The sequence below is a fragment of the Pseudorca crassidens genome, chromosome 2 (assembly GCF_039906515.1).
Source record: "Pseudorca crassidens isolate mPseCra1 chromosome 2, mPseCra1.hap1, whole genome shotgun sequence".
NCBI classification, from domain to species: domain Eukaryota; kingdom Metazoa; phylum Chordata; class Mammalia; order Artiodactyla; family Delphinidae; genus Pseudorca; species Pseudorca crassidens.
Genome location: NC_090297.1, coordinates 108579333 through 108718492, shown reverse-complemented (window position 1 = coordinate 108718492; position 139160 = coordinate 108579333). Strand labels below are relative to the sequence as shown.

At 46.0% G+C, this 139160-nt stretch overlaps 6 protein-coding genes, 1 long non-coding RNA gene and 1 pseudogene across 30 annotated transcripts in view; 5 read left to right on the top strand and 3 right to left on the bottom strand.

Annotated features, from left to right (window-relative positions):
* Positions 1-18439, top strand: part of POGZ (pogo transposable element derived with ZNF domain) — a 48355-nt gene extending 29916 nt beyond the window's left edge. For 2 of the 6 annotated variants that reach the window (XM_067727769.1, XM_067727766.1), the window contains 13 exons: positions 23-214; positions 2711-2817; positions 3490-3827; positions 4222-4376; positions 8825-8925; positions 9464-9610; positions 12661-12795; positions 12911-13083; positions 13242-13382; positions 13881-13937; positions 14142-14254; positions 14508-14532; positions 14668-18439. In XM_067727769.1, the coding sequence (XP_067583870.1) occupies positions 23-214; positions 2711-2817; positions 3490-3827; positions 4222-4376; positions 8825-8925; positions 9464-9610; positions 12661-12795; positions 12911-13083; positions 13242-13382; positions 13881-13937; positions 14142-14254; positions 14508-14532; positions 14668-16339 (3356 nt within the window). In that variant the 3' untranslated portion in view covers positions 16340-18439. Of the gene's footprint in view, positions 215-2710; positions 2818-3489; positions 3828-4221; positions 4377-8824; positions 8926-9463; positions 9611-12660; positions 12796-12910; positions 13084-13241; positions 13383-13880; positions 13938-14141; positions 14255-14507; positions 14533-14667 lie in introns of all 6 variants that reach the window. The other 4 variants (XM_067727768.1, XM_067727765.1, XM_067727770.1 and 1 more) reach the window with 3 other exon arrangements.
* A 1295-nt stretch (positions 18440-19734) lies between these two features.
* Positions 19735-22133, bottom strand: PSMB4 (proteasome 20S subunit beta 4). The gene is made up of 7 exons (XM_067727771.1): positions 21970-22133; positions 21516-21722; positions 21099-21245; positions 20853-20934; positions 20335-20451; positions 20047-20135; positions 19735-19853 (listed from the first exon to the last, which is right to left on the bottom strand). Exons 1-7 carry the CDS (start codon positions 22092-22094, stop codon positions 19841-19843), a joined length of 780 nt encoding a protein of 259 aa, XP_067583872.1. The 5' UTR covers positions 22095-22133; the 3' UTR covers positions 19735-19840.
* A 19212-nt stretch (positions 22134-41345) lies between these two features.
* LOC137211274 (asparagine synthetase [glutamine-hydrolyzing] pseudogene) lies at positions 41346-43137 on the bottom strand (annotated as a pseudogene).
* Positions 43138-62401: 19264 nt separating this feature from the next.
* Positions 62402-72226, top strand: SELENBP1 (selenium binding protein 1). 2 transcript variants are annotated; one of them, XM_067727763.1, is made up of 13 exons: positions 62402-62460; positions 64205-64290; positions 66808-66864; positions 67010-67122; positions 67408-67593; positions 68261-68381; positions 69611-69793; positions 70073-70251; positions 70711-70789; positions 70885-71006; positions 71260-71352; positions 71519-71637; positions 71837-72226. In XM_067727763.1, exons 1-13 carry the CDS (start codon positions 62417-62419, stop codon positions 71997-71999), a joined length of 1545 nt encoding a protein of 514 aa, XP_067583864.1. In that variant the 5' UTR covers positions 62402-62416; the 3' UTR covers positions 72000-72226. The 2 variants fall into 2 exon arrangements, with proteins under 2 accessions (XP_067583864.1, XP_067583865.1); XM_067727764.1 differs by lacking the exon at positions 62402-62460 and adding an exon at positions 65551-66003 and having other exon boundaries at positions 64217-64290.
* A 4307-nt stretch (positions 72227-76533) lies between these two features.
* RFX5 (regulatory factor X5) lies at positions 76534-87541 on the top strand. Of its 5 annotated transcripts, XM_067727761.1 has the most exons (12): positions 76534-76687; positions 76847-77288; positions 78153-78281; positions 78530-78563; positions 78983-79065; positions 79549-79668; positions 79855-79974; positions 80116-80197; positions 80502-80703; positions 80939-81039; positions 81193-81297; positions 85724-87541. In XM_067727761.1, the coding sequence occupies exons 2-12, from the start codon at positions 77155-77157 to the stop codon at positions 85799-85801; spliced, it is 1188 nt and encodes a 395-aa protein (XP_067583862.1). In that variant the 5' UTR covers positions 76534-76687; positions 76847-77154; the 3' UTR covers positions 85802-87541. The 5 variants fall into 5 exon arrangements, with proteins under 5 accessions (XP_067583862.1, XP_067583858.1, XP_067583859.1 ...); XM_067727757.1 differs by lacking the exon at positions 85724-87541 and having other exon boundaries at positions 81193-83720; XM_067727758.1 differs by lacking the exons at positions 79855-79974; positions 85724-87541 and having other exon boundaries at positions 80128-80197; positions 81193-83720.
* Positions 87542-90739: 3198 nt separating this feature from the next.
* On the top strand, positions 90740-120363 carry PI4KB (phosphatidylinositol 4-kinase beta). 10 transcript variants are annotated; one of them, XM_067727746.1, is made up of 14 exons: positions 91493-91630; positions 93580-93831; positions 98448-98563; positions 99153-100089; positions 104675-104719; positions 107141-107368; positions 108729-108956; positions 110617-110726; positions 111315-111419; positions 111833-111956; positions 112903-113168; positions 117917-118049; positions 118294-118414; positions 119470-120363. In XM_067727746.1, the coding sequence occupies exons 3-14, from the start codon at positions 98523-98525 to the stop codon at positions 119649-119651; spliced, it is 2520 nt and encodes an 839-aa protein (XP_067583847.1). In that variant the 5' UTR covers positions 91493-91630; positions 93580-93831; positions 98448-98522; the 3' UTR covers positions 119652-120363. The 10 variants fall into 10 exon arrangements, with proteins under 10 accessions (XP_067583855.1, XP_067583851.1, XP_067583847.1 ...); XM_067727755.1 differs by having other exon boundaries at positions 118275-118414; positions 119470-119608; XM_067727751.1 differs by lacking the exon at positions 98448-98563.
* A 233-nt stretch (positions 120364-120596) lies between these two features.
* On the bottom strand, positions 120597-129883 carry ZNF687 (zinc finger protein 687). 4 transcript variants are annotated; one of them, XM_067727744.1, is made up of 9 exons: positions 129604-129883; positions 124101-126220; positions 123774-123952; positions 123179-123355; positions 122922-123084; positions 122443-122775; positions 122206-122318; positions 121870-122011; positions 120597-121724 (listed from the first exon to the last, which is right to left on the bottom strand). In XM_067727744.1, exons 2-9 carry the CDS (start codon positions 126201-126203, stop codon positions 121227-121229), a joined length of 3708 nt encoding a protein of 1235 aa, XP_067583845.1. In that variant the 5' UTR covers positions 126204-126220; positions 129604-129883; the 3' UTR covers positions 120597-121226. The 4 variants fall into 4 exon arrangements, with proteins under 4 accessions (XP_067583845.1, XP_067583842.1, XP_067583844.1 ...); XM_067727741.1 differs by having other exon boundaries at positions 129619-129880; XM_067727743.1 differs by lacking the exon at positions 129604-129883 and adding an exon at positions 129414-129546.
* Positions 129884-130815: 932 nt separating this feature from the next.
* On the top strand, positions 130816-138754 carry LOC137211269 (uncharacterized). 2 transcript variants are annotated; one of them, XR_010937003.1, is made up of 2 exons: positions 130816-130912; positions 138482-138754. It is a non-coding gene; the product is annotated as an uncharacterized lncRNA (long non-coding RNA). The 2 variants fall into 2 exon arrangements; XR_010937001.1 differs by having other exon boundaries at positions 130859-131001.
* The last annotated feature ends 406 nt before the right edge of the window (positions 138755-139160 follow it).

Genomic DNA, 139160 nt, shown 5'->3' with positions numbered 1-139160 from the left:
TCCTTCCCCTCTCCACCTGCAGTGAGCATTGCCAGCTTTGTCACTGTGAAGCGACCTGGGGTTACAGGTGAAAATAGCAATGAAGTGGCCAAACTGGTGAATACCCTTAACACCATCCCTTCCCTGGGCCAGAGTCCTGGGCCAATGGTGGTATCCAACAACAGCTCTGCGCATGGCTCTCAGAGAACCAGCGGGCCTGAGTCTTCAATGAAAGGTACGATAACCAGAAAGACTCTGGGCAGCCAGTCATTCAAAAACATTAATAAAGTATTTGTTGTATCAGAACTCTATACTATGAAATAGAGAAATAAAATAAGGTATAGTTGCTATAGTGTGTTCTCACAGAAACTTTAATGTAGTAAGGAGGATCGCCACTTGTGAAAAGTGTAACTGAATCGGCCAGAAGAAGTTTTGTGTTAATTGTTCTTTGGAGATTAGTAAAATGGATTGGTTGATCAGAGATCAGTGGGATAATCAAAAGATAGTTCATGGAGGAGGTGGATTTCTGAACAAGATTTTATTTTATTTTTTAATTTAATTTATTTATTTTTGGCCGCATTAGGTCTTCATTGCTGCACGCGGGCTTTCACTAGCTGCGGCGAGTGGGGGCTATCTTCATTGCGGTACACAGGCTTCTCATTGCAGTGGTTTCTCTTGTTGCGGAGCACGGGCTCTAGGCTCATGGGCTTCAGTAGTTGTGGCTTGCGGGCTCTAGAGCGCAGGCTCAGTAGTTGTGGCGCACAGGCTTAGTTGCTCTGCGGCATGTGGGATCTTCCCAGACCAGGGATCGAACCCATGTCCCCTGCATTGGCAGGCAGATTCTTAACCACTGCACCACCAGGGAAGTCCCTGAACAAGATTTTAAAGTTGATATTTAGTAGAGAGGTTTTCAGATGTAGAAGGATATGAGCATAAGGATTTTCAACGGTCTGGAGCAGGGCTTGACAGACTTTTTCTGTAAAGGACCAGATAGTAAATATTTTAGGTTTTATGTACAATATAGTCTCTGTCACAACTACTTAACTCTGCCATTGTGGTACAAAAGCAGCCACAGACAATATGTAAATAATTGAGCTTGACTCTACTCCACTAAAACTATTTATGGATTCTGAATTTTGAGTTTAATTTTCATGTGTCAGAAGATCATTTCTTTTGCTTTTATTTCAACCCTTTAAAAATACGAAAACCTTTAACAAATGGTGTTGAGAAAACTGGATATCCCCATGCAAAAAAAATGAAGTTGGACCCTTTACCATACACCATATTACAAAAACTAACTCAGTGAACTAAAGACCTAAACAAAAGAACTAAAACCATAAAACTCTTAGAAGAAAGCATAGGGGAAAAGCTTTATGACACTGGGTTTGGCAGTGCTTTCTTGCATATGATACCAAAAGCATAAGCAACAAAAGGAAAAATAAATAAATGGGACTACATCAAAATTTAAAACTTTACGGCATCAAAGGGTTAGCGTTAGGGAGAGTGAAAAGGCAACCCACTAAATGGGAGAAAATTTTTTAAGAGTACTTTAAATCATATATCTGATAAGGGCTTAATATCCAGAATATATAAAGAACTTCTACAGCTCAACCAACAACAAAAGAACAAACAATCCAATTAAAAAATGGGCCAAGGAGCTGAATAGAGATTTCTCGAGGTACACAGATGGCCATTAAACACCCAAAAAGATGCTAAACCTCACTCACTAATCATTACGGAAATGCACATCAAAATTACAATAAGATACCGCTTCACACCCATTAGGATAGCTCTTATCCAAAAAACAGAAAATAATAAGTGTTGGTGAGGATGCAGAGAAATTGGAACCCTCGTACGTTGCGGGTGGGAATGTAAAATGGGGTGATGGTCCCTCAAAAAATGACACATGAAATTACCATATGTTCCAGCATTCCACTTTGGAGTATATACCCAGAAGAATTGAAAGCAGGGACCCAAACAGATATTTGTACCCCCATGTTCACAGCAACATTTCACAATAGCCTAAAGGTAGAAGCATCCCAGATGTCCATCAGCTGATGAATGGATAAACAAAATATGGTATATACATACAATGGTATATTGTTCAGCCTTAAAAAGGAAAGAAATTCTGACACATGCTACAACACTGATTAACGACATTATGTTAAGTGAAATAAGCCAGATACAAGAGGACAAATACTCTATGAATCCACTTACATGAGGTACCTAGAGTAGTCAGACTCACAGAGACAAGAGAGAATGGCGATTGCTAGGGTCTAGGAGGAGGGGGCAATGGGGAATTATTTAATGGGTGTAGAGTTTCAAGTTTTGCAAGATGAAAAGAGTTTTGGAGATTGCACAAAAATGTGAATGTTCTTAACTGAACTGAACACTTAAAAATGGTTAAGAGGAAACTTTATGTTAAGTATCTGTTACCACAATTAAAGAAAATCTTATATAACCACCACCACAACAAAAAATGTAAACGCTGTTCTTAGTTCATGAGGCAAACAGAAACTGGCAGCTGGCTGGATTTGGTCTACTAGCTGTGATTTGCTGACCCCTGGCCTACAGTTAGAAGAATGGTAGAAGGAATGTGCCTCATAGCAGTTTCTCTTGCTCGCTTACCAACCTTAATATACCCTTCAGGAAGTGTTTAACCTTTTTCCAAAAGGCCAGTAGTCTTTTTCCAGTATCATCTTATTAATCTTATTGATGTTCTCACTTCCAGTGACCTCTTCCATCCCAGTGTTTGACCTCCAGGATGGTGGACGGAAGATATGTCCACGGTGTAATGCTCAATTCCGTGTTACTGAAGCTTTGAGAGGTCACATGTGTGTAAGTGATCACCTGTGATGGAGATTCAGCTTAAATGGCTACCACTCACTGTATACCTCCTGTAGTGTAGTGTTGGGAGCTTGTGAAGCAAGGACTCTGAAATGGCTTGGAAGCTTTTTAAAGGGTTACTCTCTTTTGGCCTGTTTTAGAATGAACTCAGAAATGTGATAGGATATATTTAAAGACCCTCAAATAGGTCAGAACATATGCGACCTTAATTCCTTAGTTCGTAGATTTTGAACTGCACAGGAAAACAGGCCAACTTGGCCTCAGTCCATTTTCTATTTATTGTGTCATTGGATGAATCAGGAGCTATTAACCAATTTCTAATTCTAGTCTTTTCATTTTTTGGTATTAGTCCAGATGCAAAGGTTGAGACTTCTTCCTACCAGGGAGCTCAGAGCCAGGTTATGCTAGTGAGTGGTTAAAGGATCTAAGACAGGAAGAAGTACAAAGTATGGTGTTTGGAGTGGCATATGGCTGTAAATACACACACACACACACACACGAAAAAGAGTGAAACCTGGAAGCATTTTAGAAAACTGCAGGGTGAAAGCTGGTTGAGAATACCTAGAACCAAACACTTACAGAGAAATGTTAGTGAAGTTGAGGAGTTAGCACATCTTAGCCCCCAGGAGAACCAGGATGATCAGATGTCTTCTTTCTTTATAGTACTGTTGCCCAGAAATGGTTGAATACCAGAAGAAAGGAAAATCTCTGGATTCAGAACCCAGTGTCCCATCAGCAGCAAAGCCCCCATCCCCTGAGAAAACAACTCCTGTTGCTTCCACTCCCTCTTCTACACCTATTCCTGCTCTGTCACCACCTACCAAAGTACCAGAGCCAAATGAGAATGTGGGTGATGGCGTCCAGACCAAGCTCATTATGCTAGTAGATGACTTCTACTATGGACGGGATGGTGGCAAAGTAGCCCAGCTCACAAACTTCCCTAAGGTCGCCACATCTTTCCGATGCCCACATTGTACCAAAAGGCTAAAAAACAACATTCGGTGAGTGTTGAAGAGCCTTGGAGCTCACCTTGGACAAGTGAAGTCTGAAAGCTTCTTACATGTTTAAGTCTTTCTGTTTGGAGAATGGCCCTAATTATTATCCTTTCTTGCTAAGGATTATCATTAAATCAATAACTAGTACTATAGAAGGAGATATTGTGGTAATAAATAAAAGATAACTTTGGGTAGAGTGAGACCAGTGCATCTCCTTCCCCAGAAAAGTTTCGAGATCTCTCTTAATTTCTGGGCTCAGAAGATGTCCCAAAAAGAGGAAGTTGGGTGGGAGGGTGGAGGGGGAAACATGTAATGTCTGTTCTGTGATTTCGCTGGTACATTTTTCCAAGGCTTCTGATTTTTTATGTTGTCTGTACTTTTCCTTTGTGCCGTGCTACAGATTTATGAACCATATGAAACATCACGTAGAACTTGATCAGCAGAACGGTGAGGTGGATGGTCATACTATCTGCCAGCACTGTTATCGTCAGTTTTCCACTCCCTTCCAGCTCCAGTGCCACTTGGAAAATGTTCATAGTCCCTATGAATCAACTAGTAAGTTTGGAAATTCTTAAACTCTAGGGGTATACTTCATTTTTCATTCAGTGAATGGCACTGGTGGGAGCCCATTATGTGTATTTATATGTGGATAACAGTGTCGAGGAAGTTCTTTGCATATTCGTAGTCAGTTTCTTACTTCACTTACCCTATTATCTTACAAGCCTGACTTCTATTCTGTTCAAGCATGAGTCGAGTTCAGTGCTTGATTCTAAATTAAGGGGCTTTCTTTCAGGACCACTGTAGAGAGGTATATGTAAAGAGTTTATTACCTAGATCCTTTTATAGAAGAAGCAGGCATCTGTATTTGGGTCTCCATTTTAGTTAGTACCCTCATAGGTTTTATGAAGGATAAAAGATAATGTTATAGAATACTTCACCATTAAGACAGTGCTTTCATGAGATATGAGTTGGAGTGTTAGCTACACTGTACATCTTACAGATGAGAAACACAGGCTGAATACAAGCCCAGAAACATTTAGTCATTTGCTTTAGAGCAAACACTTCTAATAAGGTGAAATTGTGAGGATTTGAGTCCAGTCTTCTAGAATATTTCTTTTGTCCTTTAAGGGATTTCTAGTTTTTTTTTTTTTTTTTTTTTTTGGATTTCTAGTTTTGTTGAAGAGACAAAAATTATTTAACTATAGGAAAATGTGAGAACAAGACAATATATTTGCTGTAAACATATGCATTGTATGATACCAGTGATAGGTGAAATAGTTCAGAGAAGGGAAAAGATCCTTGTGGATTTCACAGAAAGTAATGCGTAAACTTTTAGGGTCTTTAAATACAAGAAGGATTTAGATGGATGGAAAGTAGTAAGAAAAGATTTTAGGTGATAGGAAACACATAAAGACAGAAATTTTTGCTGCAAATTAAAAATCTTGACTAAAGATGGATTAAATGTTAAGGACATCTATTATTATATGATTTAACTGAAAAGACTCAAGGTGGAGTAAGCTTCAAGCCCAGAATGCGAGTCTTCTACTTTTCAACAGTTCTCTTGTCTCTGGCTCATAGCAGGATGGTTGCGTTAGTCTCAGGAATACAGGCGGATGTAAAATTTTGCAGATGAAGAAGAGACCGTATCTTCCTGTGTCTTTTCTAAGTCTGTTTCTTACAAGACAGAATTGTTTTCCCTTTATATCTCTTAGCCTTGGCCATATTGTCAAGGGAAATGGGATTGCCATGAGTAGCTCAGACTAGTGCTGGTCCACAGAAATATAATGAGTTACATATGTAATTTTAAATTTTTAGTAGTCATTTGAAATAAAGATGTTTTAAAGGCGAAAGTAATTTTAATATTGTATTTTATTTAACTCAAAATAGCCAAAATAAAATCATCTCGGCATGTAATCAGAACTTTAAAATTAATGAAATATTTACCATTCTTTTTTTTTTCTTTTCTTTTTAAATCTGGTGTGTATTATTACACCACAGCAAATCTCAGTTTGGGCTCACCACATTTCATGTCTTCACTAGCCACATGTTACTGGTGGTTACCATATTAGACCGTGGAACTTTGGGCTAATCATTTGTGAGTAGAGTAGATACTGGAATCAAACATCAGAACACTACAGTATAGTGGCAGAGTAGCCAACTTGGTCTAGGTTAGGACCCAAAATTCTTCACTGTCAGTCATGGGAAGCCCAAATAACTCATCTGAATCCCCAGTGAAAACATCTACTTTTATACAGAATCTGGTGGGGTGTGTTTTTGTTATTCCACTTATATATGTACTGTACATAAAAAGATAAATTTTTCCTAATGGGAAACAGTGCAGCACCTCATCAGTCTTTTTCTCTTGGCTTACCACTCTTTTATCCTTGACTATTAATTTTTGAGTATCTTATGACTTAAAATTTACACTGATGAAAAACCTGAGAAATTGTTGATCCAAACAGGTAAATACCGTTTCTGTACTTTAGTATATATCAATCTTATTTTTGGATTCTTTTGTAATTCCCCCTTTTTTTTTTTAAATAACTCCCTTTTTTTTGCATCCATGGCAGATCCTTCATTGAAAGTAGCTTATTTTTTGTGTGTTAATATTTTGAGACCAATTGTTTTCTTTTTAGTTTTGAAAATTTCTTTTCCTTTTATTTTCTGAAGTGTTTTTAAACTAAATTATAGACATAATGATATTTCACTCTTAAATACTTCATTATGTATCTCTGAAAAGTAAGGACATTTTAAAATACATAGCCATAGTATGTTTGTCAAGACATAACAGAATTCATCGTAAATGTTTAATATTATGTATCTTCATTTTCAAGTTTCCTGAATTGTCTCCAAAACATCAATGGATTATTATATTTAATTATGGTAACAGTATAATTTTTAATAGCATTATGTTTTTCTTCACACTTGTTTAAAGACAATAGACTAAGGAAGAGGTAGGGTTGAGGGAAGGATGCTTCAGGGTGATTAATTGTGTTCAGGTGTCAGGAGGGTTCTATGGAAAAAGACTGAAGAAAGGGAGAACCACTTGCTTGATAAAGTAATGGGATACGTGGAATGATGAGATCGGATGAGCCTTAGAAAAGGCATAAGGAATCTGTCCTTCCAAATTTGGAAAACAGGAAGCAAAAGCTGTAGTAGTTCATGCCTGTTTTCTCAAGGCAGGAGACTATGGTAGGTGTTAGGGAGATGAGAGTGATAGTGCTGGGAGGGACAGTGTTAGGTTGCCACTTTGGAAAATCAGTTAATTCTTCCTCTTAAATCTTTTTTGACATCAACTCCAATAGGTGTGAAAGGTTACTAGAGATCTCTTAAATCCACTGATGCCTTTGGTTCCTTTCTTACTGATTTTCTTTGTATGAGATAATATATATAAATCTTAGCATGGTGTTTATGCATTAAAAATTGCTTAATAAATGTTGTTATAGTTGATGTGTGAGACCTATAAGAATAGAGCGGATGTATAGGTTGTAGGAAAAGCCTTTGAGGGTAAAAGAGATCGCCCAGGGAAAACATAGAGAATAAGAAAAGCCTGGACAGAAGGTTGGGAAACACCAATGCTTAAAAGTGTTCTAGAAAAGAAAAAAAGATTAACAAATTGAATTGAGAAGTAAGGGGGAAGAAAACAGGAGAAAATATTGTCATGCCACTAGTTACTGTTTCCCAAACATGACATGCAATACCATGCCTTTGCTCATGTTCTTCTCTCATCTCCTCTGTCTGGCAAACCACTCTTTCAAGGTTCAGCTCGTATATCAGCTTTTCCTCATTCTAGGCAGAATTTTTAATTTCTTTATCTTGTTCTTGTTCTTTATCTTATCTTGTATCTAATGTACCTCTAGGAAGTGGTCCTAAATGGGTTGCAGACACCTTTGAGAATAAACACAAAACTTCCCAGAAAAATACACATTTTACTCTTTTGCAGATAATTTCAGGGGCTACCTGGGTTCCCTGAGACCTCTTCCCTGGACCCCAGATTCAGACCCCTGGTTTTGTTTTTTATTTCAGCTTCACTCATTTGGGGGTACGGGGCAGGGGTTGGACATTGTCCAATAAATAAGCGCTTAGAGCTTCAAATTTACAATTTTCATGTTTGCAAAAACTTGAAAATAATTTCAGTAATGGTAATAAAAATGCAAATAACTATCATTATTTTGCCTGTATAATTCAAAATATGTAACAAAACTTTTGCCAAAAATTTAGAACTGCAGCCTTATAAAAGCTTGATAAAATGGCTAATTTTAAAGTTTAATTATCTCAAATTAGTTAATACTGAAATAACACAGTAACTCATAAGTCAAGAAGTTCTGTTCATATTGTCAGTCTTTTAAGGACAAATCCTTCTTTGTCCTCATTTAGTAAACGTTCAATAAATGTTGAATTATTCATAGGAGATAATCATTGTCTATCCTTGAGCAGAGGGATGAAGTAATGTAGTATTTTAAAAGAATTCATTTGGCAATGGTATATAAAGAATAGATACTGTATTGGAGAGATAAGGAGGTATTAGAAGCCAGCTGATCAGCAGTAGGAAATCATATGGGCTTCTACCAAGTTTCTGCCTGTGAGAATGCAGAAGTGACAATTCCTTGATGCATTTTGAAATAATGGTGACAGACACGGGTTTGGAGTCAGATAATGCCTAGGTTTTGAGTTCAGGAGGAGGTGGGATGTGAGAAGGGAAATGATGGGAAGCAGGAGGATGCTGAATTAAGTTAGAGTAGATGGTAGAATATTATGTTTCGTAAAGAGTTCAAAATCTAGAATGGAACTTTGGTAAAGAAGTCTGAGCTAGAGACAGAAGGATAGTTTTAATCAGCAGCACAAATGTTGAGACAGAACCATTTTAAAGAAAGACTAGAAGAGACTTCATAATTTACTGACTATTGAACATGAAGATATAGGAGTCAGAGAAAAAGATTATGAGTCAGCAGGACTTTGGTCTTATTTTCAGGTGGATTTATTGATTATTTTTCTTCTTACAGCCAAGTGCAAGATCTGTGAGTGGGCGTTTGAGAGTGAGCCACTGTTTCTCCAGCATATGAAGGATACTCATAAGCCTGGAGAGATGCCTTATGTTTGCCAGGTATTGCCTTTTTCTCCAGGGAGATTTAGCCATTTTGCTCTCAGGCTAAATACAAAGAATCCACTAATGAACATTGCCCAGTACCTACTGCACACACTCAGTTTTAGGAACACTGAGGAAATACAGAAGAAATAGTGAACACGGGTTCTATTTTCAGGGCTTCCCATGCAGGAGAAAAACATAAAGGAATATCTGCATGTACCCAGCCGAGGAACCCAGTCTGGGAACATATATATACCTGTACTAAGGGAGTGTCTGTCTCCTGAATGTGCCCTTTGGAGATAGAAAAAAAAACTCTACTCCTCTTTGTCAGAATATGGACTGTTCTCAGACTTTCCTGTCTTTCCCATTTTTATCTTATTTCACGGCTGAATTTATCACCAACATAGCCCTGCAATAAACGTCAGAAAAATAATCTGATTTCTATACATTTAGGAAAAATTTTTTTTCGTATCTTAACATTTTTGTTGCTACCTCTTTTTTAAGGCCTCAGTTGTCCACTTCACTCTTAGCTTATTTTCCTTCTTATGTGACTCAGGTGTGTCAGTATCGCTCCTCACTCTACTCTGAGGTAGATGTCCATTTTCGGATGATCCATGAGGATACTCGGCACCTGCTCTGCCCTTATTGCTTGAAGGTCTTCAAAAATGGCAATGCATTCCAACAGCATTACATGAGGCACCAGGTACCAGGCACCAAGCAATTTCCGTGTTCTTATTTTTTAATTATGGATACAGGGGCCAGGACTGAGCTAAGCAAATAATTTTGGTAGAGAAGATACCATGTGTTTGAAAAATTTATTGAATTCCAGTGATGTGTGCCAGGCACTGGGCTAGATGCTAGAGATTTAGTGGTTAAACAGGACAATTAAACAGTACAATAAAGCAAGAAGAATGTTGTGTTAGGGGAAATACAAGATGTAAAAAAGAATGTACCTATTCTGGGAGCCTAGTAAGGCTTTTAGGAAAGGGGGTGTTCAAGACCTGAAGGATGAGTAAGGATGAGCCAGATGAAGTGGGATAGAAGGACAGAATGCTCTCAAAGACAGGGAAATTCAAGGAATTGAAGTTCAGTGTGGTTGGCGTGTGTAGGGTACAGGAGGAGGTTGGAAGTTAGGGAACAGATCATGGAGAATCTTGTAAGCCATATAAAAGGAATTTCAACTTTTATTATAATAAGTTGTTGGGAAGCCATTAAAGAGATTTTTAGTCCTGGAGTGATGTGTTCAAATTTGCTTTTAGTTAATGATTGCACTGGCTGCTCTAAGGAGAATGAATTGAAGGAGGTTGAGACTAGAGTTAGGGAGACAAGCCAGAGGCTTTTTCAGTAGTTGAGATGAGAGATGATAGTGGCTACGGGCTTTTGAAATGAGGACAAAGAGGATAGAGTTGAGAGATATTGAGAAGATAAGTGATATCTATGATTTAGAAATGGATTTAGGTGAAGGTAGTGAGAGAGTAGTTAAGGATAGTGCCCAGGATTCTGTCTTCGGTAATTGGATGAATGGTGGGACTGTTTATTGAGATAGGAACACTGGAGAAAGTAATTTTTGAGGGGAGGATTATAAGTTTGGATATTCTTTTTTATTACTATTATTTTTTAAATTTTTGGCCATGCCATGTGGCACACGGGATCTTATTCGTTCCTGACCAGGGATCAGACCCACACTCCCTGCAATGGAAGCATGGAGTCTTAACCACTGGACCACCAGGGAAGTCCCAAGTTTGGATATTCTTGACTTAGCAGTATCTATGGACATCAAGTATAACTGACTATTAAATAGGTAGTTGGATATACAGGTCTGAGGCCTGGGAGAAAAACCTGGATTGTGAAAGGTACTTAGGAATCATCATTATATAAATAAGTGGATTTTAAACTTGTAAGTGCTATGCTGCACCCCCATCCCCCACCCCCCAAATTGAGAATAAGGTGAAGGCTTAGGACCATTGAAGTCTCTATCCACAAGGCCAGGACCATAGTCCTGGAAGGAAAACAAGAAGAGTCTTGGTGTCAAGGAAGCTGAGGGGACAAAAGTATTTTGAAGAAAAGAGTGTGGTCAAGTGTTGCAGGAAGGTATCAACAAGGTAGAAACTTTAGAGGCCAGCATTTAATTTAGCCGTTTTGTTGGTTAGCAAGGTGGAAGTCAAATTTCAGTGGGACAGATGATGAGAGGTAAGGAAATGGAGACAACTTATTTAAAGAAATTTGTTTATGAAAAAAATTAATTAATTAAAAAATAAATTTGTTAGGGCTTCCCCTGTGGCACAGTGGTTGAGAATCCACCTGCCAATGCAGGGGACACGGGTTTGAGCCGTGGTCCGGGAAGATCCCACATGCCGTGGAGCAACTAAGCCCATGAGCCACAACTACTGAGCTCGAGTGCTGTAACTACTGAAGCCCCCCGCATGCCTAGAGCCCGTGCTCCACAATAAGAGAAGCCACCACAATGAGAAGCCTGCGCACCACAACAAAGAGTAGCCCCCGCTCGCCACAATTAGAGAAAGCCCGTGCACAGCAATGAAGACCCAACACAGCCAAAAAAATAAATAAATAAAATAAAAAATAAAAATAAGTAAATTTGTTTATGAAGGGGAGGACCAAGGGTGGTAGATCCAGGAAAAGAGGTAGCAAGGGAGAATTTGTTGTTGCTTTTGTGTTTTGTTTTTAAGATGGAATAGGTATGCCTTTGTTTTAAAATACTGCAGGAAAGGAGCCACTGGAGGAGAAGAGTGAAGGTACATAGGGAACAGAAGAGAGAACAAGATGGGTGGGTGTACCTGTGCATAACATCCACATGTGTGCACACGTGCCCTCACTCTTACTTGTAAGCAGGCACTTCTTAGGCTCACAGTAGTGACTGCTGATAATCCACCACTAATGCATTTCCATATAGTAGCGTGGAAATTATCACCTGTGACTCAGCTGAGGTTACAGAGAGAGCCTTGCTATCCTAGGGAAGAAAATCATAGACATGTCGTATTTCAATACTGGGCAGATTGAATCCTCAAAATGGCCTTGGAGGGAGGCATATCTGTATGCATTGATGTGTTAAGAGGAAAAAAACAGCACTGTGTAGAAAGGACTATCATTTTTGTTAAAGAAAGAGAAAGGAAAACAGGTGGTGATTGGAGATGTATGTGTTTGCTATATGGTTATATGCATAGACTATCTGTGAAAGAATACCCAAGAAACTTGGTAACAAGTTGTTTCTATGGAGAGGGACTGAGGGTTGGAGTTGAAGGCAAGCTTACCACATGAAGGAGTACAGAATAAAAATATGATTTTTTTTTTTACCACGTACATATTTATTGTATTTTTAAAAAAATAAGAATATCCAGAAGTAGTAGCACTGTCCATCCACACTGTAAAGATAAAGTAGTAGGGGCAAGTGAAGCGTAAGCCACTCAGCCAAATTGTTAAAGCAAGTCAGCGGGAGGTGGTTTGAGGACCTAGTTATTCTGACTTTGAGTCTGCCTTTCTCTGGGAGCGTGGGAGGTGATGATTCTCACCACCCAATAATAGGTTTGTAACTTTACTTCAAAATAAATAAAGTTATATAAAAAGATAAAAAAATACTAGGTTTGGTGTTAGGTTGTGTATTTCTCTTTTTTCCTCTGTTAAATTACCAACAGAAGGGTGGGAAGAATACGATTGGCAATGATGTACCTTCTCCTCAGGGAAGAAAATTCATTGGGAACCTTTAAAGGATTCTGTCTCTTTTTATTCCCCCTTCAGAAGAGGAATGTTTATCATTGCAACAAATGCCGGCTGCAGTTTCTCTTTGCCAAGGACAAAATTGAACACAAGCTTCAGCACCATAAAACCTTCCGTAAACCCAAGCAGCTGGAAGGTTTGAAACCAGGCACCAAGGTAAAGGGTTTGTTGACATTCCCTTTACAGATCCAAGAAGGGGAGGAATAGAGATTTTCCGTGTTCTGAGGTTTAACGTGGGTAGTGTCTAATTATCCCTTCCCTTGACTCACAGGTGACAATCCGGGCTTCCCGAGGGCAGCCACGCACTGTTCCTGTACCCTCCAGTGATGTCCCTCCCAGCACCTTGCAGGAGGCAGCACCACTGGCCTCCTCAGCGGACCCTCTGCCCGTCTTCCTTTATCCCCCTGTCCAGCGCAACGTCCAGAAGAGAGCTGTTAGGAAAATGTCAGTGCCTTCTTCTGGAGGCTGGGGGCCGGGTGGGCACAGTTATTCCTGATAGCTAGTGTAATCTGGTAGCCTTTTAGGTAGTATCTGTTGTCTAAATCGCCTACAATTTAGGAACCCCTGAGGCAGTAATAAGAATTTTCCTTGTTTCTTGACAGGAGTGTCATGGGCCGGCAGACATGTCTGGAGTGCAGCTTTGAGATCCCAGATTTCCCTAACCATTTCCCTACTTATGTTCACTGCTCTCTATGTCGCTATAGTACCTGCTGTTCTCGAGCTTATGCCAACCACATGATCAAGTAAGTCAGGATTAAACCAATGTTCCTATCTGGGATTTCAGGTTCTCCAGAACTCAGTGCATTCCCTCCCCTGCTTCTGGGGTTTCCTTCTTCAACTTTTAGAGCTGTTTGCCCACCTGTCCTAGCAGGTAAGAGGCCAGACCCGGCTTCATTTGGCTTTGATGGTCTGTGCTCTGATTTTGTAGGACCTTGCTACCCAAAACGTGGTCCAAGGACCAGCAGCACTCATTTGGAGCGTCTTAGAAATGTAGCATCTGACCCTGGTCACCACCACGCCACCCCCAACCAGAATGTGCCTTTTAATAGATTTCCCCCCACCCCCATGATTCGTTTGCATATTAATAGGAAATATTAATGTGATAGGAAAACAGGCTTGGGTTGAGGTTAGGATTGAGTGAAGAGGCATATCTTTTGTTGGGGCATTGTCAGTCGCTGGTGATCTCTAGTTTAGCAAGCAGAACCACGTAACTCATACTACTTTTTGTTTGTCTTCCTCAGCAATCATGTTCCACGGAAGAGCCCCAAGTATTTGGCTTTGTTTAAAAATTCTGTGAGGTAACAAAAAACTTATTGATGGTCTGTTAATTTATCAAGTTTTTACATTAAATCCCTTTTAATATTTTGGGGGGTGGATATATGAATTAATTTGACAGAGAGGAGAAAGGAGGGACACTCTTTTTCTTTATTAAGCCTCAAAGTTTAACTCTCTCTAGTGTCACTGCTACATTTGTCTTATATACTCTTGACTCTCTTTCTTAGTGGAATCAAGCTGGCCTGCACTTCATGTACCTTTGTTACTTCTGTTGGAGATGCCATGGCTAAGCATTTGGTATTCAACCCCTCTCACAGATCCAGTAGCATCCTGCCACGGGGTAAGTAGGAGAGATGGGGATTAGGGAAAAAAGCTAAGGATACAGGTCATACCATGAGTCTGGTGCATCTCTACCTGGCCTGACCCATTCACTGTTTAGATACACTTCACCAAATTGGAAGCATTCTAACCTGAAATTTATATAAGACTGGGAAGACAGTAGGTTTGCTTTTTTGATTGAAATCTAAAGAACTCTTTGGAGGGTTTGTTTCTTCACTGAGCTAACACTTTTTTATTGTCTTTATTTCCCATAGGACTCACTTGGATATCTCACTCAAGGTAACAGAAACTCGCTTGATGGTTTAATTTCTATTATATAGTATGTTTGGTCTTTATTATTACTACTACTACTATTATTATTTCATTTTTCTAGTTTAACTGAGCTTTTTCCTCCTCTCGTTGCTAACCTTTTAGGCATGGCCAGACTCGTGACCGAGTGCACGACCGGAACTTGAAGAATTTGTACCCTCCTCCTTCCTTCCCCTCTATTAAAGCTGCCACTGTGAAATCTGCGGGGGCCACCCCAGCTGAGCCTGAAGAGCTACCAGCTCCCATGGCCCAGGCACTCCCGTCACCAGCCTCAACTGCAACCCCACCACCAACCCCCACTCATCCCCAGCCTTTAGCCCTTCCACCCTTGGCTACGGAGGGGGCGGAATGTCTGAATGTCGATGACCAGGATGAAGGGAGCCCAGTCACCCAGGAGCCTGAGCCAGCATCAGGGGGTGGTAGTAGCAGTGTGATTGGCAAGAAGGAGCAGCTTTCTGTGAAGAAGCTTCGAGTGGTACTGTTTGCCCTGTGCTGCAATACGGAACAGGCAGCTGAACACTTCCGAAACCCCCAACGACGCATCCGGCGTTGGCTTCGGCGCTTCCAGGCCTCACAGGGGGAGAATCTGGAGGGCAAATATCTGAGCTTAGAGGCAGAAGAGAAACTGGCTGAGTGGGTGCTGACCCAACGTGAGCAACAGCTACCTGTAAATGAGGAGACCTTGTTCCAGAAGGCCACCAAAATAGGACGTTCTTTGGAGGGGGGGTTTAAGATCTCTTATGAGTGGGCTGTGCGTTTCATGCTACGTCACCACCTGACTCCCCACGCTCGGCGAGCTGTGGCCCACACTCTACCTAAGGATGTGGCAGAGAATGCAGGACTCTTCATTGAATTTGTACAACGGCAGATTCACAACCAGGACTTACCCTTGTCTATGATTGTGGCTATTGATGAGATCTCCTTGTTCCTGGATACGGAGGTACTGAGCAGTGACGACCGAAAGGAAAATGCCCTGCAGACAGTGGGCACAGGGGAGCCTTGGTGTGATGTGGTGCTGGCCATTCTGGCAGATGGCACTGTCCTCCCTACCCTGGTTTTCTACCGAGGACAGATGGATCAGCCTGCTAATGTGCCAGACTCTATCTTGCTAGAGGCGAAGGAGAGTGGCTACAGTGACGATGAGATCATGGAGCTGTGGTCAACCCGAGTGTGGCAGAAGCACACAGCTTGCCAGCACAGCAAAGGCATGCTTGTGATGGACTGTCATCGCACTCACCTGTCAGAAGAGGTGCTGGCCATGCTTAGTGCCTCTAGCACTTTGCCTGCAGTTGTCCCAGCAGGCTGTAGCTCCAAAATCCAGCCATTAGATGTATGCATCAAACGAACTGTCAAGAACTTCCTGCACAAAAAGTGGAAGGAGCAGGCTCGGGAAATGGCAGATAGTGCGTGTGATTCTGATGTCCTGCTTCAGCTGCTTCTGGTCTGGCTGGCTGAGGTGCTTGGTGTCATTGGGGACTGTCCAGAGCTAGTTCAGCGGTCCTTCCTTGTGGCCAGCGTTCTGCCTGGCCCTGATGGCAACATTAACTCACCTACAAGAAATGCTGACATGCAGGAGGAGCTAATTGCCTCCCTAGAGGAGCAACTGAAGCTGAGTGGGGAACAGTCTGAGGAGGCCTCAGCTTCCACTCCCCGACCCAGGTCATCTCCTGAAGAGACAGTTGAGCCTGAAAGCCTTCACCAGCTCTTTGAGGGTGAAAGTGAGACCGAGTCCTTCTATGGCTTTGAAGAAGCTGACCTAGATCTGATGGAGATTTAAGTGTTGGGGTCATGAGGGGGTGTGGAGTGGGGGTGGGAAAGTGTTAGGGAGGGTAGAGGTAAAGGGGGGTATACCAGGTGGGGGTATTTGGGTTATATTTTTTAATTTTATGCCACCACTCCCCCCCTGATGTTGACTTATACATCCTTGTGGATTTGTGGATTATTAGGAAAACCGATAGTGATCACGTCTGAGCCGATGAGCTGGTCCTGGCCCTGTTGGTCATTCACTTCTGCTAAAAACAGGTTTTTGTGACTTTTTTTTAAATTTAAATCACTGTGCTTGGTATTTTTCTGACAAAATCAAGAAAAAGGGAAAAAAAAATCTTTCGTGGGCGAATGTTAAATCTTTTGTTTCCCCTTTTACCTCAACTGTATCATAGTACATCTGGGTTTTGTTTGTTTTACTGTGTGGCCAGTGTCTTTGGGCATGATGCTATCCAACCATTGTCAATGTGAGAACATTTCTGAAGATGGGAAAGACAAAAATTGTAGCTCACAAACTGGTTTATTATATATATATATGGATAAAAAAGTTTTTTCATTGTGGTCTTAACACTTTTATATAAAAATGAAAATGGAAAAAAAATCCCACTGAACTCTCTCTTCCTTCTCCTTTCTTTCCTTCCCTCTCCAGAGATGTTGGTTTCTACAGCAACTCTAAATATAAAATTGTGGCTTTAAAAATGCATGAAACCACCTTTAATCGTCCAGAATGATGAGTAGATTTTTTCCCTCACCACCCTCCCTCCGACAAAAACACAACAAAACCAATATTCTTTGCACCTGTGATCCTTGGCCCCCTTCCCCATTCTCACACCGTCACTCTGGACAAAGGATCATACATGGGTCATTAGCAAGCAAGAGGTACTGAGGTGATCACACAGAACCTTAGGGTGGAAGCCATTCCCAGTGTATGGGTCTTCATCCTGCAATCCATGGGGGCAGTCCCTGCTTTGTTGAACTTCCTCCTGTTAAGTGGACAGCATACCTGTTCAAGGGATCACATGTCCGCCAGCCAGCAGCTAATTGTGCAAGAAGTTGTATTGAACTTTAAAAAGACCACTTGTTGAAATTCTGCTTACCCTGTGGCTTTCCCCTATTTCTCTTAATGCTTAGAGAAGAATCTGACATGAAGAAACACATAGGGGTGTGCACAAAGAAAAAGACATGAATCTTTATTTTTCACTGCCAGCTTCAAGGAAAGAAAATTTTTTCTACAATTTGCATGAGGGATTTTTTTTTTTAATTGTATGTACTCAATGGCTATAAACTGAAACGTACTGTAACACACAGAGAAAAGGAGCAAAAATCCAGGTCCACCTTTCCCACAACTATACTATACTTCTGTCCATCCTGAGGCTTTCTGCAACGTTTCCCTCCTGTGAGCCAAGGAGGCAACCTGCACAGGCTTGTAAATGGTTCATCTTTAAAATGTACATAAGTGGAACATTTAAAAAAAATGAGGGGAAATGGATTTATAAACAATGTGGTTTTTTTCTAGGTTACCCTATTTGAGCAGGCTTTCACAGACTGGGAGATGCTCAAGATGTGATGGGCCTGGTGGTACAGGTGTGACATTTGTTACCACCTGTTTCTCCTCATCCGTTTTTTTTTTTTGTGTTTTTTAACTCCCAGCACACTATAATATAGTGAACTGGAGTAGTCCCCTCCATAAACAGCTTGGCCAGCTTTGTGAACCCATGGCATCTGAAAACTGAACTGAGGATCCACCTGGGCTTCTCTTCCCCAGCTTTTTGCCTGATGCCATTTTGACAGAATATGGACTTTTGAGTCAAAACTTTGCCTTTCAGAAAGTTCAAGAACTATGGTCAACGCTATCTGCAGTGACTTAATCCTTCTCTTTGGTAGTCTCCGCAGCAGCCCCAGATTTAGCAGAGCTGGGTTCCTGGCCTCTGCACACTGTATGACTTTCTCAATGGGTAATTTTTTTAAGGCCATAATACCAACAGTGGATCAGCTGGGTTTTGGCCAGGAAGTTACCTTTGTGGATTCTGCCCGCATGGCTTCGTAGTATAGGAAGTTTTTTTTGTTTTGTTTTTTATAATTCAGTTTAATCAATAAACAAGTATTTATTGACTACTTTGTGTTGAGACTGAATGTGTGGAAGATTCAAATTGAAAGCTGACAGTTTTCTTTGGCTTGAATTTACTAGTTGTAATCATGGGTAATACAAGTGGAGGGGTTTTAATTTCTCTCTCAGCTCTCACCTCACTGAATTTCTATACAGGCATACCTTGGAGATACTGTGGGTTGGGGTCCAGACCACTGCAGTGAAGCAACTATCATAGCAAAGCGAGTCACAGTCTTTTTGGTTTTCCAGTGCATGTAAGTTTATACTATAGTATATTAAATGTGCAATAACACTATGTATGTCTAAAAAATGATATACCTTAATTTAAAAATACTTTATTGCCAAAAATGCTGACCACCCTGAGCCTTCAGCAAGTTGTCATCTTTTTTTGCAGTAGTAACGTCAAAGATCACTGATCACCATATCAAATAAAATAATGAAAAAGTTTGAAATATTGCAAGAATCACCAAATGTGACATAGACACAAAGTAAGCAAATGCTACTGGAAAAATGGCACCAAGACTTTCTCAATGCAGGGTGGACACAGACCTTCAGTTTGTAAAACAACACTGCAGTATCTGCAAAGCATAAAAAACAAGATATGCCTGTAATAGTTTTGGGGTTTACTGCCTATACTAGTTTCTCAAAAAGAGGTTTAGAGAGGATATGCATCAGAATCACCCAGGGTGTTTTTTAAAATTCGGGTTTAACGCCATCCTGGTGATGGAACTGGCTAATAACCCCAACTGATTTGACTCACGACTACACCCAGGACTTAGTGAACACAATACTTGTAAGAGGTCTTCTGACAGTGCTAGAAATTAGAAGACTTAGCTTAAATGTCGAAATTACTTAGTATTCCCCATGAAGGGTGAGGAGGTTGGACGGGTATGGGATCAAGGCTGTTAGTTCCGGTTTGGGAGTAACCTTATACAGCTCTACGAGATGTTACATTTCCATCTTTGAAATGATGTTTTAACTAAAATCACATATAGAGCCAACATTAACCAGAAAGTCTGTATTTTAGACTAGTGCATGGGTGAAAACATTGAAGAAAAATGTTAAAAGCTAATTATGTTACCACACAAAGATTAAGTCTGACTTCTGTACAAAGCAGCCTTCCGTACAGACCCAGATGAAGACAGTAATGGGTCTTTGGTATTATCATGCAGACCGTTCTATATATATGCTACCAGAACCAAGAACCAAAGGGTTCTCTGACCAGGGAGGGAGATGGCACACAGCAGTACTTAGCAGTTTCACTCTTGGTGTGACCTAGTCAAACAGTACAACCACTCAGCAAGTGTTTCAAAGGATTTATTTTACAAAAGAATAGTACCTTTGAACCAGCCAAGTTCAAAGTTAGAAGAAGGGTACAACTTCAGTTCTGGATAATGCCTCTGTATTTCATTCAAAGCCACTAAAAAGGAAGAGATCATAATAAAATGGTGAAGCCATAGAGTGAGGAATCAATTCGTAAAAGCAGCTCTATCCTCAGCCCAAACCCTTGCCACCCAGAGAATTTTTTGGTTGAGACCTCTGGAAAAACAAAGCTTACTGCAACCAAGGGATCTCCCAACTATCTCTTCTACTGTAATTTTAATTTCAATCACCTGATCATGTGGGCAATATCCCAGCTGGTCTCTGCAGACAGGGGTCCCTCTATTTCAACACCTTTTTCAGTTACAGTGGCGATTTGAAACTGAAAGAAAGCAGAGATCTCAATGAAAATGCCAACCCTTATGTGAAAGAAGTCCCTGGTCAAAGGTCAAGTGGAGGGTCTTTCCCAAAGGTGAAAACAGGAGACACAGAAATGGGGCACTCTGCTTCAAAGTTTAGAGACTCGGGGATTGCAAAGCCTGCCAATTAGCTCCGCATCACTTATTATTCACACTTCTCACCCGGTTATAAGAACGGGCATCTCGATAGTACAGCACTCGCATGCAGCGTTCCACTAGCTCTTGGGCCTCAGTCTGGCTCAGCACTGGCTTCTTCTCCAGAACTTCTCGCAGCAGAGGCTAGGGATATCGGGGGTGGGGGTGGGGGGGAACATGGGAGATATCACGAGCTGAATACCAGGCGATTTGTCGCAAATCCACAGTGTGAAAAGAATCATAAATGAGTGAAAAGGCGACATTCCACCTACTGCCTCAGCAAAATGAACTCTGCTTACTTGTGCTAAGACCCACTTGAAGGGGAAATTCTAGGGTGTCCTCTCTTAGCACATGTATACTGACTCCCTCCAGGACATACCCCACCGTGTCATTATGGCCTCTGGACCAAAAAGAAAACCATCTGCCCAGCAGTACAGATCCTAGCCTGTTCCTCATGTCAGAATTTCAAGGGTAGAACAAGCAGACAACCACTAACCCCCCCTGCCTTCTGTCTTCTATCCCTCATCCCTCAATTGGCTACTTACCTGAGCCAAGTATGCACCATAACCGGTGGCCACCGAAGGGGCTTCATAGGCTACACCAAGCATGTCCACGTAACCCAGGAAGCTAACAGGACACAATAGGTCATCTTAGGTTTCTGTATCTTAGCTGTAGGAAGGGACCATGGGGTCTGAGGTAGAAGTGGGAGTCACTCAGGGGGAAGAGACAGACATACACGGGCACTACAGATTGGGTAGTCAAGGAAATGAGTTATTTGTATTCAAGTCAACCTCTCTCCATCAGCATAGCCTCCAATGACCATGGTGTTCCACAGGGGGTTCATCTTGGAGCGCCGGCTGTACGTAGCCCTGGTCAGCCATGAATGAATAGCTTTAGGGCTATAGCTGTGTCCATCTCCCAACAGCTCCTCATCGATCCTTAAAAAGAATTGGTTGTGAAAAAAGGGAGAGAACGGAAGTCGGGGTTTCCATCCACCCCCAAAAGATGTTACCACAATCTTCCCCATTTAAACTAAAATAAACTAAAATAAACTACTTATTTGCAAACATTCTCAAATCTTCCACGCCAAGTCTCCCTGTCCTCTGCTGCAGCTTCAAGTTTCTCCACCCTAGAACTTCTTGAGGGGATAAAAAACAGTGTATTCCCCTCCCCACTTGGAAACTACTCCTATTCTCGAGATGACTTACACCATTTGGCCGAGAACTTGCTTCAAATATTGGAAATCAGCGTAGTCTCCGGAAGCACCCAGCATGGTGCTGTTGTTGACTCGCATAATGCGAGAGATGTTGCGGAAACGAGCCAAGGAGCCGTAGGAGCCCAGCATGTCTGCTGCAATCACCACTCCGCCCTCAAACTTGACGCCCAGGACCGAGGTCCCGGTCACCATGGGGTTCCTGGAGAGAGAGGGTGGTCTGGAGAGGAGCGGCGCGGGGGGAGAGCCTGAGCCCGCTTCCCGCGTTGTGGGTTCCGCCTCTGACTTTCAACGGCTCCTTTCATTCTCCGGGACCCTCCTCCCCGAGCTCCCCCGCCGTTAGCGCGCCCCGGGGTGCCCCCTTCGCCTTCCCCGGCTCCCAGAACCTGCCGGCCGCACCAGGCCCCACGGTCCCTCCCCCTGCGCAGGCTAAGGCGCCGAGAGCTTACTGGGTGCGTGTAATCGGACCCCCGTAGAGCGCGGACGCCGGATCCACAGAGGAACCGGGAGTGGGCGGGATGCGGTAAAACTGCCCAGGGGCCGGTCCGCACCGCGACTCCAAAAGCGCTTCCATCTTAGTCACGGTAGCACGGGAAACGAAAGCGTTGGTGCCGACGGAAGCGGAAGTGATCCTTCAGTGCCACACCTTTCTTCTTCCTGCAAGCTACTTCCAGCTGCCATGTTGATAGGGTCAGTGCCGACCGTACCAGTGTCCCGGGTGGCGACCAAAACCCAGAGATGTGGAGTTGCCAGACGTCGTATCACATCGCGGTAGAGTCTGGACTAGAACAGTATTCTGACGCACAAATTCAAGGAAGGGGTGGGTGGTGTGGGAGATGGGTATGGGTCGTGGGTGGATGGGAGGGCGGGGCACTTCAAGATGCTGACGCTGAGCGAGGAAGCAGAAATTCTCCTTTCCTTTTTGGATCCTTATGAAAAACAAAAAACCCACACGAAACTAACAGTGAACCCAGGATCATGTGGCATATTCGACCCATTTTATATATAAGAAACCGAGACTTGTGTAGTGATTTACCCGATTACACAGCAAGTAGTAGAAGATCTGAGTCTTCAAACTCAATTAAAATAGGAATCATACAGTTGCGCGTACCTTGGGGTGTATGATATCTCAGATGGATCACTCACTCTGTAGGACCTTGTACAAATCTCTGAAAGTTTCCTAATTGTCAAAGGCTCTTACCTGCCTCTTAAACATCAGAAAAATTCCATTGACTGTGGGAGTGTAACTAAATTACAGGCGTTCCCTTCTCAATGTGGTTCTGTAGCAAGGGCTGGAAGCAGTGTCTAGAATCAAACACTAAACCTAAAACCACTACTTTGCCACAACTCCCTTCACAACTAGATTCAAAATTTTTCACTCAGCAGGAAACCAAATCAGTTTTGTTTTTTAAAATTCCCTGAGTTAATTTGAACCAAAGCAATGCAAAAAATTTTAGCCTAATTGAAATAAAATATTTTATTAGGTCATGAAACCTTGGAAAGGGAAGGGTCAAGATCTTGTGTCAGAGGCACCCAAATGATGCTCTTTGTATCACCTTTGGGACTTGAAAACTAGATAGTAGATTTTTTCTTCAAAGTAATAGCCACGTTCTCGCAAACCCCATATTCCAGGTGACTCTTGGACCTCTCTGAGGCTTACCTGGACAAATAGCAGGTGTCGTTTGTGATGACAAAAGGCTTACTGGGATTCCTCCAAAACTGCTTGAATACTTCACTTTCATAGCTACCAGAGTCCTCTTCATATGAACTTTAAAGCAATTAGCCATCAATTAATTGGCTATATCCTTGTTTAGAAGTGGCCTGAGGTGGCTTGCTGGTTTCTGGTCTCACTCCTTTCAAGGTCCCTAGATTAAGGCTCTGGTAGGGCCAGTACCAGTTCCAGAGATCAGGCAGGTGGTCAAATTCCACAGAGTCTAAAAGAAGAAAAGTGAAAGGATCTAGAATCATTCAGCCTGGGAGTAGGATGACAGGGAAAGCAAACCACTAACATTTGATGATACAATATTCAGAGGAAGGTGACCAGCATGTCTTTTGTGCTAAGATGAAAACAAGACATAAGTTAAACTGAAGGGGAAACTTAAACTTAAAGGGAAACTTATAAGAAGTTTCTTCTCTTTTTAAAGCATTTTTAAGTTTGCCCAGTTTTCTATGGTTGGCTATTACTTCGAGTTTAATTAGTATTTAGCTCTCACCAGTGTTCGAGCTTTTAAGTCAATAATCATCAGACTGGTTTTGTATCATGTCAGGGTATCTCTGGTTATGGGGAATGTCTTTAAATTCTCAGAAAAGAATAACACTAGACTAAATTGGAATTAATAATCACCATCATCACCACCTCACAAACATTTTCACTGCTCCATATTTTAGAAGTGGTATTTGAAACTTCAACTCCAAAAGAGTTAAGGATCATTTTTGACCTGCTCAGGGCCTGGCTCCAGGGGGCTGTAACAGAAATATGAGAAAGAAAATGTGTCTAGCTTGTCCATGGCTGCACTACCCTGTGGGTATGCCCTGAGGATTTTTGTAATTTTACATCCTCTATAATTCAGTTCTGCAATATCTCTCTTGCAGGATGTGTCACACTTGTCTAAAGACTGACTTGCTAAAGCAAAAGTTCCACAAAAGCAGAAACAGATTGTCTTTCAACAGTATCCCTTGATGCACAGAAGATTCAGATTCAGATGTGGTCCTGTTTATCTCTTTTTGTTGCCCATACTTTTGATATCATATCCATACTTTTGATGTCATATCCAAGAAATCATTACCAAATGCAATGTTAAGAAGCGTTTCCACTATGTTTTCCTCTAAGAGTTTTGTACTTTTAGTCCTTATGTTTAGATCTCTTAGCCATTTTAGTTAAATTTTGTCTATGGTGTAAGGTAAGTGTCTAACTTCATTCTTATACACATAGGTATCCAGTTTTCTCAACATCGTTTGTTGAAAAGACTGTCTTTTCCTCATTGAATGGTCTTGGCACCCTTGTTGAAATCATTGATCATATGTGAGGTTTATTTCTGGGTTCTCTATTTTATTCCACATAGTCTATATGTCTGTCTTTATGACAGCACCACACTGTTTTGATTACTGTAGCTTTGTAGTAAGTTTTGAAATCAGACTGTACAAGACATTATTCTTCTTTTTCAAGATTGTTTTGGTAAAGATATCTTTAAATTTTATATTTTATGGCATTTTTTTCCTTTTGGTATAGAATTCTAGGTGGACAGTTATTTTCTTTTGGAACTTTAAATATGTTATTTCATTTTCTTCTGGCTTCCATTGTTTTTGTTGAGAAGTCATCTGTTAGTCATACTGTTGTTTCTTTGAAGATAATGGGGCTTTTTTCTTCTGACTTCTTTTAAGATACCCAACAGTGTCTCTGATGTTCAACAGTGTTACTAGGATATGCCTAGCCATGGTTTTATTTGTACCTATCCTGCTTGAGTTTGCTGAGCTTCTTGAATCTGTGGTTTGATATCTTTCATCAGTTTTGGAAAATTCTCAGCCATTATCTCTTTAAATATTGCTTTTTCCCAATATTCTCTCCTCTTTTTTAAGATACCAGTTAAACATGTGCTAGATATTTGAGCATGTCTCCTATGCTTCTTACTTTCTTTTTGTTTTCCATTCTTTTTTATCTCTGTGTTTCAGTTTGGATGTTTTCTACTGACCTATCTTCCAGTTCTCTAATTCTGTGCCCAATCTGCTGTTAAACCCTTACATTTCAGATTTTGGCTTTTTGTTTGTTTTTCAGTTCTAGAATGTCCATTTGAGTTTTTTGGGGTTTTTTTTGTGGTATGTGGGCCTCTCACTGTTGTGGCCTCTCCCGTTGCGGAGCACAGGCTCTGGACACGCAGGCTTAGCGGCCATGGCTCACAGGCCCAGCCGCTCCGCAGCATGTGGGATCTTCCTGGACCAGGGCACGAACCCATGTCTCCTGCATCAGCAGGCAGACTGTCAACCACTGTGCCACCAGGGAAGCCCCATTTGAGTTTTCTATAGATTCCAATTTTCTGTTAAAATTCATTTTCATTTATATGTCCATAATTTTTGCTATTTTCTTTAACATGTTAATCATTGTTATTTTTAAATTCTTGTATGCTAATTTTAGTATCTGGATCATCTATGAGTCTTTTTATATTTTTTTTCTTTTCATTTTGGTCATATTTTTTTTTCTCTTTACAAGTCTCATGCTTTTTTATTGTTTGCCAGAAATTATGAATAACTACAGAAGGCTCCATATCATGTTCTCTTCCACCAGAGAGGGTTCTCACTTTTTCCTATTAGGCAGATAGGGTGAGGGACTGATTCACCTCAATCCAGTCAAGGATTAGGCTGTCTCAGGGTTGGGTTGCTGTTTCAGTCTGGTTCATCCATATTCTTCAGGCATGTTCCTCACAATCTTTTGACTGAAAGCTGGGCAGGTATTCATCTCCTTAGCTCTGAAGTGCTGAAGAAGATTGAGCCAGCTCTGCAGGCTCCTGTTCCAGGGAGCCTCAAAATCTGGCAAATATCTTGAGGAGGAGACCAGTTGAGTAGTTGAAGCTCTTCTCCTTTCCCTGCCTCAGCAGGTCTTCACTTCCTAATCAATAATGCCAGACTGTGGGAGGTTCATTGTGCCTTTTAGAAGCTTTTAACCCAACTCTCCAGCCTCATGAACATTCCAGGAGTTCCGCAAATTTTCCATAGATAAAACTAGCCATCATTAGAGGCCCTTTAAAATTTTAACTCGTCACTCCAGCATTGCATGACCATCAAAGTCTTTGGTGATTTCTTTTCCCCAAGCAGAGGCATTCTGTCTAGGTTAGGCCTTATCTTCAGCCTGTGCTCAGCTCACTTCAGAAACATTCTCCTGTCTCTGGAATTTTACTTGATCTAGTCCTCATTCCTTTGACATCCCCTTGTTGCCTTTAAAAAACATGGTTTTTGTAGTTTTTCTAGCTTCTTATTGCAGGAGGAAGACTGACCTGCCATGACCTACAGCTTACCTGTATTGGTTTATTGGTGTATTGGTGTATTGGTTTCCTGTGGATGCTATAGCAAATAACCACAATCTTAGTGGCTTAAAACAACAGAAATGTATTCTCTCACAATTCTAGAGGCCAGAATCTGAAAGCAAGGCAACATCAGGGCCACACTCCCTCTGGAGGGTCTGGAGGGGGATTCATTCCTTGCCTCTTCTAGCTTCTGGCATTATTTGGTGTTCTTTGGCATGTGGGTACATAACTCCAATCTCTCTCCATCTTCTTCTCACCTTCTCCTCTTGGTCAAATCCCCCTCTGCTTTTCTCTTATAAGGACACTGTGGTTACATTTAGGGCCCACCCACGTAATGCATTATAGTCTCTTCATTTAAAGATCCTTAGTTTAATCACATCTGGAGGAGAAAAAAAAAACCCCTTTTTCCAAATAAAAACCTTTTTTCTTATTTTTCAAAAAAGGTAACATTCACAGGTTCCAGGGATTAGGCTGTGGATATATCTTGAGAAGCCATTATCAGCCTACCACATCTGGAATCAGAAGTCCATGATTTGTTTTTTTTTACCTTTATAACTGAAAAATAAAACACACATATAGAAAATCACACAAAACAAATACATGACTTGAATTACTTTAAGGCCAACACCCTTGAAACTACCATCTAAATCAAGAAATGGAACTTCTCCAGCTAGCCCAGTTCCAATCACAATTGTTTCCCTCTTCAAGAAAACAGCCACTATCCTGACTTTTATGATAATTATCCCCTTGGATTTCTTTATAGTTTCATCATCCAAGTGTGCTTCCCTGAACACTATACTTCAGATTTCCCATTTATTTGATTTTATGTGTATTTTGAGTTTTTTAATCTACAGATTTCCTCCTCTAGCCCTTTCTTTCCATAACAGTGTATCTGTTAAAGACCCCAGGATGTTTGATCTGTATACCCTGCTTTCTGCCCACAGTCTGGGTTTTGCTGATTGCATACTAATAGTTTAGTTCAACATGTTCTTCAGTCCTCTGCAGTTCCTGCACGTGGACAGCTCAATCCAGAGGTCTGTTCAGACTCAGGTTTGATGCCTTTGGCAAGATGGTAAGTGGTGGTGTGTTTTTTCACCAGGAGGCCCGTTGTGTCTGGTTGTCTCTTTTTCTTGTGATGTTAGCAATTGCTTCTGTTCAGTTAATTCATTTGGTATTGCACAATAATGATATTCTAATTCTATAACTTTGTTTTCATTCATTAACGTGAATATTTCCATAAGGGGACACTTTTCTCATCTACTTTTTTGGTTACCCAGTGTTAAGCTCATATAAGAAATGTCAGATAAATGCTTTATTCTTTCTCTTTAAAGACTTTTAAAATGATTTTGCCCCATCATTATCTAAATGTGACCAGTTAGCATTTTTTGTATTTTTATGAACTCATAGATTTAAACATTCATTCTGATGCTCAAATTATTCCAGATTTGGCCAGTGAGAGCCTTTTCAAACTGGCTTCTAACAACATTGTAAATCAACTATACTCCAATAAAAATCAATTTTAAAGAAAACTGGCTTCTGGGTCCTTTTAACATGTCCCCATCATTATTTGAGCACATCGTTACTTTTTGGCAAAACAGGATGTTCCAGGCTCATACTTTCTCTGCACCAGCCCTGGAATCAGTCATTTCTCCAAAGGGCCTTGATTCCTTTTAGTAGAAACTGGTATTTATTCCTTTTTTTGGTTTTTTATTTGTTTGTTTGTTTTTGGCCGAGCAGCTTGTGGGATTTTAGTTCCCCAACCAGGAATCGAACTCGGGCCCTTGGCAGTGAGAGCACAGAGTTCTAACTGCTGGACTGCCAGGGAATTCCTGAGACTGGTATTTAGAAACCAAGATTTAGTCCCTAGGTGAGCTCATTACTGAGATATTGCTGTCCCCAATACTTCTCAGTGGAGAGAGCTATGCACATACATTTACATCAATATTTATTTCTATATCTATCTACTTATTAGTAGATAGTAGATAACTTATTAGTTATCTATCTGTCCACTGAAAACTACAACTTTACACCAGTATCTCCAATTTCAATTCAACACTACTGGACATAACATATTCTAACTTTCTCCCTTTCCATATTTGTTATTCCCTTTTCTGAAAGTGAAAGTGAGAAACCTGGCTCCCATTATCCTCTCTATATATGTAAATCAATTCCGTTATGCATAACCAATCTCCCATCACTGCCACCAACTCCATCCCTTCACCAATGCCCTCCTCGCTCTGCTCCAGCTCCAACATCCTACTGCACCATCCCCTCATGAAGATTTTCTCTGTACCCGACTCAGGCTCCCATACCTTACTATGGACCATCTCTCCAAGTACACACCCCCTTTATCCTACTGTGGCTCCAACAACCTACATCAGGTCACTGTCGCTGCCACCTCCCTGCTTAGACGTCTTCCTCACATCTCATGCTGGGCCACTGTGGCTCTGCACCATTTTCTGCTTCACACCTTTGCCTCCCTTGCTTGGTCCCACTTAATGGCTTTGGACTAAATTGTTCACAAAAGGAAGGGTTAGAGGAAAAGGAAAACATACAGATATATTTATTCTTAGTTCTACAAGTTATACATATATCTCTATCTATCTATCTCTGGCTTACCACCAATCCTTATGTTGATGTTGCTCTAATCATTTTGTTTGTAAAGTTTTTTTCTAGATCCTTCAGGGAGGGCTCATGGAATCTACATTCTCTTAATTATTGAATACTGGTAACAGTTGTGTATGCCCTTCAAACTTCCAAGTCAATTTTTTAAAAATTTTATTTTATTATTATTTTTTAATACAGCAGGTTCTTATTAGTTATCTGTTTTATACATATTAGTGTATACATGTCAATCCCAATATCCCAATTCATCCCACCGCCACACCCCCACCACCCCTGGCTTTACCCCCTTGGTGTCCATACATTTGATCTCTACATCTGTGTCTCCATTTCTGCCTTGCAAACCGGTTCATCTGTACCATTTTTTCTAGATTCCACATATATGCGTTAATATACGATATTTGTTTTTCTCTTTCTGACTTAACTTCAGTCTGTATGACAGTCTCTAGGTCCATCCATGTCTCTACAAATGACCCAATTTCTTTCCTTTTTTGGCTGAGTAACATTCCATTGTATATATGTACCACATCTCCTTTATCCATTCGTCTGTCGATGGGCATTTAGGTTGCTTGCATGATCTGGCTATTGTAAATAGTGCTGCAATGAACATTGGAGTGCATGTGTCTTTTTGAATTATGGTTTTCTCTGGGTACATACCCAGTAGTGGGATTGCTGGGTCATATGGTAATTCTATTTTTAGTTTTTTAAGGAACCTCCATAGTGGCTGTATCAATTTACATTCCCACCAACGGTGCAAGAGGATTCCCTTTTCTCCGCACCCCAAGTCAATTTTGCTGGGTATAAAACCCTTAGCCTTGGGACTTCCCTGGCGGTCCAGTGGTTAAGACTCCATGCTTCCACTGCAGGGGGCACAGGTTCAATCCATGGTCAGGAGGTCCCTCATGCCTTGTGGTGTGGCCAAAAAACAAACAAAAAAAACCCCTTAGCTTACATTTTTTTGCCTTAAGTATATCTTAGTTATGTTACCCTAATTTCTCTGACATAAATTGTTCCTGTCAGTCTAATGACAATATAATTTTCCCCCTTTTCTAGGTCACTTGGTCTTTTTGCCTACATGATGAAATAATAATTTTTTCCTTAAAGTTCAATAATTTTACTAGAACAGGACTATGTTGGTCATTCTGAGTTGATAATCTTATATATGCAGTGTGTTATTTCAATATGTAGTGGTTTAATTTTTTTTCCTTGATTTTAGCTTTTAGTATGTATTCTCTATATCCCTTCATTTATTTTCAACTTAAAAAAATTTTACTTTCTGTTTCTCTTAAGGCATTATCTATTATATTTACTTAGTCTTATATTCCTTTTAATTTAGTCTTCATTTCTGAAGAGATTTTTTTCCTTTCTTAAAAATATTTATTTTGGGCTGCGTCGTGTCTTAGTTGTGGTGTTCAGGCTCTTCATACGGCACACGGGCTTCTTGGGCTTCTATCTAGTTGTGGTGCACAGGCTCAGTAGTTGCAGCGTGCAGGCTTAGTTGCTCCACGGCATGTGGGATCTTACTTACCCAACCAGAGATTGAACCCGCATCCCCTGCATTGGAAGGGGGATTCTAAACTACTGGACCACCAGGGAAGTCCCAGATTTTTTCTTTTATTTCCAGTTCTTTCCCGAGTTTAGTCACCTAATAGCTGCATTTTCAAATTCTGACTTCTGTTGTTCTTTTATTTCTTACATTATTTTCACAGTATCTTTCAGCTCATTTTGAAATGGTGGATTACGGTCTGTTTTGCTCGTGGACATGACTGTCTGGCGTGATTTCATTGTCAGTAGAGATGTTATTCTGCTTCTTATTCTCTTTATTTTTGTAATAACTGTGTGGGATTTGCCCTCGATCCTTTGACCCTCTTTTCTTTTGGAAACATTTGTTTTCCTGAACTTTTAGGAGGCAAGGTTCAGGATAGCTTTTCTAACTTCACAGAGCTCCCTCTGCTGTTCTTTTTGTGTAATTTTCAAAAACATGACCAGTTGCTCTCTCAAGATTTCCTAGCTTTGTTCTTCGTTTCCACTTTCATCCAGAGCTTCCTTCTCTTCGTGTGGCTCTGTTGTCCTGTTTTAATTAATTTTTATTCTACTTCCATCATTTTCTCCTCAGTGTGGAACCCTGTTCTAGCAGGAGCCTTGCTGGTCAGTTGGAGAGTTCCTGGGACTTAGACTACTCCAGCCTCTTCAGACCTTACCATGGACTCCTTGCATGTGTCAGCTATTGGACTGGGCAAAGCCCTGCTCTGTTTGAACTGCTGTTTTCAAATTACCCTGTTGTCCTTTCCTGTGAATATCTGTTGGCTTTTTTGGGGTCTGCTGTTCTCAGGTGTGTCAGAGGCCCCAGTGTTTCACTCTACTCTCTCCCACACAAATGCTGACACCACGCCGGTCTTTTAACTGTTGGTGGTTTGTCCCCACTCACTTGTTTTTGGATTCATGGGGATACCTTGTCATGTCATTTTGTAATTGTTGGAAATGCTGTTGATGGGATTTTGGCTTTGCTGTCTAGTTGTTCTGTTTTTATGAGAGAATTGGGTGAGATTCAAAAACTATGTAATCATCGTTGTTCCAGAATCCTGTACTTTGTTTTTATGATGTACAAATACAGAAAAGTGTACAGTAGAAAACAAACTCACCCATTAGTGAATTTTAGTGTACGTAAGTTATACATCAATAAATTTGATTTTAGATGTTAAAAACAAAATTTAAGGGCTTCCCTGGTGGTGCAGTGGTTGAGAGTCCGCCTGCCGATGCAGGGGACACGGGTTCGTGCCCCGGTCCGGGAAGATCCCACATGCCACGGAGTGGCTGGGTGGAAATACATGGAAATACATCTACCAAATTGCTAACATTGTTTACCTGGGGCCAGTGGAGAAGGAGATTATTAATTTTGGAAAGACATATTTGTATCATTTGATATTTACTTTATCTTTGAAGAAAAAATATTTCCCTAAAATGAACTATTATTAAACTACCCTTTAACATTTTTTGTAAAGCTGATTTCATGGTGCCAAACTCTTTTAGCTTTTGCTTATCTGTAAAACTTGAGCTTGCCTTCAAATCTGAATGAAAGCCTTTGGGTAGTGTATTCTTGGTTGTAGGTTTTTTCCTTTTCATCACTTTAATTATATCATGCCCCTCCCTTCTGGCCTGCAGAGTTTCTGCTGAAAAGTCAGCTGATAGCCTTATGGGATTTCCCTTGTATATAACTTGTTGTTTTTCCCTTACTGTTTTTTTAAATTAATTAATTTATTATTTTTATTTGTTAAAATATATTTATTTATTTGGGGGCTGCATTGGGTCTTCGTTGCTGTGCGCAGGCTTTCTCTAACTGCGGCAAGCAGGAGCTACTCTTCATTGCAGTGTGCAGGCTTCTCATTGCTCTGGCTTCTCTGTTGCAGAGCACGGGCTATAGGTGCGTGGGCTTCAGTAGTTGTGGCTCACAGGCTCTAGAGCACAAGCTCAGTAGTTGTGACGCACAGGCTTAGTTGCTCCACGGCATGTGGGATCTTCCTGGACCAGGGCTCGAACCCGTGTCCCCTGCATTGGCAGGCGGATTCGTAACCACTGCACCACCAGGGAAGTCCTCCTGTGCTGTTTTTAATATTCCTTCTTTATCTTTAATTTTGGCTATTTTAATTACAGTGTGTCTTGGTGTGGTCCTCTTTAGGTTGATCTTATTTGGGATTCTCTGTGCTTCCTGGACCTGGATGTCTGTTTCCTTTCCCAAGTTAGGGAAGTTTTCAGCTATTATGTCTTCAGATATGTTCCCTGTACGTTTCTCTCTCTCTTCTCCTTCTGGGACTTTTATAATGTGAATGTTAGTATGCTTGATGTTTTCCCAGAGGTCTCTTAAACTGTCTTCATTTTTGAAAATTCTGTTTTCTTTTTTTCTGATCAGCTTGAATGATTTCCACTACTCTATCTTCCAGTTTGCTGATCTGTTCCTCTATGTCATTTAATCTACCATTGATTCCTTCTAGTGTTATTTTTTATTTCAGTTATAGTATTCTTCAGCTCTGTTTGGTTCTTCTTTATATCTTCTAACTCTTTGTTAAAAACTTCTAACTTCTCACTCTGTTCATCCATTCTTCTCCTGAGTTCTTTGAGAATCTTTATGAGTATTGCCTTAAACTCTTTATTGGTAGATTGCTTATCTCCACTTAACTTAGTTTTTCTTCTGGCGTTTCTTCTTATTCCTTCATTTGGAACATATTCCATTGTTGCCTCATGTTGCCTAACTTGCTGTTTTTATTTCTATGTGTTTGGTAGGTTGTTTATGTTTCCCAATCTTGAAGAAGTGACCTTATGTAGGAAATCTCCTTTGGGGCCCAGCAGCACACTCCACTCTGGTCACCAGAGCTATATGCTTTAGGGTTGCTCTCTACATGTGCTGCGTGGGTCCTTCTGTTGTGTCTGGCTGACTACTTTGGGTGCATTGGTAGACATGGCTGGTCCCTGGTCTGGTTGGTTGCCAGGCCCTGCCTTGTGTGGAGGCTGCCAACTGATGGTGGTTGGGGCCGGGTCCTGGCTGTAGCTGGCTACGTGGCCAGGGGAATCCCAGTCCTGGTGCCAGCCCACAGGTGGGTGGAACCAGGTCCTGGTGTGATTGGCTACAGGCCCAGGGGTTTCAGAGCTAGTGTCAGACTGCTGATGCGCTGGACCGTAGCCTGGAGGGAGGTTCAGGGACTGTTGTCAGCCTGCTGGTGGGAAGGGCCAATTCCTGACATGGCTGGCTGCAGGGTCTGGAGTGACCTGGAGCTGGTGATGGCCTGCTGGTGGGTGAGGCCAGGTTCCAGGGCTGGGTCTGATGGCTAACTGCAAGGGGCCCAGGGCTAATGCAGGTACACTAGTGGGAAGGTCTGGGTCCTGGGCCCCCTGATATGTGGGGCCATGTCCCCAGGCAGCTGGGGACTCAGGGGGTCCTAGCGCAACTAGCCTGCTGGTGAGTGGGACTGTGTCCTCATTCAGCTAACTGCTTGGCCTGGGACATCCCAGGATGGGTGCCAACTGGCTGGTGGGCAGGGCCAGGGCCGGCACTAATAAGGTGGAGGGAAGATTCTAAAATGGTCCTTACCACCACCAGTGTCCTTGTGGTGGGATGCACTCCCAAAACCAGCTGCTGCCAGCATCTATGTCCCCAGGGTGAATTTCAGTTGCATCCTGCCTCTCTGGGAGGCTCTCTGAGATCAGCAAGTGGGTCTGACCCTCTCAAATCACTGCTTCTACCCTGGGTCTCGGAGTATGTGAGATTTTGTGTGTGCCCCTTAAGAGTGGGGTCTATTTCCTACATCCCTCTGGCTCTCCCAAAAGCAAGCCCTGCTGGTCTTCAAAGCCAAATGTTCTGGGGACTTGTCTTCCTGATGCAGGACCCCCTGGCCTGGGGAGTCTGACGTGGGGCCTGGACCCCTTGCTTCTTAGGGAAAACCTCTGCAATTATAATTACCCTCCTGTTTGTGGGTTGCCCACCCAGGGGTATGGGCCTTGACTATACCCCCATCTCCACCTCTCTACCCCTCCTGTCTCTTTGTGGTTCCTTCCTTATATTTTTAGCTGTAGAAGATCTTTTCTGCTAGTCCTGAGGTCACTTTCATGGATAGTTGCTCTGTAAATGTTGCAGTTTTGATGTGCTTGTGGGAGGAGGTGAGCTCAGGGTCTTCGTACTCTGCCATCCTGGCCACATCCCCCATTGGGGTTCTTAATGGAAACTAATCAGTTGAGAAGGATTGACATTTTTATGTTAAATTTTCCCTTCTAGAAATACAGTTTACCTTTCCGTAGGCATTTCTTGATCTTTAAAGTAAGATTTCATCTTTTTCCTTATATAGACCATGGACTTTAAGTTTAATACTTTTTACTAATTTTGTCAACATTAGTTCACTATATCAATAAAATAAGGGAGAGAACCCATAAGATTGTATCAATAGATACCCCCAAAGTAGCACTGTGTGAAAATCAGCCGCCATTCCTAATAAAACTCTATGCAAAATAGGAATAGAAATAGAAATCGTAAACATAACAGTGTCTATTTGCCAAAAACCAGCAACAAACACATTAACTGCTGAAGTATTCAAATTAAGAACTAGACCAGGGGACTTCCCTGGCAGTCCAGTGGTTAAGATTCCATACTTCTACTGCAGGGGGCGCCGGTTTAATCCCTGGTCTGGGAACTAAGATCCCAAATGCTGCAGGGCATGGCAAAAAAAAAAAAACTAAAGAGGGAAGTCTACTGTTAGCATAAATATTCAACGTTAATTTGAAGATTTTACCTGATTTATTTATTCATTCAACAAATGTTTATTGAGTGTTTGCTATGAACTGTTTTAGGCAAACAGTCTATAGAGTAGTGAATAAAATTCTTGCCTTTGTGGAGCTTATAGCTGAAGCAATGAGACAATAAAGTGGAAAGAGTGGCATAAATATTTGAAAATAAGAGATAAAATTATTTATACTTTCAAATATGATTGTACTTCTAGAAATCCTAATCAATTAAAAACTATAAAAATTTATAAGAGAATTTAATAAAGTGACTGATAAAAATAAAGGTATACAAGCTTTTGAGAGTAGCAATGACCAGTGAAATAGACATGATTAAAATATCCCACTTATTGAAGTATTTTTTATTCATACTCATAGATTCACTGTATTTAAGAGTCCTAAATTTAAAAGAGCAAGCAGATGTTCACAACACATGCTCTCCCCAAACCACCCGGCCTGACCCATCCCATTCAGAGCACCCCTCATGCTGTGAAAGCTCATCTCCTGGAGTGCCCAGAAGAAAAGCCAACTATTTGCACATCCAGTTCTATTGCCTCTGTTCTTTGTGTTGGGGGGCCCATAGCTTGTGTGTTAAATTAAGACTATGCAGACTATGACCTGCTGAATGAAGAGGCACAAGTCACCCACATAGGTTAACAGGTAGCTCCTTCAGCATCTGTGCTCACAGTTTGGGGAAGTAAAACCCTGGGGTCGTTTTGATTGAAGGCACGGTCTCAGTCCACTCACACAAAGGGAGTCGCAAGACATTACTTACAGTTCCCAGAAACGGACGGGCGGGGGGACAGGGGCATGCGCAATGAACCAGGGAAAGGTAAGTTCTCTGTCCCACATCACAAACAAGCAAGACATAGAGAGCAAGGTAGCAAGCAAGGGGCAGAGGTCACCAACTTTGTGGGCCTCAACTCTAAGGGGTTATTTTAAAAGATTCCCACCAACTAGAGTAATGAAAATAAAAACAAAAATAAACAAATAGGACCTAATTAAACTTAAAAGCTTTTGCACAGCGAAGGAAACCATAAACAAAATGAAAAGACAACCCACAGAATGGGAGAAAATATTTGCAAATGAAGCAACCAGCAAGAGATTAATCTCCAAAATATACAAACAGCTCATGCAGCTTAACATCAAAAAAACAAACAACCCAATCAAAAAATGGGCAGAAGATCTAAATAGACATTTCTCCAATGAAAACACAGATGGCCAAGAGGCACATGAAAAGATGCTCAACATCACTAATTATCAGAGAAATGCAAATCCAAACTGACTGGTATCACCTCACACCAGTCAGAATGGCCATTGCCAAAAAATCTGCAAACAATGAATGCTGGAGAGTGTGTGGAGAAAAGAGTGCCCTCCTACACTGTTGGTTGGAAGGTAAATTGGTACAGCCACTATAGAGAACAGTGTGGAGGTTCCTTAAAAAACTAAAAATAGAGCTACCATATGATCCAGCAATACCACTCCTGGGCATATATCCGGAGAAAACCATAATTCAAAAAGATATATGTGCCCCAATGTTCATTGCAGCATTATTTACAATAGCCAGAACATGGAAGCCACTTAAATGTCCATCGATGGAGGAATGGATAAAGAAGATGTGGTATATATATATATATATATATATATATATATATATATATATATATATATATATATATACAGTGGAATATTACTCAGCCACAAAAAGGAAAGAAATAATGCCATTTGCAGCGACATGGATGGACCTAGAGATTGTCATACAGAGTGAAGTAAGTCTGACAGAGAAAGACAAATATCATATGATATCACTTATATGTGGAATCTAAAAAAATGGTACAAATGAACCTATTTACAAAATATAGTAACAGATGTAGAAAATAAACTTACGGTTACCAAGGGGGTAAAGGGTGGGGGAGGGATAAATTGGGAGATTGGGATTGACATATACACACTACTATATATAAAATAGATAACTACAGCAATAAGAACATACTGTTTAGCACAGGGAACTCTACTCAATACTCTGAAATGACCTATATGGGAATAGAATCTAAAAGAGTGGATATATGTATATGTATAACTGATTCAGTTTGCTGTACAGCAGAAACTAACACAGCATTGTAAATCAACTATACCCCAATAAAAATTAATTTAAAAGAATAAAAAACTGAAAAATAAAAATAAAAGGTTTGGGACTTCCCTGGTGGCACAGTTGTTAGGAATCCGCCTGCCAATGCAGGGGACACGGGTTTAAGCCCTGGCCCAGGAAGATCCCACATGCCGTGGAGCAGCTAAGCCCGTGCGCCACAACTACCGAGCCTGCACTCTAAAGCCCATGAGCCACAATTACTGAGCCCGTGTGCCACAACTACTGAAGCCCGCCCACCTAGAGCCTGTGCTCCACAACAAGAGAAGCCACCGCAATGAGAAGCCCGCACACCGCAACGAAGAATAGCCTCATAAATAAAACAGAGGGAGAGAGGGAGGGAGGAAGGAAAAAGAAAAGAATAGGAATTGAGAAAGAAGAAAAAATTGTGGAGAGGCAAAATGATTGCCTATATAGAAAATCGAAGAGAGTAAATGGACATGCTCTTAAAATGTAATGAAATATAGAATGCCATTCAGAAGAGCATAAAAATATTGAGGAATAGAATTATTATGAGAACTAAATGAAAATTAAAGTAAAACATAAATCCAGACAAAATGATATAATGAGAGGCCTATAAGGAAATATTTATAGACAAAAGATTTTTTCAGTATATAAATCTCTGAGTTTGTTACCTTTTGTCAAAAGTTAAAGATAAAAATATCCTTTCTCGGGCTTCCCTGGTGGCACAGTGGTTGAGAGTCAGCGTGCCGATGCAGGGGACACGGGGTCGTGCCCCGGTCCGGGAAGATCCCACATGCCGCAGAGCGGCTGGGCCCGTGAGCCACGGCCGCTGAGCCTGCGCAACCGGAACCTGTGCTCCGCAACGGGAGAGGCCACAACAAACAAACAAACAAACAAACAAACAAACAAATATATATATATATCCTTTCTCCAAATCCCAGCCAGCAATAGCTGTAATAGCTCTTTTACAATTTTTGCGTCTCTGACAAGGTGGAGTGTGATATCTCATTGTTACTTTAAATTGCATTTCCTGGACTAATGGTGAATTTAAGCATCTTTTCATTATTTCTTGGCAGAAAATTTTCTCCTCTCTGCATTGTTTATTCATATTGTTTGTTCATTCTTATATTGAATTAATTTATAAGAGCTTTTGATATATTATGGATATTAATCCATTGTCTGCTTGGAGTATTCTTTCTTTCTTTCTGGCCACGCCGTGTGGCTTGCAGGATCTTAGTTCCCAACCATGGATTGAACCCGGCCCTGACAGTGAAACCGCTGAGTCCTAACCACTGGACTGCCAGGGAATTCCCTGTTTATCCTTTCTTTAGGATCATTTTATCCAATTAAAAAAGAAACAAAACACCAGGACTTCCCTGGTGGCGCAGTGGTTAAGAATCCGCCTGCCAATGCAGGGGAAACAGGTTCGAGCCCTGGTCCGGGAATATCCCACATGCTGCGGAGCAACTAAGCCCGTGTGCCACAACTACTGAAGCCCATGCGCCTAGAGCCCGTGCTCTGCAGCAAGAAGCCACAGCAATGAGAAGCCTGCACACCACAACAAAGAGTAGCCCCCACTCACCGCAACTAGAGAAGCCCACACAGCAATGAAGACCCAACGCAGCCAAAAATAAATAAATAAATGATTTAAAAAAAACTTTAAAAAAGCCCACCAAATCATATTGGGATTCTAATTGAATCTAATTGAAATTACATTAAATATATACATTAATTTTGGGAGAATATTTTATGATAGTAAATAAATTCCTAAAACATGATTCAAACCGGTAAAGGAAATGATTAATAAATTTGATATCAAAATTTAAAAAAAATTTATGACCCAAGATACTATTACAAAGTAAAATATAAGTGACAGGGAAACAAATACACTCTAATTCGGAACACTTTTACATATCAATAGGAAAAACATAACCAATCCTAAGAAAATGAGGAAATAATATAAATAACAATGTATAGGAAAGACATCCAAATGATAAATTAAAATATAAAAGATCCTCACTTAACAAAACACAAGTTAAAATATGGAGATACTATTTTTTCACCAGTAAGATTATCAGAAATGAATTATTTGGCAATATCAACTGTTGGAGAAGGTATGGGGGAAGGTACTTTTATAGACTGCTGATGGGAGTGTACGTTGAAGCAGGCACTTTGAAAACAACTTGATAGCATCTAATAAAATTGAAAACTATACATGCTAACTGACTGTATGACCTATAGACAATCACACATATGCACAAGGAAACAGATTCAAGGATGTTTATTGAAGCATTATTTGTAATAGCAAAGAATTGGAAACCATCTAAATGCCCATCAAAGGGGAAATGAATAAATTAAATACAATGTATTTATTACAAATAAACACTACAAGGTGGCTAAAGAGAAAGAACCTAACATAAAACACATTGTTGTGTGAAAAGGGCAAACCACAGAATGATATGAATGATGTGATACCATTTGTGTTAATTTAAACACACGAAATACACTAGGCATGTATATATAATGGGCTAATGGGCTCATGATGGCGGTTGAAAGTGACTGTTACATAATCTTATTTATAATGACACTCCAGGGCAAAATTCAAGGAATATCTGAAAAATGTCCAAGCAATAAAAGATTTGGAAATTCCCTGGTGGTCCAGTGGTTAGGACTCCATGCTTCCACTACAGGGGGCAAGGGTTCAATCCCTGGTGGGGAATTAAGATCACACAAGCCACGTGGCACAGTCAAACACAAAAACAAACAAACAAACAAAAAAGATCAAGAAAATCTGCCAATCAAAATGGAATTAAAGCAGAAAGTATGCTTTGCTGGAGTGAGGGGAATAACTTGGTCCCTGGAGAGGAAAATAGAGTTGGAAGAAGTTATAATGAGATTTTTGCTTTACTGTAATTTTTAAAAAAGAATATGTATAATTATTGCTTCTGTAATTAATTTTTAAGGTGTACATAAGACTTTTGGTTTTAAGATGGTAAAGCAAGAATGTCTTATCCTAAAAATCTTAGAATTTGGAGGCAACGGCTACCTTGAAAGTCTGGGCTGAGATGGACATGCTGAAAATTCTGATTTAAATATAAACAGCATCACCAGGGATCACTAGATATTTGAGGAAAGACTCCAACATGAAAGAGAAAGAAACCCCCTCCTCAATCAAACAGAAAAATATATCTCACCATTCCTACGTATATATACTCAAGAGAAATGAAAACATATGTCCATAGGAAAACTAGTTCACAGATGTTCATAGTAGCATTATTCATAATCGCTAAAAAGTGGAAACAACCCATATGTCAATCAACTGATGAAAGGATAAACAAAATGTGGTATAGCCAAACAATGGAATATTATTTGGCCATGAAATATAATGAAGTACTAATGCATGCTACAATGTGGATGGACCTTGAAATCATCATGCAAAGTGAAATAATCCAGACAAAGAAGGCCACATATTATATGGTTCCATTTATATAAAATGTCCAGAAAAAACAAATCTATAGATGAGTGGTTGCCTAGGGCTGGGGGTGGAGAATGGAAAGTGGCTGCTAATGAATATCATTTTCTCTTTGAGATTATGAAAATATTCTAAAATTAAATTGTGTTGATGATTGCATCACCTGTGAATATACTAAAAACCACTGAACTGTACACTTTATTTCTTTCTTTCTTTCAGATTTAAGGCTTTTATTTTTTCACACCCACGCAAGCCTGGGCAGTTGACCCATCCTGCCCCCAAGCCCCCTACCCCTCATAATGAGAAGAAATATTTACTTTCACTCCACAGCTCAGGGAGTACCTAAGCTTTGGCAGCGGCCTTGTAATCGGTCAGAGTGCGGGCGGAAGGGTCAGTGGTGCTAGTCTACCTGGGCATCCAGTAATGAGGCAGCCAGTCCGCGCACCTCGGATAGTGGCATTCAAAGATCTGATGGTAGTAAGAGCCTTCTTTCGTTTTGGGAGTACTGACGGGAAATTTTGGGCTGCGCTTGCCATCGCTGCATCATCGACCTGATGGTCAATGTATTCCTGTTAAATCCTAAACCAGGAATTCTTAACTGAGGTTATTCCATCACTGAAGGCTTCTTTTTGTCACCAGAGGATCTCTTTAGGTATCAGACTGGAGTCCTCAAACGTCTCTCTCAGGAGATGTTTTTCTATCCCGTTCTTGGGGATTCCCATATCTGGTGGCAGAGACAAGTAATAGGAAGAAAATCGATGATCCAAGAAGCGGACTCTCAGTTCAAGGCCATGGGCAGCAGTAGTTCGATCTGCTCAGAGAACATCAAACAAATAGAGTTCCTTCAGAAGCCGCTCACTCTCCTCCTCGGCCTTCTCAGGGGAAGGAGCCTTGTGAAAATATATGTAACCCTGTGTAAGTTCATCTGAACCTTCTCCAGAGAAGATCACCACGCTATCCGTGTTCTTCGGAATGTACTTTGAAATTAAGTACCTACTGAAGCATGGACTGTTGTAATACCATAATATCAAGGAAATAGCAAGGAAATGTAGTATTTCCTTGATGTAATATAAAGGAAAATAGGACTTCATCCAGGACCTGAATGCCTTCCTCAGAGTTAAAGAGGACTTCATGGTGTTCGCTCGCAATGATTTGCCACCTTTCTAGCAGCTAGTAAATCGGGACTGTCTTCCATGCCAATCGCAAATGTCTGGAGAGGATACTGTACTTGGGCCTCTTTTAGCTGCTTCAACAGGATGGCAGCAACCAAACTGGAAACCAAGCCACCTGATAAAAGGCAGCCAATCCTTCTGTCCATTATCAAACGTTTCTTAATGGCATTGTCAAAAAGGATTCGTAGGTTGTTCTTCACAGTTTCTATCTCAAAACCTGGGAAGAGTTTCTCCACGCTGTCACACAGGGCATGCAGAGGCTCATCTCTACAGCGATGATATTTAACCATTTCCACTAATGCTACTTTGCCATTTGGCTTTAAATCCAAAACTTCATAGTGTCCTGGGAGAAAAAGCTCCACTTTTTTAAAAGGAGTCATAGAGTGCTTCAAGGTAATGAGACCTTTAGCTTCTGAACACATGGCCAAAAGTCCATCTTCTGTCCCGGCTTTAAACAAAGGTCTGACTCCATAGGTATCTCTGCCCAAGAACACTTTCTTATTGACAGTATCCAGTAAAATAAATGCAAATACCCCATCCGACATACAAACTGTTTGCTCAATTCCTCATTTGTCATAAAGATGAAAGATTATCTCACCATCCACTTTGGTCTGGTATTCAAATTCAAAATGGTGTTGCAGCTCCTTGTGGTTGTAGATTTCACTGTTGTAACAGAGCCACAAGTAAGGATATTACTTCACTCAAATTGGCTGCATTCCAAACAGCTGGTCAACCACCACAAACCGGTGAAATCCAAAGCAGCAGTTGGTGTATCCACTGACATTCTCAAAAAGAAATGCATCTAGACCTCTGTGTGCAATCTTCATAGCACTCAGACACTGAACAGAAAGGCAGTCGTCGCTACCAAAGAGGGCCCAAATGCCACACATGGTGCAATGGAGCTACGGGCTCTCTCCAAGTGACTTATTCAAATACGATCACAGAAATTCTGGGCTCCATTGGGTGGGCGGGTGTGAGGTGAGCAGGCTGCGACTTGCGGGCTCTGTACACTTTAAATGGATTAATTTTATGGTATGTGAATTACATCTCAATAAAGCTGTTTTATAAAGTCATCTAAAAAGAAGCAAAGATTTTGGAGAGCAAAGGGGAAAACTTCAGCCCTCCTCCTTTCTTTTTTTTTTTTTTTTAACATCTTTATTGGAGTATAATTGCTTTACAATGGTGGGTTAGTTTCTGCTTTATATCAAAGTGAATCAGTTATACATATACATATGTTCCCATATCTCTTCCCTCTTGCGTCTCCCTCCCTCCCACCCTCCCTATCCCACCCCTCTAGGTGGTCACAAAGCACCAAGATGATCTCCCTGTGCTATGCGGCTGCTTCCCACTAGCTATTTTACGTTTGGTAATGTATATATGTCCATGCCACTCTCTCGCTTTGTCACAGCTTACCCTACCCCCTCCCCATATCCTCAAGTCCATTCTCTAGTAGGTCTGTGTCTTTATTCCTGTCTTACCCCTAGGTTCTTCATGACATTTTTATCCTTTAAATTCCATATATATGTGTTAGCATACAGTATTTGTCTTTCTCTTTCTGACTTACTTCACTCTGTATGACAGACTCTAGGTCCATCCACCTCATTACAAATAGCTCAATTTCGTTTCTTTTCATGGCTGAGTAATATTCCATTGTATATATGTGCCACATCTTCTTTATCCATTCATCTGATGATGGACACTTAGATTGTTTCCATCTCCTGGCTATTGTAAATAGAGCTGCAATGAACATTTTGGTACATGACTATTTTTGAATTATGGTTTTCTCAGGGTATATGTCCAGTAGTGGGATTGCTGGGTCATATGGTAGTTCTATTTGTAGTTTTTTAAAGAACCTCCATACTGTTCTCCATAGTGGCTGTACCAATTCACATTCCCACCAGCAGTGCAAGAGGGTTCCCTTTTCTCCACACCCTCTCTAGCATTTATTGTTTCTAGATATTTGATGATGGCCATTCTGACTGGTGTGAGATGATATCTCATTGTAGTTTTGATTTGCATTTCTCTAATGATTAATGATGTTGAGCAGTCTTTCATGTGTTTGTTGGCAGTCTGTATATCTTCTTTGGAGAAATGTCTATTTAGGTCTTCTGCCCATTTTTGGATTGGGTTGTTTGTTTTTTTGTTACTGATCTGCATGAGCTGCTTGTAAATTTTGGAGATTAATCCTTTGTCAGTTGCTTCATTTGCAAATATTTTCTCCCATTCTGAGGGTTGTCTTTTTGTCTTGTTTATGGTTTCCTTTGCTGTACAAAAGTTTTGAAGTTTCATTAGGTCCCATTTGTTTATTTTTGTTTTTATTTCCATTTCTCTAGGAGGTGGGTCAAAAAGGATCTTGCTGTGATTTATGTCATAGAGTGTTCTGCCTATGTTTTCCTCTAAGAGTTTGATAGTTTCTGGCCTTACATTTAGGGCTTTAATCCATTTTGAGCTTATTTTTCTGTATGGTGTTAGGGAGTGTTCTAATCTCATACTTTTACATGTACCTGTCCAGTTTTCCCAGCACCACTTATTGAAGAGGCTGTCCTTTCTCCACTGTACATTCCTGCCTCCTTTATCAAAGATAAGGTGACCATATGTGTGTGGGTTTATCTCTGGGCTTTCTATCCTGGTCCATTGATCTTTCTGTTTTTGTGCCAGTACCATACTGTCTTGATTACTGTAGCTTTGTAGTATAGTCTGAAGTCAGGGAGCCTGATTCCTCCAGCTCCGTTTTTCGTTCTCAAGATTGCTTTGGCTATTCGGGGTCTTTTGTGTTTCCATACAAATTGTGAAATTTTTTGTTCTAGTTCTGTGAAAAATGCCAGTGGTAGTTTGATAGGGATTGCATTGAATCTGTAGATTGCTTTGGGTAGTAGAGTCATTTTCACAATGTTGATTCTTCCAATCCAAGAACATGGTATATCTCTCCATCTATTTGTATCATCTTTAATTTCTTTCATCAGTGTCTTATAATTTTCTGCATACAGGTCTTTTGTCTCCCTAGGTAGGTTTATTCCTAGATATTTTATTCTTTTTGTTGCAATAGTAAATGGGAGTGTTTTCTTGATTTCACTTTCAGATTTTTCATCATTAGTGTATAGGAATGCCAGATATTTCTGTGCATTAATTTTGTATCCTGCTACTTTACCAAATTCATTGATTAGTTCTCGTAGTTTTCTGGTAGTTTTAGGATTCTCTATATATAGTATCATGTCATCTGCAAACAGTGACAGCTTTACTTCTTTTCTGACTTGGATTCCTTTTATTTCCTTTTCTTCTCTGATTGCTGTGGCTAAAACTTCCAAAACTATGTTGAATAAGAGTGGTGAGAGTGGGCAACCTTGTCTTGTTCCTGATCTTAGTGGAAATGCTTTCAGTTTTTCACCATTGAGGATGATGTTGGCTGTGGGTTTGTCATGTATGGCCTTTATTGTGTTGAGGAAATTTCCCTCTATGCCTACTTTCTGCAGGGTTTTTATCATAAATGGGTGCTGAATTTTGTCGAAAGCTTTCTCTGCATCTATTGAGATGATCATATGGTTTTTCTCCTTCAATTTGTTAATATGGTGTATCACGTTGATTGATTTGCGTATATTGAAGAATCCTTGCATTCCTGGAATAAACCCCACTTGATCATGGTGTATGATCCTTTTAATGTGCTGTTGGATTCTGTTTGCTAGTATTTTGTTGAGGATTTTTGCATCTATGTTCATCAGTGATATTGGCCTGTAGTTTTCTTTCCTTGTGACATCCTTGTCTGGTTTTGGTAACAGGGTGATGGTGGCCTCGTAGAATGAATTTGAGAGTGTTCCTCCCTCTGTTATATTTTGGAAGAGTTTGAGAAGGATAGATGTTAGCTCTTCTCTAAATGTTTGATAGACTTCACCTGTGAAGCCATCTGGTCCTGGGTTTTTGTTTGTTGGAAGATTTTTAATCACAGTTTCAATTTCATTACTTGTGATTGGTCTGTTCATATTTTCTGTTTCTTCCTGGTTCAGTCTTGGGAGGCTATACCTTTCTAAGAGTTTTCCATTTCTTCCAGGTTGTCCATTTTATTGGCATAGAGTTGATTGTAGTAGTTTCTTAGGATGCTTTGTATTTCTGCGGAGTCTGTTGTAACTTCTCCTTTTTCATTTCTAATTTTATTGATTTGAGTCCTCTCCCTCTTTTTTTGATGAGTCTGACTAATGGTTTATCAATTTTGTTTATCTTCTCAAAGAACCAGCTTTTAGTTTTATTGATCTTTGCTATTGTTTTCTTTGTTTCTATTTCATTTATTTCTGCTCTGATCTTTATGATTTCTTTCCTTCTGCTAACTTTGGGTTTTGTTTGTTCTTCTCTCTCTAGTTCCTTTAGGCATAAGTTTAGATTGTTTACCTGAGATTTTTCTTGTCTCTTGAGGTAGGCTTGTATAGCTATAAACTTCCCTCTTAGAACTGCTTTTGCTGCATCCCATAGGTTTTGGATCGTCGTGTTTTCATTGTCATTTGTCTCTAGGTATTTTTTGATTTCCTCTTTGATTTCTTCAGTGATCTCTTGGTTGTTTAGTAACGTATTATTTAGCCTCAATGTGTTTGTGTTTTTTACGTTTTTTTCCCTGTAATTCATTTATAATCTCATAGCATTGTGGTCAGAAAAGCTGCTTGATATGATTTCAATTTTCTTAAATTTACTGAGGCTTGATTTGTGACCCAAGATGGATCTATCCTGGAGAATGTTCCATGTGCACTTGAGAAGAAAGTGTAATCTGCTGTTTTTGGATGGAATATCCTATAAATATCAATTAAATCTATCTGGTCTATTGTGTCATTTAAGCTTCTGTTTCCTTATTTATTTTCATTTTGGAGGATCTCTCCATTGGTGTAAGTGAGGTGTTAAAGTCCTCCACTATTATCGTGTTACTGTCGATTTCCTCTTTTAGAGCTGTTAGCAATTGCTCTATGTATTGAGGTGCTCCTATGTTGGGTGCATATATATTTATAATTGTTATGTCTTCTTGGATTGATCCCTTGATCATTTTGTAGTGTACTTCCTTGTCTCTTGTAACAGTCTTTATTTTAAAGTGTATTTTATCTGATATGAGTATAGCTACTCCAGCTTTCTTTTGATTTCCATTTGCATGGAATATCTTTTTCCATCCCCTCACTTTCAGTCTGTATGTGTCCCTAGGTCTGAAGTGGGTCTCTTGTAGACAGCATATATATGGGTCTTGTTTTTGTATCCATTCAGAAAGCCTGTGTCTTTTGGTTGGAGTATTTTCTTCTCTTGTGTTTCCCACTTCGAGAAGTTCCTTTAACATTTGTTGTAGAGCTGGTTTGGTGGTGCTGAATTCTCTTAGCTTTTGCTTGTCTGTTTGATTTCTCCATCGAATCTAAATGAGATCCTTGCCGGGTAGAGTAATCTTGGTTGTAGGTTCTTCCCTTTCATCACTTAAGTATATCATGCCACTCCCTTCTGGCTTATAGAGTTTCTGCTGAGAAATCAGCTGTTAACCTTATGGGAGTTCCCTTGTATATTATTTTCCATTTTTCCTTTGCTGCTTTCAATAATTTTTCTTTGTCTTTAATTTCTGCCAATTTGATTACATGCCGATGCGTCTTGGTGTGTTTCTCCTTGGGTTTATCCTGTATGGGACTCACTGCGCTTCCTGGACTTGGGTGGCTATTTCCTTTCCCATGTTAAGGAAGTTTTCGACTATAATCTCTTCAAATATTTTCTCTGGTCCTTTCTCTCTCTGTTCTCCTTCTATGACCCCTATAATGCGAATGTTGTTGCATTTAATGTTGTCCCAGAGGTCTCTTAGGCTGTCTTCATTTCTTTTCATTCTTTTTTCTTTATTCTGTTCCGTAGCAGTGAATTCCACCATTCTGTCTACCAGATCGCTTATCTGTTCTTCTGCCTCAGTTATTCTGCTATTGATTCCTTCTAGTGTAGTTTTCATTTCAGTTATTGTATTGTTTATCTCTGTTTGTTTTTTCTTTAATTCTTCTAGGTCTTTGTTAAACATTTCTTGCATCTTCTCAATCTTTGCCTCCTTTCTTTTTCCGAGGTCCTGGATCATCTTCACTATCATTATTCTGAATTCTTTTTCTGGAAGGTTTCCTATCTTCACTTCATTTAGTTGTTTTTCTGGGCTTTTATCTTGTTCCTTCATCTGGTACATAAGCCCTCTACCTTTTCATCTTGTCTGTCTTTCTGTGAATGTGGTTTTTGTTCCACAGGCTGCAGGATTGTAGTTCTTCTTGCTTCTGCTGTCTGCCCTCTGGTGGATGAGGCTATCTAAGAGGCTTGTGTAAGCTTCCTGATGGGAGGGACTGGTGGTGTGTAGAGCTGACTGTTGCTCTGGTGGGCAGAGCTCACTAGAGCTCTGATCTGCCTGACTGTTGATGGGTGGGGCTGGGTTCCCTCCCTGTTGGTTGTTTTGCCTGAGGCAACCCAACTCTGGAGTCTACCTGGGCTCTTTGGTGGGGCTAATGACAGACTCTGGGAAGGCTCACGCCAAGGAGTACTTCCCAGGACTTCTGCTGCCAGTGTCATTGGCCCCACGGTGTCAGCTCTGTATTTCTTAAAAGTCTCTTGTTTGCGTCCCTTAGAGCATCCTGTCACTTTCAAGATCACGGTCCCACTTAACTTTCTCTGCCTTTCTGGATCTCCCAGAGAGTACCTGCAGGTCCCCAAGTTGTAGCTAGTAGTGTTTCGGAACCTCAGGGAATACAGCCTTTCTCTGGGGGCCGCTGAAGAGCCCCTCTGCTGAGAGTACCACAGGTCTTCCTGGGACACCTCCATCCTCTCTACACAGCCATCTGTAAGCTTGGCCCAGGAGAACGCGTAGGGAACTTGCGGGTCTCAGCCGGCAGTGCAAGGCAAGTCCACATCCTCCAAAGAGGCCACCTTCACCTCCCGGGCAGGGGGCGCCACGCTGCAGGCGCAGCTCAGGAGCAGGAGCTAGAGGCCGCGCGCCATGGCTGAGGGCTGCCCGCCCGGGACCGTGGTGCGTGCCTCCACTTGTAGTTGTGCCCCACCGGCGCTTCTTTGTGCTTTTTTTTTTTTTTTTTTTTTTGGCTGTACGCGGGCCTCTCACCGCCGCAGCCCCTCCCGCCGCAGAGCACGGGATTCCCCCCAGACCGGGGCACGAACCCGCGTCCCCCGCATCGGCAGGCGGACCCCCAACCACTGCGCCACCAGGGAAGCCCTCTTTGTGCTTTTGATTTGCATTTCCCTGGTGATGAGTGATGCTGAGCACCTTTTCATGTGCCTGTTGGCCATCTGTATGTCTTCTTTGGAAAAATGTCTGTTCAGATTCTTTGCCCATTTATTAATGAGATTGTTTGGGTTTTTGCAGTTAAGTTGTATGAGCTCTTTATAAATTTTGGACATTAACCTCTTATCAGATAGATGATTTACAAGTATCTTCTCCCATTCCGTAGGTTACCTTTTCATTTTGATGGTTTCTTTCTCTGTGCAATAGTTCATTTCTTCTTACTGCTGCATCTACCATGGTGTGGATGCACCACAGTTTATTCAATCACATACTGCCGAACATCTGGATTGTTTCTGACTAGTTTTTGGCTATTACTAATAAAACTGGTATAAACATTCCTGTACTGTTCTCATTTTCACAACTGAGCCTGAGGCTGTCACTGGTATTTATGACTTTCCTCTGTTGCTTCTCATTCCTTTGTCTTAATAATAGCTAACATTTATAGAGTGTTTACTACATGCCAGACCCTGTTCTATGTGTTTTATAAGTGTTAATTCTCAAAATAACCGTTTGAGATATGAACTATTATTATCCCCATGTTACAGGTGTGGAAACTAAAGTAGACACAGGTACACAGCCAGCATGTGTTAGCACTCAGATTTAAATCCATGTAGTCCGGTACCCGAGCTCAGGCTCTAAACCACTATGTTATACAGGCAGGACTTAAGATGGTTGGGTTCTTTTCTCATGGAGTGACTTAAACCTTCACTCCTGGAGGATAACTAGCTGTTATCTTGCTTCTGCTGGTTTAGTCTTCTGTTAACTTTAACCATTGGACATGATGGTATATGATATCCCTGGGGTGCCACTGGGTTGCACACATCCTCCTCTCTGACCCTGCTGTGTAACAGTAACCTTATTTTCTCTAAATCATCAGTATCAATCATCCCAGCTAACGTCTTATTCCCCTTCTTTGCCTGTTTACTCAATGGCTTAAAAAGCCCCAAATGGCCAGGTTTCTGTCTCACGTTCCAGTGCAATGGGCCTATTGGTGTCTCCTCTTTGTGGAAGCAAACCTCCTTGGGATACCAAACCTCTAAACCAGCAAAGCCCAGAGTCATGGGGCTACACGCAAAAATGTTGTGGGTTATTAGGTGTAGTAGTTAGAGGCCCCACTCCCACCTCTATCTCCCTCTTCCTGGGGCCACCATGTATCCTGGCTAAGAAAGAAATGGTACCATAGAATTGCTGCTGGTTCAGAGCATACACTGCACTCTACTCTGGGGTCAGCACTCCATTCTCAGAGGGTTTTGCCATAACTCAGTCTCTACAAAGCCAACTCCTTCTGAGGGATGGAGTACATAAGACTCATGACTCCCATGGGCCTTCCAGGGTAAAGAACATGGACTCTGGAGCCAAACTGTTTGGATTCATATATTGGCCTCACCACTCACTTACCTACTGTGACTTTGAGCCATTTATAAAACTTCTCTGTAACTCAGTTTCCTTATCTGTAAAATGGAGATAATAATGGTATTTAGCTTAATATGGTTTCTGTGAAGATTAGATGAGCTAATGAAATGGAGGAGGACACTATGGTCCTTCCCCACCATGTCCTCCGCCTGCCTCTTGTCTGTGGAAAATCTTTAGCCAAAGAATAAGTTTAATCAGAGAAGTGAGAAAATGCAGAAGCAAAGAAAAGCAGTCAAACAGGACAAAACAATAATAGTTTAGTCTGTAAGCAAAGTCAAGGACCTTTAGTTCCTTCTCAAAGGCTGTAGATAACATTCAGAGCCATATCCTGTGAGCTGTCTTTTAGATACTGAAACCCCCAGCAGGTGGAAGAAGTTAACTACATGATGACCAGACTGTAGCCTTGACATAAGATGCCACAGTTCCAAGAATTGGCCTCAAGGAAATGGGAACAAACCAACCCTGGAATTGAAGATTAACTGTACTTAAGACAATCTAGGGACTTCCCTGGTGGTCCATTGGGTAAAGACTCCACTCTCCCAATGCAGGGAGCCCAGGTTCGATCCCTGGTCCGGGAACTAGATCCCGCATGCATGCTGCAACGAAGATCCCACATGCTGTAACTAAGACGAGGCACAGCCACAACAATAAATAAATATATTTTTTTAAATCAAGACGACGCTGGTCAGACCACCGCATGACCAATTTCAAGATGACTGTCAGAGCTGACTGTGCTGTTTCTGCATGTAGCCCCTCCCTACATCTATAAAAGCTCTTGCCCACTGATTGTCAGTGGGGGTGGAGGGGAGGGGAGGGGAGGGGGCGGGGAGGGGGAGGGGGAATCCGCCCTACCCCCCACCCCCCGCCCCCGGTTGCCAGCTTCCAAAATAAAGCAAACTTTCCTTTCCACCAACTTGCCTCTTTATGGACTTTTGAGCACTGAGCAGCTGGACCCCACTTTTGGTTACACTAATACTTGCAGAGCACTTCGCGTGCTAGACACTGTCAACACTTTTTCACTGTACAGTGAGATCTTGGTCAGAAGCCATGCGTGTGGGGAGCCACGATAGCGTATGAGGCATCTGGAATGTCCACAGATGGTAGGGGGTGGGCAGATGTATGGGAGTAGGGAAAATAAATCCAAGGCTTAAAAATGCATAATTGCCTTCTAGAGAGAACAAATTTCTGCCCCTTCCTTGTTGGAGGAGAGCTAACATAAGCACCCTTCATCAAGTAGGTGGGCTGAATTGGTAGCTTTTGTGGGCCAAGCTGACCTTCAGCAGTAGCCCCCACTAGGTCTGACTTGGTAAGGGGCGGTCCATCCTGTGAAGGCCACATACAGCCTGTGTCCTTGCCACCACAGCTGTTTGGTTCATAGAATGTCTCAGGGAGAAACAGAATGACGCCCATAAAGCGGGTTCACCTTACCCATCTGACCACCAGGAGCAGCCTCTAGGGAGACGACCCTGTGGTGAGTGGCTCTACTAGACACAAATGTTCTTGTGTTCTGGGGCCCTCCTAAGAGGTCCATTCACAAGACTTCTTCCCAAACCTCTTTTCCCCAACCCTGTGATTTTGTTCCATCTACGTTTGTCCACCCAGCCAAATCACTGACCTTGCACATGAATCAGTATAGATCCTCTGTGTCTTCTCCCAAAAGAGCCAATGATGTATTCTACTTGAAATTTTACCCATTGGAGGATTTTCTTTCTCCATTAACTTCCAGGATCATCTCTCAGAAGGGCTTTACTATTTTTTTTCAATGAAGAGGCATTTGTTAATTATGTACAATTTAAGAAAAAGACCACTGAGTCTCTAGATTTGAAAGTAAATATCTTATAAAATTCCAGGGAATTCCTTGGCGGTCGGTGGTTGTCTCCGCACTTCCACTGCCGGGGATCCGGGTCCCATCCTTAGTCGGGGAAATAAGATCCCGCAAGCCACATGGCTCAGCCAAAATAAATAAATGAATAAATAAATAAATAAAGCTCCATCCAAAAAAAAATTCCATGCTAAAAACTTCTGCTTTCCTAAGGGTTAAAACATTTTTAAATTGTGGTAAAAAACCTATAACATTAAATTTACTGTCTTAACCATTTTTAAATGTACAGTTCAATAGTGCTAAGTATATTCACGTTGTTGTGCAATAGATCTCTAGAACTTTTTCTCAGAAGCACTTTGTTACCGCAATAATAACAGGAACACTTAGTGCATGGACTATTCAAAGAGTTTTACATACATTACGTTATTTAATTTTTAAACCAACCTACGAGGTTAGGTATTTTTATTATCTCTCTTTTAGAGATAAGGAAACAGAGGTTCAGAGGGATTAAAACACTTGCCCAGGGCTTCCCTGGTGGCGCAGTGGTTGAGAGGCCACCTGCCGATGCAGGGGACGCGGGTTCGCGCCCACGTCCGGGAGGATCCCACATGCGGCGGAGCGGCTGGGCCCGTGAGCCATGGCCGCTGAGCCTGCGCGTCCGGAGCCTGTGCTCCGCAACAGGAGAGGCCACAACAGTGAGAAGCCCGCGTACCGCAAAAAAACAAAACAAAAAAAAACACTTGCCCAAATTCATATAGCTAGGAACTAGTGGAACCAGAATTCAAATACAGGCAGTCTGGTTCTAGAATTCTTGCTATTAATCTTTTTTTTTTTTAACTGTGGTGGGTTTTTTTAACCATTTTAAAAAATTGAAGTATAGTTAATTTACAATGTTGTGTTAGTTTCAGGTATACAACAAAGTGATTCAGTTTTACATATAAATAAATAAATATATATATATATATATTCTTTTTCAGATTCTTTTCCATTATAGGTTATTACAAGATATTGAATACAGTTCCCTGTGCTCTACAGTAGTACCTTGTTTATCTATTTAGAATTCTTGCTGTTAATCTCTTAATAATAAGCCACTTCTGGCTGGTGATGGTGTATGGTGCAGAGCCAGTCTCCTGCAATCCAAGTTGGAATTTTTTTTGTAATATTTATTTATTTATTTGTCTGTGTTGGGTCATAGTTGTGGCACACAGCATCTTCGTTGTGGCATGTGGGCTTCTCTCTAGTTGTGGCGCTCGGGCTCTAGAGCCACGGGCTCAGTAGTTGCGGCGCACGGGCTTAGTTGCCCCACGGCATGTGGGATCTTAGTTCCCCGACCAGGGATTGAACCCGTGTCCCCTGCATCGGAAGGCAGATTCTTAACCACTGGACCACCAGGGAGGTCCCCTGGAATTATTTTTTTGTTTCCAGTGTCTTCATGCCTAACTTCTCCTGAAGCCACTGGAGTGGACTGAGGGAGGAGAGGTTATTTAGCAAGATATGGCAAGCTAGAAGGCACACCAGGGCATTCTGTGGCTCCTTTCTGCCTTTAGGATACTATCAGGCTCCAGCCAGCTCTATTTGAAGACGAGGAGCACCAGGGCTTGTGAGACCTCGGGCTGGCTGGGTGGATAAGATAATCCTCAGTTCATAAGGGGCTTGGCCCTATGTTTGGTTTCTACTGAGATCCAGAAACTCACAAGAAGCTATTTATCAAGAGAAGAACTGTTACTTGCTGAAGTTGGCTGGACCTCACCACCGCTTTGGGCCACCCTGGGGACTCTCCTTCTGGGACTTGCTTGCCACAGTCTCTAAGATCACCCCAGTATGTCAAGCACCACTGGATCCCCTGAGTCATAAGGCCCCAGTGACAGATGTGCCTGAACTGCAGCCAGGAGCAGCCGGAGAGCTTTCCTCGTCTGAGACCCCATTCTCAGAACGCAGCTTCTACCTCTCAAATTTCAAGTGCAGCCCTGGCTCCACCAGCATCATGGGACCCTAGGAGCTTCTGTAGCATGCTACCTACCCAAACACTTGCGTGCCCCCCCGCATCAACCAAAGCCCACTCCCCACTGTCCCTATTTCTCTGTGTCATGGTCCTCCTTCGGCACAGCTGGCTGTCCAAGACCGAGTCACATGCTTGCTACCAGCTGCAAGGGGACCTGGGACAGTGAGTATCTGGCCTTTTTGTTCCTGAAGTGGTTGGTGGGTTCTGTCTCCCACCAGACTTAAAAAGAGATGTATGTGCTGGCCAGACCCAAACAATAAAACACAAAAACAACCTATCCCAAGGAGCTGTGAAGATTATATGATTTACTACATTATTATAGCGTAGGAGTCACAGGCACAGAGTCTAACGCCAACTGCCTGGGTTCACTTCCTGGGCTCTGCCGCTCACTAGCTGTATGACTTTGTCAAGTTACTTCCCTTTGGTATATGTAACTCCCTTATCTGTCAAGTGGACATGAGAGTGCTCATTTCACAGGGCTGTTATGAGGATTAAACACACAGAGCAGGGCTTCTCTGGTGGCACAGTGGTTAAGAATCCACCTGCCAATGCAGGGGACACGGGTTCAAGCCCTGGTCCGGGAAGATCCCACATGCCGGGGAGCAACTGAGTCCCCGAGCCACAACTACTGAAGCCCGTGCACCTAGAGCCGGTGCTCGGCAACAAAGAGAAGCTACCTCAGTGAGAAGCCTGCACACAGCAACGAAGACCCAATGCAGCCCAAAATAAATAAATTTTTAAAAATAAATAAATAAAACACACACAGAGCATGTAAAGAGCTTAGAGAAGTACCTGGCACAGGTAAGCTTTTATATGAGACGTGTGGTTCACGTCTCTTTGTTTGTCTTTAAGTCCTTAAAACAGCACCAAGGGCTTATTAAGCATTTAATAAGTGATGGCTGTTGTTGTTATTATCATTATTACCTGTGTCTTGCCTACTTGTCCAGGTATGTCTCTAGACTACATCCTGAAAGTGGAATTCCTAGGTAAAATGGTACACACAGTTTAACTTTCGATAGGTAGTGACAAATTGCATTTTGTTAATCAGGCACCAACTGGTACTCTCACCAATCCTGAATGAGCATGCCCTTTTCCTCCTGTCTCACCAATACTGGATTTTAACTTTTAAAAGTTTTGCTCTTCTAATAAGAAACTGTGTTATTGTATTCTTTCATTATTTCAATTTTTAAATTATGTATGTATTTCAAGCTTACTATAAAACTTTTAAAACTCCATAACTGGCAGTCCAGTGGTTAAGACTTGGCACTTTCACTGCCAAGGGTGCAGGTTCAATCCCTGGTCGGGAAACTAAGACCCCACAAGCTGTGTGATGCAGCCAAATAAAAAAAATTTTAATTAAAAAAATAAAAATAGGGACTTCTTTGGTGGCACAGTGGTTGAGAATCTGCCTGCCAGTGCTGGGGACTGGAGTTCAAGCCCTGGTTCGGGAAGATGCCACATGCCGCGGAGCAACTAAGCCCGCGAACCACAACTACTGAGCCCACGTGCCACAACTACTGAAGCCCGCACGCCTAAAGCCCGTGCTCCGCAACAAGAGAAGCCACCGCAATGAGAAGCCCACGCACCACAATGAAGAGTGGCCCCCGCTCGCCACAACTAGAGAAAGCCTGTACACAGAAATGAAGACCCAATGCAGCCAAAAATAAATAAATAAATACATAAATTTATTTTAAAAAATTAAAAAACGTAATTGATATATAATGTAAAAATAAAAATTGCTCCCTATAATCCAATTCCTCAGAGGTAACCACTGTCAGTTACATTTGGTATGTTTGGTATAATAAAGGATGATTTATCTCTACAAATCCTTTTTTATGAACATATAAATACACATAGATATAACTTAAACATATATAATTTAAACTAGTTTAATATAAATTAAATTAATTTAAACAATTAATTAAATGGTTTAATTTAATATATAGTTTTAATTAAATAAGATTATACTATTTTTTGTTTTTTACCCCTTGACCATATTCCTTGGATATCCTTCCATATCAGTATATACAAAAATGTACATTATGACTGCTTGGTGTTCCATATTATTGATGTTACATAACGTATTTAACCATTTCCCCTACTGATTGTTTCCAACTTCTTGCTATTACAAACAATGTTGCAATGAACATTCTATTCACATATTTGTGTCCTTGTCTATATTGCATACTTGTCTTTCCACAGAGCAGATCATTAAAATGGATTTCCCTGTAAAATGTTGCTAGGTATTGCTAAATTGCCTTCTTAAAATGTTCACCATTTTATACTCTTGCCAATAAAATATAAGCATGACCTTTTCCCCACACTCCTTCCAACCTGAATATTATCAGCCTTTTTATTTTTGAAAGTCATGTCATATTGTGGTTTTAACAAGCATTTCTCTGATTACTAATGAGATTGGGTAACTCTTCTTATGTTTATAAAGCCATTTATCTTTCATTTTCATATTCTTGGCACATTTTTCTGTTGCACTGTCTTTTTCCAATTGATTTGTTGGAGATTTTGGATCTTGAGAGCAATCATTGTTTTTCAGTTTAAACTTTGCCTTTTAAACTTTGGTTGACTTTTGACAAGCTGAGACAGGAACTCTCACAGTATTCATTTCCCAAATAGCAATTATTAGTATTTCTACACATGCCTGTGACCCTGGGGAGATCCTAGTGGAAACAGCAGGTTAGGTATGGTGTATAGAAGACAGAGAATCCAGGATATGCATGGAGACTTTTTCCCGGGCCTCCCTCTGATTCCAAGTAGAACTGAGGACATCTCTTCAAACCTTGGGACTCCTGTCTTTCTGGGGCACTGGGAGAAGTATCCCCTACTTTCTTCCCAGTCAGCTTCTTGGTGCCGAGGTGAGAAAGCAGAGGCCCTGGGCTCCCAAGGGAAGGAGAGGATTTGTTCCTGCCTGCCCTGAGTCTTCGTAGAGAAACTGTGACTCAGGAATATGACTCCAGGGACCAAAGGTCCTACCAGCCTCAAACGGAAGGGCTTTTATTTTCCTTTGGATATTTTATTTACAGTACTGTAACGTGTCCAAAATGAAGGCTTGATTAGGGGGGTTGATGGCTTAATTTGGGCCATTAACCAAGAATGATGCAATTGTTTCTTCCTAGGCTCTTAACTGAAAGGGTGCAAGCCAAGTGGGTCTCTGTAAAGGTGGAGATGATTGCATTAAAGCAATGGCTTTATGGCTCTTGTCTCAGCTCTTCTGGAGCCAGTCCTGGCACGGGAGGAAGGCTGTAGGGGAGGGCGGAGTGTGATGGCAAACTTTCACCTGTGTCCCTATAACCGACATTACCTTTTCTAGACTACATAACTGGTTTTCAAACCCACTTCACCTTTTCTTCTTGTAGATTAGATGTATTACAAGACACATAATATCTGTTCTAGTCAGACTCTTCATTTAAACAGAAAATCAAGTCTTCAGTAGGCAGAGGTTAAAGAGATTAGGTTATAGAGATTTAAGAGATTTATATTTTTAAGCATTTTTAAAATTTATTTTATTTATTTATTTTTGGCTGCGTTGGGTCTTCATTGCTGCATGGGGGCTTTCTCTAGTTGCGGCGAGCGGGCGCTACTCTTTGTTGTGGTGCACGGGCTTCTCATTGCGGTGGCTTCTCTTGTTGCAGAGCACAGGCTCTAGGCTCGCGGGCTTCAGTAGTTGTGGCACGTGGGCTCAGTAGTTGTGGTGCATGGACTTAGTTGCTCCGCAGCGTGTGGGATCTTCCCGGACCAGGCTCGAACCTGTGTCCCCTGCATTGGCAGGCGGATTCTCAACCACTGTGCCACCCAGGAAGCCCCTAAGAGAGTTATTGAGAAAGTCAACGGACAGTTATGGACCGTCTAGATCTTGATGCAAATAAACTGTAAAATGAAAACTTACGAGACAATGGGGGAAATTTGAACACTGATTTAATATTTGGTAATAGTAAAGGTGTATTAATTTGTTTACCTGTGATTATGGTATTGTGGTTTTTAAAAAAGAATTCTTATCTTGAAGGGATGCATACTGAAATATTAATTCAAGAAATAATATAATGTCTAGAGTTTGCTGCAAAAAAAATCCAAGGTAGAGGGAGGCTTGGAGGTATAGTCGAAACAAGATGGGTTATGAGCTGATCTTTATTGAAGGTGTATGGTGTACCTGTGGGTTCGTTATACTATTCACTCTACTTTTGTATTTATTGAAATTTTCCGGAATGAGAGAGAGAGAGGAGATCTCTCTATCTCACTTTCTATTCTTGTCTTCTCTCTCAAGAGATAGGGATAAAATAGTTAAGGTAAAAGTTGCTTTTAAAGCACTTTCTTTCCCCTCTTTAGCATCTCCCTTGCTCTTGCCGGTAGACCAGTAGCCACTCCTCAGCACTGCCCACTGGGAGGCATGCATCTGACCACACTGCTAAAATCCTAGCGGCTTAACACCCCAGGGGTAATCCCTGCAGCTCAGAGGTGAGAAGAGGCCATCACATAACAGAAAGACATAAACTGCTGGTGGTGAAGTTTCAGGCATCAGCAGCAGGCCAGAAGGGAGGATATTTCTGAGTGGATTCGAGGTGGGGAGGAAGCTCTCTCAAATTATACCCTTTGTGGAAAGCCCTGGCAGAGGGCATTGTTGTTTTTTCTTTATTTCTCTTCTCTGAGCTTCGTTGCTGCTCTGAGCAACAGGCTCTGAATTCAGCATTGTTCAGAGATGGGGAGGTGCTGTGAGATGAGCGTGGGCAGCTGGATGAATTAGTAAAACTTTGTTTCCTTAAGGTGAGATGAAGAAAAAAGCTACTTGCCTCTCCAGGTGTGCTGTGGGCCGTGCCTGAGCCATTTGCTTGCTAGAGTGCAGTGCCCAGCCTGGCACCAGTGACGCCTGGTAACTGGTTCTCAGTAAACGCTACTCTCTTCCTCTGAGGGCATGGAGTTGGTCTATTAAAACAAGGAGAAATGAGCAGGCCAGGGCTCAGAAATCCTGAGCAGGCCAAAACTTCAACTTGTCCAGCCAGTTCTGCTTCAGGCCGCCGCAGGCTGCTACCTTATGTGCTACAGGCATTTTCGTATACGTTTGTGTGTTCCTGGGTTCTTAGTTTGTTTATGCTGTTCGTTTGCACACGAACCTGTACCTGTATATACCAGACAACCCTTTCGAATGTTGTACTCTCGGTCACCCTTGCATTATCTTCCTTCCTTCTTAGCACTTATATGAAATAATCTTATTTATTTATACATTTACTTGATTATTGGCTGTCTCCCTTAGAATGTCATCTCTTTGATGGCAGAAAATTTGTCTTGTTCACCACTTTGTCTACCAAAACAGGGCTCCAGAAATGTTTGTGGAGATTGAATGAATGAATGACCATGCACATGTGTGTCTTCAAAGGAGAGGGCAGAGAGGTTGGTGGGACAGCTGCTGGGTGAAGGACCCAGGGCCAGTCCTTCTCCCTAGCATGGGCTCCCACTGTGGCCCTGACTGCACTGCACTGATCTTCCATCCTGTTTTCTTTTCTTCCTCTCTTCCTTCCTTCTTTCTTTCCTTCCTTCCTTTCTTTCTTTCCCTCTCTCTCTCTCTCTCTCTCTCTCAATATACATATGTTTTGTTTTGTTTTATTACCTTTATTTGGGGTTTGGTTACAGAAGTAATATATGCTTTTTTTTTTTTTTGGCCATACCACACAACTTGTGGGATCTTAGTTCCCTGACCAGGGCTTGAACCCCGGGCCACTGCAGTGAAAGCGCAGAGTCCTAACCACTGGACCACCAGGGAATTCCCCATGCTTTTTATCTTTTAAAATCCAGAAGCATATAAAGAAAAAATGGAAAATCATCACCTTCCTTCCATTGCGTCTCTCCAGAGGTAACCACGGCTGTTACTTAGATGTATATGCTCCCAGTCTTTCCCAGAGCACGGGGGGGGGGGGTCTCCACCACTCCCCCTACCAAGACCGCACAGCTCCAAGCTGTAGACATCTGCTTCCTCACTCCTCTCCCCCTTTCCGAGAAAAAGTCTCTCTGTTCTGAGGTTTCCAAGAAACAAAACATCAGAGCTTTCCACATTCCTTCTGTTCTTCTGCTCCCCACCCTCCTCCTCCTGAAACCAAACGAAGCAAAACAAAACACAAAAACGCCAAGGATTGATTAGAAAAACTGTGAGCTCCAGAGTCAGGCGGACCTGGGTGGAAATCCTGCTCTGCCATCTGTCAGAAGCCTTGGCCCTCTCTGAGCCTCGGTTTCTTCGTGAGTGAAAGGAGGGTGCTTTACTTACAAGACTGGGTGGTGTCAAGGGTTAAACTGGGTGCTGCAGGCAAGGGCTAGTGCACGGGAGGTGGTTTCACAAGTTAACTTTCCTTTCTCCCCATTATCACTCTGGAGCGGACTTACTGCTTCCCTGTCATTTTTGTTTTGCTAGAGATGAAGAACACCAAGTTTTTTTTTTCTTTCTCTCTTGCTTTTTTTTTTTTTTTTTTTTGACACATCAAGTTATTCTTAGAGACTCTGACTTCATCATCTCCTCTACTTTCCCTTCGCTGGGTTTAGTCCTTCTTCCCTCACTTCCCCATTTCCCCATCAGTGATTTCAGGGCCTGTTTAAAGAGGCTGAGGGTGGAAGAAAAGGAGGGAACCGTAAGCGCCCTGCGCCCTCCCTGTGCAGCTGAGGCTCCAGAACCCACCGTGGCCTTGAGAACCCATTTCCTGTTTGTGGAGGCCCAGCCAAAGTTCAGGCAGCAGTTACATAATCGCCTGGCTGTCCAACTGTCAACTCGATAACCTATCCCCTCTAATATTTACTGTGTTTCTCTAGGGCTTGAAAGGAGCAGAAGGAACGTGGGCCACACCCACCCTGCCAGCCTTCCCAAGCACCTTGCTTCAGGCTGGGGGATGCCCGGTGTCGGGGCGCCGTGCAGGGCCTCCCTGGTTAGCAGATCTGAGCTGAAGTCCAACTCGCCCAACTCTAGTTGGCCTCTGGCTAGGGAAAGGCAGCCCTGAAATTCCTGAGAAGCAGCATTAGGGATGCTCAGGAGATCCCATGCTGATGGGGGTACCATTCACGGTGGAAGCCCAAGCCCTGTTCATGTCAAAAGAAGCAAGTATACCATGGGCGCTTCTCAGTCATCTGCCTGAACCCTGACCTTGGACTCCCTCCACCTGCAGCCTGGATTGGGACAGCCTTCCCCAAGCACGCTGCAGGCTCTGGAGTAAGAATTCTGGAAGAAAGCCACAGCAGGAGGTTAGGGGTGCCAAAGAGGAGCCGCAGAGACCTGCCAGATCAGAGCCACAGGGCATGAAAGAACTTGCAGTCAGTGACAGAGTCTGCAACAGCTCTGAAATAACAACTTCTTTGGACTTAAGAACTTTTTTTTTTTTAATTTTTTTTTTAAATTTTTTTTTGGCTGCATTGGGTCTTCGTTGCTGCGCGCAGGCTTTCTCTAGTTGTGTCGATGGGCTTCTCATTGCACTGGCCTCTCCTGCCGCGGAGCATGGGCTCCAGGCACGCCGGCTTCAGCAGCTGTGGTGCATAGGCTCAGTAGCTGTGGCCTGCGGGCCCCAGAGCACAGGCTCAGCAGCTGTAGTGCCCGGGCTTAGTTGCTCTGCAGCATGTGGGATCTTCCCGGACCAGGGATCGAACCCGTGTCCCCCGCATTGGCAGGCGGATTCCCAACCACTGCACCACCAGGAAAGCCCTGGACTTAAGAACTTTTGATAAGACAGTGGGGATGGGGTTTCTTTCTCTTTCAGATCTTGCATGTTGGGCTACCTGAAGCCAAAAAGCAGAAGAGTAGAGAGGAGGTAGGTGATGGAGACCTCAGGAGGAGGAGGGCCAGAGGGATTAGGTAGGGTGATTGGAGACAGGCAAAGAAGCAGCCCTCAGGGGCCACCCCTGTGGGGCAGCTGCACCCACGAGGCTCACTCTGATAGCTGCCTGGCTGACAGTACAATGGCTAGGGTGTAGAAGAAGGAAAGAGCCAGGAGGGGTTGAGTGACACTGGGGATGAGGGGATAAGGGAGGACCCCTGCCCTGGGCAGCCACAGGGCATCTTCCTTTGTGGGCAAATGATCCCTCATCCATGGGAACCAGGAGGACAGAAACCCATCACACTGAAGCCCAGGTTTGCTCTCCTACCCTCCACTCTGGTTTGGAAACCTCGTGGCTCTTTTCTACAGGCGATCTCATGCCCAAAGTTTGTTCCTTTCACTATCCAATAAAAACTCCACCCCAGAGCTTTCATCCAAGGAAATGAAAGTGGCTTCTGTGGACCAGAGCCAGCAGGCTCCTAGCAGAGTGGGGCAGGGGTTACCCTGGTCAGGTGGCCAACTTTGAGGAAAGAGGGGACCCTCGGCTTCAAGATGGAGAGCAATTTGTGTGGGTCCCCTTGTCCAGCTCTCTAAACCCTCGCTCCCTGGATGACGGTAGCCCCAGAGAAAGTTAAAGGGATCAGGCCTCAACCCTGCCTCAGCTCTTCAGCAAGTAGCTGTCATTTGCCTGAGAGGCTGGGACACTATATGAGCAGGCTGAGCAGTCATGGAATCCTCCAGGTGGAGGACTCTTTCCTGGATAGATGGAGAACCTGAGTTTTATGGCTTGTCAGGGTCAGCTAGGGACAGCGGCATCAGGCTGGGCTACCCTTGGGCCCTGCTACCCTGCCCTGGGGAGCTATTGAGGCACCAGGCTGGGAGAAGAGGGGGAGGCACTGCACTTTCACCTTCTGAGGTTTATAAGGGTAGTAGAGGGTAATAATGGCACTGCCAACTTTCCTTCCACTTCAAAGCTCAAAAGGATGGGTCTGGAGAAAGTGGAACCTGGACACACGACCCTGCCCTGGCAGGAAGACATGGGTGAGCAGTCCTTGGGGAACATGGTTGTCTGGAATAAGAAAGCAGTCTTAGGAGAAGGCTGACCCTGGCTGTGGTTGCAGGAGCAAATGGGCCCACAGCCCTCGGTGCCCCTAAATGCCAAGAGACAGGTCCAAGTACAGAGATGAGCATTTAGAGACCCAGGAACTTGGCACATACACGCTCACGCAAACACACACACACACACACACAGGCACACATGCACATGCCCTCACAGGCATAAATATTCTGGCAGGCACGCACTCAGGAACACACCGACATGCACAGGCACACATACATACACAAGCACAGGTTTTTACACACAAGCACCCTCACACAGGCACACAGACACAGATACACACTCATGCAGGCACATGCATAAAAGTACACACACAGGAAACACCCAGGTACACAGGAGCAAGCACACACAAACGCACATGCCCAGGCACCCACTCCACTAAAGAGAAACGTGCGCAGGCACAGCATATATCTGCACGTGCACAGGCTCCTGCGCACACACACTTGTACACACATACAAGCACACAGCCAGTAACTCAAACACAACCGCCCAGGCCATTTGAGAGCGCCCTGCCCAGGAGCTATCCATCATCCACTCCGGGCGGCGGCCGGGCCCTCCCCCTTCCCCGCCCACCCCCAGTTGGTGGTATAAATTCCGTCCCTTTGCCCCTTCCCCGCATAGCCTGCCTCGGACACCAGCACAGCCCTCCGTCTCTGCGCACTCCTGGCAGACCCGTCGGGAGCAAAGCGCACCAGCAAGCAGCATGGGTAAGGAGGGGGGCTTCTGACAACCGTCGCTGACCACCAATGGCCCGCCCCGCAGAAAGTGACAGAAAACCTGGAGGGGGAGCTGGTTAGGAGAGGGAGCGCCAGGCTCCGCTCCACCGGCCCCGCCCCACCCCCACCCCTGCATTTCCCAGCTTAGCCGAAGTGCTGGAGGCGTCTGGGAAGGAAGGCAGAGGGACTGCTGGGAAGGGTGACTTTGGGCTCCCCCCCACCCCGCCGCTCCCCAGCTGCAGCCTGCGGCCAGGGAGCCTTTCTGCAGCTGAGAAAATAAGGATAGGGGTACTTAGGAGGAGCTCTATCTCTCTGTCTGTTGCCATAGGAGACAGACAACCCTGATTTCAGCCCTAAGCCAACTTCTTACTGCAGGGAGTAGGGAACCCAGGCCTCTGTGACCAGGTTGCTCTTTAGCTACCCTGCCCCACCAATCACTTTGGGAGGGAAATCAGGGAGCCCCCCTCTCTCGCGGTGGGAGAGGGGCTGTTTCAGTGCGTCCCACCCTCTCAGTCCGCCAAGTCCTCCAACTCCCCCATCCATGGACTCCTGGATGTCAGGCTGAGGAAGAGTCTGCGTCTGGCTGGGAGTACTGAGGTCCTTGCCCCCTGTGGATCTGGGTCTTTTCTGGCAGAATGCCCAACAAACCAGCCTGGCCTTGGGAAAACCCAATGAGCTTTCCCTGGGTTCATCTCAACCCCAAAGGTGTTCAGAGATCTTGCTTGAGATGCTTAAGACAGGGGGAATGTTCCCCCAGAAAGAGGACTGATGCTCAGTGGGGCCCGAGTGGCACGCAGGGCCTGACCCTGACTCTCAGAAATGCTGTGCGGGATGCGGCAGTTAGGGTCTGGGACGGGGAGATGGTGCTGAGGGGCAGTACCTCCTTCACACGCCTCTTTCATACCTTTACTTCTCTCTCAGTCTCTGGTTTTGCAGATTTTGCATCTCTGTCTTGATGTCTCGGAGTTTTGAATCTCCTTCCCCTCCGCCTCACCTCCTGTACCAAACCCTGACACAGCTTGGTCGTATAGCAGAACAAGTCTCCTTAATTCCTTTGGACTGGACCTCACCGTGTCCCATCCCAGCCCCAGCCCTCTCTCTGGGCACCAGGCACTGCCTGGGATTTCTGGCACAGCGCTACTCATATTTATACAACACCTCTCACTTAATAAAAGTACTTCTGAATACTTTGTCTTATTTGGCCTTCATAGCCACTTAGAGAAGAAGGTAAGATATTATTACCCCTTTTAGGTGAACAAAGGGGAGAAAATGGAGAGAGTAGATGTCACACCTGGACCTTGACACCACGCTTCTGGACTCAAAAATGCTGTTGCTGCCTCTCAGCCTCCTAAGTCACTTGGCCGCTGCAAGTAGGGGGACCTGGCTCCCTGGCTGAGTGCCTGAGCCCAGACACCAGTGGAGGCTCGATTCTGGGCCAGTAGCCAGACTGGCCATGGGACCAGGCAGGGAGGCAGTGTCAAGTCCTGTGAACTCCACTCCAGGATTTCTTTTGGCCTACAGCTCCCTCTGTTTATTCCTCAGCCTTTCCTCCTGCTTAGGCCGCAAATCCTGATGCTTAACGCCTGGTGGCAGCCCTCCTTCTCAGCGACTGACTTTGGTTCCTGACTTTGGTCCCGTACATCCACGTACTGGCTTCTCTTGCCAGACTTCAGGGGACAAGGAGGGCCACTTCCTACAGCTCTGGTGGGTGGGCCTCTGAGCTTTCCAGGGTTGGGCCAAACAACTTGCTTTACAGATAGAGTAAGTGGATGGGGCCCACCCAGGGGTAGAAACTGGTCTAAGGACATTCAGTTAGTATCCGTCCTGCAGCCTTGAACTTCAGCCTCCTCTCCCTTACCAGACCCTTGGTTATATAACCCAGGCTCTGGCCAGCAGCCTGGGGTCAGGACCCAGAGGGGAGGGAAGCAGGAAGTGTTCCAGCTCCTGGTTTAGGTACCTTTCAGTGAAAGGAGCTGAACAGGCACCACCGTCACTCTCTGATGGCTATTCCTGAAGAACAGCCAGGGTTTACGGGCTCCTACCAGGCAAGTACAGAGCTGCACACTTGACTGCAGCTTCTTGTTTCTTTCTCATACAAGCCCATGTGGTCTTCTTATTACCTTCTTTTTACAGATGATGTGGAAACTGAGGCCAGGGGGGTTAGGTGATTTGCCTAAGCTCCCGTGGCTAGTCAGTGACCAGCTGGGATTGGGGCCCAAGTCAATGTCATAACCACTGCACCACACCGCCTCCCCTGCACTCACCCTTCTCCTGCCTCCCCTGGGTCCTGCTCAAGGGTCTGTGCACCTTCAGGTCATAGCTCTGCAGCTCTTCCCGCCATACCCACATACTCATCAGGGTTTTGAGGGTCTGGAGGGGACCTGAGACAGTGCCCCTGCCTTGGCCAGTGGCGGCCGGGGGTTTGGGGGGCTCGGGTTGCAGCATGTGAGGAAGGAGCCTTCATCCTCCAGAGCGTGGTGCAGCCAGCATGCCCCATTGTTTCCACAGCTACGAAATGTGGGAAGTGTGGACCTGGCTACCCTTCACCTCTGGAAGCCATGAAAGGTAAGTGTGGGAAGACTGAGAGCCAGCACCCCCAGGAGTAGGCAAGCCAGTGCCTGCTACCGATTCCACTGCTGACACACACCCTGCCTTGCCCCGGCCCTCGTCCCCACCCTGCCCACCCCACCACCTGCTTTCCACCCTCTAGGACCCAGGGAGGAGATTGTCTACCTGCCCTGTATCTACCGAAACACGAACACTGAGGCCCCGGATTATCTGGCCACTGTGGACGTTGACCCCAAGTCTCCCCAGTACTGCCAGGTGAGGTGGGGCTTGGGCACCAGAGGACCCTCAGACCCCTCCTCTAGCCCTGGCCCTGGCAGTGCCCTTTCCCTGCTCCATCTTTCTTCACCCTCCCTGGGGATGGTTGTTCAGGCTGTTCACTGCACAAGGGCACCCCCCCCCCCACCCATGGGCGAGGGCAGTGCTGAAAATGAAGTCTGTGCTGTGCTACCAGGATGAAATGGGTCCAGAGGGCCCCTTCTCCGTAAGCGTGCAGAAGCGTGGTCTGGGTGAGCACCACCCCTGCCCGCTCTCCTATCCTAGGTCATCCACCGGCTGCCCATGCCCCACCTGAAGGATGAGCTGCATCACTCAGGATGGAACACCTGCAGCAGCTGCTTCGGGGACAGCACCAAGTCGCGCACCAAGCTGCTGCTGCCCAGTCTCATCTCCTCCCGAATTTATGTGGTGGATGTGGGCACCGAGCCCCGTACTCCGAGGCTGCACAAGGCACGTCTTCTGCCCTAGCCGGCTCTGGGCCCCTAATGTGCCCGCCACCCAGGGCAGCCTGTGGGCAAGGAAGCCGCCCCTAAAGCAGCTCCCTCCAGCTCTTGTGCAGGGTTGGGGCTCAACAGCAGCGAGTGGGGCTAGACTTTGGAGGAGAGTTACCAGGTGTGCTGGGTCATCATCACCCAGGGGCACCACAGGGGAGGAAGGAGGCTCTCGTTTTTCACTCCGAGCTGGAGAAGGAGCCATTTCTGCCCCAGCCAGTTAGAAGCCCAGGGCTCTCCTTAGGCGGGAGCCTCTGATCCTTCCTTTCAACACTTTGTTGAGTGCCTTCTTTGTGCCAGGCACTCACTGCTGGACGCTGGTGATACAAAGTTGACACTGGCGTCCTCCCAGCCTGGGAGGAGCTTATGGTCTCAAAGGGCTGTGAGTGCCCTCAAGACAGGCAGGGTGAGAGAAGTCCATGTTTTCTGCTGGGGAGTTATCAGTCTCTGTGACGCCCCTGCTGCTCTGCAGACTCAGTCTTTGCCATATTCCTGCAGGGAAAATTGTGTCTATGTTTCAGAGGAAAAGAGGGTAGGGTCAGTAGATAGAAGTGTGGGAGGGGAGGAGTGAGGAGTGGGGACTCCTGGCTCTGTAAGATTCTGATGCCATTCCTTACCCTTTCCAGGTTGTTGAGCCCAAGGACATCCATGCCAAGTGTGACCTGGGCTACCTCCACACCACCCACTGCCTGGCCAGTGGGGACGTGATGATCAGTTCCTTGGGAGACCCCAAGGGCAATGGCAAAGGTACCTGCCAGCATTGTAGGCACATCTGTGAGGGAAGCAGATCCCAAACTGAGGGAGGGATGGAATGACCTTCCAGGGAGAACCAGAGGGCAGGGTCTCATCCAATATTTAAACTATAGTCAAGTAACTTCAGTTGTTTCAATTATTTTTATAAAGGTGAACCTTAAATGATGAATTCACTTACAAGTTATAGTCAGAACTGTCTGCCGTGGGAAACGTGAGCAAGTACAGACATGGCCCCAGAAAACACGTGCATTTAATATCGGCCTTCGTGAGTTCATGAGCAAATCTCACAGTCCTTGAGATCCTTAATTGTCACAGCTACTTTCTCATTTATGGTATGATCAGAGCTTTCACATAAAATGTCTACTATGTGCCAGACACAACCTATGAGATAGATGCTACTGTGATCCCTGTGTTACAGATTAGGAAGCTGGGGCACAGACTGGCTAAGTAATTTACCCAAAGTCAGCCAGCTGTTAAGTCACAGAGCTGGAACTCAAACCCAGCAACATGGCTCCAGAATCTATGTCCTAATCACCATGCTGTGCTGCTTCTCTCCCAGCCTTACGTATTTCACCAGAACTCCCCATCCAAGGGCTTGGAGTGAAGTATCAGTTAAGGTCATCCAGTTAAGATGACTGCATTAGACTCTATTTAAGTGCTTTTTCCAGGAGATGGGATGCATGACATTCCTAGATTTAAGAACACTTAGGAGTAGACATCTGTTTACATTTGCAAAGAAGTGGCAAGGTGTCATGACGTATTCAGCTGGGGAAAAACATAGTGGGCATTCATGTGGAATTACAGATAAATATAATTTTCTCTCTAAAAAAAAATGGAGTGAGTGAGCAGAATGGAGTCTAGACTCTGGCAGGAACTCTACCCTGAAAGTAGGAGGCTAGGCAAAGGAAGCACAGGGTATAGAGTCCCAGAAGATCTTGGCTCAAGGGAGGAAAAATTTACCCTGTGGTCTGGGAGAGGGATGAACTTGATGGGAGGTAGGGGCATCAGAGTAAGTCCCCACTTCTTACCCGGCCCTCTGGGTGGGACCCTTTGGACAGGTATCCAAATTCAGCTCCTGAATTTAAGGATCAGGCAAACTCAGTGGGAGGAGGGGCACCAGGCAATGGGCTTGGAGCCTCTTGGACAGGCCTTGGGGGTGAGGGCTGGGTGCGGGTCGCACCTCCACCAACTCTACCTACCACCCTACTTCCTTCCCTGCTCAGGGGGTTTTGTGCTGCTGGATGGAGAGACATTTGAGGTGAAGGGCACGTGGGAGCGGCCTGGAGGTGCCGCGCCTATGGGCTATGACTTCTGGTACCAGCCTCGACACAATGTCATGGTCAGCACTGAATGGGCAGCTCCCAACGTCTTACGAGATGGCTTCAACCCCGCTGATGTTGAGGCGGGTGAGAATCCCCCACTCCCCGTGGGCTGGCAGGAGCCTGGTCACACGAACCCCTGCTCTCTATTCCAAACCCCTACTCTCCAGCCCTCTTACTTCCCTCTTGTGGACCCCAGACTCTTGCGGTGATGATACAGGATGTGCTGAGTGCTCTGACTACTCAAGTGTCCTTCTGATAATCCAGCCCATCTTTCAACCTTCTCCCCTGTGCTGTGCCCCAGCCTTGGCCCATGCCCTCCCGCCCTGATCCTGATTCCATCTTCCGGCTGCATCCCCACCCCAGGGCTGTATGGGAACCACTTACATGTGTGGGACTGGCAGCGCCATGAGATGGTGCAGACCCTGACTCTACAGGACGGCCTCATCCCCCTGGAGGTCCGCTTCCTGCACAACCCGGCCGCTGATCAGGGCTTCGTGGGCTGTGCCCTCAGCTCCAACATCCAGCGCTTCTATAAGAATGAGGTGACGTGCACTCTAGCCCTCTCCTCCTGGCAGTCCTGTCAGCACTCTGCCCAGCTTCCATAGCCATGACGCTCCCTTCTCCCTAGGAGTGACCCAGGCCTCCTCTGCCTGGCTCCACCAACCCAGACTTCCCAGGAATAAAAAACAAGGCCACCTGCCCTGCCTGCCTCCTCTCAGTCCTAGGCTAATTTCTCCCTAAGCCCTAACTGGCTATATTTATTTATTCATTCATTCAAAAAATATTTAGTGAGTCAGGCACTGTGTTAGGTGCTGGGAATACAGTGGTGAAGCAGACATGATCCCTGCCTCAAGGGGTTTGCATGGGGGTTAGACCCTAGTGGCAAGAAGGCCCTGCATCTACTCTCTCCCTGTAGACAGTATGCCTTGGGGAGACCCAGATCTGACACTCATTGCCCAGCTCTGACAGGCTCACCTCTCTGCCTCTTGACCCCAACGCAGGGAGGTACTTGGTCAGTGGAGAAGGTGATCCAGGTGCCCCCCAAGAAAGTGAAGGGCTGGATGCTGCCTGAAATGCCAGGTGAGTGCTCAGGGGAGTGTGGGAATCGGAAGGTTGATTCTCAGGCTGGGGAACAAGAATCTTAAGGTGCCTCTGAACTGCAACCCCCCACCCAGGCCTGATCACTGACATCCTGCTGTCCCTGGACGACCGCTTCCTCTACTTCAGCAACTGGCTGCATGGGGATCTGCGGCAGTATGACATCTCTGACCCGCAGAGGCCCCGCCTCATGGGACAGGTGGGTCCTAGCAGGATGGAGAGGAAAGGAGGGAGGAGGTAGAAGTCTGGGCATGAGGTGGAGGGTATGAACTGGCTGGGGCATGATAAGGGAGGTGCAGGAAAAGCAAAGATGGGGGCTGAGGGATGGTTCAGGCCAGGACCACGGGGAATCGTGGCTAGACGCGGGGAACGTGAGGGAGTGGGGCTCTCTTCCTGCAATGTCCTAACCTCCCACCACTGTCCTCCTTTATGCTGTGCACCTCCCCACCCAGCTCTTCCTCGGGGGCAGCATTGTTAAGGGAGGCCCCGTGCAGGTGCTGGAGGACCAGGAGCTAAAATCCCAGCCAGAGCCCCTGGTGGTCAAGGTGAGGATCTCTCCGCGTGCTTGTGGGCCCCTCAGATCTGTGCTGGAGAAGTATGGGGGAGGGGGCTGGGCAGCGGCTGAGCATGTCCTTGGGGTTTGGGTGGTGCCACTGATTCCCGCCTAGGATCTGTATGTAACCCTGGGGTCTGACCCCTGGTTTTCCTAAGGGGAAACAAGTGGCCGGAGGCCCTCAGATGATCCAGCTTAGCCTGGATGGGAAGCGTCTGTACGTCACCACGTCGCTGTACAGTGCCTGGGACAAGCAGTTTTACCCTGATCTCATCAGGTAAGAAGTGGACAGCCTGGGCTCCCCTCCCAGCCCTCCCCTCCCAGAGGGGTTTGGCTTTCTGAAGACTCCTTGGCTCCGCTTCCAGACTCTGCGGCCTCCTGGGGAACCCCTCTCCCTGCCCTCACACTTACCTAATTCTTGGGGGAAGGGGACGGGCCCCCTCTGACCTCTTTCTTCTCCCTCCTGTTTCTACCAGGGAAGGCTCTGTGATGTTGCAGATCGATGTAGACACAGTAAAGGGAGGGCTGAAGTTGAACCCCAACTTCCTGGTAGACTTTGGGAAGGAGCCCCTCGGCCCAGCCCTGGCCCATGAGCTCCGCTACCCTGGGGGCGACTGCAGCTCTGACATCTGGCTCTGAAGTCCACTCCTTCTATAGCCCCACTCCACACCCTGCGCCCTCACTTCTGGAGGGAACCGGCTTCGCTCTGCTCTCTCAGTCCCCGACCCTCGGCAGCTTGTCCTCCCAAAGCCAAACTCAGGCTGTTGAAACGAATTGAGCCGTGTCTCTAGCTACCCACCACTGCTGCGAGCTGCTCACTGAGCTCTTGGAAATTATTTCACTAAGAAATAAACTGGTGAACCTTTTCCTGAGATCCCCTTGTCTTTGGGGGCACCGGGCCTATGACTCCTCCTCTGCCGACCCTCTGTATCTTGCACGGGAAAGTCCTGAAGAGGACCAGGGTGTGGGATGGTTATGATGACTAGTTCATACCAGTGATCACAGCACGATGCTAAGGGCGCCAGAATCTCACTTTTATGGCCAAACAGAACCTGAAGATTATGGAGGTGGTCGTCACAAGGAAAGCTGACAGGAAGGAAGCTGTCAATCAGTGTTCCTAAACTTTTTTTTTGTTTTTTAATTCGTGCTTTCTTTTAATGAACCTAAAATCTCACCCACCACCCCCAGGAGGATGTAATGTGCCCCCTCACACACAGGAGATACCTTAGACCCCTGACGTAGATGATGCCATCAGTTGAACACACTGTTCTGAGGAGGTTAGGTGTGTCACCTCCTACCTGGAAGACAGGAACACGATGGGGCAGGAGGGCTGGGAACGTCAAGGTAACCAACCCAACACACTAGGCCCTGGCGTTCTTGTTTCCTCACCTGGACAGTGTTTTAGAACCTTGCCCAAATCAGAGATGCCTCCTTTCTCTGCAGTAAGTCTTTAGTTGTTTATAAGAGGAATGGGATGGAAGTTTCAGGAACCTAAGAGACAGCAGCCAAGCAGTAATTCTAAGATAATTTTTTTTAATTTTTATTTATTGATTTTTGGCTGCGTTGGGTCTTCGTCGCTGCACGCGGGCTTTCTCTAGTCGCGGTGAGCAGGGGCTACTCTTCGCTGCCATGCGCAGGCTTCTCATTGCGGTGGCTTCTCTTGTTTCGGAGCGTGGGCTCTAGGCGCACGGGCTCCAGTAGTTGTGGCATGTGGGCTCAGTAGTTGTGGCTCGCGGGCCTTAGAGCACAGGCTCCATAGTTGTGGAGCACGGGCTTAGTTGCTCCATGGCATGTGGGATCTTCCCGGACCAGGGCTTGAACCCATGTCCCCTGCATTGGCAGGCAGATTCTTAACCACTGCCCCACCAGGGAAGCCCCCAAGCAGTAATTCTATTGACTTCTTTACTCTCTACCCAAGACAGTACCAAGTAACATTCAGGTATTAATCTACATTCTTTTCAGTCTTCCGCAAAGGTGTCTTTGTTTTAAACACTGGAGTAGTCTAAGACCCCCGAGATGGCCAGGCCTCCCCCAAGAATGTATTACACTTTCTTTCCCTTTGAGGTCTTTAAACATGCTCCCTGAAACATCTACCTCAACTCGAGTCCAATTCCCTCCTGCTGCCTTACCTGCCATCTGGGCCAGGTTGCCATTTCCCTGGGAAAGCCCTTCTTCCCTGACAGCTCCAGGTTAGGGGCCTCCTGCACTTTACCTCAGCATGAACATATGTCACATTATATTGAAAATCCCTGCTTCCTCCCAATACCCAGCTTGGATAGTAGCACATAGTGTGCCTTAATGAATAAGTGACTATAAAAGATGATTAAATTACAGGGAGCCTTGGGATTTACTGGGTCTTAACAGAAGTCTATCCTAGGTTTCTACCCTGTCCTTTTCAATAACCAAACTTCTTCAGAAAGAATTTGCCTTGGGACAAGCAAATAGTTGATGAGGAAAAGTCCTTTACAAAATTTCAGCTAGTAGACAGGAATGCATGGTCCTGGTGAGTCACCACGCCAGCACCCCAGGTGGTTAGGCCCCGGGGATCCTGCCCTGTGTGGAGGGGTAGGCATTAGCTCCCCCAATGTGTGAGAGCCTGTGGGAGCTGGATTCCATGTTCTGTCATTCCCCGGGACATCAACCACTGCCCCTAAATCGATGCCCACAACCCCAAAGACCCCCAACCTGACGCAAACACAAAACGAAAAAAACAACCAACCAACCAAACAACAAAGAATTTCAGCTAGTAAATTCAGAAGGAGTGACAGAATTTGGATAGTACCAATTTGTAACCTCTAATGACGATTGGATCCAGGCAATGATCATCAGTGGCTGCTAAAACCATTCAATGAAAGACTGAAATGGTGCTTCATAATGGATAGATCAGGCGACCAAACCTGAATACACTATTCAATCTTTACGTCACGAAAAGAGTTCCTCCTGTGACGTAATAGGAAGTACACAGCACCGCCTATGAAGTATTCTTGCCAAAAAGCCAAAATTAATCTGATGAAGCCTGCAGAGCTCACAATCAGTTTACAGGAAATACAGGAGACAGAAGAACAAGTTTTAAAATCCTAAAAACACTATAAAGGTGAAATCATAAAAATGCAGAATGTGGGAAATTCTATAGAGCAAATGACCGGTTTCCTCAACAAATAAATTGAGAGAGAGAGAGAGAGCGTATAGATTAGAAAGATTTAAGAAACATCAACCAAAACCAAATGCAATGCAATGTGTGGACCTTGCTGATACTGATTTGAACATATCGACAGAAGAGTAGCCCCCACTCGTCGCAACTAGAGAAAGCCCATGCACAGCAACAAAGACCCAATGCAGTCAAAAACAAATAAATAAATAAATTTTAAAAATATGTATTAGTAGGCAATGTATAATAGCACCTAAGAACAAATTCTGAATCCAGGCAGCCCAGTTCAGATCCTAACTCCATCACTAACTGTGTAAACTTGGGCAAATTATTAATCTCTCAATGCCTCAGTCTCCTTATCTGTAAAATGGGGATAATCTATCAGATGATTATCCTATCTGATAGAGTTGCTACAAGATAAAAATGTAACATATGCAAGGCCCTTAGAACAATCCTCAGCACATGTTAAGCTCTATATAAATATTTGCTGTTATGATGATGCTTATCAGGCAATTTTTATTGTTACTTCTCAGGGCAAGGACCATTGTACGTTATTCACCTTTGTATCCCCAGCTCTTAGCATAACACCTGGTGTAAATGAATAGTCAGTTGCCTGTTTTTCCCATCTCTAACCTCCCCAGCCTCCCCACTCAACCTCACCTTTCTACAGTGCTGTCAAAATAATCTCCCTTACATAGCTATGATACTTTTTCTCCCTTTGCTAAAGCTTCCACTTATTCTCTGCCACCTGCAAATTCCTAAGCCAGCATAATTTACCCCAAATTCTTTTTCCAGTTAAAGTGCTCTATATTCCCCTTCATACCAAACAGTGGTGTTTGGGGTATCTTTCCATCAGTCTATACCCATATTTGTATCTGAGCACCTGCAAATCTATGCAGTCTAGAGCAGTGTTCAAGAGAATGGGCTCTGGGACTTCCCTCGTGGTGCAGCTATTAAGAATCCACCTGCCAATGCAGGGGACACGGGTTCAAGCCCTGGTCCGGGAAGATCCCACATCCCACGGAACAACTAAGCCCGTGTGCCACAACTACTGAGCCTGCGCTCTAGAGCCCACGAGCCACAACTACTGAGGCCACGTGCTGCAATTACTGAAGCCCGTGCCCCTAAAGCCCGTGCTCTGCAACAAGAGAAGCCACCACAATAAGAAGCCTGCGCACCACAACAAAGAGTAGCCCCCGCTCAACGCAACTAGAGAAAGCCCGCGCACAGCAGCTCGCAGCAAAGAAGACCCAACACAGCCAAAAATAAATAAATAAAGTAAATAAATTTATTTTTAAAAAAGAGAGAGAGAATGGGCTCCGAAGGCAGACTGTCTGACTTTGGATCCTGATTCCAGCACTAATTAACAGTGTAACTGTGGACAAGTCCCTTCACCTCTCCAAATCTGTTTCCTTGTCTATAAAATGGAGGCAATAATGGTTCCTACTTCAAACCGAGGTGTTTAGCATTTGGTCTGGTATCTGGCACACAGTTAACAAATAAATTTTAGCTGTTATTAGAAAACCTTCCTGCCAGTATATCCTTATTTCCCCAACTCTGCGATCCTCTGGGTTCCCCCGCTACCCACAGAAGCTGGTAGTAGGGAAATGGAAGCTGCAAAGGGCGATGGTCATGAAATCAGGCAACACTGCTGTCCTCTTTACAAAAGCACAATGACGATGAGACTGGAGAACTATAAGTCAGGACTATAAATATACTGATAGTTTTGGGTGTAACATATCTGCTGTGCAAAACAAAATACTGTACTCCATTCAAAGGGTGGTTACCCTTGAGTCTGTGACCTCTGAAATTAGATGCACCGCGTGGTCTGTTCCTGCATTTTTCATGGCAGAGGGTTCATTGCTTTCATCTGATTCATGACCTTAAAAAGCCTTAACTGAGAGAGTGAAGAACCCTTGACCTTTCAGTACAATGTTCTCTGAGGAGAAAAAATTCATGTGGGCATCCAGCACCCCCCTGGGGAAGTTAGTCAGAATTCCAGTGTTCACTGACTGCAGAACTTTGGGGATGCAAAGGCATTAGCAACTCTTTGGAAGGAGATAAAGTACACTCGGGAAACCTAGGAACACTACGGGCACTTTAGCTTAACGTGGTACAGCTACTGAGGTTTGGCGGCCTCCATCAATGAGGAATGTGAGCCTGTGTTTGCAGGTTTCTTGTGAGTGTCTTCATGCGTGTTGGCTGGTGAGGGCTGGGGGGAATGGTTCAACTTGCTTTTCATCAAAAGGGGATAATGTGAGCTTACAGCGAACTTCCATCACTACTACCTATAATTTTCTAGTTATTTTATCATCCATTGAATCTTTTCTTCCTGTAGCTCTGACGACCGAAGGCAAAACTGAAACACGGAAGGAGAAAGCAAAAGCAAAGAAAGCTCCAGAAGGAGGCGAGCACCCGGTCTTTCGTCCTGCGGTCCCTTTAAGAGAAGAACCTCTTGGGACCGGCAGTCCCAACCGACCCCAGTTTTAACCGAAACCTAACCCGGACTTCCCCCTCTTGACTCAAATAAGACCAACTTTGGATTTTCCCTCCCCTATTGACCAATCAGATTCTGTTACCAGGCAGACTTTAGCTGCCGCCGGTGCGAGCCCGGCGCCGTCTGTCTCCGGGTGGCAGCAACAACCAATGGTAGAACAGGCCGTCCGAGTATCTAGGCAGATCGGGGCTGTTCCAGCCATTCAGAAAAAAGAAAATAAAGCAACGCACGAGCCCGCTGGGCCAGGACCGTGGGGCTGGGCTGGAGTGAAGGTGGCTGCGAGGTAGTTTCTCTTTCTCCCTTACCTTTATTGTTGCTTGTGTTGGAAGGCGACTATTCAAAGGTAGGGAGGGCGCAATATGAGTTGGGAGGAGAGCAGAAAAAGATTTTGGCTGTATTTTCAACTGCTTCTTCACCCATGTGCACGTGCCCCGAATCTGGGACCCCATTCCCCCAACCGGGTTTCCTACGCCCAGCCCAGGAGTTCCGCTACCCTGAACCCCTCACTTTGCAGCAACGCGGGATTGAATGGAGGGGGAAGGGAGGGAGGTGGGGGCGCGCATCAGGATGGGATGTTGAGGGAGATGACGTAGGGGCCGGCGACGTGGGGAGGGGGAGCTGCGGGGGAAGCCGTGGCGAGATTAAGTAATGAGAACTTGGGCCCAGTTTTTTCCAAGCCTGGAAGGGCAGAAAATGTTCGTATCCTTTCTGACCTCCCAGGCAAATTCAGTGGTGAGGAGCATATTAGAGAATTAAACAACTTTGTCTTGTGGTTGTTATTGTTGCTTTTGAGGGGAAGGAGGGCAGTATGGGGTCAGAGGCAGAAATGAAATTTTCTTTCTAACGTGGATTCCCAATCGCCCCTATCTCTTCCTTTACAGTTTTCCACATTTAGGAGACTGCAGAAAGGTGGGGCAGATAGAATGGAGATGGCAAAGATCTCTGGGTATATATGGCCCTGGAGAAGTAATGGAATAATTTCTAATTTTTGGAGAAGGCGAGTTTTAGAAAAAGACCACTGGGGAAATTTGGAGGCTTTCTTTCTGTTTTTCTATCTTCCTGGATAGAGAGATGAGGAGTGCCCTGGGGCCTTGGGGCGGGGTGGGGGGGAGTTAAATCTTCTTGTCCTGTCTTCTCCCAACTCCAGCCCTCATGCCGGGATGGCAGAAGATGAACCTGATGCTAAGAGCCCAAAGACTGGGGGAAGGGCCCCCTCAGGTAGTGCTGAGGCAGGGGAACCCACCACCCTCCTTCAGAGGCTCCGAGGTACCATTTCGTAAGTACTCATCACCACCTCTAAACCTCGTTCCGGACCTGGGGATAGATCCCTGTAGCACTTCACTTCCTCTGTAGATGATCTCCCCCTCCCAAGCAAGTGCATCTGACCAGGGGAGATTCTTCATCATGGTAGCAGTACTTGAGCACCTGCTAGGCTTTTCAGACCTCGTCCTCTCCCTGGCAGTCAGACGTAGGGATGGGGAAAAATCTTGTGTATGACCTCCAGCTTTCTCCTCTTCTCCACAGCAAGGCCGTGCAGAACAAAGTAGAGGGAATCCTGGTGAGTATTCTGGGGAAGAGGGCAACAGGGAGACAGAATTGGTGGGAGATGAGGATGGTGAGGATATGGGTAAGAAAGGTTTATGCGAGTCAGTGTTGTCTACCCTGTCAGAAGATAATTGGCCTTGCAACTTGCTATCACTTTGACCTGGAGCATCTCACTTCACCTCTGTGACCTCTTGTGTAGAAGCCCAATAGAAATAAAATCAGAGGTGGTCCCCTCCGCTCCCCTTCTCACCTTGGTAGCCCCTAAGGGCTCCTCAGGGCAGAGTGAACGCACAGCCTCAAATCATTTCTAAGGTCCTTTGTCAGCCTGCCAGTCACTACGTCAGCTGAACTTTTTAGTGAGGATCAGAGGGTCCTACCTTGGGTCCTTCTTGGCCTTATTATTTCTCCTGCCTCTGTTCCTCCCTACCTCAGCAAGATGTACAGAAATTCTCAGACAACGACAAGCTGTATCTCTACCTTCAGCTCCCCTCAGGGCCCAGTACTGGAGACAAAAGGTAGGTTTGGTGCTAGAATTTTAGATATCAGAGGTTCTGATTCTTTTTTTTTTTTTTTTGCGGTACGCGAGCCTCTCACTGTTGCGGCCTCTCCCGTTGCGGAGCACAGGCTCCGGACGCGCAGGCTCAGCGGCCATGGCTCACGGGCCCAGCCGCTCCGCGGCATGTGGGATCTTCCCGGACCGGGGCACGAACCCGTGTCCCCTGCATCTGCAGGCGGACTCTCAACCACTGCGCCACCAGGGAAGCCCAGAGGTTCTGATTCTTAAAGAAAGGCTCCCTAAAAAGGGGCAGGGTGAATAGGAATCCTCATAACAGTATCCTTAGTGGGGAAGAAAAGTCCCTCACCTGCCTTGGTTTACCAGGGAAAGGTGGATTCTGGATGAACTGATTCAGTCCAGCACTACTGAGGTGATAATCTGGATAGAACCAGGGCAACTGTTGGGATGTTAGTAATACTTGTCTCTTTTACTTCTCTTGCAGCTCAGAGCCAAGTACACTCAGCAATGAGGAGTACATGTATGCTTATAGGTGGATCCGCAACCACCTAGAAGAGCATACTGACACCTGCCTGCCAAAACAAAGTGTTTATGATGCCTATCGGTGGGTGGATGGGGGGTGGGTGGGATGGTGGGCACAGGACTACCCCCTCATCCCTGAAGAGCTCCCTGCCTTGATAGAGCCTGACTTCTTAAAGGGTTTCCCAACCTTCATCCCCAGGGACCCTCTGAACCCACTCCCAAACCTCCTTCTCTGAGTATCTTCCCACTCTGTCCCCCACGCACTCAGGAAGTACTGTGAGAGTCTCGCCTGTTGCCGCCCACTCAGCACAGCCAACTTTGGCAAAATCATCAGAGAGATCTTCCCTGACATCAAAGCCCGAAGGCTTGGTGGCCGGGGCCAGTCCAAGTATCCTTGACTGGAGAGGTTGTGCTAGAGGACCTGGGGAGGAAAACTTAGTATGTGAAGGGACAGGACTGGAAACAGCCCAACCTTTCTAAGGGGCTTGGAGACCCCCATGTGTTGGTTGCCCCTTAACTTAAACGTCAGATATTGTTACAGTGGCATACGAAGGAAGACCTTGGTGTCTATGCCGCCCTTGCCCGGACTTGACCTAAAGGGCTCTGAGAGTGTAAGTAACAACCCTCCAACTGCACTCTTCTCTCCAAGGTAGAAGTCAGAGGACTTTGGGAGATGTTTTGAGGCCTGACACAGCCTAGGTCATTCTGCACACAGTTTCTGGGTATATAGGACATGCCCTTCTGCCTACCCTACAGCTGAGGCAGAGGAGGGAGAGAATTTGTGGGTTTCTGGGATGGGTTGATAGAGGCTACTCCCATCCCTAGTCTGGTCTTACTTATGGTCAACACTGTGTCTGAGAGGGGTGGAGGGTCCTTTGTTCAGAGTGTGATTGGGCGTGTCCTTCCCCACTGCAGCCAGAAATGGGCCCAGAAGTAACCCCAGCACCTCGAGATGAACTGGTTGAAGCAGCCTGTGCCTTGACCTGTGACTGGGCAGAGCGAATCCTGAAACGGTCCTTCAGTTCCATCGTTGAGGTCGCCCGCTTCCTGCTACAGCAGCATCTCATCTCTGCCCGATCTGCACACGCCAATGTGCTCAAGGCTATGGGGCTTGCTGGTGAGTGGACCCCCTCTTATGTTCTGAGAAACCCTCAGCCACTTTCAACCTCAAAGGCCCTCCCACATCCTAGGATAGAGACACCTTGGATTTGCCTTCTATTCCTAGAGAGCCTTCTAGGACATACCTTAGACCACCTTCTTTCCCCTGCCTCTACCAGTCAGTCAATCAGAATCGCCTCCCTCCTCCATTCTGTTTCCTCCTCACCTTGTTACCTTTTCTGGCACCTCTGCAGAAGAGGATGAACATGCCCCTCGGGAACGGTCATCTAAATCCAAGAATGGTGTAGAGAATCTGGAGGGCGGAGCCCATAAGAGACCAGAGAGACAGGCCCAGGTGAGGAAGTTGATGCCCTTGACCTGGCTCCCCTGGGTTGGGGGTTTAGTATATCCTTCACCCAGTGGGTCCAGTACTTTCTCACCTCCTGTGTCTGTACTTCCTCCGCTGTCCAGTCTTCCCACTTTTTGTGTTCTTCTCTTTACTTTTTAGCCTCCTAAGGAGCTGGACCCCCGGGCTGGGGCTGGCCTCCCAGCACGCGGAGAGCGAAAGAAGAGTGTAGTGGAGAGCCCAGCGCCAGCAGCCAATAACCCACAGGTTAATGCCCTAGTGGCCCGGCTGCCTCTGCTTCTCCCTCGGGCCCCTCGCTCGCTTATTCCACCAATCCGAGTCTCTCCACCCGTCCTGGCCCCCAAGCTTTCTTCAAGCACTCTGAAAATGGCTACACTGCCTCTGCCCCCTAGAGCTGGGGGACCCCAAGCAGCTGTGCCCATCATTAACATGATCTTACCAACTGTTCCTGCTTTGCCTGGACCTGGACCTGGGCCTGGGCCTGGGCAAGCTCCACCTGGGGGGCTCACTCAGCCAAGGGGCACAGAGAACAGGGAAGTGGGCATAGGTGGTGACCCGGGACCCCATGACAAGGGTGTGAAGAGGACAGCTGAAGTACCTGTGAGTGAGGCCAGTGGGCAGGACCCACCAGCTAAAGCAACGAAGCAGGATATAGAGGATACAGGAAGTGATGCCAAAAGAAAACGGGGGCGCCCTCGAAAAAAATCAGGTGGAAGTAGGGAAAGGAATTCTACCCCTGACAAGTCAGCAGCTGCTGTGGACTCTGCCCAGTCCTCAAGGTTACCACTGGAGACGTGGGCCTCTGGAGGGCAAGGCAACTCAGCTGGAGGGTCAGAGAGGCCAGGGCCAATGGGAGAGGCTGAGAAGGAGATGCTTGCCCAAGGTCAGGCGGATGGTGCTGTTTCCAGAGGAGGAAGGGGCCCCAGTTCCCGGCATGCCAAAGAAGCAGAAGATAAAATTCCTCCTGTCACCCCGAAAGTGAGTGTCATCAAGGGCAGTAGAAGCCAAAAGGAGGCTCTTCATTTGGTCAAGGGAGAGGTAGACACTGCAGCACAGGGTAATAAAGACTTAAAGGGGCATGTGCTTCAAAGCTCCTTACCCCATGAGTGAAAAGACCCCAAAGCAACACCCCCATGATAGGTATGTGGGGAAGAGTGCTACGTTAACTCTACCTGTCTGCCTAGTAGAGGCCCTTCTTTGCACTTGCTTCTCACTTGGCTCTTCATTCTCTTCTGTATAGACAGCTGAGGCACCCTGTCTTGCATAGTGCCTGGTTCTTGCCTCTTACCTTTCCAGCTCAATACCCTTGGCTTTAGAGTCACTAATAAATCTGTACTGACCATCTTACCTGGATCCCTGTGCTATCCTGTGGAAATATAGGGATGGAGTATGATGAATGTATAGGTTAGGCATCTTTCCATTTTAAATCATAGAAAACCTAACTCAAACTGGCTTAAAAATAAAAATGTATTGGCTCATGTGACTGGAAAGTCCAGAGGTAGTGCTGGCTCCAGGTAAAGCTGATCCAGTGGCTCAGTATGTCTCTAAATCCGTGATTGATTTTCTTCCCCTGCTGTTCTACCTTCTGTAGGATCAAGCCTGGTCCACCTCGTGGCTGCCAGCACTCCTAGGATTACACGTTTTCCTCATTTATGTCCAGCCAGAAAGAGAGGGCATCTTTGTGCCAGGAATCGTAGCAAAAGCCCTAAGATTCACTCTGGTTAGGCCAGCCTGGGTCACATGCCTGCCCCTAACCAATCACTGTGGCCAGGAGTTTGGTAAATGCTAGTTTGCTTATTTATTCTACATCATGGACTGTACCTTTTGAAAAATGGGCAGGATCAGCCTCCTTAGAATCACATAGATCCCTAAATGGAAACTGGGAGTGGGGAGTTCCTGGGGAGACAGCTGACACCTAGCCACTGCTATGAGGTACCTGTGGTTTTAGCTTGATAGGCTGAGACCAGCTATACCTGCTTCCTCTTTTCCAAATAGTCTTGCATTTTCCTTACTGCAGCTATAATCTCTTTCCTCTTGTTCCAGTCTCAGAAGGAATGAGAGGGAAATCATTCTTCTTTAGGGACTATCTCTTTATTCTCGTTTAGATGACAGTCCCCTTTCTTTACATCTCAGAGATGGATATCCTTCCTTTTCCTGTTTCCAAATTTTAGGTTTCTCCTCATTCCTGCTTCCCTGTCCCCCACCCTACTGCCTCTTTCACCATGTAGAGTGAAAGATTTACTCCCTAGTCGTTTTATTAAATTCATTCTGTATCCACCAGGTGTCAGTCTCTTGTCATGTACGTGTCAGGACTTAGCCAGGATTGTGGGGCTTAGGCTATGTGTATGGAAGGGGGTAGCTGCACATATCAGGGAGCACCAGTAGGAAGGGAATCCAGGTATGTATTTGGAAAAAGCAGTAAACCAGCTGAAATTACTTGAGGACCTACTGTGTCTTCTGCATAGGGTAGCTTCTGTCAGGGATTCTCAGTTTTCTTTCAGGGAGCCTTCATTCATTTGTTCATTTATTTCCACAATTGCAGATTTTTAAAAATTATAATATGTAATGTTTGATATCTATAAAGAATATATTTAAAATGGATAAATTATGAAGCATAATAATTAAATGACCCATCACCCAATTTGTACATTAAAACATTAGAAATACCATTGAATTTCTTGTGTTCTTACCCTGTCCTGTCCTTCTACTTCTCCCTAGAGGTAACCACTATCCTTAATTTCGTGTTTATTAATTACCTGCCATATATATATATATATATATATATATATATATATATATATATATATCTTTCCATATATGTATATATTCTTTAAAAATGTATTGTTCAGTTTTGCTTTTTAGCTTTACAAAATTTTATTCCCTAATACTCCCCTGTGGTTTGCTTGTTTATTTCACTTAACATTATTTCTAAGATTCATCCATGTTGTTGTAGATAGCTATTATTTGTTCATTTTTATCCATGTAATATTTCAAGTGCATAAACCACAATTTACCCATCCACCTATCAGTGGACATTTGGGTTGTTCCCAGTTTTTTGCTGTTACAAATGATGCTGCTACTAACATTCTTGTACAGGTTAGTGCCTTTGTCTTTATTTTTATTTATTTATTTATTTTTTGGCCATGTTGGGTCTTCATTGCTGCGTGCAGGCTTCCTCTAGTTGTGGTGAGCAGGGGCTACTCTTCGTTGCAGTGCACGGGCTTCTCATTGCGGTGGCGTTGAGGAGCATGGGCTCTAGGCACGCGGGCTTCAGTAGTTGTGGCACACGGCCTCAGTAGTTGTGGCTCACGGGCTCTAGAGCACAGTCTCAGTAGTTGTGGCGCACGGGCTTAGTTGCTCCGTGGCAAGTGGGATCTTCCTGGACCAGGGGTCAAACCTGTGTCCCCTGCATTGGCAGGCAGATTCTTAACCACTGTGCCACCAGGGAAGTCCCAGTGCCTTTGTTTTTAGTAAGATTTCTAAGATGGTTCCTTTGGTCTGTACACCCTCTGAGTTGGAGACTGTTCCCTCTTGTCTCATTCTCTAGAAGGGTTTACATCAGATTGAAATGAACTGTCCCTTGAAATTTTGATAAAACTTACTTGGTAAGCCCTCTGAACCTGGCATTTCTTTGTGGGAAATATTTTAACTATTGATTTAATTTCTTTAATAATTATAGGCTATTTGGGCTTTCTATTTCTTCTTGAGTCAATTTAGGTAAAATGTTTTTCTAGAATTTTGAGCGTTTTATGTCATTTTTTTTTAATGAAATTTATTCCATGTTCCTTTTTGCCTCTGCTCCCTGGGTAGTTGTGTCCTCCTTTTCATTTCTTCTGTTTACTTGCATCTTCTTTTTTCCCCCCTTGGCCAACTACACCAGACATTTATTTTACTTGTCTGATTTTAGCTGCCACTTTGGGCTTTGTTGATCCTCTGCCTTATATATTTGTTTTCCACTTCATTAATTATGAATCTTATCTATAGTATTTCCTTCTGCTTTCTTTAGATTTAATGTTAGGTTCTTTTACAACATCTTAATTTTAATCTTAATTTTTATCTAATTAATTTTCAAGCTGTCTTTTTTCTATTATAAATTTTGAAAGACCCACTTCCCTATATTCTCCAAATTTTTCTGTTTAAAGTATTTAAATTATTACTTAGTTCTAAGAATATTTAAATTACCTTTATGACTTTTTTGATTCATGATTTAGAAAAGTTTTATAAATTTCCAAAATCTGGATATTTAAAATTTTATCTTTTTGATACTGATTTTCAGTTTAATCACTTGTGCTTAGAAAATGTGGTCTCTATGATACCAATTCTTTGACGTTTGTTGGGAGTGTTATTTTATATTCTGTAACTTATCTTGGATGTCTAAATCTGTTGTTTTGTTTTCTGCTGACTCCTGCCCATGGCAGTTTATTTCCTTGTATATTTTGTATTTTAGTATTTTGAGGTCCTATTTTGAGCTCTTAATCTTAGATTAAGATTCCTTAATCTAAGGGAATCCAGTAGGCCTAAATTGGGTGTACTTTCCTCCAGAGAGGATATGCATTTGTTTCTGCCAGGAGACAAAGGGTGCTCCTTACCTGGGACTGTGTTAGCCCCTTCAAGAGTCCCAATTTGGGCTTCCCTGGTGGTGCAGTGGTTAAGAATTTGCCTGCCAATGCAGGGGACACGGGTTCGAGCCCTGGTCCGGGAAGATCCCACATGCTGCGGAACAACTAAGCCCGCAAGCCACAACTACTGAGCCTGCATGCCACAGCTACTGAAGCCCGCGCGCCTAGAGCCCGAGCTCCACAACAAGAGAAGCTATAAGAAGCCTGCACACCACAACGAAGAGTAGCCCCTACTTGCCGCAACTACAGAAAGCCCACACGCAGCAACGGAGACCCAACGCAGCCAAAAATAAAATAAAATAAAATAAAATCTATCTTTAAAAAAGAAAAAAGGGTCCCCATTTAATTCAGGAGTCCCAGGTTTTCTCCCCTGCTTTGGCCAGGTCCAGGGCTTAGCCTCTGTTCACAATAATGATACTGGCATTTGTCCCCAGGGCAAGCCAGCTTCTCCTACTGCACGTTACTCATCCTTCATAAGGTTTCAGCTCAATGTTATTTTTCCTTCCTCTAGTGATCTCTTCTACTTTCTGATGAGGACAGCGATGTGCTAAACATTATGTTTGCTGGAATTTATCCAGGATCCAGTTGTATTCTAATGGGAGAGCCCTTTTTCTTCTCCGTGCTGCCAGAAGTAGGAGTCCATTACTGTGGTTTTGACATTTCCCTTCTTGTTTTTTAAGACCTAGGCACTTGTTGGAAGCTAGTTGACTTAGGCACTGTCTTCAAGTCAATAGTGATCATAGCACAGTGTGAGTTATGTTAGCAGTAAGCACAGAGAGCTATGAGAGCCCAGAGGAATAGCATATAGATCAGAAATGACTTCCTAGTAAAGGTGGGTAGGACAAGTCTAATTCATAAAGCAAGGACAGAACAACAGAAGACATGGTAAAAAGAACTAAATCATGATCCTCATTCTGCTGCATAAGAGGTGTAAATTCAAAGAGATTGAGTAATTTGGGAAGCCTTCATGGAAAAGGTAGGCTTGAGTTAAGCCTTTAAGGTAAGTAGAGCTTAAATAGATAAAAAAGAGGAGGGCATTCCAGGAAAAGCACGGGTTTGGGGATAAGGGACGTGAGCAAAGACATGGCAGTACAACCCAGTAAAGACACCTGGCAGAAGGGATGTGTGTGAACAAGAGTGAGAAACTGGAAGAAGAACACACAACCATTGAATGAATGGTTGAAAGTTACCCATTGATTGAATGAATGAATGAATGAAAGGTATGAAGTTTGCATTAGAGGATGGAGGAACTGAAGTCAAATAGAACCAGCCAGGCAGCTGTTGCCATTATCCACGTGGGTGGAGATGAGGGACTGGACCAGGCTGCTGACATGTTAGAGATCATAGGCATATGGAAAAATAAACCACTGGTGCTAGAATAGATAGAAGCATCCAAGGAAATATTGCCCTCACCATGACTGGGTTTGGGGATGTATCCATTCACTTTGGGAGTCAAGACCACTGGGTGATTTTGAGATTATATGAATATTAGGGGGCTTTTAAGTAGCCTATTTTAAATCTTTACCCTATTTTAAAAATCTAACATGAAACAAGTTAATCTGTAGTTCAAGCAATCTTCAGTTTATTAGATGAAGTGTTAAACTAAGGTTTGGGGGACTGCCTACTGCTTCCTCCCTACCATTCCCTATTCTCTCCCCAATACCCTGTTCCCCACTCCCATTGTTGTCTTTTTTCATTTTAGCCGTATCGTAAATTGTTAGAGGTAATTTATAGTTTACTAAAATTTGAAATAATCTTTTGCTATTAAACCAAGTCAAACTCAATATGTTTAGTCTATGGCCTCAAATAAATGAATTTATTGTTTATTTTTGTGGGTAACAATCAATTTTCTTAATAAAATCAAAGCAAATACCACATGCTAAATGGAGGAATTAATGTCATTATATATTTGTCTAAGTATTTTGTCTCATGTTGTGGTTCATCAGTAGGCCTAAGTCCTTTGTCTAGGATCATCCTGGCTGGCTGCACCCTATGAGGTAAAGCTAATCTGAACATATATATATATATATATATATATATATATATATATATATATAAAATGCAGTATTTTTTTAACATTTTTATTGGGGTATAATTGCTTTACAATGGTGTGCTAGCTTCCGCTTTATAACAAAGTGAATCAGCTATACATATACACATGTTCCCATATCTCTTCCCTCTTGCGTCTCCTTCCTTCCCACCCTGCAGTATTTCTTAAGAAATATTCATGAAGAAGCATTTGCTTACTGGAAAGAGCATGAATTCAGTTCAAAGCTTTACCAGTTTCCATATGATTTTGAACACTTAGTCCAGTTTTTTCAAACAGGAATCAAAAATAGATCGCAACTCATTAGTGGGTTGTGAAACTGATTTAGCAGGGTGCAAAACAGTGTTTTTAAAAAGTGAAATAAAATAGAATAGAAAATATCAACATGCATTGACTATAGTAAGGGTAAGTATTGTTTCATGAAACCTTTATTTCAGTGAAGACATGTGTATGTGCTCTTCAGTGGTCCTGATTATAAAATCTATTTCTTACTGTGGGTTGAAGTAAAACAGTTTCAAAAAACAATGACTTAACCATTCTGAAGCTCAGTCTCCATAAAATAAAATCTCTTTCACAGGGTTGTAAGGAATAAATGAGGTAACGTTTGTATTCATACACAGTAGGAGCCTACAAGCAATAACTGCTAGTAGCTTCTTTTTCTTTTCTCTGAAAAAAAGCCCATAATATCTATGGTTCGGGAGAAAAATTACTCTTTATAATTTCTTTAACCATAGGGGTGTTTAAAATATAACTGGAGCTGTATTATGACCTGGGTCCTCTAGTTTTACCAACTTTTGATGAAGAAGCCAACTTCTTTCCCCAGTTTGATGACATTTAAATAAATAAATGACATTACTTGACGCTGTTGGTACTTTCCTGTTCTCACACCCCAAGGTGCCACATGCGTACATGCTTTCGCACCAAAGTAAGAGGCTTCACGTGCATACAGGACAGTATGGGGTTCCTATAGAGTCGCCACGTACATGGGTCATCCATGTACAACCATCTATACCTGTAGCAGCTCCCTGGGACCTAAGATAGAGGTAAGTGGTGTTTTTTTTCTATCGAAAGAGAATCTAAAAAATAGTTTCAGTGTGGTGAGAATATTATAAATGTTATGCTTTTAAATTAAATATGGGAAACAGAATAGCATTCAGTTTTATAATCTGACAAGGAGACAGGAGAAAAGAAAAGCAAACAGGAAGGGAAGGGAATAATTTAGTCAAAACATTTGTTTGTAAATATTTTATTAATTCATTTAAGAAAGATACTATTTTCCCAGAACAACTACGACAACAAACAATCAGACAATTGGCCCTGTTCTGCATTTTTGGAAATCTAATGCTTGACTGGATTCTCGTATCTGCTTCTGCATTCAATCTGTTGCTGTATCAACAAACATAAACATTTTTTCCTGTGGTAGAGACTAAGGATACAGCTAGGATACAAAGATAAATCCTCTCCTGCCTTGAGGAGCTCAGACTAGAGGAGGTTGGAGACCCAGAAATAGAGGGAAACAAAGAAAATTCCAAAAGAAGGCGGAAAGACAAAGTCATAAAGAGATGCACAGAAATTTACACATAAGAGCCCTTAGAGCTATGAACACAGAAAACTTGAAACAAAATCTTCTACCTAATAATACTGTGTGAGTGTGTGTATATGGGGTGGGGGTGGGTCTCAGTTAATAAAGGACTTATAACTGCTGTAGCTACAAAAAGTTCCTACTTAGTTTGAACAGAGATGTTACTGGAAAATAAAAAACTTCCTACTATAAAAAGTAAGCTTGTCACATCTCTTTTTACAGTGTTTCAAAAAGCCGTCTTACAGCCTTTGGGATCCCTATCCCTTGAGGGGATGGATGTGTGACATTTTAAACTCTAGGGTAAACCAGGGTCATCACCTCTCCATACTTGCCAGACAGCCGACTGGGAGCTGGCCAAGAGCTGCTTGGCCTGACAGATGGACTGGTGATTCCCCACGCCAGACGAGCGGTGACAAATTTAAACTATCTTTGGCACTCTTGGCCTCTTTGTCTGCTCATCTTTCCTTACTGTACTCCTGATTTAACCTAGCTTATCAACTTGCCCTCCCATGATATGAGCAAATTCCCTTCAGGATGCTCTCTCCTCTTTTTTCTTTGGCTGGATCATTTCTAGCAACTCTTCTTTGAGCTGGCTCACAGTATTTCTGAGAAACCTTTCACTCATTCATTCATTCATCATATGCAGAGTGGCCTTCTGTAATAATTAACAATATGTTCCTTCAGCAATCAGGTACCCCATTTGTTCTACTTTTGTACATACTGCACGTTTTACATAGATATTTTCAAGCTATTAATCTTTATTCTGCCTCCCGAACACTGAAGCAGTGATCCTCTTTCCTTTTGTCATGTATCCTATATTATTGTCTCAATAATAGTAATATAGTACTATGTATAGTAGTAACCTGTACTCTCTTTTAATCCTCACAAAATCCTGTAAAGTGTTAATATTCTCGGATCCACTTTGCAGACACAGAAACGGAGGTTCACAGAGGTTAAATCAGTCTTTCCAAATCAAACAGCCTTTAAGTGGCAGGGAAGGTGGCATCCAGGATCTGGGCTCAAACAACTAGCCCCAATGTAGAATATTAAGTAAGGCCCTGTGAGGGTTGGGACAGAGGTTCTGACGTAAAGGGTTCCTAGTCAATAAAGCTATCTGATAAATACACAAAAGCAACACCAGAAGTCCATTTGCGGGGCGTATTTTTTATTTGTTTAGTTTTATATGGTTTTGTTTCGTTTGGAAGGAGTGATTATGCCCTCCAAGCTTTTTTCATTTCACTCACCTCTCCCGACCTGGCCCTGTCCAGCCCCTCCCTGGCTGGATCGAGGTCCGGAGGCTGGAGGCCGAAGGCTGCCCAGGCAGGTGGTGACCTCGGAGGCAGAACCACCACCTCGAGTCGCGCCGCTAACGGCGAAAGACTGACGCTTTTGGACCGCGCCATTCCCCCCCAAGCGATAAGGGGCGTAATCTTGGCATCGTCCTTAAAGATGAGTAGGAAAAGGATAGTGAAGGTGACTATTTTCCCCGCCTGCCCTTTGTCTTTCTGCTGTCCAGCTGGATCCCCAGCGTCCATCCCCTGACCTGATTTACTTAAGGAAGTCGTGTGGAATAACGGAGGGGGAAAGCCATTGATTGCAATTACGGTAGCTCGGTTGCTAAGCCGAACGGGCTCATTTACATATAATTTGCATGTTCCTGTGCTTTCTGAAGTACGCGATAAGTCTGCACTCCTCTAACAGGGCACCGACGCCCGCCTGCCACACTGCTGCTCTCTGCTCTAGCCCGGGAGCCCCTTCCCCTTATCCAGCAAATTTTACTTCCCTTTCGGCTTCCTTAGCCTCGCGAACGCCGCCTCTTAAGTCCGCCTCCCAAAGGTTGGCCCCTCCTCCCACCCGTAAGCTCCTCTCTCCGTCTTCTCCTCCCTCCCCAGCTGCCAAATATCTCTTCCCCGCCCCCTTCTCTATTTCTGAACAGGCATGTTCCAGGCAGCTCACCCGACTCCCTACATTACTATGGGATCAGTAGGGTCCTGAGCGTCGGAGAAGCAAGAAAGCATAGTCCACGAAGAAGGGCCTGAACTCAGAAGAAAATCGAGATCTGCTGGGGATTTTTCTTTTTTTTTTTGGTCTTGGTTGTGCGAGGGAGGAAGAAAAAGTTGTGAGGCCCGGTCGAAAGTGAGGCAGCGCGAAGGCCCCCTCAGGCGGCGCCGAGGGCAGCCCCGGCAGCCGGGGCCTGGTGCAGCCGCCGCGGCCGCTGTCAGGGAAGCGCAGGCGGCCAATGGAACCCGGGAGCCGCCGCTGCTGCTGAGGCGGCGGTGTCGGCAGCCCGACCCCGACCGCCCGCACCCCCTCCGCCGGGGTCCCCCGGAGGTGAGCTCCTCCTACCCCTTGAGTGCCCCCTGCCCTGTGTGTGAAGGGGTCCCTCTCCCACCCTGTCCCGCACAGCGTCCCCCGCCCCCACACCTGGGTTTGACTACAAAACTGCCCTCCCGGTGGCAGCTGCACCCTGGGTTCCTTCTCCACCCTTTCTTCCCAAGCCTGGGGTCCTCCTCTGCTTTTTGGCTTCCTCTTCTGTTTAGCTCCTCCCTCTGCCCGGGGATTCCCCCCTCCCTCACTCTTATCCCTGTTGCCGCCGTCCCGAATTATTTTAAGTCGTCAACCCTTTCCACATCACGACGCCTTTTATAATGTCCATCCATGCTGTCTTTCCTCGTTGTCTGTGCTCCAGCCCCGAATCTTTCCATGGCCTCTGCCTTTACCCCTTTTCCTATTTTGTCCCTTTCCTCCGATGTCTCTATGCCACCCCAGCACTGGGTTCCCTTTTCCCTGATCTAAAGATTGTGGCCCTCTCTTCCTCTGCTGCTTCTGATTCCGTTACCCCACTGCCACCCACCCACCCAGCTCCTGGCTTCCAAGAATTGTCTGTTCCCTTCTCCTGAAGGGATCTAGGCTCTCCCCATCATTCCCAAAGTACTACTTACATTCTCCTTTGACCTTAAGCCTTACCCTTCTTCTCTGGAGTGCTTTATGATTCCTGTAACTTTCTTTAACTTCCCTCTACCCTTCCTCAATTCCCCCAACCTCTGGAGGTTTGTTTCTGTAGAGGAGAGATCTGACAGTGCCCCTTCCCATTCAGGATTTCCAACTTCAACACCTCCCTCGAGTTTCAAGGGTTTTGCTGATCCTTGTGACACTTGGTTCTGTTTTCCCTATGGTCTTTACGTGTTCTCTGTCATACTCTTTACCTTTACATACCACTTATTTCTGGATCAGCTAAACCTTGAGCTAAGAAGAAAATGTGTTGGGAGGAAGGGGAGCCTCAGCTGTCTCAGGCTTTTCTCTGGACAGTAGGGTGTTTCTGAAGGATGGAGCAAGTTTAAAAGAAGTTCCTATCAGATTACACTTCGTTGGAGGAACGAACAGTCCTGCATGGAAACTGAATGAGGTTGTGAGAAATTTTGTTTTGGATTATTTAATTTTAGGCTTGTCTTAAAGGGATCACAAATTGAGTCTCCTCCCACTCCTAAGAGGAATCAGTTTACTGTCTGTGGCTTCGCTAGAATGGTTTTGGTTGATTCCTTAAGAGTTTAGGCCTGGAGTGGGGTTGGTCAGGGGGTAACTGGGAAAAGGAACATGAGACAATGGAAAGAGCTTGTATATTCAGAATCAGGACTCCTGAGTTCAGCATGTGACTTCTTCACTTGACCTTTAGAAAGACTTTTTTTGGGAAAATGGTCCACTGTATAGGCATCAGTGCAGTAATAGGCTTATAGCAGGATGTGGGTTGGGGGAAAAAATTAGACTTATTTGTTTACAAAACATTCTGGGTTCCTCAGACACAAGGTATTTATGAGTAGTGATTTAGTTGTTCTGAGAATTTCCTTTCATTCTGGTCTCTCTGTTGGGCCTTTCTAGTCTTACAACCATGGGAGTAAATCAGTTTGAAAGACAAGCTCCAGGCCAGCTTCTTTGATCTGCCTTGCTTTTCTCCCCCACTGCTGTAAGTTGCTGACCACCTTTGCTGTTCCTCTTGTACTTGAGCCATAACTCCAGATTCTGTAGATGGAAAGTATGTTTGTGGGAAAGTCCTTTGAAGAAACTGGCTGGAAAAGAAAACTTGGAGTGAGTTAGGCCTTAGGAAACTAGTTGCTTCCTTGTATGCCATGTCTCTTGGCCTGCGATAGCGAAGAGAGCATATGAAGTTCCATTCATCTTCCTACTCTACGCCTGTTTGAAAGTCATCATGCTGCCTCATCCCACTTCTCCCTTTGTCTCCCTCCTCGTTAGCCGGTGTCCAATCTCATAATTCGCCTTTTTAGGAGCAGCTTCACTCCTTGGAAGCACCCCCAAAGAGAAGTCATATTTCCCCTAGTTTCCCTGCTTCCTTCTCAGCGCTGGGTCCACACTGCACAAGAACATGTTTGTTGAATGCCATCTAAAGCAGCAAATTGAGATTCTTTGATTTGGGGAAGAAGTTTGAGTGGGACCTCTCAGTAACTGGCATGAGACAAGAGAGGGCCTAGTTCAAGTGCATTTGGAGCTTGCAGCAGGAAGGAACAATTCAGAGAGAGGTGAGTGTACAGGTTGCTTTCTTTGCCATCTGTCTGTTACAGCAGGGGCTCCCAGAGCTGGCTTGGGCTGTCTGGCTGGAATCTGCTTATACCAGCTCTATAGTCCTGAACAGAATTCTCAGCCTGATTCAATATTGACTTAACTACCCAGAGACCACTGCTCTCCCTACCCTCCTGTTGGTAGCTTGAGAATGCCCTCTCCCCTGATGCCACCCTGCCTTGGGGCCTTGGGTAAGTGTTTACCTGGTTCCTGGTAGGGCTTGAGCCTGTTTGACTGCTCGGCTCTTTGTTTCTACAGGGAGAAGGTTGTACTCAATCTCCGTGTTTACCGTTAAGGTTAAGGGGGAAAGATGAACTCAGACCTCCTTAAAGAAGGGTTTGAGTTAAACCTTGAGACGTGAAGAGGAAATTCTCAACCACAGAACAGGCAGCTTAGGATGATTAGGAGTCTCTTTAGAAGAGCAACTTCTTTTAAAAATTACTACTAAAGGGCTTCCCTGGTGGCGGCAATGGTTGAGAGTCCGCCTGCCGATGCAGGGGACGCGGGTTCGTGCCCCGGTCTGGGAGGATCCCACATGCCCCAGAGTGGCTGGGCCCGTGAGCCACGGCCGCTGGGCCTGCGCAGCCGGAGCCTGTGATCCGCAACGGGAGAGGCCACAACAGTGAGAGGCCCGCAGACCGCAAAAAAAAAAAAAAAAAAAAATTACTACTAAAGGCATACATGCATTTGAACAAATCCAATTGTACTTAAAGAGTTTATAATGAAAATCAATACTCCCTTTCCCTTCATCCCTACTCCTAGAGTTAATGTCTTAATTATTTCAGTGTTTCTCTCTGACAGTTATTGCCATAGCCTTAGATAAAATGCTTGTGCCTTTGTTTCTTAGTTTATTAATTGTTACAAAAGAAGATTGCACTTTAGAAGATTCACACCTCTTGCTTATATATTGTCATTTTTATTTCTACCGGAAGCCTGTGTAACTTTTTTTTTTTTTGGCTGCGTTGGGTCTTTGTTGCTGCGCTCAGGCTTTCTCTAGTTGCAGTGAGTGGGGGCTACTCTTGCGGTGCGCAGGCTTCTCATCACGGTGGCTTCTCTTGTTGCAGAGCACGGGCTCTAGGCGTGCGGGCTTCAGTAGTTGTGGCACTTAGGCTCAGTAAGTAGTTGTGGTTCATGGGCTCTAGAGTGCAGGCTCAGTAGTTGTGGTGCACAGGCATAGTTGCTCCGCGGCATGTGGGATCTTCCCGGACCAGGGCTCGAACCAGTGCCCCTGCATTGGCAGGCGGATTCTTAACCACTGCACCACCGGGGAAGTCCCCTGTGTAACTTTAAATAACATATTTGAATCTTCTGTTCTTTCCATTAACTTTTAGTAACCTCTCTTAACTCTACCTTGTAGGATGAAGATATTGGCTCCACTACTCTTTTTTCCAATTCACATGATCCATCTCAAAGGGGTCTTTTTTTTTTTTTTTCCAAAGGGATCTTTTAAAAGGAAGTGGAAAATTGAGCTCACCTATCCGCTTGGAGGCAGAGTACTAAATTAGATGATCTCTTAAGGGTCATTCTATGAAAATACAGAAACATATAAAAATGTGAGGATTGGGGCTTCCCTGGTGGCGCAGTGGTTGAGAGTCCGCCTGCGGATGCAGGGGACATGGGTTCGAGCCCCGGTCCGGGAGGATCCCACATGCCGCGGAGCGGCTGGGCCCGTGAGCCATGGCCGCTGAGCCTGTGCGTCCGGAGCCTGTGCTCCGCAACGGGAGAGGCCACAACAGTGAGAGGCCCGCGTACCACAAAAAAAAAAAAAAAAAAGTGAGGATTGATCTGAAGCAATTGTATTTATCTAGTTCATGGAAAAAGATTTTAAGAAGGGAGTGGTGATTAACTGAGTGAGGAAATTGATTTGGGGCTCCTTATATCCTGTGCTACCAGAGAACAATCCACCAAGTCCTTTAACGGAGGCCATGGAGGGTTGTTTGCCTAGAATCTTTTGAGGTGATGAGAGGCGGGAAGCCATGTTAAGTGATAGCATTCCCTCCCCCCGAGTCTTCTGCAGACATTTACTTAAATGCTCAGTCACAGAACACATGCATATGTACCCTCTCTATCCTGTTTCACTGCTGCTGTTCTCTGCTTTGCCCTGAACAACCCTCTGATGCTCAGCTGAAGATTCCCTGCATTGCCCAGACATAACGTGTGGAGCCAGTCGGTTTTCAACATGCCCCCCACACCCCCCAACACACACCCCTTTCCTAGAAGCCAGCTGCTAGTCTGGGGCGGGTTGGCCTCTTCAGTTCCCTTCCAGTCTCCCTGGAAGGCCAGTTTAGGCTCCCAGTGTGAAATGTGGAGCCTCAGTTGTCTGAATGTCCTTGAGAGCTGTAGGAGTCATTTGATCCTAGAGGTCTGGATTTCCTTCTCTTGTGTTTTTCTTGTTCTCTGACTTATAAGGGGAAAGGTGGTGAATACAGAAACTGTTTCTTCCTTTTTCACTTTCTAGTCCTTTCACTCTCTTTAGAATAGTTACTTATCAAAGCTATATTTTCTTTGCATTTGAAAATGAATGAATTGATGTTGAGGACCATCTCTGGATTTAGGTTTGGGAGAATCCATTTCTTATTTCTTATTGCCTAAATTGCTAAATTTCCTTCAACTCCTCCTTTTCCCCATGACTTGCTTCAGATGCAGGCAGTTCCTGAGGCTCAGAAAGGCCAGGAGGGAGGCCTAGCTCCAGTTTGGTAGTTTCTAGTGGCAGAGCTGCCTATACCCGAGAGGAGTTTGGTTTTCCTCCTTCTCTTGACATTGTCTGTTCCCTGGATAGTAGAGGCTGCCAAATTGGGGACCTGTTCTATTCAGCGGGAAGTCCCCTGAATACTGTGATGTGGGATTTCTAACTGAGCCCTGGAATAAAAGAAATGATGGTCTCCTTTCTTTCCTTCCTGGTGCCAGTAATAATCCCAATTGTGACCATTTCCAAATCTTTTGTGTTTCCTAGTGAAGTCTGAGATGCTGTTTGTGGAGGATGTCTGAACTTCATTTCCCTTGCAACTTTTGAAAAGTGGATTTTTAGGAGCTTTTGGTGACTTGGAAGTCTCTGGAGTAGAGGAAAAGAGAAAAATGTGCCAAGCATAGAGAGATTGAGAAAAAAGAGTTGGTTGTATAAAGTGATTGAGGCTGTTGTGTGAGTTTCTAAGCAGACCTAAAAGGTAGTGGTCCCAGTTGAATTTGAGTGACCCTCTGGTGCAGAGTGTCCTACAAAGGTGCGGCAGGGAATGACTAAAGCTTCCTTCTTATTATTCCTGTGCAACCCATAGTTGCGAGTAGAGACAGGCACAGGCAGCCATGCTGGTTCTACTGCTCAGAGGGCACTGCCTAATTTGGGAGAGAGCATAGTGAAAGAGTTGCCACCTTTTTGCTGATCCCAAGCTCAAAACTGCATCAGAGAAATTACATTTGGGGATGAACTTCTTGCTTGACAGAGTTAGGAGAAAGATAAACCAAAGTAGCCATTTTTGATGCTTTCTGAGAACTTGAGTTCCCCATCTGTCTTCCTGTAAAACTTTAGTGGTTGACTGCTGGGAGTCAGGGAGCTGTACTATATAATGTTGGGCAAATGAAGGTAACCTTGAGTCTTAACATTTCAGAGGTGCAAGAAGAGGCACTGGAAGAGTGGCAGTGGAAACATGGGCTTTGCAGAGTGACTAGAGAATCTGTATCTTGAGCCTTCTTCCACTTACCCAAAGTATATGCAACCAGGTTCACTAGTGTCAAAGCTGATGTCACTATCAGTTGGAAATTACCTGCATTCCAGCTCCACAGTTGCTTCTGCCTTTCTCTTGCTCATGCTCTTGAGTGTGTCTTAGATTCCCTCTATTTGTATTTTTGTGAAAAGGCCTCTGAGTCCATTGCTGACTACAGCCAGACTCCAGAGCTGGGTTGATCTGACATTAACAGTGTGCCTCTCCCAGTCCTTGCTTTGAAGTTTCCTCCTCTTCTGCACTGATTCTCCTGATTTGGATTTGGTGAGGCTCTGAAGAATCATTCTAGAACGGCAATGGCTTTTATCAACAGTGTTCTCTCGCTGACTTCCCTTCTGAGAGTCCCTCCAGAGAGGGATTCTTGGTTATGTGATTCCTGCCCCTCCCTGTTCTTTGGACTTTCTAGACACATGAGTCCCAGCCTGATATCTTTTTGCCTTCTCACAGCCTCTTCAGTTCTTGGGGTGTATGTATGAGAATGGGGAAAGTAGTGTTGGGATAATTGTTTTGGAAGAGTCTCAAGTAACGAGTATTAACTGCAATTCACTTTCCTTATAAACAACGTGTGTGTGCACACGCATTGTTTACTAACCTTTTAGGTGATTAGGATTCAACTAGCATTTGTTAAGTACTGCTGTGCACCAGGGACTCTGTTAGATCCCTTTACACACATAAAGTTATTTATTCTACACAGCAACAATAAGAAGTAGATATGTTTTTCCCATTTTGCAATTGAGGAAACTGAAACTTAGAAGATAATGTGGTTTGTATAAGTTTACACATCTCATAATGGCAGAGCCAGGATTTAGAGCCTCAGCCTATTTGACTCCAAGTTCAGGAGTTTTTCCACTCTCCTGCAGCTGCCACTGCACTTGAGAAAGGGAGAATGATGTCATGAAGTCAGACGAACAGAGAAACGGCACAGTTCAGCAGGGATGATGGTTGTTTTAGAGCTTTTTCTTCTCAGTGAAGCCTGGTATGGTATTTCTTGGGAACTTTGAGTCTAAAAGGGAAGGTAAGAAATTATCTGTAACTAGAAAAATACATGAAGATTTTAACACTAAATACAGGTGAGATGTTCAGAACCAGTGTATGGAGTGTTATATGAGTAAGAAAATACAGTTCAAAGAGGAAAAGGAAAAGGTTATTGGCAGGCATTTAAAGGGAGATATGGAGATAGAAAAGCATTTGAAGAGTTGGGGACAAGGGAATTAAAACCAGAATTGCTTCCCAGTCTACCTGAAGAATTTGTAAACCTATATGAACAAAACATATAAAGCAGCATTCTGCAAATACAAGTTAAGAATAAAGGCTAAGCTGAGTAACTAAGTGCAGAAGGAATGAAGAGTAATGTAGCAATCAGAAGTGGAGGGAGGTAGTCAGGGAAAGCTTCCTGGGAGGAGAGGACTTTTCATCTGATTTTGAATGAGTCCAGGAAGACATAAAGAGAGGAGGTGCCAGGGAAGGTTTCATGGCGAAGGGAAGACCTGAGGATGGCACCACTAACCAGTGTGTGTACGTGTCTCCCTTTCTGTTCCTTTCTCCCTCCCTCCTTCCTTCCGTAGCCTGGAAGCTCGAAGTCTGGCTGTGGCCATGGGGGACACGGTAGTGGAGCCTGCCCCACTGAAGCCAACTTCTGAGCCCACTCCTGGCCCATCAGGGAACAATGGGGGCTCCTTGCTAAGTGTCATCACGGAGGGGGTCGGGGAACTATCAGTGATTGACCCTGAGGTGGCCCAGAAGGCCTGCCAGGAGGTGCTGGAGAAAGTCAAGCTTTTGCATGGAGGCGTGGCCATCTCTAGCAGAGGCACCCCACTGGAGTTGGTCAATGGGGATGGTGTGGACAGTGAGATCCGTTGCCTGGACGATCCACCCTCTCAGATAAGGGAGGAGGAAGATGAGATGGGGGCCACAGTGGCCTCGGGCACAGCCAAGGGAGCAAGAAGGCGGCGGCAGAACAACTCAGCTAAACAGTCTTGGCTGCTGAGGCTGTTTGAGTCGAAACTATTTGACATCTCCATGGCCATTTCATACCTGTATAACTCCAAGGAGCCTGGAGTGCAAGCGTACATCGGCAACCGGCTCTTCTGCTTTCGTAATGAGGACGTGGACTTCTATTTGCCCCAGTTGCTTAACATGTACATTCACATGGATGAGGACGTGGGTGATGCCATCAAGCCCTACATCGTCCACCGTTGCCGCCAGAGCATTAACTTTTCTCTCCAGTGTGCCCTGTTGCTGGGGGCCTACTCTTCAGACATGCACATTTCCACTCAACGACACTCCCGCGGGACCAAGCTCCGGAAGCTAATCCTCTCAGATGAGCTGAAGCCAGCTCACCGAAAGAGGGAGCTGCCCTCCTTGAGCCCAGCCCCTGACACAGGGCTGTCTCCCTCTAAAAGGACTCACCAGCGCTCTAAGTCAGATGCCACCGCCAGCATAAGTCTCAGCAGCAACCTGAAACGAACAGCCAGCAATCCTAAAGTGGAGAATGAGGATGAGGTAAAATTCCCGGGAGGGACAGGGGTAAGCAAGGTGGCATGGAGCCAGGATGTCTGACATAGGGTTCCTCTGTCCTTTTCTCTCCGTTCCTCTGTTTCATTTCACTGATAAAAGCATGGAATGTTAGAATGGAAAAAGACCTTAGAATTCATGTATTCCAGCTGCCTCATTTTACAAAGGAAGAACTTGGAGACCCAGAGAGATAAAGTGACTTTCCTCAGGTCATATAGCTAACAGCAAGGCTGACACTCCTGACTCTGTCCAATGTGTTTTTACTAAACTGCACTTCCATTCTCTTACTGAGAACTGTGGCAGAGACCCTCCCCAGCCTGACTTGAAACCTGGGATATCTACCAGGACCTCTTAGAGCAGCAACCATGGGGGAGGAGAAGGGACCCTGTGTGTGAATTTTGTGTGTGCTGCGGGAGGGGAGATGTTAAGTAGAACCTCAGCTTCATTCTCCTAGCCACTCCTCCTCATAATCCCTCTCCCCCACTCCCTGAAGATCCTGCTGTTTGTTGACAGAAGGGTGAGGTTCATTCCCTATCATTGAGGCATCTGCAGAATGCCCTCCCACCCGCCTTTCCTTGGGGGAAAAGATGTCTTGTCTTTTTCCCATATCATTTGGGAGAAGCACAAAAGGAAGAGGGAAGCAGTCCTGGTAATAGAGTAAATCTTGGGCATACCCAGTGTCTAGTCAAGGACCTGAAACCTAAAGAAGAGAAAGCAGCAGTCAGGGTATCCCATTTAGGATATAGAGCAGGGATGAGATAAGCACATGAGTAGGTTATACCCACCTTTCATTCCATATCTGGACAGATAGCAGGGGAAGTTGCCCAGTGGACAACCAGTAGTATCAGTGACCTGATGTCCCAGCCAGACAATGGTGCCCCAGTCCCCACCCCCGACTCACCACCAGCCACGCTCCCATCCTGGCTGCCAGCCTAGCCTAGAAAAGAAGGGAGAAAAGAACGAGGAATTTGCGTTGTTGGAAAATGCATATAGTTGTGCTGGCATCTGCCTCTGTGGGGCACATAACCCACCCACGTTTTTGATACAATGGGACTTCTTTCAACTAGAGAGAGGTCAGAGTGACTAGGGAAGGGAAAAGACAAGAGCAGGGGAGACTACAGAGCCTGGTCTCTCTGGAAATTCGGTATTTTATTATGAGAATAATAGTGAAGCTAAAGGAACTAACATTTATTGAGCACTTACTACGCGCCAAGCATCACGTCAAATACTTTACACTTAATCCTCGCAACAACCCTAAGAGACAGGTATTATTTTACTATTGAGGAAACAGCTTAGAGCGGTTAGATGATTTGCCCCAGGTCTCTCAACCAGTGCATATCAGACCAGGCCTCAGCTGTCAGAGTCCATATGGGGAAGAACAGCCTAGGCCTTAGCCATGAAGGTTTCCACATCCATGCACAGGCAGAGCCCAAGTGTTCTCAGAACCAGAAGAGACCATTTTCATTTCTGGTTGAGCTTGGCAGGGCAGCCCAGGGTCATGAAGGGAGGCTGTTGCACAGCAAGAAGAATCATCCAGAGCCGGTGGGACTAAGGTCGTGAAGTGTTTGGGAGCTCCTCCTCTTGGGGCATCAGAGGGAGCCTGTATCAGTATGAGTGGGAGCAGCTGCAAGTGAATCCCTTGGTGCCTCTTGGCTTTTCTCTGCAGGCATTTTGTAATTCTCATCTTAGGACCAGAAAAACTGAGGCCTCTGGCTTTTCTTACTCTGTGTTGGTCCTCAGTCCCTCTTCCTTGCATCTAACTCCTGCCTAGGATGGGATTTGGGGTGATGCTGAGACACAGTTATTCCGTGAGTGCTTAAATCCTCTAGGTTGGCTTCTCCAGCTGCCATTCTTCCCAACCTGGCTCCTTTATCTTGGGTCAGTAGATCCAGGAAAGGAAGGAGATACCACGTCCCCAGGCACTCCCATGTTATCTGATGCTGGCAGAAAGAGACATCTGAATCCACTGTGTCTCCTCAGGAAATGTGAGAGTGAGAGTCACCAGGAGTCTAAGCATTGGAGTCTTCAGCACAGAGGTCTCTCCAAACCCCTTTGGCATTTTGAGGATACATCTTTCAAGGCCTTTGTCTCCCAAATACCAAGGGAATTGTTTTTCTTTCTTTCTAATACTCCTTCTCCCCATCATGCAACATTTATTCACTCAACATACAGCTCTTGAGCTTGTATACTGTGTGGAGCCCTGCACTAGAGGCAGTGGAGGATGTAGGATAAAATGCTGTCTTTCACTCCAGGAACTTACAAGGGAGTATGGAGATCGCATTAACTAGGAAATTGTTTACTTTGTGGCTCTTGATTTTGTATCCTGAAACTTCACTGAATTTATTAGTTCTAACAGTTTCTTGGTGGAGCTTGTGACTCTCTTGAAATGTTGATTCCTGCATATGAGGAGGAAGTATACAGCTTCCTAAAACAAAACATAATTATCTCAGGTCTGAGCAGAGACTCCAGAAGGAGAGACACACCGCTCCCCATCTCTTGCTTTCCTGTGGGTTCGGAGTTTAATCCTACTCTCCTGCCACCCGTAGGGAAGCTCAGGAGGGTGAAGAGAGGCCTCAAAGAAAAGGCCCAGGTGCTCATACAAGTCTCTTCCTGCCTGGGGTATCCCTACAGAGTTCTTCTCTGCCCAGATCTCACAGAAGGTTGTTTTCTTTTAATGAGGAATCCTTTACACTCTCCCCTGCATTCAGAGGGCTCTAGCACTGATTCCTTCCATCCCCCACCATTCTCCACCCTTCCAAGCCCACTCCTTCAAAGCAGTTTCTATCAGCCTAGTCAGGGAACTCTGTTCAGGCAGTTTTGCAGTTGTAACCAAATGGTAAATATTCTGGCATAGGGTTGGGGGTGCAGGGGGCAGTAATTTAGCTGCTAGCCCCGCACCCCACATAATGACACTTGTAGATCAGCTTTGTCTTCTCAGGGCTGTAACCTTTGTACAGAGAAATATGCTGCGTATCACACTGTAAGCCCCAGCAGGCCTTTCAGCCTAATAGAGTATGATGTCAGCTTCTTGGCCTCAAGCTTTTCTCCTTAGAGCTGACTCAGTTTGAGTGACTCAAGCCTACAGAGTAGGAGAGAGGAGCAGGTCATGATATAACTCCCTTCCCCCAAGGCTGTTAATGAGTCAGGACCGTCCTGTCTGTAGGAGAGTCAGCTGGAGCGTGGCTCATGGAACCAATATCCTGCCTGCTGTTCCTTCCCCACCCAGCTCATGAGTAAAAGTTGAACCAGTAAGTCACCATAGCCTCTAGCATCCTCGCCTCAATTCTCCCTCCCACCCCTGCCCAAAGCAGTTGTTGCCTTGGGAGAGTGTTCAGCTTGGCTTCTGCCTCAAAGTGCCCCTCTCCCTAGGTTCTTCAAAGAAAGACCTGACTAGAGGACCTCCAGCTAGAATAGAACTTAAACCGTGGAATTGAATTAAGTAGTTGCTTGAAACGCGGATTGCAGAGTAGCTCAGTGACCACTGCCCTCCTGCCCTGGGAGTTCCTTGGACTTCGTTTCTCAAGTCCAGGCTGCACATTTGTGTACATGTATTGCCCCTTGCTGCACATCTGTGTACACGTATTGCCCCTTCTTCCTGCTCTGGGAGACCTTCGTGGACAACGCAGGATGGGCCTGTGCACGAGCTGCAGCAGAGCCGCTGAATGAGCTTCAGTACCAGCCCTTTCCCCTGTTTTGCTTACAGACACCAGTAAGACATAGGAATGGGGTGAGGTTTTAGCTAAATCCCCTGGGCTGGGACTAGGACAGCTGCTGCTGCTCAGCTACTCAGCTTTCTCAGATGGATTCAGCTGGTACCTGGCTCCCCAACTTATGTCAAAAAAATTGTAATTTATTGAGTATCATGTGAAATACCCTGATAGGAAGCCTACAGAAGTTTGGTAGGTAAGAAAGTTATTCATCCTTAACTCCCAGCAGCATCTAGCCCAGAAGTTTCATGCTCATGGGTCCATGGTATCCCTTGTCACATGATTGAAGGTTGGGATTAGGTTTCCCAGGGTGATGATGAGGCTGATTAGAGAGGAGATGTACCTGGCACTGAAAGTTTAGCTCTTCTGCTTCCTCCTTGACGTTTCCAAGAAGCTGGAGGAACATGGGATTTCCAGCGTGGGGGCCATGAAGCTTGTTAAATTCAGTCTCTCGATGGTGGTCTCCATGGAGAAGGGGTTGGTTGAGAGCATGTGAGTGGATGAAGAGAAAGCAGGGAAGCTTGGCAGCGCGGTTACCTCCCTGAGGGATCCAGCTTTAGGATTTGTCCCAGAAGGAAGACTTGTGCAGGCAAGAATAGAAGGGAAGAAAGTGAAAAGCAGAGGACAGTGTCTCTTCACCCCTCCTGACCTCAAGGTTTGCACTAGCTTTCCAGCATCTTCCACAAGTGTCAAGATTCTGGGCAAGTGGCATTTGTGGGTTGACTTTCTTTCATTAAAGCGGAAAGGTAGAGAGCTACACAAGAGAAGCAGTTATGATCCAAGTTGGAGCTAAATTCTTTGCCTTTGTCTCTCTCCCTTCCCTCCCCGCCCCCTCCTTCTCCCCTTGCCCTCCGGCCCTTTCCCAGGAGCTCTCCTCCAGCACCGAGAGTATTGATATTTCATTCAGTTCCGTAAGTGGGGCCAGGCTGGGACTGGGTGGCAGGCTCCCCCCATGGCCGCATTTCCTCTCCGTCCCCAGGTCTTCTGAGTCCCCAGGCCAAGGCTGGAGTTAAAAGGTGCCTTTTCTTCCTGGGACATCAGCTCCTCCCTCCCAGACCTGGAGGAGCCCCCTGCTGTTTATTGCCAGTGCTCTGAGCCCAGGCTGAGTGGGGCTCAGCTGATCCTTCTCCCAGAGACAGCTGGGATGCAGTGCAACTCAGCCCCCAGCTCCTGGGTCTCTAGAGCAAACAGCTGGGAGAGAGGTAGAATTTATCCCTGGATTGGAGCCAAAAACTGCTTGGCAGGAAACCCTGAGGATCCTGTTTCTCCCACCCAGAACCCTTTCCCCATGGCTTGTGCCATCAGACCATCAAATACTTATTCAGTGTCTTCCAAATGCTAGGCCCTGTGCTGGGTGAGCTGACCCGAAAAGCAAACAGGATTTGGCCTGAAGGAAAGTTTTGCCTCCCCACAGCCAGTTTTCTTTTCAACTTCAACCACATTTCTTCCAGGTCTGAGTTCTTCCCTTTCCCAGCTCACTGCCCACGATGTTCCTTAATCCTCATTCTCCTTTCTTGTTCCCTCTGAACTAACCCCTGACCCTCTGGTCCCACAGGGTCTCGGACCTTGTTGCTGGGCAGAGACGTGAGAGGAAATGCTGGACCCTCTGGGAGTTTGGATGATTTTTTTACACTTTATTTTTGATTTGTCTACCCAATCAGTTTGTTCTGTGCTGATCCCCTTTCAGTCATGATTGTGGCAGTGCCTCTCTCTCAAGGCCTGGGGTCATATTTCCAACATGCTGATGTGACTTAGGGGCCCCTGACCCAAATGCTGAATTGAGGATGGGAAGGAATTCTGTTGTTTCTAATCTGAGATAACTATGAATTGTTTGGGGTGGAGGGTCCTTGGGACCATGACCATTTGCCACCTGAGTGGATGGATTAGGAGATAAGGATGAACGAAGGAGTGAGTCTCCAAATTTCCTTTTCCTTTCTTTCTCTTTCTCTATTAAGCCCCTGGGATATTTCCAGGGACCACAGAGGTCTAGTTCTATTGTCTTCCTGTCTTTATCTCTGTTCAACCCTGCCTCCCAAAGCATTCCTGACTGATTCAGACACCCTGTTTTTCATTATTGTATGGGGACCTGAGCCAGCCCCCTGTGGGGTAGAGGCTGAGAGATGAGCTGTCCCTTTGAACCCTGGCTCTGTGCACATGCAGAGGTGGGCATGGTACTGCCCAGCTTTCAAAAGAAGTCCTTTTTTGCAGTGTGAGGGAGTGAGGGTAGAAATTCTCACTCAGGAAACTAAGCAAGACACACAGAGAGGGAGAGAAGCCTGGTGAGTGAAATACTACTGTTTCTATAAGTGGATGAGATAACCGTTCTTATCTAGGTGAGGAGAGATGGAACGGGGTGGCTATCCTGATAAAATGCCCCTTACGGTAGAAGGACTTAGGGTGGGAAAAGAGCCCTTCTTCCTGTCTAGCTGAGTCCATCTTTTTCCCCATCCCCACCTTACTCCCCAGACTGACTTTGCCCTTTCTGAGAATGAAGTGTCCAACGTGAGCAGCCAGTTTCACAGGAGGGAGCTAATATGGGGAGCCTAGTCCCTGAGCGGTAGGGGAAGAGGATCCAAGGAGGATTCACTGAAAGACAGGTCTTCAGGGCCATCATCAGGGGCTGAAAGGAGCTATTGTTTTCTCCACCCACCTGCCCACCCGTACCTCCCTCCATCTGCTTTTCCTTTCCCCATTGATCATTCCCTCATTAGTGCAAAGTCAGCTTATCCTTCCCTCATCCCCTGCATGTGCATTGACCCTTTGTGAGAGATTGTGGGGTGGACAGGGGGATGCCGTTGAAAGTATCAAAAGTCACTTATGGATTGAGTCCTCCTTTGAAAGGGGAAATACTGACTCGCTGTTCCCCTCCTTAGCCTTGTGGGCCCTGGCGGAGACCCAGCCCAAGCATCCAGGTGGGGAGAGGGACAGCCTCATTCTTGAGATGGGTGAAGCACTTCAGGTGTAAGCAGCATTTCTCTCTGGGTCCCTGGCTAACCTCTCTGGATGTCATCCCCCCACCCATCTTGAAGCCTTGGGACAGTTGCTCAGAAACTCAAGTCCAAGAGAAGAGGGGTGCACCTGGTGACCTGGATTCACACATCACCCCCTTACCCTCAAGAACTAGCCTGTGGAGAAGGACTGTGCTGGCTTTTCCACCTGTTCCCAATTCAAGTTGACAGGGGTGGGTGGGATCTCCTACAAGGGCCTAACGGTAGCTCCTTCCCTGGAGTTCTAGAGACACTGAGACTCCTGCCCTGCATGGCCAGGAGTGACTGGGCCACTTTTTCCTATGGTTTCTTCACCATCTTTTACTTCACCCCAACCCCCTGTAGCCCGTCAGACTGGCTCCCGAGCGAGAATTCATCAAGTCCCTGATGGCGATTGGCAAGCGGCTGGCCACGCTCCCCACCAAGGAACAGAAAACACAGCGGCTGATCTCAGAGCTCTCCCTGCTGAACCATAAGCTCCCTGCCCGAGTCTGGCTGCCCACTGCTGCCTTTGACCACCACGTGGTCCGCGTGCCCCACACCCAGGCTGTTGTCCTCAACTCTAAGGACAAGGTAGGTGGGCTCTGGCCCAAACCATACCCCTCATCTGACTCTACTCCTGTCGTTGTCCAGGGTGTGTGTATGTGCCCAGGGGTGCCCCACCAGCATCCTAGACTCCCTCCGTAGCCCACGTGCACGTGTCAGCCTTGACTTCACCTGAGTACTGTTGTGATTCCGAGGGCCCTCCTGTCCCCCTTCTTGGGCTTTGTTTTTCTGGATCAAAGAGGCCTGATCTTTTCAGCTTGCCTCTTGCCATGTCTCAGGAGAGAGCTGCTCTCCTCCCCTCCTCACAGTCCTTTTGGTAGCTTTTCTCCAGCCCTTCTATAACTCTTAGGCTTTCCAGGTACAGCAACAATGAGAGTAGAGAAATCTTTGTTTCTAAGACCTTTTCTGATCACAGTGGGCAGGGAGAAGGAGAGAATTAGCTAAATTAGTCTGCTGGTTGAAATGAGCACTAATGGTTCAGATTTTTTTCCCAGAAGACGTATTGAAGATTAGAATCCTGCTTGGAATGGTGCCCAACTTTTTCCCAGTCTTTTTGTCTGTTTTTAGGACAAGCCCACAGAGGCATTCAGGCCTCTCTGAATGGGTGGTAATTGATGGTTTGGAATGGTTTTGCCAGGGTGCTTCAGCTATACATTTTGAGGCTCAGCTGAAACATTTTAAAGACCTGTGTACTCTCTCAGCCAAATTCTTTTTTTTTTTAAGACAGTGATGTTAACAGTTTTATTTTAAAGTATCAATATTTGCATGACACTAGAAAGTATATACTTTGGCAACTAACTTCCCATGAAAAACTTTAGCTGTCAACTTAAAACTGAGGGGATACATGATTTTTCAAAATACTTTTAGGAAGTACATAAGCAGAATAGTGTGTGGACCACTGCTTTATGAGACTGTGTCCTGATCAGTTTGGAGGACACCTCTTGTAGTAGAACCACCTGGGGAAGGTGGATGCCTTTTTAAAAATGCAGATTCCTGGGCTCCAGCCCCAGACTGAGTTACTAGATTTGGGTTGGGCCCCAAGTAAGTCAGTTTTCAACATGCACCCCAGGTGGTTCTCATGCAAACCAACATTTCAGGGGAAAAAACTAGTATTTTACAGTAGTTCAGCCATGGCTGAAGAGGGAAACACCTCAGGTATGTTTTTAATTAAGGAGAGAACTGAAAGACGCTAAGAATTGGAGCTCACAAAGTAGCAGCACCCATAGGATAAGTTCCTGCCCTAAATATGGCATTCCTGGTGTCAGGGGACTGATGGACTCAGGTTGGAGCAGTAGTGGGCAGCAGGAAGAACCGTGTTAGCAGAGTTGAGGTTTGGGGGGAATAGTGGTGGAGGTAAGCTGCAAATACTGTTCTCACTTACCCGCAGGCTCCCTACCTGATCTATGTGGAAGTCCTCGAATGTGAAAACTTCGACACCACCAACGTCCCCGCCCGGATCCCGGAGAACCGAATTCGTAGCACCCGGTCTGTAGAGAACCTGCCCGAATGCGGCATCACCCACGAGCAGCGGGCAGGCAGCTTCAGCACTGTGCCCAACTATGACAACGATGATGAGGCCTGGTCGGTGGATGACATAGGCGAGCTGCAGGTGGAGGTGAGGGAGCTCCAAGGGCACAGCACCTATTCTGGAACTTTCAATGTATTTGAGACAACACAACACACCCTGAGGCAGGCTGAAGCAAGTACCCAAATGAGTGCCATAGGTAGTGACAGGTGTGAGAGGGGACAGCTCTGAACAGCTCTGGTCTGGAACAGATTCAGGTGGAGCTCATTTTCCTGCAAGAAGAATTTAGGCTTACTGTAAGAAGGAACTTCTAAGCCCAGGGGAGTGTGAAAATTTTAATCAAAATATACATTGAACACCTGCGATATAAAGTTGTCTTAGGAACGCAGAGAAGAATCATTCATACATTCATTCATTCAAGAAATGTTTATGGAGGGCCTTTGTGCCAGCCCTGAGTGCTGTGTGCTAGTAAACAAGGCTTGGCCCCTGCCTGCAAGGGGCTTATGACCTAACAGGAGAGAGAACAAGGCCAGTCAGCAGGTAGATGTAGTGTGGTGTGATCCAGGTTGTGCTGGAGAGGATGGGGTATCATGGGAGCACCTGAGAGTGGAGGTAGCACTTATTTCAGACTTGGGATTGGACACGCCCCGAAAGATTTCTTGGAGGAAATAATATCTCAGCTGAGGCCTGAAGGTAGGTAGGAATTAGTTGTACCGAGTATTCCAGGCAGAGGAGACAGCAAGTGCAAAGACTGGAAGACATGAGAGAGCTTGGCCCATTTTAAGAATAGAAAGAAATTTTGTGTGGCTGTGATGTGTGGTCATGAGATGAGGAGGTGGTGAAGAATGAGACTGGAGAGGCCGTCATGGGCCAGATTGTAAGAAGGATCCTGTAAGCTGTGGAAAGAAACTTGGATTTCGTTCTGGGGTTGTAGGGATCCAGAGCAGGATTTTATTAGAGCTGTAGCACAGCCGGATTTCACTTTGTGGAAAGGCAGACTCTCCACTTGAGCTTACAGTCCAAATGGGGAGACTGGATGCAGACATTTAAGAAAAAAATCTATGTATAAGATACACAACAAGGCAGTGTGCAGTAAGTGATCAATGGGGTTAAGGAGAAATGCACTTGTACAAAGGAAAGAGTAAAGAAGGGACTTGATATGGACCTTGGGGTCTGGTAGAATATTTTATAGTTAGAGAGAGATGGGGAGATAAGACTGAATGACTTAGGTTGAAGAAATTGCTCAAAGGAACCTAGCGTGGAGAGGGTCTTTTCTGGACCCTAAGGGAGAATGCATCCCTGGCCTTGGGGAGCTCTCAATATAAGGCTGAAAGTTCAGCTTTCTGTGATGGTCATGGCAGTGGTTTGCAAACTTGAGTGCGTTAGAAGTCTTCCGGAGAACTTGTTAGAAATTCAGACTTCCAGATCCCATTCCCAGTAATTCTAATTCAGATTGATGGTGGGATTTGGGAATCTACGTTTTAGCAGCATTCCAGGTAATTCTGATGGAGGTAGTTGACACATTGAAAAACACTGCTAGAGGATCTGTGTGTGGGGGGGGGGCCTAGGCAGTTTGGGGTCCAAGTGGTCAGGATGGTGCATAACCAGGGGAGGCTTTTTGGAGCAGGGTTTGGAAGGGAGGGCTGATCGTGTCTTGGAGATGGCAGCACGCAGGGTGATCTGAGGAGGAGGTGAAAGAGGCAACCCCTGTGCTCAGCGCTTCTGACCTGCAGTCCCCTGCTCTCCCCAGCTCCCTGAAGTGCACACCAACAGCTGTGACAACATCTCCCAGTTCTCCGTGGACAGCATCACCAGCCAGGAGAGCAAGGAGCCTGTGTTCATTGCAGCAGGCGACATCCGGTATGGCCAGACCATGTTGCCCGTCATTTTTCATCCCTCTCTTAGGCACTGCCTTCCTCTTTGTCCCCTTCCTCTCTGTCAGCCTGTATCTTTCCCTCTTCTCTCTCCTTACTCTGTCCATGTCCTGAGACCACCAAACTTGAGGCATTGAAGGTGTGGGTTGAGAAATTACTGAGCTACTACAGAAAGAAGTTACATTTTAAAAGGACTCCAAAGGAATGAAAGCACCAGAGGAAGGAATTACAACAGCGTTTCCCAGAGTGGGTCTGAGGACACACGTGTCAGAATCCAGGGAGAGGGAGGAGATCTTGTTGGAAATGCAGATGCGGGAGCCACACCTGTTCTGAATGCAGAATGTTGGTAGGAGAATGGGCAGGGCCTGGTAATCTGCATTGAACATGATTACAAACCACCAGGTTAGCAAAAAGATATCAGTGGTGTGTTTCCTTCCATGAGTCTCTCTCAGCCCAGGTTTCTATCTCTGTGTGCCCAGAATCAAGGAAACAGTGCAGGAAATGCTGGCATAGACAGGGACATGAGGATCTGGGGTATCTCCTCCAAGCAAATGATATAGTTTCTTCCTGCTAGACGGCGCCTTTCGGAGCAGCTGGCTCACACCCCCACAGCCTTCAAACGAGACCCAGAAGACCCTTCTGCAGTTGCTCTCAAAGAGCCCTGGCAGGAGAAAGTGCGGTGAGTTGGGTGGGGTCCACCATCCATACTGTCTCTCAGCCCAACACCCGCTGGCAAAATCCATCAGGCCCCCAGGCGGCAGTCTGAGTCCTTACCTTGTGAGGAGTTTGATTTGGATTTTTTTTTTTTTTTTTTTTTTTGCGATATGCAGGCCTCTCACTGCTGTGGCCTCTTCCGTTGCGGAGCACAGGCTCCGGACGTGCAGGCCCAGCGGCCATGGCTCACGGAGCCAGCCGCTCCGCGGCATGTGGGATCTTCCCAGGCCGGGGCACGAACCCATGTGCCCTGCATCGGCAGGCGGACTCTCAACCACTGCGCCACCAGGGAAGCCCTGATTTGGATTTTTGATAGAAGCCGTGTCTCTGTCCTCAACCTGGCATCACCCTTTGACACCTTTTTGCTTTTCTTCACAGGCGCATTAGAGAGGGCTCCCCCTATGGCCATCTCCCCAATTGGCGGCTCCTGTCAGTCATTGTCAAGTGTGGGGATGACCTTCGGCAGGAGCTGCTGGCCTTCCAGGTGTTGAAGCAACTGCAGGTAAGAGAAGGGAGGGAGAAAGAAGGGAAACTCAGCCCACGTGCAGCCCACCTGAGGTGATCACGCAGGTCCTTCTGCAGGGAGCTCCACTGGAGACCATCTTCCTGCCCAGGTCTGAGTTAGATTTACGTTAAACTAAGCTGGTGCTCCTACCAGGAAGTACAGCCCCGGGAGCAGCTCCACAGCGACCTCTTGTGGCCCTTTTGTGACTGGCACCTGTTCTAATCACTGATGGGAACTCCCAACTGATTTGCAGCAAGTGGGTTGCAGTGGGCTGAGATGTCAATCCCTGACCCCCAGGTTAGTTGCCTACAAGCAACTTCACCTGTTTGATCAGTTCTTTATATAAATATTTTCATTTTCTGGAGAAACTTTCTCTGACCCTAAATCCTTTTTGGTCTTTATCCCTGTTCTTTCAACTTGGGTTAATAGATCCCACTGACCCAGCTTGGGAGGTGACAGCGAGGTTTCCTATTCTCCCTCCCTTTTTTGGATATCTCTCTGTGAGATACCTTTTCCTACATGCCACCCTGTGTCTTGTCACACCCTGGACTTCCTTTCAAAACTTCCTGGTTCTGGGCTTCCCTGGTGGCGCAGTGGTTGAGAGTCCGCCTGCCGATGCAGGGGACACGGGTTCGTGCCCCGGTCTGAGAAAATCCCACATGCCGCGGAGCGGCTGGGCCCATGAGCCATGGCCGCTGAGCCTGCGCGTCCGGAGCCTGTGCTCCACAACGGGAGAGGCCACAACAGTGAGAGGCCCGCGTAACACACACACACACACAAAAAAACTTCCTGGTTCTCAGTGGGATCAGGGGGTTTTACTCACTTGGTGGCCTAGAATTCAAGGCCACTAAAGATGGGAACTGTCCAAGGTTGGGGACAGAGGGGATTTTAGCCTCCTACCCCCATTTAGAGAGAGTCACAATGCCTCTGTGTTTCCTCACAGTCCATTTGGGAACAGGAGCGAGTCCCCCTGTGGATCAAGCCATACAAGATTCTTGTGATTTCGGCCGACAGTGGCATGATTGAACCAGTGGTCAATGCTGTGTCTATCCACCAGGTGAAGAAACAGTCACAGCTCTCCTTGCTCGATTACTTCCTGCAGGAGCATGGCAGTTACACTACTGAGGCATTCCTCAGTGCCCAGCGCAATTTTGTGCAGAGTTGTGCTGGCTACTGCTTGGTCTGCTACCTGCTGCAAGTCAAGGACAGGTAGGTGAATTCCTGTCCCTTGTCCTAACCTTTTCTTCAGGGTTCCCTCTGTCCCTTCATTTATTCGTCATGACCTTCCATTGCCAAAATGTAAAGATGAAACAAACAACATATTTTAAGCAGAGACAGACACGTTCATGTGCCATTAAGGCTAGGAGGCAGACTGACAAGTACCAGGGTAAGGGCCAAAGAAGTGAAGGATTTATGGGAGGAGCAAGGGTTTGAGCAAGCAGGGTTTTGAAGGACGAATGAGAATGAGGACAGAGAAAGCTGTGGGGGAAGGATGTCCCAGGCAGAGGAGACCGCTCGAGGTGATTAAAGCTTGGGCCACACTGCATGGCACAGTAGTAGCAGTGACGTCAGATAAGTTGAGGCCAGATTAGTGGGGCCTTCATTATGAGGCTGAGGAGTTTTATTCTGCAGGCAGAGGGAATGCCATGATCCAGTCTGTGTTGAGTGAATGTGCCCTTTGGCACTGTGGATGAGGTTGGATGTAAGTGGGCCTTTGCAGTGAAGCTAGAGGTAGTGAGACCTGGCCTGAGGGCAGTGGTGGTGACTGATGGCAGAAAGGAGCAGATGGATGTGAGACACATGGTGGACACAGAATTGAAACTCCCAGCCCTAAATGCTCCTCCTTGTTCCAACATATGATTTCCAAAACTCTTACATATCTGTTGTTTTGCCCAGAGCTGTCGTTTTTCTCGATATCATGTGACCTTTATGAAGCTCAGCTTCGCATGTAGATGAACAACATACCGTATAAAGATAATTACACCCTTGAGGCTCTGCCTTTTAAGACAGTCTCCAGACAGTGACTCAGGGTCAATACCTAGAATGCTCCTGTGAGTTGTGCCTCTCCGAGGGCATAGGGCAGCTGTCCTGGGAAAGCACTAATTCAGTGGCCTGTGCTTCCAGTGACACGGCAGCACCTTAAGATCAGCTAAACAGAAACGCTTATCAGAAATCTAGCATCTATTAAGTGCCTGTGATGGCCTAACATTCTTTTTTTTTTTTAATTGAAGTATAGTTGATTTGCAATATTATGTTAGTTTCAGGTGTATAGCAAAGTGATTCAGGTATACACACACACACACACACACACACACACACACACACACACATATTCTTTTTCAGATTCTTTTCCATTATAGGTTTATACAAGATATTGACTACACTTCCCTGTGCTATACAGTAAATCCTTGTTGTTTATTTTATTATTATTATTTTTTAATTAATTTATTTTATTATTTAGCTGCATCTGATCCTCATTGCTGCGTGTGGGCTTTCTTTTAGTTGCAGCGAGCAGGGGCTACTCTTCACTGCAGTGCGTGGGCTTCTCAATGCAGTGGCTTCTCTTGTTGCAGAGCATGGGCTCTAGGTGCGTGGGCTTCAGTAGTTGTGGCACGGGGGCTCAGTAGTTGTGGCAGGCAGGCTCTAGAGCACAGGCTCAGTAGTTGTGGCGCACGGGCTTAGTTGCTTCCGCGGCATGTGGGATCTTCCCGGACCAGGGCTCGAACACGTATCCCCTGCATTGGCAGGTGGATTTTTTTTTTTTTTTTTTTTTGCGGTACGCGGGCCTCTCACTGTTGTGGCCTCTCCCGTTGCGGAGCACAGGCTCCGGACGCGCAGGCTCAGTGGCCATGGCTCACGGGCCCAGCCGCTCCACGGCATGTGGGATCTTCCCGGACCACGGCACGAACCTGTGTCCCCTGCATCTGCAGGCGGACTCTCAACCACTGCACCACCAGGAAGCCCGGCAGGCGGATTCTTAACCACTGCACCACCAGGGAAGCCCCTGTTTGTTTTATGTATAGTAGTGTGTATCTGTTAATCCCATACTCCTAATTTATTGCCCCCTTCCCCTTTGGTAATCATAAATTTGTTTTCTGTGTCTGTGAGTCTGTTTCTGTTTTGTGAATAAGTTCATTTGTATTAGTTTTTTAGATTCCACATAGAAGTGATACCACATAATATTTGTCTTTCTGACTGACTTCATTTAGTATGATGATCTCTAGGTCCATCCCTGTTGCGGCAGATGGCATTATTTCATTCTTTTTTGTGGCTGAGTAATATTCCAGTGTGTGTGTGTGTGTGTGTGTGTGTGTGTGTGTGTGTGTGTACACATACACACCACATCGTAAATAATGCTGCAGTGAACATTGAGGTGCATGTATCTTTTTATTTATTTATTTATTTATTTATTTATTTTTGGCTGCGTTGGGCCTTCGTTGCTGAGCATGGGCTTTCTCTAGTTGCTGCAAGCGAGGGCTACTCTTTGTTGCGGTGCATGGGCTTCTCACTGCGGTGGCTTCTCTTGTTGTGGAGCATGGGGTCTAGGCATGTGAGTTTAAGTAGTTGTGGCTCACCACCTCTAGAGCTCAGGCTCAGTAGTTGTGGCGCACGGGCTTAGTTGCTCCGCGGCATGTGGGATCTTCCCGGACTAGGGCTTGAACCCGTGTCCCGTGCATTGGCAGCCAGATTCTTAACCACTGCACAACCAGGGAAGTCCAGTGCATGTATCTTTTCTAATTAGAGTTTTTGTCTTTTCCAGATACAGCCCAGGAGGGGGATTGCTGGATCATATGATAACTCTAATTTTAGGGTTTTTTTTTTATAGTTTTATTTTATTTTATTATTTACTTATTTTTGGCTGTGTTGGGTCTTCTTTGCTGCACACGGGCTTTCTCTAGTTGTGGTGAGTGGGGGCTGCTCTTCGCTGCGGTGCACGTGCTTCTCATTGTGGTGGCTTCTCTTTGTTGTGGAACACGGCCTCTAGGGTGTGCGGACTTCAGTAGTTGTGGCACACAGGCTCAGTAGTTGTGGCGTGCAGGGTCAGTAGTTGTGGTGCACAGGCTTAGTTGCTCTGCGGCCTGTGGGATCTTCCTGGACCAGGGATTGAACCCGTGTCCCCTGCTTTGGCAGGCAGATTCTTAACCACTGTGCCACCAGGGAAGTCCTAATTTTAGTTTTTTAAGGAGCCTCCATACTGTTTTCCATAGTGGCTCCACCAGTTTACATTCCCTTTTCTCCACACCCTCTCCAGCATTTATTATTTGTAGACTTTTTGATGATGGCCATTCTGACTGGTATGAGGTGTTACCTCATTTTGGTTTTGATTTGCATTTCTCTAATAATTAGCAGTGTTGAGCATCTTTTCACAGGCCTGTTTGGCCTGACATTCTTATGTTGAAACCAGATGAAAATGCTGTCAGACAGGTGTTTCCTCAGGGGGGAAATAAGGGTCAGGGAACTTTCAGAACCTGTGCTCCTTCCACCCTGCCAGCCTTACAGATAAAGCCAGCAGAGGCTTTGCATTTGAGGACTGAGGGAAACGTCATTATTTATAAGGAATCTGGTTGCAAGCTTTAGACTGTCCCTAAAGAGTCAGCATTTGGAACCCAGGGCCCAGAAAGCCTGGAGCCTGAACCCTTGGGTTGAGTAAGTGGAGGCAGAGAAGCAGGTGCTAGTCAGGCCTCTGGGCTTTTCCTTAGGAGACTAATATATTTGGAAGATGGGAGTCCCCTTTAAAAGGGGGAGAGGGGGACAGGCAGCTGGTAAACCTTTCATAACTCAAAAAAGAGTAGATGTAGTCAAGTAATGAATGGACTCATCCACTGGAGAGAAGTGGCAGCAGTGAAGGGGGCCCCAAGCTGGAAGCAGTTGCAGTTCTCCTTAACTGCTTCAGAATGAGTCCCCCGTAGCTTTGCGGCTGGAGCTAACTCCACTTAAGGAGAGAGAGAAACTGCCTCTCACTGGCCTGGGACCTTGGACAAGTCAGTCAGTTTTCCTCTCAGGGCCTCTGTTTTCTCACCTCTCACCTGTAAAATAAGAATCTGGACTAGGACATCTAGAACTTTCTGGCTTTCAAGATTGTGTGTGTTGCTAAATTTGTCATGCTTTCCCAGAGGGGGAAGGACTCAGGTGGGACTGGGTTCTCCCTCTGTCCGGTCTTTTGGCCAGTCAGACCAACCCCAGAGAAGGTGGCTTCAGACCGTGAGCTCTTAGCCTAACAAAGCCTCTGTTGACACTGAGGAGGTCCGTTATGGGCCAGGCCTCACATGCTTTGCATGTTAATTGTTCCTCTTTCGACTGGCCATTCATGTGGGAATCACAGAGACCTAGGATTTATCTGCCTTTAACTGTTCTTACAGCAGCTAGCCTGTAGGAATTGCCTCCTGAGAATTTTTTTACCTAAGTGGTTTTACCAGATAGTTAAAACTGAAGCCCCAGACTATTTCACATTTAAACTTCACTCAGCCTGGGATCTCTGCTCCCTTCCGGTGGGGTGGGGCTTCTGATCTGCAATGGGCCGATAGGAATTACAAACAGAACACAGGTAACTAGGTTGTGACTGGAGGCCTCCCCCTAAGCCAAGTGCTTGGCCTCTGTAAAGGCTGGTTGGAGGGCACAGGCCTTCTTTCCTAGCTTCCCAGTTCTCTGCTAGATTGGGATTGGCTTGGGTGCTTAGAATCACAATTACTGGGAAATTTGGATAATCTTAACCTATTTGATTAAGCTGTTAATGATAGCGAATGAGACCCCACAGCCTTTGTTAGCAGTTTACTTTTCTGATTTCCTTTCTTCTCACTGCTAGCTTTGGCTTCTAGAGGGTTGGACCCAGAGTTATAGGCAGCAGGAAACATGGCAGGGCCCTTGCCTGGTGTCATGTGGCCAGTGTGTTGCAGCTTGAAGCTCCCACCTCAGTGGGACTTACTACTGCCTCTTCCTCTCCTCTGCCCCCTCCTCAGACACAATGGGAATATCCTGTTGGACGCAGAAGGCCACATCATCCACATCGACTTTGGCTTCATCCTGTCCAGCTCACCCCGAAACCTGGGCTTTGAGACATCAGCCTTTAAGCTGACCACAGAGTTTGTAGACGTGAGTCAGGAAGGAGAGGTGTCTCACTGTGTTCTTTCTGTCGTGGGATGGGGAGCTGATGGGCTCCCCACAAATGGGGACAAACAGAACAGAAATGGCAATAAGTCAGGGTGAGGTTGGATGTCCTGGGAGGCTTCCTGCTTGATAATAGTTGGGGAAGTAACGGAGTTTGGCACGTTTGCCCAAGGGAGGAAGTTCTGACACTGAGCCCCTTTGCGCACACAGCTCTCTCCTCTCCTCCCAGGTGATGGGCGGCCTGGATGGCGACATGTTCAACTACTACAAGATGCTGATGCTGCAGGGGCTGATTGCTGCTCGGAAACACATGGATAAGGTGGTGCAGATCGTGGAGATCATGCAGCAAGGTGGGGCTAGGGAGAAGCCAGGCGTTTGGCGATAGGGCGGTACCCATAGTGCCCTGCGAGTCCCACTTACGTTGGGGCCCTGGGGCATGGAACCTCCAGAAAGTTGATTACACCTCAAGACTGGGGGCGGGGCCTCCCAGAGCGTTTCCGGCTCTGATCCGGTGCCCTGTTTCACCTTCGGCACATTCCTCCTGATTCCTGACAGACCTAGTCCTGGGGGTGGGAGGGCGAGGCAGCAGAAACTACCTCCTAGGTGCATTCAGGGAAAGAACAGTCCCATCTCCAGCCTCCTGGTCCCTTCTCATCTCCCCACCCCTTGCTTAACTTTCATCACTCGGCTCTTCACCAACTCAGGTGTTTGCAGTCATTGGCCTTTGACCTCTGATTGCCCTCTCCTCAGACCTCTTCCCTGTCCCGACACTCAGCCCTTCTGCTCTGAGCCGAGACGGGTTCCTCTCTCATCTTTATCTACTTTCACTGCTGTTTCCTCACGGCCTTGCCATCTAGTCTTTTGTCCAGGATCCCTGGGCCCTCGTCCCCATTCCCTCAAGGCTGTGGTGTCCACCCGGTCTGAGCTGCCAGTATCCTCCTCCCCATCCCTGCCCCCACCCCACAGGCTGTCGCTGTTGCTCAGGAGCATCCCCGTCTGGCCCCGTGATGACGGTGGCCCAGGTCATCTGTGAGTGTCAGACGTAGCATAGGCAGAGGCCTGCAAGCAGATAAGTGCCCAGTTCAGGGCCCATTCCCTAGACGCTTCCCAGCCTGCCCTCTGGGTCCTAAGTCTGCTCCCTCCACCCTTACTGGGGGAGATGTGTTGACCCTCTACCCTCGTGCCCTCACCTAGAGGGGCTTAGGATTGTGGGATAAAGAAGGGCCTCCTGCCAATTCTCCCTTCTCTGCCCAAGCAGAACTGCATCCACACTGTCAGGGATCTCTCTGAGGTGGGAGGGAAGGGGCACCTTAGATAGCCCGGCTCTGCACTGGCTGTGGTGGCTGTTAGCACTGCCGCTCCCTCGTTTCCATCCGTGACCCTCTTCCCTTGCTGCTGCCCCCAGGTTCTCAGCTTCCTTGCTTCCATGGCTCCAGTACCATCCGCAACCTCAAGGAGAGGTTCCACATGAGCATGACTGAGGAGCAGCTCCAGCTGCTGGTGGAGCAGATGGTGGACGGCAGCATGCGGTCTATCACCACCAAACTCTACGATGGCTTCCAGTACCTCACCAACGGCATCATGTGACATCCTCCTTCTCAGGCCCCGGAGCAGTGGGGGATTCAGGGGACCCTCCCTGGGAAGGCCCTTGTCAGAGAAACCCTAAACCAGGAAGCCCCACCCACCCAGCCATCCACCAAGGGAAATGGAAGGCAAGAAATACAGAGGATCATGTGGTAACTGTAGAGCTTGCCGGGGGGTTGGGAGAACCAGCCGTGGGGTCCAGACTTGCTGGGGCTTCCCTGCCACCCCCCACCAGCTGTGTCAGTATTACCACCTGACAGACTCCAGGGCTCACTGCTCTCCAGAGAACAGAAGTGATAAATGTGAGGGACACTGGGGCCTTTCTTCTCCTCACTAGGGTTCGAGAGGTTCTTTCCGCAGGCCGTCCTCTTAATGTGTCCTGGGTCCCAGGAAGGAGAAAAGAGTAGGTTCTTGGTACTAAGGACTTGATCCTGTGGTTGGCCTTTGGCCATGCTGCTGCCCAACTCTGTCACCTCCCAGGGACTGACCCCTAGCCCGAGTTCCCCTTGGTAGGTGGGCTTTGGCATAGGGTCCTGCACTTGCTGAGGTTCCCCATCCCAGGAGTGAGGAAGGGAAGAATCACAGCCCCTCCAGTCTGAGGGTATTGGCCTAGCTGTGGGGAATTCCTTGCCCTTATCCTTTCCCCACACCCAGGGAAATAGCTCTCAATTTTTTATTTTTAATTTTTGTTTGAAATAAAGTCCTTAGTTAGCCATCTGTGTCATTTCTGAGTTGTATTTTTTTTCAGGGGTAGGGAGTGAACAGATGCCTCTGTCCAGGATACAAAAGGCACCACACAGAACGAAGTGGAGGAAGATTGCTTTTTCCCTGCCTGTCTCAGTCAATACCACCACTTCCCTGAAGAAGGGCCTTCCCAGCTTTGTCACTCACCCCCTCCCAGACACGTCCACATTGTCTAAGTAAGTCACATAAAAAGAGGAGCTTGAATGGGGATTAAACCACGAGCAGTTTTAATGGTCTGGTTTTCTCCTTCCCCTTTCCCCCACTGTTAGTATTATTATTACTACAAGAATAAAGGATTCCTGAGAGCCTGTCCCCTCCTCTCCCTGGGACCCCCCCCCCCAGACAGGACTCGTCTCCACCAACCTCCCCCCACCCCGCCCCGGATTTCTGGGGAAAAAAAAAAGATAAGTGAAAGGCACTGCAGGGGTGGAGGGCTTGAGTGCCAGGGAGTCTCAGGGGGGGCACTAGGGCAAGGCCAGGGCTGCCATCTGTGCCCACAGGGGTTGAGGAGAGTGCCCCTGACCACCCCAGCATTGGGCCTTCCCGTCCTCCCACCCCCCGCCGTCCCACATGGCGGGGGGGGCTGCAGCAAGAAAATAATTAGTGTTGGGCTCAGAAAGAAGGAATGGAGGACCCACTCTACTAGGACCCAAGGGCCAAACCCAAGGCAGGAACCTCAACTACCATTCTCAAAAGCTTGTCCTTGGGGGTTAGCGGGACAGGAGTTGAACAAAACATGAATTCTAATGGAACTCCCCAGCCCAGGGACCAGGCAGCAGCAGTGACCCAGGCTCCCAAGGAAGAGGGAGGGGCTAGTGAGTCCAGGCCTGGGCCCTAGTTGTCCCCACTGCCCCCTTGCCGAGCCCTGATGAACGCCATGCCGTGTGTGCGGAAATGGGTCTTGAGGTTGAGAGGGCTGTCGCAGCTCTTGCCACAGACCTTACATGTCAGTGGGCCTCCAGAAGCTGGCAAGGGTGAATCTCCCCCCTCTGGGTCAGACCTGGAAGGAGGGGCAGTTTCTTCCTCCCCATCCCCCAGGCCCAGGGCACTGGCACTCCCCACACCCCGTTTCTTCTTGTGGCTGATGAAACGGTGCCGGCTCAGGGAGCCAGGGGAGGCGAAACACAAGCCGCAGTCGAGGCACTGCTGGGCACCGCCATCCACCCTCAACCCCGCCATGAGGCTCTGCTCCGCTGAGCTGCTGCTCCGGTAGCGCAGGGGGCCGTGGCCTCCCGCCCCGGGGCCGCCCCTGGGGGACTTGGCTGGAGGTGTCGTGCTGTCAGGCTCCTCACTGCAAGAGTCAGAGGACTGGCGGCGTTTCCGTCCCGGCCCCTGGAGAAGAGAGTGAAGAAACCGGGCCTCCCGTCACCCCCCCCCCCGTCCCTGGCACCCCTGCCCAGCTTCCTGAGGCCTCGGCTATAACCGCGCAGGCTCCTGCTCCCACAGCCCTCATGCAGCAGGGTGGGCCTCTGCCTACCTGGGCTCTGGCACCAGGGCCCCGAGCCAGGGCGTTCCCCCGGCCAGGGGACTGGGCCCCGAGCGGCAAGCCATGCCGGACCTGGACGTGTTTCTCCAGGATCAGGCGGCTGCTGAAGGTGCGTTTTCCCTCTGTGCAATACCTAAAGGGGAGAGCGGGCGGGGTGGGCTCCAGCGCCACAGCCCAAAGACCAAGGCTCGTGGCTTGAGCAGAGGGAGGCCTCAACCGTCAGTCCACTCAGACCTAAGAGGCAGGTGGGAAGGTACTTTGGGGAACCAGGGTTGGGGGCACCCTGCCGGACAGAAAAGAGGAAGGGGGCCAGGGGGTAAGGGTTACCTGCATGGGTAAACTCGCTTGATACCCTCGTGATTGACCCTGACGTGGCGCCTCAGGCTGGGGGCGGAGCAGAAGGAGCGCTCACACAGGCGGCAGGGAAACTTCTTCACTGACTAGGAGAGCAGGGGTTGGGGGTCTCAGCCAGGCTCCATGCAGCACCCGATCTCCACTGCCACACAGGTCAATCCCAATGCTGCCCCTCCAGCCCATCTTGCTCCCCAGGGGCACCCCACTCACCTTGCCATGCTCCTTCTTCATGTGACCCACATACTCGTCACGCTCAGGGAACCAGGAGTGACAAAGGCCACAGGTCCAGCCTCCAGGGCCCCCACCCCCGCCCTTGACGCCTTTGCTCCCCAGTTCTCGCCGGGGCCGTTTGGTTGGGCGAGGAGGCTCAGGGGAGCTGGGCAGTTCTTCCTCTTCTGAGGATGAAGAAGACTCCTCAGTAGGGGCAGCTGCTCCTCCCCGAGACACAGCCAGCTCCTCAGGCTCAGTCTTGGGGGTCAGAAGGGCACCCCCGGCCCCTTTCCCAGGAGTCTCCTCCCCCGAGCGCCCAGACTGATGTGTGTTCTGTGAGAAGGAGACAAGGGGGGATGGCTGGTGTGGGGGAGGACCTGGCTTTGCCAGAGTCCTGGCTCCTCCCCTGCTCCCACTTCCGGAGGGGTCCCCGGTCAACACAGCTGGGCAACCCCGCCTCCATCCCTCGACCCCTGTACCTTGAGATGTTCCAGCATGGTCCTTTTTTGGGCAAAAAGCAGAGGACAAGATGGGCACTTAAAGACGCTGACACGCTGGGGCAGCAAGTGCTGGTCGAAGTGCGAGGAGAGGAGGGGTTTGTGAGTGAAGACTGTGTCACACATGGCGCACTTGTAGATCATCCTGGGCGGGTGGAGAAGACAGTGCAGACGTCCTGCCCCATCGAGGCCCAACCCCCTCCACCCGCCCCTCCTCACGCTCCCTCCCCAGGTCTCACTTGGCCTGCTGCGTGTGGAAGCTAGGATGCTGGGTGTAGAGGTGGGCGTGGGCGCTGGGTGCAGACTTGAAGGCCATGGGGCAGATGGGGCACTTGTGGAAAACCTCGCAGTGTGACGTCTGGATGTGGGACTTGATGGAGTTCACACCCCCAAACACCACTGCACAGCTGGGGCACCTTGGGGAGTAAGTAGGAGGCACCGTGGTGAGCTGCGGGCATCTCCACGGCCACCTCCAACCCCACACTCATTCACAGGGGCTGGGTGGACTCTAAGGAGTTAATCAGCGGTGGAACCCAGGCAACTGGAGGACAGAGGGAGCTGCAGCACCCAGTTCCCCAAGGGAGGCCTGCGGGGCAGAGAGGCAGAGCTGATGCTCTGGAGGGGGCCCCGCCTGCTCCCTCTCCGTGGGGAACGAAGGGAAGGCAGAGAGCGCCCTGGCTGCGTTTGCTAACACACTGGGGCTGAGTGATTCAACAGGAGAGATGGGGCTCACCTCTGTGAGGCCATCTGAAAGGCTGGTCCCAGGAGCCACGAGACCACCAAGTACAGGAGGAAAAGTGTTGAGGGACTATGGGGAGGAGAGATGGGAGGCACCTGTATCCTACGCGGCGAGAGAAATGCAGACAGGCCTCCCGGAGGTGGGTCTGAAAATTGGCTTGGAGAAAGTTGCCTCCACACTCAGGGCAGACGTGGGGAGGTCGGTTCTTATGCATGCGCTGGTGGGCGCTGAAGCTGCAGCGATTGGGGAGCATCATGGGGCAAGTTGGGCACACCTGTCGAGGAGTTGAAACCAGGTGAGTCTGTGAGGAGTGGCCTGTCCCCCATTCCTTCTGCTAACCAAGCCCCCACACCTTCCTAGATCCTGTCCCCATGGCATCTGGCTGTCCCCGTCCCAGGGAGGGGCTGGGAAAAGTAACTCACGTTGCTGGTGGCGCCAGGGGCGGGTGGCCCGAGCTGCTGGAAGTGGGCAGCCATGCCGGCCTTGTCCCGGCACTGCTCCTTGCACTCCAGGCAGCGGAAGCAGGTGTAAGCAGAGGTGGCAGGGGCGGCAGGTGGCTCGGCTGAGAGTGGCAGCACAGGGGCCTCAGCGGCAACTGCAGTTACGGCGGAGGAGGTGACGGCCCCGTCACCCTTGCCCAAGGCAGGCAAGGCTGGAGGTCCGAGGGCAGGTGGGACAGCCAGCAGGGGCGTGATGTCCGGCTGCCCCACCATCTGGTCCAGGGCCACCGGCCTCATGACCAGGTGTGAGCACTGCATGACGAGCCCCTTGTCCTTGTGCTCACGGGCATGCAGCAGCAGGCTGCACTTGTTGAAGAAGACTAGGCGGCGGGCACAGTGGTTGCAGGTGACCTCGATGCGCATGCTCCGGCGGTCATAGTGTCGCGCCAGGCTCTTCTCCAACGAGAAGGCGTCCCCACACTCGAGGCAGCGGTAGCCCGTGGGCGGCAGGGCCAGCCCGGCCTCAGCCGGTGGACTCAGGTTTGGCCGGTAGGCAGGCAGCAGGTTCTTGCTGTTGAGGATCTTGTTGAAGGCCTCCACCAGGCTGGACTGGGTCCGTGAGATCACCGTGCCACCCCCTGCCCCCGGCCCGGTGGCCGGCTTAGAGGGCTGCACCATCACCACCGAGGCACCGTTCACCTTCTGCCCCCCGGCCCCCAGCCCTGCCCTCCCCTCAGCCTTGGGCAACGCTTGGGGCACCAGACCCAGCACATTCTTAGCCATCGTCTTAGGGCTGGGGGCAGTGCCTCCAGGCAGAACCACGGCTTTGCGGGCCACACTGGCTGCCATCAGCATGGCAGTGCTTGCGTTCTGGATGGTGGCCACGGGCAGCACGGTGCCCTTTAGCCTTGTGCCATCACCCAGCTGGACACTCACCACCTTTGGACCCTCAGGGGTTGGGGCTGCGGGGGACAGCTTGAGGAGGCTAGCCTCTGCCAGGAAGCCCCCTTCAGGCAAGGGGGCAGGGGGATCAGGGTCTGAGGGGACCCGGGTTACAGTCCTTGTGATATTCCCGCAGGATGTTTTAATGGTCTTAATCCGTACCTTGAGGGGCCTAGAGGAGCTGGAGGAGGCAGGGGAGTCATTGCTGTCCTCATCTGCAGCCTCGGCTCCACTAGAGGGACTCTGGGGACTTCCCGGGGGAGACTTGTCCACTGGTCCCTCATCCTCTTCTTCCTTTAGGGGCTGAGAGCTGGGCACTTTAGGGGAGGCAAGAGGGCTCTGGTGCCCTGGAGACTTCTTGAAGAAGGACACCCCTGCAACCCGGGAAGGGGAGACACTGGCAGGGACGACTGTGGCCTCAGGGCTAGAGCCTGAGCCTGGGAGGCTCTGGGGATGAAGAGGGCTGCAGCTTTCCTGCTTCAAGGCCCCCAGCAGTGGGGGAGAACCAGGGGGCAGCAGGGCTGGGCCATTCTCCCGGGCCAGCTCAAAGGGAGAGGAGAAAGGAGGTGGGGTCATGGCCCCTTCCCGAGGTGGGGAGGGTGCAGAGGGAGGAAGGGGATCAGGGTGCTCCCCTGGCTCAGGCCCAAAATGAGCAAAGAGGTCCAGGGGAGCTTTGCCTTCCATGGATTTTTCTTTCCAGGTACCCCCACTGGGAGGAGCTGGAGAGTGTGGGGTTCCTGGAAGGGATGGCTCAGGGCCCCCAAAACCATTTTGCATCAGACGAGGTCCCACAGACCCCTCCTTAGTCACTCCCCCAGCCCGGGCCCCTTCCCCTCCTGAACTCCCAGCCAGGGACTCCGACTGCTCAGGACACACAGTGTTCTTGACAATGACGCTGACTGCTGAGACGTCTGGCGGTGGCATGCCATGGTCAGAGGCCTGGGCGGGCAAGCCAGGGCCATCCCCGGCAGCTGCTGCTGTTGCTTCTCCAGATTCACCTCCTATAATGGGTTCTGGCTTCCCTGGGCCTCCTGGCCCCTCATTTTCTTCTGGCCCAGAGTGTATGGCTTCATTTGCATCAATGTCGGGGATGTCAAAGGCAGCAAGGAGGTCATCAAAATCAGGGGTCTTCATGTCCCCCATGGCAACAGGTCCCAGACCTGAGGAAAACAGGAAAAAGAGAGACAAACTGAGACCTCTGGAAGCAGGAACGCTGGACCTCCTCCCTCAAGACCTCCAAATTCATCCGCTCTCAGAACTCACACACACTCTGACTTGGGTACACCTCCACCATAGTGCAAATCCTAGAGAGCTGGTGGAGGCACCTGTTTTACCAAACCCTAAAATTGAAAGGAATGTAGTATGCACTTTCCAGGGAGGACACCAAAATCCAGAGAAAGCAAAGGAAAAGAGACTTCTCAGAAATACAGACAAAAGGGACTTCCCTGGTGGTCCAGTGGTAAAGAATCCACCTTCCAACGCAGGGGACGCGGGTTTGATCCCTGGTCAGGGAACTAAGATCCCACATGCCGTGGGGGCAACTAAGCCCGCACGCCACAAATACTGAGCTTGTACGCCTCAACTAGAGAGCCTGCAGGCCGCAAACTGCAGAGCCCACGTTTTCTGGAACCCGCGCACCACAACTACAGAGCCCACGCACCCTGGAGCCTGCGTGCCACAACTAGAGAGAAGCCCACACACTGCAACAAAAGATACATGCCTCAACGAAGATCCCACATGCCGCAACTAAGACCTGACGCAGCCAAAAATAAATAAAATAAATAAATCTTAAAAAAAAAATACAGATAAGAGACAAGGGAGTAGAGACTGAGGGAGTTCAGTGAGCATCTTAGTTGAAACCACTTCAACCCCTCCTGTGCCCAGCACAGGATCAATTAGTCAATACTACTATTAAGGAGGAGGATGTACGTGATGCTCTAAGTTTAAGGGCTCATTCATGGCAGCATGGGATCCATTCATATTCTTCATGGATCTTCTGGGGGTCCACAGAGATCTGAAAGGCCATGTGTACAAAGGGGCATGTGACTTAAGACAAGATGTAAGAACTGATTCTAGTTCCAGCCTTATCAATGGCCTGCTGTACAAGCAAGTTACTCTACCGCCTTACTTTTGCTGTCTGAAAGAGCGGACAAGTAATCTATATATCATAGGGTTGTTCTGAGCATGACATGAATCACAAACATGAGAGCCAGAACCCAGAGTACGATTTATTATTACAGCTAGGACAACAAGGATATGCCAGGCCGAAGAGAAGCTGGGAGGGAATAAGCACTGGAAATCTAGGGCTGGGGTCAGAGACAAGAGTCAGGGGTCATGTAAGCTCAAGTCTGGGCCACTTGGGGTCATTACTAGCACCTGGAGATCTAGCTTGGTTAACAGGGCGAAGTGGGCTCAGGGAAGTTACCCAAGAGACCAAGATGGAAAGAATAAGACACAGGAACAGAAAGAGACAAAGAGAAGAAACGGGAAAACCATAACAGCAGTCTGGTCACAAGGGCCCCAGCCGAGGCCTCTCCTGTCACAAACACCTGCTGCTCGCTCACCTACCTTCCCAAGAGTGCCTGGCCCTCTCCTAGCCAACCCCTCCTCCTTCCCTCCCTCCCTCCTTCCCCATCTTGCTCTCTCAGGGCTGAAACTCCAGGGCATGAGCTTATCCAGCACAGCTGCCTCAACCGGGAAAAGCCAGGCCCCTCACCCCTGTCATTTCTGCTCTGAGCTCCTCACCCCAGTTTATCCCCAACTCACACTCCTCACCCTTTTCATTTTCCCTTGGCAACAGTGGCCCAGGAAGTCTCACCCAACCCCCATTTGTCCCAGTACAAAAAAAAAAAAAAGGTCCCACAAGACTTATGTGGCACTAAACCAACAAGAAGGCCAGCCTAGAGCTTGTGGGGGACCCAGGTGTGTTCCTTACCCATTTCTCCCCACAAGTGTTTCTATACCTAGGAAGAAGCAACTGAAAAAGTCTCTTTCCCTCCACATTCCCTGCCCTCAAGGCAAGCCATTTCCCAGGGCCAATTCTCTCACCTCTTTCCAGCCTTTAGACTGTAACTGGAGATAGTCCCAGCAGGTGGCAGCTGGCATTGCTGGGACCAAGATGGGGGTGGAGGGAGTGGGTACCAACTAGAGGAAGAACGAAAGGGGAGTGCTCCTCTCATCCCCCTCTACTTAATTTACAGGATCTGGGTTTAAACAAAGCCCTCCACCCCTTGCCTCTGCCCAGCTGGATCGCTAGGGCCCTCCCCTGGCCGGCTCCCTCCCGACCGCGAGAGACCAGAGCTACCCTCCGCTCAGGCCCTCAGAAAAGTGGGCTGGTGGAGCACAGATCAGTGGGGACTATGAGAAAACATCTGCAAACTTGCCTCCCCCAAGCAACTCCCCCTTTGGCGTCCAAGTGACTTAGAGGTCATCGGAGAGCCAGGAGCAGACAGTAGATCAAGAAGCGCAGCTCAAGGCCGAAGAGGCTTCTCCGCCCCACGGCTCAGGCCTTTCTGCGGCTGCTGCGCCCTGTCTCTTGGGCTCCAGCCCCCCTCCTTCCCTCTGTTCTTCCCCAAAAGCCAAAGGAAGGGGCTGAACAGGAAGAGGGTGAACTGGCCTGGGTCGGGTGGGGGCTCCGCGTCCCTTTCCCTGGCCCGGGGCCTGCTGCGCACAGGAGGGCGAGGGGCCGGCGGCCGGGGGCGATTAGGCTGCCGCCAAGCTGGGCAGCGGCCGGAATTAAGCCCCTGCCATCTGCCGAGGACCGGCGCGGGGAGCATGTCCAGGGTTGCGGAAAGGGGGCGGGGTGTACATGGGAGAAGCCAGAGGGGAAACTGAGGCGCGCCGCGCTTTTCTAGCTCTCACCAGCGTGCTAAGGGAAGGACGGGCCTTGGCCAGGCCAGGCCCTCGGGGAGCTGCCGCGCAGCACCTCCCGGCCCAAGACTACACCGGAGCAGGGAAGGTGTGGAAAGAGAGTAGTGGGGAGGGGACAGTTTTGCCAGACTCGCAGCTCTCCAGCCGGGGTCCGTCCCAACTCCGACCTCCTCCCCTCCCTCCCTGCGCAGCCTCCTCCCCCCGAGGGCTCCCGAGGCTCTCTCGAGACTGGGGAGGAATCGGAAGGCACGCCGCGGCCTGGGGCACGAGCCTGGGTCCCGTCCGGGCCCGGACGCTGACCCGTGCCCAGTCGGGGTGCAGGCTCCGCTCCGGCCTGGCCCAGTTCCCCCGCCCCCACCCCCGGACACGGACACCATTTTAGGTCGCGACATCCCGCAGCTTCCAGTCCCCGGGCCGCGCTTCGGACGCCTCTCGGGCTGGGGGCGCCAGGAGTTGGGGACCCCGACGCCCCTCCACGTTTACCCTGCTAGGGGCTGTGCTTTCAACAGGCTAGGAGTTTCGCCCACGTGCCCCAAGGAATGGGGGCGACTTCGGGGCCCCGGTAGAAGCCATCCCGGGGGGCGGCGCGGAGAGGGGGTAGTTGACCAAGTGGGGGAGGGGTGGGGGTATTTACCCGCCCCCCCAGGGGGCGGGGCCAAAGGCGGGTATTTACCCCAGGCACGCTTACTTGTTCCGCTCCCAGTGCGGGCCGAGACCCGGCGGTCTCTTCCCTGCTCCAGTCGCTGCCGCCGCCGCCGCCGCCGCCCTCCCCACGACCGCCGCTACTTCCTGCTTCTCTCCCGTTCAGCCTCCCCCTCCCTCAGCTCCCTTCGCGTTCCAGGTCTGGGCTGCCCGCTTTCGCACTCGCCATTGGCCAATACCCCCGTCGTTCAGTACTGCGCCCCGCCCAGCTCCGTACTGGGTTGGCCTTAAGTACTGCCGCTCGGAAACAGCTAGGCACAGGCTTCCCAGCCTCATTGGGCAAGAAGCCTAGTCCTTCTGGAGAAGCTTCTTCCCATTGGTTGCGCCGGGGCCCACTGCCCCATCTGTGCAGCTCAAAAATGATTGGCCTCCGCCACTGTCGTTTAAAAAGAAGCCAGTCTGATTCCCTGTTTTCCTACAGGAGGATGTGACTATCCCAGGTGTGTCTCCGCCCCCTCACTCCCTATTGGCCGCGATCCCTGAAGCCTGCAGTTCACTTATGCAAATTTAGAGAACTCTCTGCTTCTATTTGTTGGGCAGGTTGAGGAGAACCGCGTTGGCCCCGAGTGGAGCCCGGATGTGTTGATCCGTTTGCGGTGTTTTCTCAAGCTAAACCCTAATGTCAGTCATGCCGTGCAGCAGTCACAGAATGGGACGTCACCGAAAGCACCACGTCATCTGGTTGACCATTTCCTCGTGGTTTTCCCACTGTCTAAATCGTCATATAATCTGAATGGATGGGGTCCTCGCACGGGTTAGCTCCTGGGCGATGGCGTCACCCACTGCTCCTCCCTCTGCAGGAGGGCTTGTAGCGGGGGCGGGATTTGGAGTGTGGAAGGCACCGGCACCTGAAGCCTGGGACGGGCTTGCAGACCGGAAGTAGGGGAGAGGTGACGTTAGCGTGCTGGCGTGGCCTGGGCTATTTCCAAAGGGATCTTAAAGCGGCATTGTGGAACGCTTCCTAAGCACGGGGATGGGGGAGGGGGAAACCCGCCCCGTGTCCATTACCCATTTAAGAGTTCTCCTTTCCCCGCCCCCAGCACGGGGGGAGGGGGTGGAGTCGAGGCCGGTTTTCCCGCGCTTTGTTGCCCCGCCCCCTGGAGGCGGGGGAAGGGGAGGGGATGCTAGGAAATTGAGTTACCTTGATACTCTAATGCGCAAGCGCTTGCAGAGTTCGTCTGCAAATCCATCGTGCCAGCTCTTGCACACCCTAGCCGGCCGGCGAGCCTGCACATCCTGCCTTGCACACAGCCGGTGACAACCTGGATGTTGTTATTAAGGTGGATCTGTTACCCTGTCCAGGACCCCTGGACCCCGGACACTCTGGCGCGCCCTGAGAGTTTACGTGGGTAATAGCGACTGTATTGAGGTGTGAATCAGAACCTCTGGATGGGAATGTTGGGGCCACCACTTACCACATGGTTCCATCGGGCAAGTCGTTCAACCTCCCCGAACCAGTTTTTTCATGGATACAATTGGGATCATAATGCCCACCAGACATGATTGTGAGGATTTCAAGCGTTTAGAATGTAAAAGTGCTTTGTAAAGCGATGGGCAAATGGGATTAGTGCCCCCCTTTCCGGCGCCGTCTTTCTCAAGGTTGCCTGCAATTGCTCCAGCTCAGGGCGCCTCGTCCACCTCTAAACAACTAACTAGAATCGCATACTGGATGTAGCCAACTGGCATTCCATTCTCATCTCCTTCTCTGAGTCTTCCTGTATGGAGCCATAATTACTACTCATATACACGCACTATGTGTGGGACCTATTATGAGAATTTATGTATAGTAACTCATTTAATCGTTACCAAAACCCTGTGAGGGAAGTGCTATTATTAACTCCATTTTACTGAGCAGGAAACTGGCACAGACAGGTTCGGTTAGGTCACTTGCCCAAGGTCGAAGGCAGTGAAGTTGAAATTCTTAAGAGTGCAGACAGCTAAACACTTTTTCACATATTCCCTTGCCAGGAGGGTTCTGGATAGGTTTGTTCTTCAATTAGATACACTAATTGTATTTAAGAAATATTTTAGTTCAACTAATACTTCTTGAGCACCGTCTATAAGACACTGTTGTGGGCACTGGGGATACAGCAGTGAACAGAACAGACAAGAATCCCTGTCCTTATGATACATACATTCCTGTGGACAAGACCATAAATATGATAAGTGAAAAATATACAGAACCATGTAAGAAATTGCCCAGGAGAAAAATAAAGCAGGGCTATCAAGCCATGAAAAGACATGGAAGAACTTTAAATGCACATTGCTAAGTGAAAGAAGCTAATCTGAAAGGGCTATATACTGTATGATTCCAACTATGTGACATTCTGGAAAAGGCAAAACTATGGAAACAATAAAAAGACCAGTAGTTGCTAAGGTTTTGGGTGGAGCGAGGGATGAATGGGTGGAGTATAGGGGATTTTTAGTGTAGTAAAACTATTCTTGGGACTTCCCTGGTGGTGCAGTGGTTAAGAATCCACCTGCCAATGCAGGGTACACGGGTTCCATCCCTGGTCCAGGAAGATACCACATGCCACGGAGCAACTAAGCCCACGTGCCACAACTACTGGGCCCACGCACCTAGAGCCCGTGGTCCACAACAAGAGTAACCACTGCAGTGAGAAGCCCGCGCACCGCAATGAAGAGTAGCCCCCGCTCATAACTAGAAAAAGCGTGCAGCAGCAAAAACCCAAGGCAGCCAAAAATAAATTAATTTAAAAAAAAAACTATTCTTTATGCCACTGTAATAGTTGTTACATGACATTATACATTTGTCAAAAGCCCTAACGTAAGATATGGACTTTAGTTAATAATATACCAATATTGATTCATTAATTGTAACAAAAGTACCACTAATACAAGATGTTAATAACAGGAGAAACTAGGGGAAAGGAAGCATATGGAAACTCTCTGTAATTTCTGCTCAACTTTTCTATAACCTAAAACTGCTCTAAGAAATAAAGCCTATTAATTTTTTTTAAATGTGAAAAAGCAAAGCAGGGAAGGCGGACAAGACATGTGAGGAGGGATGCAATTTTAGATAGGGTAGACAGTGAAGGCCTTTCTGAGAAGGTGGCATTTAAGTAAAGGCTGAAAAGTTGTGAATGAGCCATGCAGGTATCTGGAACAAGAACATACCAGGAAGAGGGAACAACTACAAGGTTTTGAGGTGGGAGCGTTTTCCAAAGAGGTAAGGGGGTGGGAGGAGTGGATCAGATCATGGGATGCTTTGGGGGTTAATGGAAGGACTTTGGCTTTCTCTCAAAGTAAGACGGGAAGGTGACAAATAACATGGTGGCCTGACTTACCCTTTTTTTTAATAAATAAATAAATAAATAAATAAATAAATAAATTTATTTATTTTTGGCTGTGTTGGGTCTTCGTTGCTTTGCATGGGCTCTCTCTAGTTGTGGCGAGTGGGGGCTACTCTTCATTGCGGTGCAGTGCGTGGGCTTCTCATTGCAGTGGCCTCTCCTGTTGCAGAGCACGGGCTCTAGGGATGTGGGCTCAGCAGTTGTGTCACGCAGGCTCAGTAGTTGCGGCTCGCGGGCTCCAGAGCGCAGGCTCAGTAGTTGTGTCACAAGGGCTTAGTTGCTCCGTGGCATGTGGGATCTTCCTGGACCATGGATGGAACCCATGTTGTGTCCCCTGCATTGGCAGGCGGATTCTTAACCACTGCGCCACCAGGGAAGTCTCCTCACTTACCTTTTAAAAGGGTAGGATGTGGGGTACAAGAAAAAGAAACTCAAAAATTTGGGGCCTGAGGAAGTAGAAGAATGATGTTACCATTTCCTCAGCTGGGAAGACTGCAGGAGAAGCAGGTTCTGGGGTAAGTTCAACAGCTCAACATATATATATTCATATATATATATATATATATATATATATATATATATATATATATATACTTGAGAGATATACATTTGAGTGTCATCAGTTTTAGAAAGTATTTAAAATCTGGGTCTTTACACTAACAATGAAATATCAGAAAGGGAAAGTAAAAAAAAAAATCCCTTTTAAAATCACATCAAAAAAAATAGGGCTTCCCTGGTGGCAAGTGGTTGAGAGTCCGCCTGCTGATGCAGGGGACACGGGTTCGTGCCCCGGTCCGGGAGGATCCCACATGCCGTGGAGCGGCTGGGCCTGTGAGCCATGGCCGCTAAGCCTGCGCATCCGGAGCCTGTGCTCCGCAACGGGAGAGGCCACAACAGTGAAAGGCCGCGTACCGCAAAAAAAAATAAAAATAAAAATAAAATACTTAAGAATAAACGTGACCAAGGAGGTGAAAGACTTATATGCTGAGAACCATAAAACATTAATAAAGGAAACTGAAGATGATTCAGAGAAATGGAAAGATATCCCATGCTCTTGATTGGAATAATTAATATTGTTAAAATGGCCATACTACCCAAAGCAATCTACAGACTTAATGCAATCCCTATCAAATTAAGCATGACATTTTTCACAGAACTAGAACAAACAATCCTAAAATGTATATGGAACCATAAAAGATCCAGAATTGCCAAAGCAATCCTGAGGAAAAAAAAAAGAGCTGGAGGCATAACCCTCCCGGATTTCAGACAATACTACAAAATTACAGTAATCAAAACAGCATGGTATTGGCACAAAAACAGACATATATATCAAAGGAACAGAATAGAGAGCCCAGCAATAAACCCACATACCTACGGTCAATTAATCTTCTACAAAGGAGGCAAGAGTATACAATATGCAACACCACCTTCTCTTCAGCAAGTGGTGTTGGGAAAGCTGGACAGCTCCATGTATATCAGTGAAGTTAGAACACACCCTCACACCATACACAAAAATAAACTCAAAATGGCTTAAAGACTTAAATATAACACATGACACCATAAAAATCCTAGAAGAGAACAGAGGCAAAACATTCTCTGTCATAAATCTTACCAGTGTTTTCTTAGGTCAGTCTCCTAAGGCAATAGAAATAAAAGCAAAAATAAACAAATGGGACCTAATCAAACGTATAAGCTTTTGCACAGCAAAGGAAACCATAAACAAAATGAAAAGACAACCTACAGACTGGGAGAAAATATTCGCAAATGATGCAACTGACAAGGGTTTAATTTCCAAAATATACAAATAGCTCATACAACTCAATAACAAAAAAACAAACAACCCAATCCAAAAAATGGACAGAAGACCTAAATAGACATTTCTCCAAAGAAAACATACAGATGGCCAACAGGCACTTGAAAAGATGCTCAACATTGCTAATTACAGAAATGCAAATCAAAGCTATAATGAGGTACCACCTCACACTGGTCAGAATAGCTGTCACTAAGAAGTCTACAGGGACTTCCCTGGTGGCACAGTGGATAAGATTCCACGCTCCCAATGCAGGGGGCCTGGGTTTGATCCCTGGTCAGGGAACTAGATCCCACATGCATGTCGCAACTAAGAATTCGCATGCCACAACGAAGGAGCCCATGTGCTGCAACTAAGGAGCCGGCGATTCATGACTAAGACCTGGCACAACCAAAATAAATAAATAAATAAATTTTTTTTAAATGTTTACAAATAACAAATGGAGAGGGTGCAAAAAAAAGGGAACCCTCCTACACTGTTGGTCGGAATGTAAACTGGTGCAGCCACTATGGAAAACAGTACGGAGGTTCCTCAAAAATCTAAAAATAGAGTTGCCATATGATCCAGCAATCTCACTTCCAGACATATATCCAGACAAAACTATAATTTGAAAAGATACATGCACTCCAGGGTTCATAGCAGCACTATTTAAAATAGCCAAGATATGGAAGTAACCTAAATGTCCATCGAGAGATAAATGGATAGAGAAGATGTGATATTAAAAAAACGAAGATGTGGTATATATATATATATATATATATATATATATATATATATATATATATATGTATGTATATATATATATATGTATATAAAATGAAATAATGCCATTTGCAGCAACCCGGATGGACCTAGAGATTATCATACTAAGTGAACTGCCAAAAAGAGAAAGACAAATACCATATGATATCACTTATATGTGGAATCTAAAATATGATAGAAATGAACTTATTTACAAAACAGAAACAGACTCACAGGCATAGAAAACAAAGTTATGGTTACCAAAGGGGAAAGGGAGTGAGGGAGGGATAAATCTGAAGTTTGGGATTAGAAGATACAAACTATTATATACAAAGTAGATAAACAACAAGAATTTACTGTATAGCACAAGGAACCATATTCAGTATCCTGTAGTAAACCATAATGGAAAAGAATATGACAAAGAATATATATATAATATAAATACTACATATATAGTATATATATAATATAAATACTATATATATAGTGTATATATATATATATATATATATATATAACTGAAGCACTTTGCTGTACACCAGAAACTAACATAACATTGTAAATCAACCATACTTTAATAAAAAAATAAAATAAAATCTGGGTCAGAGTGGATGAGATTACCAAGGGAATGTAGAGAAAAAGTCCAAGGACTGAGCCATGGGGAACTCTAAAGTTTAAAGGTCAGGGAGGTGAACAGAATCAGTAAAGGAGACTGAGAAAGATCAAAGAGGAAGGAGGGAACCAGGAGAGGATTGTGTCCTTGAAGTCAAATAAAGAATGTTTCAAGGAGGAGGAAAGAATAATGACCTGTCAGATGCCACTAGAAGATCAAATAAGGTGAAGCCTGAGAACTGACCAATGAATTAAGCCAAATGGAGGTCATGGGTGATCATGATAGGAACAGATTAGGTGGATTGAGGGCAACAAAAACTTGCCTGTAGTGGGTTCAAAAGAATGGAGTAGGGCTTCCCTGGTGGCGCAGTGGTTGAGAGTCCGCCTGCCGATGCAGGGGACACGGGTTCGTGCCCGGTCCGGGAAGATCCCACATGCCGCGGAGCGGCTGGGCCCGTGAGCCATGGCCGCTGAGCCTGCGCGTCCGGAGCCTGTGCTCCGCAACGGGAGAGGCCACAACAGTGAGAGGCCCGCGTACCGCAAAAAAACAAAAAAAACAGGAGAATTATTTGAAAATCTGTTTAAGGAAGGGTGTATCCCTGGTCCACACAGCAATTTGACTGCTCCTTCTCCACCACAGCAGAAACCTGGAAGTTTATGCTCCAGAGAGGGCAGGAATATTATTCTAAAAACAGGAGGCCTGAAAGAACATTTACCTCCTATATTCTGAGAACCCCAGCCCTTTCCCCCAGCTCAGTACCCAGAACACTAGCAATCAGAACTATAGTCTCCAAGTAGGAGACTGGAATAGGTTTGCTTTGGAGAATCTGATCTAATGATACTTACACTGGGGGTTTCCCCAGGAAAAGACCTGGCCAGGTCATCCTACAGAGAACCTTACAGCTAACAGCTCCCCAAAAAGGCTCAAAAATATTGTCTCCCACACACCCTGAGAAAGTAAAACGTACCTGTGACTGAGACAGTGCAATTCTGGCCTGCCACTCATCAAGCTGGGATAATAGACGCAGAAAGCCAGTAACGTTAACAAGAAACACTATTTTTCCCAAGCTATGTAGCAGTAAAATTCATAACGACCCCTTTCTGTGACTACTGCTTTCTTACTCACTGAAAAAATTGTTCTCTAAAATCATAAACTATAAGAAACATTGCTCTTTGAAAGGATATCAGTAAGAATGAATCATTCTTCTTTTGCCTGAAGGATCCAAGTCACATTGAGACAGAGAAGCAGCCTTGATTTACAGCCCAGGTGCAGAGCTTTAAACAAGGGATTTCTGGACACAGTATTCTACATCAATGTTTACTTCATAGTCCAGAGCTGATATTAACCTCTTTACACAGATCCCTATTTACTTTGAACCTCTAAGAACTCTGCTTCATTTAAATTTCACCTAAGCTTCACCCTTGCCCCCAATCCTGCAGCACACATATCTTTTCCACTGTTTCATTAGATCTCATATTTCGCTCGGTCTGTGATCTCGCTCACTGCCACAGGCCAATAAGCCCATCCTGGCCGTTAGCTGGTTGGGCTAGAACAACTCTCTCAAAGAAAACTGGAGGCTTTGGTCCACCAAAGCAAGAGTAAACCAAGAAGGAAGTCCAGTGAAATATGGGAAATAGGATGCAACACAGAGAAGAAGCCAGGAGAATCCCCAGCACGAGATCACAGGCGAGGTCACAGGGGAAAGGGCAAAGAGGCCAGAGAGGCTCCAGCAAAGAATCCCCAGGATGAGAGTGAAGGGGGATCACAGGAGAAAGTAAGATTGACTGATGCTTTCAGAGGAGATCTAGGCAGTTGGAGAAGAGTTTGGGGTCAATTAGTAATAGCTAGAGAACAAAAAGCATTTCAAGGAAGAGAAAGTATCATATTGACTCATCTATGAATATCATTTGCATATTCAAAATAATGTAAATTATGAATAGTCCTTTAACCAAAATTGTTACATAATTATACGGGGAAAATGGGGGAGGGAGGAGGAGGATTGAAACAGCTGAGTCTTTATCTTCCATTTTAGAAATCAGTGCATAATACTATTAAGTAAAAAATCAAGTAGTCACTATATGTTATATAGAGACATGATAAGAGATAATTAATAAAATAGCAGGTACAAGATTTGAAGGTGGTTGCTTCTAGGTAGGAGGAAATGGGGAGTGTGGGCCAGGAGGTGTTGTTTACAGGTATTATAACTGTTTAACTCCAAATTATGTGCATGTATAACTAAAAACAAAACTAAAATAGGAAAAGATAGAACTAAAATCTTGAGCATAACTGCATATTGGTTGGAAGGGATTGATTAAAGTTATTCTAATGTTTTTGTTTTGATATATTAATTGATTTTTTTTTTTCCACACAGTGCTGCATGCGGGATCTTAGTTCCCCGACCAGGGATTGAACCTGTGCACCCTGCAGTGGAGGCGCGGAATCCTAACCACTGGACAGCCAAGGAATTCCCTTAATTAATTTTGATTGTTAAATGTTCATGTTAAAATTTTTAATTTAAATATTAATGGAACCAGAGCGTGTAATTTCCAAACATGTAAGAAGAAAAAAAAGAATAAGGGGTGAGAAACTTCAAATGGTCCAAAAGAAGACAAGAAAGGGGAAAAATAAATAAGAGAAAACTCTGGACAGATGAAAAGCACCCAATTTTTTTTGTAGAAATGAATCCAGTGATAACATAATCACAATCAATATAAATGGAGTAAATTCTCCAGTCAAAATACATAGTTTGTTAGACTAAATAAAAATTAATATCCAGCTATATGTCAATTACAAGAGGTATAACTAAAATGTAAGAAAAAAAGTTAAAAGTAAAAGAACAGAAAACATATATGTGCCAGGCAAATACTAAACAAACAAAAAAAACCCTGTGTAGATATATTAATATTAGATAAAATAAAATTTATGACTAAAAGTATGAACTAGAGATAAAGAGACCTGCCACATTGATATGTTTTAATTCACCACGAAGACATAATTATAAACCTATATTTCTTAATGATACAGCTTCAAATTTATAAAGGAAAACTTTC

What these genes read in the sequence shown, in the direction of transcription:
- ZNF687 (XM_067727744.1), bottom strand. Translation starts at nt 126,203, where the DNA reads ATGGGGGACATGAAGACCCCTGATTTTGATGACCTCCTTGCTGCCTTT. An exon ending in TGAAGAAGGAGCATGGCAAG is followed by an intron (nt 122,319 to 122,442) that starts GTGAGTGGGGTG and finishes CTGCTCTCCTAG; the next exon opens with TCAGTGAAGAAGTTTCCCTG. An exon ending in GCCCTGGTGCCAGAGCCCAG is followed by an intron (nt 121,725 to 121,869) that starts GTAGGCAGAGGC and finishes TCTCTTCTCCAG; the next exon opens with GGGCCGGGACGGAAACGCCG.
- PI4KB (XM_067727746.1), top strand. Translation starts at nt 98,523, where the DNA reads ATGATGGTTGTTTTAGAGCTTTTTCTTCTCAGTGAAGCCTG. An exon ending in TTGATATTTCATTCAGTTCC is followed by an intron (nt 104,720 to 107,140) that starts GTAAGTGGGGCC and finishes AACCCCCTGTAG; the next exon opens with CCCGTCAGACTGGCTCCCGA. An exon ending in TCCTCAACTCTAAGGACAAG is followed by an intron (nt 107,369 to 108,728) that starts GTAGGTGGGCTC and finishes ACTTACCCGCAG; the next exon opens with GCTCCCTACCTGATCTATGT.
- SELENBP1 (XM_067727763.1), top strand. Translation starts at nt 62,417, where the DNA reads ATGTTGGGCTACCTGAAGCCAAAAAGCAGAAGAGTAGAGAGGAG. An exon ending in CCCCAAGGGCAATGGCAAAG is followed by an intron (nt 68,382 to 69,610) that starts GTACCTGCCAGC and finishes TTCCCTGCTCAG; the next exon opens with GGGGTTTTGTGCTGCTGGAT. An exon ending in GATGCTGCCTGAAATGCCAG is followed by an intron (nt 70,790 to 70,884) that starts GTGAGTGCTCAG and finishes CCCCCCACCCAG; the next exon opens with GCCTGATCACTGACATCCTG.
- PSMB4 (XM_067727771.1), bottom strand. Translation starts at nt 22,094, where the DNA reads ATGGAAGCGCTTTTGGAGTCGCGGTGCGGACCGGCCCCTGGGCAGTTT. An exon ending in GGTCCGATTACACGCACCCA is followed by an intron (nt 21,723 to 21,969) that starts GTAAGCTCTCGG and finishes CTCTCTCTCCAG; the next exon opens with GAACCCCATGGTGACCGGGA. An exon ending in CAAGTTCTCGGCCAAATGGT is followed by an intron (nt 21,246 to 21,515) that starts GTAAGTCATCTC and finishes ATTCTTTTTAAG; the next exon opens with GATCGATGAGGAGCTGTTGG.
- RFX5 (XM_067727757.1), top strand. Translation starts at nt 77,155, where the DNA reads ATGGTAGAACAGGCCGTCCGAGTATCTAGGCAGATCGGGGCTGTTCCA. An exon ending in GGAGTGAAGGTGGCTGCGAG is followed by an intron (nt 77,289 to 78,152) that starts GTAGTTTCTCTT and finishes TCCCAACTCCAG; the next exon opens with CCCTCATGCCGGGATGGCAG. An exon ending in GACCAGAGAGACAGGCCCAG is followed by an intron (nt 81,040 to 81,192) that starts GTGAGGAAGTTG and finishes TTTACTTTTTAG; the next exon opens with CCTCCTAAGGAGCTGGACCC.